The sequence below is a fragment of the Mauremys mutica genome, chromosome 2 (assembly GCF_020497125.1).
Source record: "Mauremys mutica isolate MM-2020 ecotype Southern chromosome 2, ASM2049712v1, whole genome shotgun sequence".
Lineage (NCBI taxonomy): Eukaryota > Metazoa > Chordata > Testudines > Geoemydidae > Mauremys > Mauremys mutica.
Genome location: NC_059073.1, coordinates 64087669 through 64212564, shown reverse-complemented (window position 1 = coordinate 64212564; position 124896 = coordinate 64087669). Strand labels below are relative to the sequence as shown.

The window sequence follows — 124896 nt, the reverse complement described above, 5'->3', positions numbered from 1 at the left end:
TTAAAACATGATAAACTAAAAGAGCTGCCCAATGAACTCTTAAGAAGAATTAGATAATCCTTCAGACTTTAAAATCATTAAATACTATAAAAACACAGGAACCAAAGCTTTAACTGGTTAATCAGATTTTCCCCGCATCCAAGAAACAAATTTACTCCATTTCAAATAATACATTCTTGCAGACTATTTTCTAGAACCGAACGATACATTTTGAACCAGCAAGGAACAGGATTATTCAAAATCAGGCAAAGTCTGATAGATCAAGCTGTCCTATGGAAAGGCTATGGATCTGGATGAAGGACCCTGCTCACTGCTGAAATATCAGGTGTGGAGACAAAGGGAGACACTTGCAGATTCTGTCTGACATCTGAAGCAGGTCCATGTACTCCTACTTTTTTTTTTTTTTTTTTACTATGTTGGCCAACCCGGGGCAATCAGGATAATCCTTTCTCTGTCATGCTTCATCTTCTTCCCTGCTTTCTGAATTAATGGAAAAGGAGGGAAAAGCATGTAGAAGGCCCTTTCCCCAATGCGGCAAGAAAGCATCTGAGATGGACTGATTGTCCCTTACTGCTCTTGAACAGCACAGATGACACTTTGTATTGAACTTGGTTGCAGCCAAGTTTTCATTGGGCTGACCCCAGCTGGAAAAAAATTAATCCTTCAGGAACCACTCATGCATCTGAGAACTGTCCCTGCTGAAATGACAACTAACATATTGTTCTCCTCTGCTAAATGCAGGGCTACCAGATAAGACATTGTGAAGAATGCACCAGTGCCATAAGTTGACTGCCTCTGCACATAACATGGAAGAATGAACATCTCCTTCCTTGTTTATGTAATACATAGCAGTTGTATTGTTCACTGCTGTCTGAACAACCTTCCCCTTTAGGTGAGGAAAAAAAGATCTGAGAGCCAAATAAATGGCTCCTAATTAAATAAATATATGTACTTTTCTTGAGACCTTCAGTGGCCTCGAACTGTAAAATGATGTGGATGAGTTCCTGCATCCCTTGCTGGATACATTGGAAATTATTATGACAGATGGCAAAGAGAGATTGAAAAGATACATCTGAGACCATCTGATTTGTCTGTCCACCATATCAACAAATTTAGAACATCCTGAGACATGGGTGATAAACATCTGAAGCCTGTTCATATGGGTTCTGTAAACTTGTGACATCCAAATGCTGCATTAATCTCATTCTGAGGTGTGCAAACAGAGTAATGTAAGTAGTCACTGACATAAGACCTATTAGACCCAAAAACACGTTGGGTGAAACACGCTGAATCTTTGAAACAGGCGGTTTTATGTCCGAAAAAAATCTTTCTTCCCAAAGGAAAACTCTTCCAGCTACTGAGTCCAGTATACAGCCTATTCAATTAATTCTCTCAGTCAAGTAGAGATTTGCCTTTTGATATTCAGAAACAGTCCCAAAGCCATAAGAAGGGACATTGTAAATTTGATGTGAAATAGGAGATCCTTCTGTGAAGGAGACTTTAGCAGCCAATCATCCAAATATGGGTAAACAAAGATACTCTGTTTTCTTAAATGTGCTGCTTCTACTACAGAAAGGCACTTTGTAAAGACTCAATGTTGTAGAAATGTAAAATAGTAGGACTTTATACTGAAAACATCTTTGCAAAATTACAAAACAAAAGGTACTTCTGATTATTTGGCTGGACAGAAATATGCATCCTCTAAATTGAGAGTTGTAAACCAATCATAACTGGACAATGAGGGAATTATGGAGGCTAGAGTTAGCATTCAAAACCAAAACTTCTGAAACAACCTGTTCAATTTTTTTAAATCTAAAATTGGATGGAACCCACCCCATTTTTCTTCTATACCAGATAGTACCCTGACTAAAATCTTTGACTCAACAGATGTTTGAATACCTCTCAACAGCACCTATCAGAAGCAATTTCTGAAATTCTGATAGACGAATAACCTCATGAGAAGATTCCCTGAAGATGGAAGGATAAGGGAAATTGAAAGGCGGTAACTTTGACTTGTATTGTATCGTCCTTTTCTATAACTTCTAGGATCCTCATGTCTGATGCAGTAAGCATGCATCAATAAATAAAATCAGCTGGCATGTCTCCAAACGAAGAAAGGGATGCATTCTCACTAATTGGTCAACAACTGTTGATCCTCACATCAAATTTGAGGCCTTGTATTCAGCAAAGATGAAGAGGAAGGAACAGATTGTTTTGTTTTAGGTCTGGATTGGAGTTATTTCTTTTTATGCTGAGACTGTGATGAAGATGTGGTGTGTAGATGTTCTCCCTCCATCAATAATGCATTTGCCAAACTCCTCTTATCATTTGAGAGATTCTGTACAAATAGAGCCATCTTCTCCCACAGATGGAATTGGTATTGGGCTATCACCCTTCTGGTAATTAGCCACACTAATTTGAAGAGATGAGGAAGAACAAAAATCTCTCCCCTCCCCAGGGCATCAATATTATTTTCTTCCCTTCTCCGTCCACAGTTGAATGGGCCTCACCAGACTGGAGCCTATTAGTGGCAGCAGCATCCACTAGAGAGTTTGGCACAGGGTGAGAATGAAAATACAATAACCCTTATAAGGTATCTGATACAACTTTTCAGCTTTCTAGATACAGGCTGACAAGAAGCATGGGTAGCCCAAAAAGTCTCAGCAGGCTGCAAAAGACCATCCAGCACAGATGGTAACACTAATCACCTGAAAATAGCACCAAAACCATTGAATACTAGATGTGATGTCTTTGCAGCAACAAATGAAGGTAAGTTCAAAGTGGATGCCATAGAATCCACAAGGTCACAGAATTGCAAAATGGTCTCAAAAGGAGATGACACAGAAGCAATACCCATATGTTCATCAGGTGCCAAATCAGAATCAAAGTCTGTATCCATCTGATAGCTCCTCTTGTTGAACAGTATCTCCTCCTCCTCTTCATGCTGAGAATCAGGCACTATTGCTGAGCTGTACATGCACTCTAATGGGCACTGCTGGGAGAAGGTTCTACCATTTGGCTGCACCAGGTAGCACAAAACCTATGTTAATATGCACAATCACGCAAAGAAGAATACTGTTTAAATAAAAGCACATTCTAAAAAAATATTTGCCACACGCAGGGCATAATATACTAAAGAAATGGTTGAGCATGGGTCATTTGATATTATGATGAGGCATTTGTGTTTCGCTCTTTTGAAATCCAAAAATAAAGAACATGAGCTTTTGGAAATAGAAAACCCAAGAACATAACAGAAGGCAACTGTCGTTACTACATCCCAAAAACTACAGGACGCAGGAGTATGTTTAGTTTAGTTATATTACCCTTTATTATTTTACAATATATTTCAAAAACTCGTACAGATGCCTTAACTGTTCTACAAGACCTGCAATACTGTCAAAAAATAGCATACCTAAAGATTGAACACACAAACTGTAATACCTACTTGTATTGAACCATTAATATCCAAAGGGGTATAGTAATTTAGTAAGTAGATGTGCAGTAATGCAAAATGCAAACAAATGTTAACAGAGAAAAGTAAACTTTGCATTCATGGCTATAGAACAGAGGGCTTTTGAAACACATTTGGTACTGTAACATTCTAGACAGCAATATGAGTAATATTACATATTTAAAGCAATACATGCCCTGGAAAGCTTGTATTTTCAATCTGTGCGTGTAAACCTGAATCAAAATGAGCTAGATACATTAAAAAACAAACAGAGACATCTAGTCTGCAAGTAAGCTTTTTCGTTCCCAAATGACACTGAATTCGAGTGGGTCAACTCTGACTTTTGTTACTGTTGCTATTTTATACTATTCTTTCCTGTACACTGTTGCATTAATATGACAGCCTGTGAATGATTTTTATTCCCTGACCATGACACTGGGGAGTAACTTTTATGGACCAAATGTTTGTCTCACTCTCCAAATTGAAAAATGTAGTCAAAGTTATAGCACGGATGTCATCACAAAAACCACGTTTTTTCGTCAGTTTTATAATAGCATTACATTTTTTTAGCTGTATTCCTGTGAGGCAACAAAGCAGTACTGTAGTTTTCAGAACACTGGAAAATGCTTACTAATATTCCAAATATCTAATTTCATAGATTCTATCTACTTTTGTTATCTTTTCTGGTCACGAAACAGATAGATGTTAATGACCAAGACATCTTTAAACTTACACTGTCTGCAAGCAACAAGGCAAAGCCAATTGTTCAGGTATGGTTTTTGTCTTATCCAAGTTGATGCGCTTTCATGGGAAAATCATGAAAGACAATACAAGGAAACAATTACCGATCAGATTTCTGCCAAGCAATAAAAGTTTAAGGACAAAATTCATGAGAGTGGCACTGTGGCGGAACAGGCATTCAATTTGTTTTATTTTTCAAGTTTATAACGTTTCAGTTACCACTATATTCACTTACAGTGGACACTATGTGATAACTGAGTAAGGCCAACAACCCACCTTCTAGCTCAGAAGAAACTGCAATAAACCATCACCTGCGCAGATCACAGCTGTTGGACTATGATCTTCTTAACCAGCCTAAATGGCAGTCTGTAGCATCTGACTATATACACAAAGTCACTCACACCCATCATTGAAATGATTTTCCTACAGCAGTTTATTCACTGTATAACATATGCATACATATTTCTTTCTGCTCATTTAATCCTTCATCTCTCATAGCTCACCAGTGGTTTAAGGGCTGAAAAATATTTCAATAAACATAAGGGGTTATAAAGTTCAAATGTGTTGCAATTTTATTTTAACACAGAAAATTAACATGAAATGCTGGTTCTGAACATGGTTGGCAAAAATAAAAGGCAAAACATAGGCAGGGTATATTTTCATCTGGAGTCAATGTCTAGAAAACCAAAAGAAATACATCTGAAATAAGGCAAAACAAAAAAGGCATTTTGATTCATGCACAACTAGTAGTAATAAGAATTTCCTTTCAGAGGTCCTGAGACTTGAGTTGAATGGGTTCTCCCTATCGCTTGCTTCGTGTGAAGTCAAACTTAAAGCTCCATAAGCATAAATGTTTGGTTTTTAATAATGGACCCATTTAAAAAAGGAGACAATAAAATGTACATGAAAACAAACAAAAGCGACTTGATCTGAGGCCTCTGTCCTTTGACCCGCCTAACAGGCTAAATGGCCAATAAAATGTAAAATGCAGCATACATTTGTGTAATCTAAAATCTTTTCGTGATAATTTATTGCAAATTGCACTTGGCAGTTCACCACACCAGTGGAAAACTGGCCACCCTGTCGGTTATTCATGCAGTCCTTTAACCCCAAACGCAAGTCACCAGTAGAAAGATCTGGACAGAAAGTTGGCTGCTGTGCTGAGCCAGCTGGCTGCACCTTCTGGGTGTGACCCAACCCGGGATACTGCTTTGTCTTGTTCCTTTGTAGGGCTTTCATCCTCTGGCAAATAGTCAGGTAGATCTGTATTTTGCTCTACTTCTACAGGAGTATCTTGGAATGGAACCAGCACCTGATGAATAGAAGAGTTCAAGAAAATGTAAAATATTGTGAATCAAAATGAATTAACAAAAAAAGATAAGGTCCTCATCCTGAGAGGCAATGAACACCTCTCAGGGTCACTCCCTAAATAACTGCCATGGTAGATATTAGGTATTGTTAAATCATTTTTATTTAGACCATATGCAAGAAAAGTACAGGTTTAAGGTAAAAACATACCACCAAAAAGTCAGACCATCTCTCTCTACAGCTGTGAAATAAAACCATATCATTGGTTTCTGTCAAGAAGGCAAATCTCAGTTTCCAGACTCATCTCTCCAGGTCAGGAGATTCTAGTGTCAGAAAGAGATGGCTGTCCTGTACAGTTACATCTCTTGCCAACAGTTCAACAGTAATTTCTAGCAATACTGTTATATGGATGCACATCTTTGGGCAGGATACACTTTAACCTCTTTATGTTGTATATGAATCTCTGACAAGTACAACGAAGTATGTTCCTTAGGGACAGAAATGATTGGCATGGTAGTACAGGTATCAAAGATCCAAGCCAGATCCACCTCTATTTAGAATGAACTGTATCTCACCTCCTCTCCACTTTCACTTTTCACAACTTGCTGTGCTTTCATAACTTTGGTTGATGCTATTGCTGTTGCCAAAGCCTACAAGAGGGAGAAAATACAAGGAAAATAAAGGCAGACTTTTAGTGTTCTAGAACTGCAACAGATGCATAGGCCTTAAAGCAAGCACAGTTGTAAGTACTTACTTCTGCTTTTAAGTCTGAGCGAATTCGGACCACACATCTTTGAACCGCCATTTGAAATGTAAAGCTAATAACTCCTTTAATTTTCAGCAAGGCTTCTTCACAAAGATTCCTTCGAGACTAAAAAAAATAAAGTATTAACATGCAAAGGCCATATAAAAATATTAACCAATTGATGCTATGACAAACTCCTGCATCTTTTAAGACAGCTGGTAAATAAGGTAATTTTGCAAAAGAAAAAAAATAGTGCAGGTTACAATTATTTTTAATACACATATACTGACATTTAATATTGCTACAAATCTTGTCATAACAAAAATTACAACATTTTTGCTTACATTTTAAAAGTCAAACAAGGATGGAATCAACTGTAAATAATCAGGAAAAAGTGCTGAAAAGCAAAGAATGTTTTTCTCCGTATGATCAGCTAAACAGTCCCCTGAGGTTAAGTCCGGATTGAGTGGAGTGCTCATTGATGTGTAGTTAGTGTTTAAGTTGCTATTTATCAGACACCTTGTATCCATACTGACTGAATGCATCAAAGCAGCTGTTGTATCCTTCAGCTACCTCATCTGTGGCAGCTCATGGACATCAAAGCACAGCATAATCTTAACTCTGATTTCAAGGGAAAAAACGTTTGGTTAAAAAAAACAACGGAATGTTATGTTTAAAGCAAGTGACAATGCCTACTGTGCAATAATATTACATTGACCTATGACTGGTTGCATCTATTCTACATGTTTTATTACTTTTTCAATATTTAGAAAACAAGATGGTTATTACAAAGAGAGTAAAATATCTATTGGGAGACTGCTACCACAAACAAAAAAGCTACATTGTAGTGGGTTACCAGATTTTATTTTTATATTACACACACACACACACACACACACACACACCCCTTGACAGTCTTATAGACTCAAGTGTTAGGCTCAAAATCAGATTTCTTTATGGCTTAGTATTTAATTTTAATTGAAAAGTGCTGTGAGATCTTTGAAAGAAAGGCACTATATAAGCATATTAATATTATTATACAGTAATTACTGCTCAATACTTAGACAATAGTGGTTTCAAAACAGGAAGAAGCATATTCATTTCATTTATCTGCTAACAAACTGGTTCGGCTAGATCAGGGGTGGCCAACCTGTGGCTCCGGAGCCACATGTGGCTCTTAAGAAGTTAATATGCGGCTCCTTGTATAGGCACCAACTCCGGGGCTGGAGCTACAGGCACCAACTTTCCAATGTGCCAGGGGTGGGAGGGTGCTCACTGCTCAACCCTGGCTCTGCCACAGCCCCCACTTTCCTTCCCGCCCCCTCCCCTGAGCCTGTAGTGCCCTTGCTCCTCTCCCCCCGCCCCTCCCAGTGTCTCCTGCACGCCACAAAACAGCTGATTGGGAGGCGCAGGGAGGGAGGGGGAGGCGCTGATCAGCAGGACTGCCGGTGGGTGGGAGGTGCTGGGAGCAGGGCGGGGGAGCTGATGGGGGGCTGCTGACATATTACTGTGGCTCTTTGGCAATGTACATTGGTAAACTGGCTCCTTCTCATGCTCAGGTTGGCCACCCCGGGCTAGACTATATAGAGGCAAAACTCAGTTTATTTCCATGCACGTATGAATGTCAGAACATTTTGGACTATATTAAAGAACATTAATAATTAGAATTGTAGCAATATAGTAGGCCTGGGCTAAATATCTTTACACAACACAGTGTGTGTGTGAGAGAGAGATAAGGCAAACGGCATTGTACAAGTGAAAGACAAAACCACCTCTGGCCACAAGGAAGGAAGGCACAAGAGGGTGAGAAGCAACATGCTTTAGTAGACTAAACAAGGGATGACTGCATGGATACATACATCACCTGACAGTCTCCCCTTCTGAGAGCTTGGTCAAGTCATACAATCTGTGCCTCTGTTTCCCTAAATGGGGTAATACCTATTCCACATATAGTTTACTACTTTAAGTTGTAAAACACTATATGAATGCTAAGCCTCACCAGAGTGTGTACAAATCCCTTCACTAGCTGGAGACTTGGCAACCTCCATCTATTTGGACAGTTGTCCTTTGCATTGACAACTATGAACAAATCTCAGCTGGGCAATCCTTCTACCACAGCATGGAACCTAGGGGTGGGGAAAACAAAACCTAAAGGTAATTCAGGTATCCATGTTTTACATAATGAGTCAGTTAAGTCTGAGATGCATATCAAAGACTCATCTTGCCAACTGTTCCTAAAACCATCAGGCCAACTCTGCGTACTGTGAAGTAATTATTGTAGGCGAGTCATTTACAGTTGGTGGGGGAGTGGGAGGGATAACAAAAACTGGGCCCAAAAGTGCTAAGGTTGCCTCTAGTGTAGTGTTCTTAAAAATTAATAAAAAAGATTCTGATTATTTGGAGCTGACAAAAAATCCTGCCAACTCTGGCTAAAATTATACACAATACCCATTTGTTACCACTATGAAGTCTTACTGGGAAGATTAGACTACAGTAGATCAAGCAACAGGCTTCTGTTGTACTACACTTTGTTTTTTGACAGAGATCATTATCAAATTCTATAGAATGTAGCTTTATTTTGAATGAACTGATCAAGAACTACCTGAGGTCTCCAACAAGTCAAGAAAGATTTACAGGATTTCCAATTACTCCTACAGAACATGAACTGCTAAAAAGCCTTAAATAGGTCAACTCTGACATATGAATTCATAGGCCCAAAAAATCATGAAAGTTGACTCAAAACTTTGAATTCCTGCAGATATGTTTGATAGATTGAGATAGTGCTTAAGTTTAAAAAGAAAAATAATTTAATAAAAACAGACTTTGCTATTTATTCACACGAATACACAGAGGTAGGTGATGGATCATCACTGCAGACAAGAGTCAATTATGGGGGCAGGGAAGAGGCATTGGAGACATAAGTTGTTTTGTTTGCTTTAATTTTGGCAGGGATAAAGTTAGTTATTTGACAGCAAGAATGTTTCACAGGCCTGGAAAAAAAAAGCCAAGGGCAGCCTTGTATGCATACACATACATGAAGTTACACACTTAAAGATTAGGTCACAGGTAAGTGCTATATAAAGCTAAGTTATTGTTATTGTTCCCATCCTCTGCCATTTTATAGTTCCCAACTTATTCTAACACTTAAAACTGCTTTGTAGGGATGTTTTACTGCTGCTGTGTTATACCAGGCATCTAGAATATCACTAGGATTTCTTTGATAGTCTCATAAAACTCAGAACTATGTACATTAGCTAATCCAGCCAGCACACAGCCAGATTCTTCTTTTCCTTTAATAATGAGCTGAGAAAACACACTGGTGTACTCCAGGCAACCGGAGAAGCCTGAAGTTCTGCTTTCTGGATTCAAACATCTAAATACTTTGTTATACACTTTTTACTACGATAGCAATGAATATCTTTGCAATTTCACTTTTTAAGCGCAGGGCCGCGGGGGAGGGGGGAGCAAGAGGGGCAATTTGCCCCAGGCCCCCATGAGAGTTTTTCGGGGTCCCTGGAGCGGGGTCCTTCACTCACTCTGGGGGCTCCAGAAAACTCTCGCGGGGCCCGGGCCCCCGGAGCTTCTTCCGCTCCAGGTCGTCGGCAATTCGGCGGCGGGGGATCCTTCTGCTTTGGGACCCACCGCCGAAGTGCCCCGAAGACCCGCGGCAGGGGGTCCTTCCGGCACTTTGGTGGTGGTTCCTGGGGTGGGTCTTTAGTGGCGGGGCCCCCCCGCCAAAGACACCAGAGCCCCTGAATCCTCTGGGCAGCCCTGTTTAAGCGTTGTGGCAAAGAGCTGCATTAGCGCCATTTGTCAGGGAACACAAATAAATGGTCTTCAGACCTGCTGGCCTCAGTCCATTTACAGGATTGCATGTACTTGAATTGGCAGACAAAAGAGAAGTGGATAGAGTTTATCTGGGTTTTAGAGAAGCTTTAGAGACTCTGACGCACAAATGAGCTACAATGTTAGTAAACTGAATAGGAGCACACTATTGGAATGGATAAAAAACTGGTTTGAAGATATAAAAGCAAGTGGTGCTGATAAAGTTTTGCCTGTCTATATCACTGACAAGTGAAGGGTTCCAAGGTAAGTATTAATTTCTTTACTACCCATATAAATGACTTGGCATACAATCTAATTTCAAAAGGAGCTAAATGTACTCACAAGAAAACATGAGGAGGGAATGCTATTGATAAACTAGGTTCCCAGACAGGCTTACTTGGCAAAATGTAAAGTAACAAAACAAAGGATCAGGTTTGATCATTTAAAATGGGTACAAAGCTGAAGATACAGAGTCCTGAGGGCACTTGTGAAGAACATGCTTAAACAATCTACATGCTGTTTGGCAGCCGTAAAAAGGCAAACATAGCCCTGGGGTGTTGTACACAGGGGTATGGTGGATAAATCTGTAGAAGTTATTTTGACATTACATAAAGACGCAGTGAGATCTCACTATCTCAAGTGCCAGTCTGGTCACTATAGTAGAAAACATCTCGGACTACAAAAAGATGTAGAAAAAGGGAGCTAACAAAATTCAACGTTCCTTACATTAGAGTTATAATAGCGGATTAGTCGGTGTCTAGCATCTCTCATGCTGTACAGGCAATTGTGAAAAATAAGGAATGGTTTTGATTCCAATGCTCTGACCACAGAGCAATATCATGAATTGAGATTGATAAAAGGCAGTACCTCATTTATTCTAAAGGTGACTGAAACAGGAAACAAAATTGGCAAAGATGGAAATGGAATTATTTAAAAATATAAAGTTACAAAGCAACTAGTCATTAATATTTCTTGTATTAAGCATCTTGGGTGAATTTAAATTATATATCAGTATTTCAAAATATGATTCACAGGAGTTGCTGGCATACATGAAAGTAACACAAGCATTCCCTGAATGCCCTTCTTTTTTGGTGCAAAGTATGTTTTGAATATAACATGCATGCACATTATCACAGTATTTCCCTATCATTTCCAGTCTGATTCCTAATGATCACAAAGTACTTAAGATTTACTTACTGAATCATCAAGGCCATCTATATGTAAAACCACTGTTTTAGCACGTTTATTTGTACTGCCCAGGAAAAACTGAGCTTTCCGCCGGCAAGAATTCATTTCATTCACACCGTCCATGTCTGACATGTTGGAAGCTTGAAGGATGTCATAGATTTCAGAGGCTAAAAGTTTAGTCTCTCCTGGTGTAGTAGTCCTTAAAGAAAAAAAAAATAAATTGAGATTTATAACTATCTATTTTCACAGTGTTATTTCAAATAGCTGCCACATTTATAACTCGGTATCTTAAATGATCAGCGCACTACAGAAGCATTTTATATAGCTAATATGCAGTTGGAAGAAAAGATTTCTTAATTAAAAATAGAAGAGAGAGGGTCTACCAAACCACAGGCCAGTGCTATTACCTGAAATTGAAGCCAGAACCCTTGTGTCTATGTTAATTTTAAACCTGCGAGCTTATTTTTAAATGATGTATCAAGAACTCTTAGTTTTTATTTCTCCCTCTGCTATGTGTCATATCTATTTAGAAACCTGCAAACACAATAATTAAACTGATTGACAACCTTTGATGCTCCCTCTCCCCACAGCATGTTGATTAGGATACACAATGCAACCATGTTGTGTTCTAATTCCCTATTTGCTTAATAACATCATTGATTAATCTCAGTTCCCAGAGCTGTGTTGACATAGCTGGTGCTACAACAGGAAGCAAATGCAGGTGTAGATGTGACCTAAACAGTTGCACCTTTAATCTTCTGTAGATCCTTGTAGGAGAGGCTATCAAACTGCCTTAGAGCTAAGTATCCCATCTCTTGCCTACCTTGTGGGGTACCATTCCCATTTTACCTTTTACATTTTAAATAGAGTCACAGACATTAAGTAACGAGTCAAAAGTTATGCAGAAAGTCAACAGCAGAGCAGGGACTAAAACCCACAAGTTCAGACTCCCAGGTCCCTGCTCTAACCACCATTCCACACCCCTTCTTGACTGTGGATCTTTAAAAATTGCGTTGTGGGGATATTCCCTATTAAATAAGTTAAAAGTATGTCAAAATTGGTGGTATAAGCTATATGGTTGTATTCCTTTAAAGGAAATGGATTTAGATATTAGACTGGACATCTTTCTTTTTTTTATACTTAATCACAACTGAATTTAATGGGCTAAATTCATCACTGAAGTAATTTCACTGAGCTCAATGGAGGGCAAGACTTGACTCATCATTAATAAACTATAATATTTGGAATGAATAAAAACAACACTACAGCAACATCGTACAATTCATCTTACGGTGGCCAATCAGTTTTGCTTGTAGGCATAAATATACTGGAGTAAATAGCTACGTTTTGCCTTTGAAGCTTTCCTCCTTACTATTTCATCCCAATAACTAGCCTGGGTCAAACATCACCTCCATCCCAATTTCATAATAGAAGAATAATGTTGGAGCAAAAATCTTAGTCAATTCCCTCCCTCTGGATCTCCTAATGAGTCTTGTCTTCTCTTCCCTGTGACTGTCTTTTAGATTGTAAACTCTTCAGAGAAGAACTGTCATATTTGAGTGTCTGTACAATGCTCAGCACGCCTGCGCTTAAATTAAAGTGATACTGTGAGGTTTATCCTAAAGATGATTAAAAACAAGACACTGGGGCCTGAACCAGTACAGCATTTAAGCAATAAACTTAAAATTAGGCATGTGCTTAAGTCCATCCCTCTACAGGGAAGCACATACTTAAGTCAATCAGGGTCATGTAAAAAATGCACACTTTTTTTCATAATACTCAAATTCATTGGACAAAATGTGTACATGTGGTTCACAGCTTGAAGTTGAAAGATGGCGTCTATATTTAGGTGCTAAAATTTGACAGCAGTGCCATGTGAGCTGATGCCTCAAGGAAAGATAAGTTAACTTTCAAGAAAATGACAGCTTAACAGGGCACCATAACACTAAACAGCTGTTTGTTATGTTAAATTGTGTTCACCAAAATTAAAAGACACAGAAGCAAAGTTTTCTATAATACCTATTTCCTTTCAAATATAATTTGTTTTTCCGGTAAACTTAACTGGTCTGCTCACAATCAGTATAACTTTTTCCCAAAAGCTTTTTCCTAAATACAGTAACTCCTCACTTAACGTCATCCTAGTTAATGTTGTTTTGTTGTTATGTCGCTGATCAATTAGAGAACATACTCATTAATGTTGCACAATGTTTGCTTATAACTTTGTTTGGCTGTGGGGGCTTGGACCTAGAGTGGGCCGGCAGCTCCCCTCCACCCCCATTAGTGCCTCCTACCAGCCAGCAGCCCTGCGGATCAGCACCTCCCGCCTGCAGCAATCAGCCATTTTGCAGAATTCAGGAGGCTCTGGGGGGAGAAGCAAGGACACGGCACACAGTCTTCGCCCCCCCCAGCCTCCTGAACACCCCAAAACAGCTGATTGCTGCGGGCGGGAGGCTTGGGGAGGAGCGAGAACGTGGCACGCTCGGGAGGAGGAGGTAGAGCAGGGGCGGGAAAAGGCAGGGCGGGGGTGGAGCAGGGGCTGGAAGAGTTGGGGGTTGAGCACCCCCCAGCACTTTGGAAAAAACAGCAAGAGGAGCAGCTGGACGATCCACCTTCTTTCATCCTCTGACTCCACCACCTCAACCAAGCTTCACAATCATCGTTGCTGAGTACAGCATTAAATTGTTTGTTTAGAATTTATACCTGTATTACACTGTTTGTTTAAAATTGTTTAAAAACTTATACTGTATATGTATATAATGTCTTTTGTCTGGCTAAATTTTTTTCCCAGGAACCTAACCCCCCCCCTCCCCTATTTACATTAATTCTTATGGGGAAATTGGATTAGCTTAACATCGTTTGGCTTAAAGTTGCATTTTTCAAGAACATAACTACAACGTTAAGCGAGGAGTTACTGTACAAGTTTATCATCTTAGCCTTAGAGTACATCGTGAAACACAAAATAATAGTTCAGAAAAGACAGAGACCACAATAATAAAAGTTACTTTAAAAAAATCCCACTAAAAACATTAGCCATAAAAAGGCACAGAAACTTAAAATTCAAAGTCGAATGGTATGCTATCTAATAATGAAATGGGACTTAATGTATAATGTAACAGTAAGCTGCATATATGTTTAGTGCTCCCAATATCACAGCTGGCAGGAATTCTGGTATAATTCCAGCTATCTTCATATAACTTCATTATTAAAATAACCTGCTAATTTGACAGTGGAAAAAGCAAAACCTGCTATTTTTTTTACAGACACATTAAAAAAGTATTCTCTAGGTTGTCCCCCAAACAATCCTTTTAAAAAAAGTAATAAAACTGCTATGGAAAAATATTGAACAAATGTCTGGTTTGCAATTTCAGACAATTTATTATCATTAACAACTTCTAATCATCGCTCTGCAGGGGAACACAAACTATCTTCCCATTCAAGGTAATGGGAGTTGGGACTGGGTACCAGAGTCTCTGTTCACACAAAGATGATAAAATATAAAAGAGTTACTATTTTTCAGAAAAAGTTTAGACACAATTTTAATAATGAACTGTAAATCAGGGCATTAAGAAGGCTTATTAGTATAAATTGCAGATAACTAATATTCTAAAAATGTAAAGGGTTTGTAGCAGGTTGCCCGCAAACGTAAGTATTACTCGATGGAGCCAGTTGCTCACAAGATTCAGCTCACATCACGTATGTCCTATAACAGTAGCAGTAAAAGGAGACTAAGTAAACAAACAGTTAGAGACAAACTGAAGTGATACCACCGTAGTATAAAATCAGAGACACAAACCAGAAATAGGAATACCAGTCAAAGTAAAGTTAGATGACGTATCCATCTATACTTTTGATCTTAGCTCCAAGGAGCCGAGTAATGCAATACTGCCAATACTTACAATAACTAAGTTACAAACAAAAAACAGCATTATGCCAAATACGTTACAGTTTCTAATGTGCTAGCAAAATAGAGTAAAATCTAAGTCTTGCACCAACCTGTTGCTGTTTCAGTTAAAGGGACTAATAATATAACATCACCACATAATTAATTAAGGATGAAAGTATGAAAAACTAATACAATCATTAAAACATTAAACACTTTTTGGCAGAAAAATAGGATCAGGGAAATACATTCTATAAATTGTAAAACCAGTTCCATATTTAAAACTTCTATGTTCTTTTCTGTTTGTATGGAGCCTAGCACACTGTGGGTGCTACTGGAAAAATAAAAATAAAAAACATAAAAATGTAAACCACTAATACACAGTATAAATACAGTAAAATGTAAACAGGCAAGACAGTCTAGCAAAGACTAAAATACAATGAAGTTAAATCAAAGCTCTAGCAGTACTGCCAACACTGGATCAAAGTAGTATGTGATATATCAGGAGAGGATCTGTGAGATAGTTGCAAATATAGTACACAGGATCTAAGCTATTTTTTTAAACCCCAGAGCGATGGTGTATGCCAGAGGTGGGCAAACTACGGCCAGGATGGCCGGCCCCTGAGCTCCTGGCCTGGGAGGCTACCCCTGGCCCCTCCCCTGCTGTTCTTCCTCCCCCCGCAGCCTCAGCTCACTGCACCATCGGCCCAATGCTCTGGGCAGCGGAGCAGTGAGCTCCCGGGGCAGCGCAGCTGCAGAGCCAGGGCCTGACCCTGTGCTCTGTGCTGCATGGCTGCCTGTCCTGGTGCAGCCGCACCACCAGCCACCGATGCTCCAGGCAGCATGGTAAGGGGGCAGGGAGCGGGGGGTGGGAGGGGTTGGATAGAGGGCAGGGGAGTTCGGGGTGGTGGTCAGGGGGTGGAGGTGGGGATAGAGGTCGGTGTGGTCAGAGGGCGGGGAACAGGGGGGTTGAATGGGAGCAGGGGTCCCCAGGGGGCAGTCAGGAAGGAGAGGAGGGGTTGGATGGGGCGGCGGGGGGCAGTTAGGGATGGGAGGGGCAATTAGGGGCAGGGGGCCTGGGGGCGGGCAGGGAGAAGGGGTGGTTGGATGGGGCAGGAGTCCTGGTGGGGCAGTCAGGAAGGGGGAGGCGGTTGGATGGGGTGGGGATGGGTGGGGGACAGAGAGCAGGGGGGTGGATGGGGCAGGATTCCCGGTGGGGGCCGTCAGGAGGTGAGAAGCGCGGGGAGGAGGGATGTCGGATGGGGGTGGGGGCCGGACCATGCCTGGCTGTTTGGGGAGGCACAACCTCCCCTAACCAGCCCTCCATACAATTTCAGAAACCCGATGCGGCCCTCAGGCCAAAAAGGTTGCCCGTCCCTGGTGTATGCGCTCAACTGAATTTGTACAGTTCATCACAGGGTTCTTATCTTTCACATTGTGACGGGCTGTATCTAATTCACCCAGATTTTTCAAAGCCATTCATTCTACAGACGGACGCCTCAGAAGTGGGGTTTGGGGCCATATTGTCACAGGAGCTGGATGGGGAGGAATGCCCCACGCTCTACCTAAGCCGGAAGCTGTTCTCCAAGGAGACTAAATATGCCACCATTAAGAAGGAGGGCTTAGCAGCGAAGTGGGCAATTGAGGCCCTAAGGTATTACCTACTAGGGGGCCCCTTCCACCTCATCACAGACCACGCACAGATCAACACCATGAAGGACTCGAATATCCAGATTATGTGGTGGTCAACCTCTCCTTCCAGCACTATGCATTCACGGTACTACACCATATAAGTAGAGCTCATGCTAATGCAGGCTGCCTTTCCTGAATGGGAGGGGAGGATGAAGGAGACGGACCCTCGCTGGGTCCTTGCTTGAGGGATAGGGTGTGTGGCAGGGGGTACCTACCCCGCACAGACCCTGCTCGGGTTAACCGCACTCTGTGGGCCAAAGAGGCCACGCCCCCTTGCCTCTGCCGGGCATGCTCAACCAGGAGACAGGATATAAAAGGGAGTGGTCTAGCTCAGTCTGGGCTGGCTGAGGAGGAGAGTGCACGCACACTGCAGGCTCCTGCCAGGGAGTTGCAGGGGCTACCGATCATGGAGGCCAAGCTGCTGGGATCAACGGCAGAACCACCAGACCCTAGAGGATGAGAGTGAATCGGAAGGCTGACACCCCCAGGAGAACTCACAGAGCAGGAACCAACGGTAGGAAGCAACCATGGGAACACAACTGTTAAAATAGGAAACTGAGGCGAACTGCAGACTCCTGGTTTCACAGGGCCCTGGGTCAGGACCTGGTGGAGAAGGGTGGGCCAGGGTCCCCCTACCCACCTTGGGGTGCAGGCACTACTCAAGGGCTCCTGCTGCGAGGCCACACAGCCCTGCGGGCCAGGGCAGCCCCAAGGGCTCTGTCTACAAGGCCATGCTGTCCTGCTTTTTAGGCTAGGACAGCTGGATCTACTCTAGCCACTTGAGCTGTAACCCATTATTTGTCGCATGCAACCTGACACCTCGTATTGGGGTGTATCTACCCCATGACACACACAAATATTTAAGAGGTCAAAAACAGTGAGTAAATTTGAAATATAGAGCAAGTAACTGATCCTACAAACACTGTTGTCAATGGGATAACATAGTAATCAAAGCTATTCCAAATGGGAAGTGTCTGGAGAACTGGATCCTAACATTTTAAAGATAAGTTTCATTTAATGTAACCCCTCATTTGCTATTCCATGAGTTTATATATTCATGGAAAACAGCACCTGTTATCAGTCCAAGGGAAACTGTTTACGTTCATAGTACTGAACCGACTGAATAACTGTCTTAACCCTAAAATGAGAGCTAACAACTGTGGTTTCTGCACAGGTCGATTTACAATCCATGTTACATATGGTCTGAAGAATCTTACTGAAAAGTCTGAAGCACTGATATAAAAACCTCACATTTATCACTGAATGCTTCAACTGAAATCAGTAAAGAAATCATAATATGAAAGGACTCAGTAAAGCATTCTCTCAATACATCTATTTGGAGAAACCCATTCTTACAATGAACCTCAAGAATCTTTCCAAACAATGTTTGGGAAAGTGTATGTTTTGGTAGAAGTCAACATTTCCAGAGGGTCACAATGAGTATTTTTTATATTGAAATACAGTAATTAGAGACCTCAGGAATGGAGGTTGTTCATAAATCTGAAATGCTCATAATTCTGAAAAAAGTTATGGTCGTTCTTTCAAAAGTTTACAATTGAATATTGACATAATACAGCTTTAAAACTTTACTATGCAGAAGAATGATGCTGCTTTCCTTTTTTTTTTTTTTAATAGTTTACATTTAACACAGTACTGTATTTGCTTTTTTTGTTTGTTGGGGCATGGGGGTGGGGGGGGGTGGGGGAGAAGGGTGGTGTCTGTGCAGCTGCCTGATTGTGTACTTCTGGTTCCAAATGAGGTGTCTTAACTCTAGTGCTCATAACTCTGAGGTTCTACTGTATAAATATGCTTGATAGAAGCACTCTCCAGTTAAATATATGTATATAAATGTATAAACCAGCACTTCAAATAAGGGTTATAATTTTGTTTTATTAAAATAATAATATAGAAATCTTTCTATATACACTTTAAATATATGCTTATATCAAGTATACCCAACAGTTCCTCAATCTATTCATTTTCAGATGGCCAATTTCTCGTAAGCTTCACTATTCTTATGTTCAAGATAGTTTCAGTAAGTAGGATCATTTTGATCAGCACTAAGGTGCACAAGACTGAATACTCCAGGGCATGTTGATGGCAAATCAGCTAAATAGGGAAAAGTTGCCAACCCTTGTTTCCAGAAATGGATCTGTCACTAACATTAGCTTGGTGAAAACTTACAGCACAGATGACAATCCAAAAGGCAGAGCACAGTACTGAAGAAGACTTGCAACACAAAACCAAAAGGTATTACTTCAGCTTGGGGATTATGTAAAAAGTAAGCAAGTGTTTTGGAGGCTAAAACATTGAATTGGTGGACTCCATCTGGGGTCCAAATGGAACTCTAAGATAGGACAATCATTTTGAGATCTGTTTTTGATCAACAAAATTGATCAGGATTCTGAGAGTTGCTCATCATTGTCTCTATTGCTGAACAGGTATTGAATAATCTCTTTATATTGGATTTCTTCTCCAGGAGACAAGGAAGCAGGACAGCAGGGAAAGATGCAGGAAGTAACTGCTTTTGACAACTGATCTAACTCTTCTATCTTAAGAAATGACCCTCCAACTAGTGTTGAAAGCAAAGAAGCACGTCTTCAATTTGAAGTATCCTCAGGATAATAAAATAGTCAAAAGGATGTTGTGAAGGCCAAGGCTAAAATAGGGTTCAAAAAAGAAATAAATACATTCATGGAAGATATGTCCATCAATGGCTATTAGCCAGGATGGGCAGGAATTGTGTCCCTAGCCTCTGTTTGCCAGAAGCTGGGAATGAGCGACAGGGGATAGATCACTTGATTACCTGTTCTGTTCATTCTCTTTGGGGCACCTGGCATTGGCCACTGTCGGAAGACAGGATACTGGATTAGATGGACCTTTGGCTGACCCAGTCAACCTTTGGCTGACCCAGTATGGCTGTTTTTATGTTCTCATGACTTTTGATAGGACTGGAGATGGACACTGCCACCACAAGCAGTACCTCAGACCTGATAGGAATAGGAGCTTCTTATTCTTTCTGGTATATCAAAAAAAGGAGGTATACCTGAAGTCTCGCTGGGCATGAAAATAAGAACTGGAAATGAAAGCTTCCAACTTTTCCTGGGTGATAGGCACATTATTAACCTTTTTATTTTCTTCAGGTCCTAGTCTAAAGGTTCCATGAACAACTGGCTGCCACTATATGGGAGAACCATGACGTCAAATTTAGCACAACTCAATGATACAGTTATGACTTCAGTCATGATGGTGGGCTATCATGTGCCCAGCAATAAATCAGGTGGATACATGGATGCCATCCTGCAAGCCATCAGGGTACTCTACAAAGGGAAAGAGCCTCTTAGGACTGTAAAGAGCAGCTTTTCAAGAGGGTTGATCTCAGCAACATGGTCAATTAAAATAGGATAAGTATTGGCTAAGATTTTTTTTAAGACTAAGATTTCAGTGGGTAAAGAATTGTTCAAACCTTGCCATCAGGAAGCCTGTATAGAGAATTAGCAAGTGGAATAGGTATGCTGGGCTGCAAAGAAGTTATTTATTTCTGGACCATTTGTTGGAGAGCCATTACATAACTCAAAAGTTACTAGTGTTTGAGATTCCCTATAGGAGACACTCCATATTATTCCTGCACAGAATCAGTAGGCTCGCGAAGAAAATAAAATCGTGATTTGTCTGGAACTGCTGCACAGAGACAGTTATTTGAGAAATCTGGTCATTCAAATCCAGCCAGGGCCTGGAGACAAGTCTGGAGTAGCTGACAGTTGAATCTAATGCTCTGGTACCCTTTTGAACCCAGTTCCTCAAAAGGTAAGTAACTTCTTAGAAGATATGGATCACTAGGAATTTTAGAGAATTAACTAACTTGAAATTAACTAGCATGTCAGAGGGAGATTTTTCAATAGCTAATTTGCCATCTGGCTCTTTAGATTTTCACCACAGTGGGTAAAGGATCCCCCATATAGTACTGGGAAGAAGAGAGGTCTGAATTAAAAGGATGGAAAAGGAAGACAAAGGTAACCAGACCCCCTTTGTATCTCACATTACCTGCTAGGTTGACCATTGGCCTTTTGAACATGCTGTTGCTGATGTAAAAGCTCCAGCCTCTCCCAAAGCCATGACTACCAGCAGACGATTTAGAGAGGTTTGACATTAGGCAGAGAGATCTGGAGGGCCCAGAATGCACTGCTTCAGCAAGAGAGGAGCATTTGTTTTCCTCTTCACCTTCATCAGTCTGTCAATAACTGCACAGCTGCCTAGGTTTGTTCAGCTCCATATGCTCATCAGATACCTTGAACAAAATGAGATATTTGCATATAACCAAAAACTCCATCTTTAAGTATGAGTGCCCACACAGCCCTACTGAAAAAAGCCCTCTGCTTATCTATTGGGCAGAAGTAGAGCAGGACACTGCCCAGCCAGCATACCTCAGCCTTCAACTGGAGGAATTGTCTTTAGAAGTAACAGGTGGGACTTATTCCCTGCCCCATGAAGTTCTTGGCCTCTCTGCTGAGTCTGCCAAATCAATGCAAAGCGTGGCAGTTACTTTGTGACCATATGGGAGCTGGAACAGAGACCCAAACTCATCTCATAAAGACGGCTACCAAGCATCCATTAGCAAAGAACAACTTTTAATCTCTAACTGCAGTGGGCTGGTGTAAGGAAGGAAGGAAAATATATATTTTGTAGTTTAACAAAGGAGCTTTTAGCAACCATGGAACGCTTTGAAAATGGAGGGGTGGAGTGGGGTGGGGTGAGAATGTAACAAGGCCTTGAAAATAATGTGGTTAAAAGGCTAGAAGGAATATGGCATCTAGCAAGACAAGTTTTGGGAAGAATGCTGACATTAAAAGGTAACTGATAAGATAGGAGGAAAAGTCCTTGAAAAACACTCTAAATTATAGAAGATGGTCATGAACTGATTAAAGGAGTTCAGTAATGTACTGATAGTGTCCTTTAACATACTGATGTTATCTTGAAGAAAGCGACCCAGTTATAACTCTTGTCTAGTCCAGGCCTAAGAAAAGAATCCAACCCCAGAGTGCCCAAATCTGTTTCATAGCTAAGGTCAGCAATTGGCAATGACATCATTTGTTTGTTAAAGAGTGAACTCTTGAAGGGTTTAAGTACTCAGGTCTAGCCCTTTGTGAGTATCTTGATCAAATGCTTATGAATGATTGTTACTGTATGGAGGTAGGCACTGCTTATTATGTAGGATTTTTAGACATGTTTAGAGCAATTGTATAGATATCATTTGGACTTTGGATTTAATAAAACAATTTACGGTTCAACTAGTTTTTGATGATATCCTGTATGGATAATATTAATTCCAGTGTCTGGATTCATATTGGTGACCTACAGGCAAAAGTCTCTGAAGCTCATTAGCAATGCCCAGAGGCATCCAGTGCCCTAATAAGTGCTACTATTATACCTTCAGGAGTGAAGTTTTCTGGAAAGAATATTTATTAAATCAAGATCTGACCTTTCTAGAGCTTACCCGGGCAGGGTCTGCACACACCACCACCATCTCCATACACTGCTTTCAGTCTTCTTCAAACATATCTTTATGCGTTCCCCTGACCCTGTTCTTAAAAGCACTGCACTCATTAACCAAAACACACTAAAAACAAATGTTAACTCAACATTCAAATATTTTTTGCAATGCAAAATCATTTAAAAAAACTATACCAAAATCCTCATACTAGCATATATATTTTTCCCCACGTGAGTCATCATCCAAATTTGAACCCACAACCTTCAGATGCACAGCTCAGAGCTCTTCACTTCAGTTACAGGCATAAGTGGTAATGGAAGCATGCTATTGGGATGTATGAGGAGCATCCCAAAGAAGATGACAACTATTTGTGAACTAGCACTAGAATGTTAGCTATCAGTATTCCAGGTTTCTACTCCTGACTCTGTGAGCAGAGTATGGGCCAGTGGTTTAAATGCAGACAAGTGTAATGATACCCCCGAGTCAGCTGCTGAACCTGGGATCTCTAGAACTAAAACATGTACTATCACTTCAGCAAAAGGACCATTTTCACTAGCATGGAGGCAGTAACAGATTCAAACATCTCTAATTTTGTGGGCTATTAGAGAGGGAAGAGAGCCACGCTATGTTATTTCCTTGAGGAACCCAACCTAATTTAGCTTATTTCTCCTAACAGGAATCTCTGCAACATGGATGAGACTTGGGTCTGTTACAGTAAAGATCTGAGTTCTATCTCAGCTCTGCCTGACATAACCTTGCCAACCCTCTCAGTTACATTAGCTGTACGTGTGACTGGTAGTTATACCTCCCCTAAGGTAGAGGCATGAAGTCTTGGCTAGGAAGGGTTGCAAGTATACAGAAATATTAAAAGCAGTCAGTTGAAGAGCAAGGATTAATGTGCCTTCCCCGAGGCTACAGGGTATTGAAAAAGAGAAAATTTTACTGGTCATGAAGGAAAGGCATGACAAAACTGCAAGATGAATTAGAAGCAGCAGACCTGTTATCTCCTTACAATACTAACTTTACAAATTACCTATGATATACTAAACTAGGGAAAGTTTCAATAAGAGTGAGCTCTGCATTTAAACTGTCCATTTTGTCCAAGACAAAGACAGTGTGCTCAAGAAATATTTTATGACATTTACATAATCACTCTAAATTTCTGCAGTTTCATTGATCATCTGTTCCCATTCTATTATGATATGAGTATTAAATTGTGGGCTGAACCTGTACACTCAAAGAACCAAATGTAGGTTTTTGTATGCTATATCTATAGTCTCACAAATGCTCTTGAAAGCAATAAATTATTAATTCTCCTTCTTGTATAGTGTTAATAGTGCAAAACCACTAATCTCTTGTTATTGCAATGTAATTATTTTACTATTTAATAAAAATACACAACACTAACTAGGCATCAAGTGTTCGCTAGTTCAGCCTATTATCCTTTTATCACCAGAAAAGAACACAAACTTTAAATCATAGTGTAACAATAGATTTAAACAGATGCCATATGCTTATCCCAGCTATTTGTCCAATTTCATTTAACTCTTGCTATATATACACACTAAAAGGGAGGTCAGTATTTAAACTTCCACGGCTTGGTATCTACCATATGGACAAATTCCAACAAAATCAGGCCCTATTACTCAATGAAATTTCAGGCTTTTAGCATTTGCTAGATAAAATTGGGCCTAATAGACATAGAACTTCAATGTTGTTGGAGCCGTGTCAGTCCCAGGACATTGGAGGGACAAGGTTGCAAAGAGGTAATATCTTTTATTGGACCAACTTCTGTTGGTGCGAGACACGCTTTCAAAAAATATTACCTCACCTATCTTGTCTCTCCAATAGAACTTCATGCTGAGTTTCACAGTATTTAGTTCAAACAGCTTGTCCCAGTAGTGAACAGCAATCAATTAATGTAATATATGTTTATGGCAAGAATCATTTTCATGGTACTTCTGCTATAATGATTCAATGGTAACATGAGGAGCACCTCCTCTACCTAGCCCTCCCCACTGTATGACATTAATGACGTATACAAAGTCATTCCTGCCCTTCCTCAGTGACTATCCTGAAAGAGCAAGATTAACAGCTGTGCTGATAGAATTCTCCCTCAATGCTATTTCTGGAAAGAGTTAAATGCAGAAACAGATTCCGCATTGAAGTTTTCATGCTCCTGGAACACTGAATTGGAGCTCAGTTCCCACAAAATAAAGTCTTGCTCTCATAGAATTTAAAATCACCAGAGGAAGAAACTTGTGGTAAGGCAAGAGAGATAAATAGCTTTACAATCTAGAAAACTTTCAAATGGGTAGATGATTAAGATTGCTAATGCTAATCAATGCAATATAGAGAATGTACTTGAAAATGAAGATTGTTAGGTAATATTATTTCCTGTTTCAGTGCTCCTAGAACTACTTCCACGTTGATACCACAATGTGTGTACTTTTATGACAAACCTCACATTACCAGCTTCACAGTTGCACGAAAAAACAGTATTCCTAAGGGAATGGCTCTAGAGCAGCGGTTCTCAGCCTGTTTATCCACAATGTGTTACGTGGGCTGCAGGTTGAGAACCACAGTGCCCTCTGCCACCCAAAACCGCCAACAGTCCCCTATGCCTAGCACCCCCGCCCAGAATGGGGCCATGAATGGAGCCCTGGGCACGGGCCAGGCGGTTAGACCCCCAACCCCAGCGCGTGGCAGCAGCTGGCAGCCAGGCCCGGATCCTGCCGTGCAGGGAGGGGCAGCCGGGACTCGAGTGCTGCGGTGCACAGAGGGGCAGCCGGGACCCCTGACACCGGGCCAAGAGCGGAGCACCCGGCACAGACCAGCAGCCAGGACCCGAGAAGGGGGGCCAGGAGCAGAGCCCCACCTAAAATGTGGGCGTGCTGCTACACCCTGGAAAACCCCTAGTTCCCATCGCCCCCAAAACCTTCCCACAGACCCACTCTCCCACTCCCTGTCCTCCCTATGGCACTCACCAGCACGCTGGTGCAGGCTGCAAGACGCTGTCTCCCCCTAAGCCAGCCCCGCTCCCTGCCAGACCAGAGAGGCAAATTTTTTATTTTTTTTAAGCACACAGCTGGACTACAGCTGTGAGCTAATTGTGCTGCATGCGGCCTGCAGGTCGAGAACTGGTGATACAGAGAATGGAACATGAGCCAAAACTTCAAAAACCTTCTGTACCCCTCGGTAGACTGGATGATTCTCAGAGGATTGAATGGTAATGGAACAATTTACCAAAAGTTATGGAGGAATCTCTGTCACTGGCAATTTTAAAATGCACATTGGGTGTTTTTCTAAAAGCCCTGCTCTAGGAATTATTTTCAGGAAGTTCCATGGCCTGTGCTATGCAGGATCAGAATGTTCCCTTTTGGCCCTAATGCATGAAAATAGGTCACCATTGTAATTTGTCCAAAGTTGTTACTTCAGGCTTCTCTACATGGGGAAATTGATTGGAAAGCTATTGCAGAATACTTCACTGTGAGTACACACTATTCAGGAATAAAGTGTATTCTTTCAGGAATAATTACTTCACTATAAACTCTCTATTCCGGGATAAAAATCACTTTATTCTAGAATAATTGGAGTGTCCACATGAGCTATTTGAGAATAACGCAATAGCTATTCTGGTCTGTTTCCCCATGTAGACAAGCCCTTACACAACGTTTCTATCATTTGCTGGGTTTTGTACAATAAGTTATGGATCTCAGTGCACTTCCTAGTAGGCCCGCATCTGCTTCATAAAAACCAACATGACAACCGACACTTTTGTTGGCCATCTCAAAAAAGGGGCCAAGGACTAATGGGGCATGGAGACTGGCATCACATGTAAAGATGCTCCCCACAAACTAGGGTTGGAGGCACAATACTTGCAAGGAAGGGTGGGGAAACTTGTACTGCCAACTGCCTGTGTTGTTTCTTTTTCCACAGATAAGTGACTTTGGTCTCCAACACTATCAATCTGCCACCTTTCCTGGGTACTAAATTCACTAAAAAAGAATCAGCTGCCCCTTTTTAAAAAAGTATCTTGGCAATCTTTGTTCTCTCAGTCAGCATATCACAGAAGCAGTGTTGCCAACTCATGATTTTGTCATGAGTCTCATGATAATTATTTCAGCGTGGTAGCCGTGTTAGTCTGTATCAGCAAAAACAACTAGGAGTCCTTGGGGCACGTTAGGAGACTAACAAATTTATTTGGGCATAAGCTTTCGTGGGCTAAAACCCATTTCACCAGATGCATGGAGTGAAAAATACAGTAAACAGAATATATATTATAGCACATGAAAAGACGGGAGTTCCCTTACCAAGTGGGAGGTCAGTACTAACAAGCCAATTCAATTAAGGTGGAAGTGGCCTATTCTCAACAGCTGACAAGAAGGGGTTAATACCAAGGGAGGGAAAATTACTTTTGTAGTGCTAACGAGGCCAATGCAATCAAGGTGGCCCATTTCCAACAGTTGTCAACAAGGTGAGTATCAGCAGAGGGAAAATTATTTTTTGTAGTGACCTATCCACTCCCAGTCTTTATTCAGGCCTAATTTGATGGTGTCCAGTTTGCAAATTAATTCCAGTTCTGCAGTTTCTCGTTGGAGTCTGTTTTTGAAGTTTTTTTGTTGAAGAAATGCCACTTTTAAGTCTGTTATTGAGTGTCCAGGGAAACTGAGGTGTTCTCCTACTGGTTTTTGAATCTTACAGTTCTTGATGTCTGATTTGTGTCCATTTATTCTTTTGCGTAGAGACTGTCCTGTTTGGCCGATGTATATGGCAGAGGGGGATTGCTGGCACATATGTATTATATATTTTTTTCTGCTTACTGTATTTTTTACTCCATGCATCTGATGAAGTGGAGTTTAGCCCAGGAAAGCTTATACCCAAATACATTTGTTAGTCTCTAAGGTGCCACAAGGATTCCTTGTTGTTTTTTATGGTAATTATTGTTTTTCTTAAAGCCCCAGCTCCTGGTGTCAAGTGGATATGTGATGATTTCAGCCTTCATTCCTAAAGAAAAAGTAAGTTTCTAGCCCTTGCGGCTGTGAAGAAAGCTTCAAAATGTGACCTTATTTCACCCTAAAGGCTCAAAAAGCTGAAGGCAAATAAAAAGAACACCAAATCTATTATTTTTACATAATCTCATGATTTTCGGTGAGCCTGACAACACTGAAGAAGAACCTGCCTGCTTCAGCATTTTGTCTTGTAAATTGAACAGCTACCAAGAAAGGACACTGTATTTCTAGAATGTATTTGACATACCGTATTGTCCCGAGTATAGGCCGCACTTTTTTCCCCTAATTTAAGTCTTTAAACTAGGGGTGCGGCCTATAAGCGGGATCTTGCCCAAAAAACCCCAATAAAAATACTTTCAATCCCAGCCGCGGCGGGGATTTAAAGGGCTCTGGGCTCCCCGCCGCGGCGGGCAGCCCAGAGCGCTCTGATTCCCCGCCGCGGCTGGGATTGAAAGAGCTCTGGGCTCCCCGCCGCAGTGGGCAGCCTAGAGCCCTCTGAGTCCCGGCCGCGGCTGGGATTTAAAGGGCTCTGGGCTCCCCGCAAGCGGCAGGCAGCCCAGAGCGCTCTGATTCCCCGCCGCGGCTGGGATTGAAAGCGCTCTGGGCTCCCCGCAAGCGGCAGGCAGCCCAGAGCGCTCTGATTCCCCGCCGCGGCTGGGATTGAAAGCGCTCTGGGCTTCCCGCCGCGGCGGGCAGCCCAGAGCGCTCTGATTCCCCGCCGCGGCTGGGATTGAAAGCGCTCTGGGCTCCCCGCCGCGGCAGACAGCCCAGAGCGCTCTGATTCCCGGCCCGCGGCTGGGATTTAAAGGGCTCTGGGCTCCCCGCCGCGGCGGGCAGCCCAGAGCCCTCTGAGTCCCAGCTGCGGCTGGGATTTAAAGGGCTCTGGGCTCCCCGCTGCGGCAGGCAGCCCAGAGCGCTCTGATTCCCCGCCGCGGCTGGGATTTAAAGAGCTCTGGGCTCCCCGCCGCAGCGGGCAGCCTAGAGCCCTCTGAGTCCCGGCCGCGGCTGGGATTGAAAGCGCTCTGGGCTCCCCGCCGCGGCAGACAGCCCAGAGCGCTCTGATTCCCGGCCCGTGGCTGGGATTTAAAGGGCTCTGGGCTCCCCGCCGCGGCTGGGAGCCCAGAGCGCTCTGATTCCCCGCCGCGGCTGGGATTTAAAGGGCTCTGGGCTCCGCGCCGTGGCACACAGCCCAGAGCCCTCTGAGTCCCGGCCGCGGCTGGGATTTAAAGGGCTCTGGGCTCCCCGCCGCGGCAGACAGCCCAGAGCCCTCTGAGTCCCGGCCGCGGCTGAGATTTTCTTTAAGTTAAAAAAAGTTAAAAATTTAATTTTTTTAAAATAGCACCAAACTTTAAGGGTGCGGCTTATAATCAGGAGCAGCCTATACTCGGAACAATACGGTACGTTAACTGCAAGGTTTAATTAGTGTTAAAGACACTCTGTGTTCCTGTTATTAAACCTTCCTCTCTGCCAAGGTACATGAGTCTTCCTTTCTCTTCCACATTCCAATGTTGAGTGCGCAACCTTCCTTCCCCCCACACCGACAGACAGAATGGATGCAGGTTTTAGAGATGCAAATAAGTCTTTTCCCTGGAATGCCTTTTAAAGTGCATCTTGACACACTAAATTCAGTACATTAGCAAAATGTTTCTTATATGATCAGCAATTAGAAGAGTTATTTAAATTGTTTGGTATCAGCTTTTACACTATAGAGATGAATGGATTGTTCATATACATCAAAACTATTTCTTCGGTCTATCCCTGAAGATTAGGGAAAACAGTATTGCATTGATCACATGTAGAAAGAAAACTTCACAGATAGAAGGGGCAGACACTTGTTGTGATGTAAAATGAAAGATTAAATGCTGAAGAACACATTGAAAATTCCAAATTACATGGAGATCCCCTAAATTAAGCTACTGGTTGGCCCTTGTCATCCGAGTTTCTAAAACAGATAGAAATAAACTTGTTGATAATTTCAGTTATACCAGTTCAGATTTAGTACTTTCTCACAATACATTTAAAATCTCACTTTTCTATTTTGAGATTATATTTAATCGCTTCACAAAATTCTTTGATTGTGACCAAAGGATTATGTTTATGCTGCTAGTCCATTTTGCAATTCTATAGTCCTCTTTACATTTAAATATGAAGGCACAGAGCTTAAACTAAACAATAATATTAGCCTTTCTCTGCCAATAAGCGAAGAATAATGTCCACTTTCTTCAGTAACCAGCACAGAAAAAGTCTTTATTCATTTAGCATCAGACAGCTTGATAAAATGGCTGAGCACCAGCTGTTTTGACCATAGGCAGTGGATCCTCACAAACTGTTCTATTTTCAGATTTTGCCCAGTGATCACCTCTCAGTTTCAAACCTTGCTAATTTTTCCATTTATTTTGAGATGCATAATTCAAGATATGGACAATAATGAAGGCAACTCAGATCTGTTATAATAATTCTTGCAAATACAAATAAACCTATTTTAATCTTTATGAAGATATTAAATGAAGATCTGAAATTTCAACCGTCTGCCATTTTAATGTGATTGTTCTTGCAGTCAACCTTTTATGCATCCATCCTTTTCTTTTTCAAATCCCTACTCAAAAACCACACTCCTTCCATGAACGCTCCTAGAGTTCGCTATCAAACCCTGAACTGTTAGGATTAACATAACACCTGTTGCACTACCAGGAATCTTCACTGCTTGGCTATTCAGTGCTTTACATATATAATTTTAGTTCTGTCATGTGTCTGCTTGAATTGTAAATGTGCTAGGGCAGAGAGTGTGATTTTTTGTATGTTCTGCAGAAGCACTGAATGCAGACATAGCACACTGACAAGAAATACTACACAAACAACACTCCCTATATCTCCAAGGAGAGATACTGAACAAACTGATGCCACATATATTGCATGATATTTCACTGGGCTTTTTGCAACTGAACCTTAGCTTTGCAAAACAGTTTTTAACAGCCTAGCTATAAAATTTACTCTACAATGCTGACAGAAACAAAAGTATTAGATTCACTCTTCAAAACAGTTGTTCAATTCAGGTTCAATGGGGTTCCTCTGCTTATGGTCAGACAGACTAGTCATAGCAGCATCCTGGGAATACTTGACTAGACATTAAGTAAATGCATTTTAGGCATACCGCTGGATGACAAGAGCCTTACCTGCATTGATTTTGCCAATGATATAGTGCTAGTTGTTGAATCAATGCACAAGCTGGTTGTGGCGCTTTACACCATGTGAAAAGTCAACCTGAAAAATCATTAGGGCAAAACCACAATTCTTTTGGTCAGCAATTTTGAACATGTGACCACACAGTTGAGAGTGCCAGTAATTTCACCTACCTGAGCTCTGTTACGGATAACACTGAGAAAGAATCGAAAGCTGCACTGCAAAAGCCTTGTTAATAGGACAATTCATCAACAGCGTCTTTGCAAACTAAAGATTTTTATAAGCAGAGGACAAAATTGAGAATAATTCAAGGCTTCGGTGGTCAAGATTGAAAAGAAGTTGGACACTATTCAGATGAAGCATCTCTGAGTGATTTAAAACATCCTGTGGTTCAAATTTAAGCCACATGAAGAGATCCATCTTCTAACTAAACAGGTCCAGCTCTCAGTTGCCCAAGGCTCTCTAATGTGATAAGGTCATTTGCTAGGAAAGTCTACCAACTTCCCTGCAAGAATCATCTTTGACTTTGACCCAATTAAAGCATGATGGAAAAAGACATGCCGGAAGACCTAAAACATGATGGTTGGAAGACATCACCACACACCTGTTCCCTGCAAACAATCTACAAGTACAATCTCGTAATGAACCAGTTTATGATGAGACAGATCATCACAGAAATGCCTAACATGTTTGCTGTCCTCTATGCTGTCCAAACAGCCTGAGAGCCAACTAGCTTGGAACATCACTAAATTTTAAGTCTTGAAAAACACTCTTTTTAATCTAATACCTGCTGTACTCAGTAGGCCTAAAATTTGACTTACTAGAGGTGGTTCCAATTAAAGACCAAACAAGTATACAGAGTGTCTTTCCAGCTCCTTGCTGTGACCAACTATTATTAACAGTTATGCTGCGATAGTACCTAAAGGCCTACTAGACAAGGTCTCCCATTTTGGAAAATGATCATCTCTGTCCCAAATACGTGGATGAGACAAACAAACAGGTTAGGGTATGGACCACGAAAGGCAGAGTAATACGAATAGGGCAGTAGCTCTCAAACTTTTGGACTGGTGATCCCTTTCACATATGAGTGTGATGCCCCTTATACATTAAAAACACTTTTTTATATATTTAACACCATTATAAATGCTGGAGGCAAAGCGGGGTTTAGAGTGGAGGCTGACAACTAGTGATCCCCCATGATTCCCTGAGGGGTCCCGACCCCCCCAGTTTGAGAACCCCTGGAATAGGGTTTGCACATCTACATTATGTTTGTACAAGGTGATATGTTGTAATTACAAAACTTCAGCTTCAAGCATTTCAGAGAGCAGGTGCTTCATCAGTTTCCATATTCACAAGAATACTGAAGATGGAGATTTACAAACATACAAGCTCCCACACAGAAAATGCAACAGTTTGTTAGTATATGCCCACAACCACTGCAGTTTTGCTTTATCACCAACTAGTATTTCGACTTTACTGTTTTTCCCCCCCAGTGTTCTCCCGTTTTCACAAAATCAAGAGGAAGACATTATACAATGAACGTAAATAAAACCAATGTGATTCTGCATCTCTTACTGTATGCGTTTCAGCAAATATTATGTGACTTACTTTGATTTTTTTAAGCTAAACATAATACATCTAAGCTTTGCCAGTTCCAGAGAGTAATTAAATTTTCAAAAGCTATGGGTAATTAAGACTACCCAAAATTAAAATTGAATAAGAAGTCAGGAATTACAGAAGTGCATGCATTTCACCATATCTGCAAGGGACTCTATGTAATTAAACACATATTAATTGCCCCAATCTTCTTAGGCAAGTAATAAATTGGAAGAGCTGATTAATACGCTGGATTTAGTTCAGCTTGTTAAACCTGACACCCTGGTAAAGGAAGACTATCTTGAAAAGCTCTTTTAGCTAAGTAATTGGAATTTTACTCTCAGCAATTTGCCATTCTGTAATAAGAGCTATTTGGTATATTGATTCCCCACCAGTATTTTTTTTAATACGTCAGTTATATTGTAAGAGTACCATTATGATGCTCATAAAGCTTATGAAATAATTGTGACCTTTAATCTTTACTGTCCATCAAGAGTCACTTTCATTCTGAACACTATATTTTCTTGTAGGCTATAAATCCTAATTAATTCTAGAAGTTACTAATAACATTTTATAAAGTCCAAGTAGACACATTACGTTCCCCACGCCATGAAGCCAAATGACTACATCAGTATGTAACATTAAAGAGCTGCTGATGCCTCCTGGAAGACTCTGAAACACTTCGTTTTGAGACAATTCTCCATTCCCCACCCTTTTTAATTATTATTATTATTATTTTAAACACATACACATACACACACTCTCTCTCTACTTGGTAGAGACTGGTAAAGCTTTCCAGGACAGGAATCATGTCTTCCTATGTATATGCATAATGTACTACACAAGGGGGCCCTGGTCCTGATGAGGACACTACCACAACAAAGAATAAACAAACTGAACAGAAACAAGATTTTCATTTAAAAGCGTTTGCTCCAGCTGCTTATTAATCACCTGAAAAGACCTCGATTTCCAATTATAACAAAACTGGTTGCTGAGGAAAGAACATCACCACAAAGAATTAGGGTTACAAGGGCTGGATTCTCATCTCACTATGCTAATTTAAGTCCATTAAAATGAAGTTATGCTTGTGTAAATCAAGAGTAAGGGAGTGGAAAATCAAGCCACAGTGTAGAACAATCAGCAGGAATAGAAGAACTACTGAGAAGCTAAAATATTGTTTTCATATAAATCTTACTAATACAGAAGAATGTAGACAATAAGGGACATGTAGACAGAAGTGTTTCTAAATAAAATGGTTCTTCATAAGTCTTCTATGAAAACATGCAGTTTTAACCTGGATTTCCCACGTTATTGCAACAAGCAGTATTTTATAACAACCATCTTATGAAATATCCCAGAAAGCTTTATAAAAATATTCCAAATCAAAGTAAGTCTGAAAGAACCTAATAAACCCCAAACATGTCTTTAAACTCAACTTTACTATTCCACTGAGTTGACATTTAGTGTTTCTGCTGACACAGGACTCTAGAGCTGAATGACTCTAGTCCCCAACATTTACTATTATTTCTATGCTAGCAAGAGACTAGCAATTATGTACAGTGCAAAACAAAATAGCGAACCTAAAACTCCTTTTCGGTTCCTTAATTGTGACGTAATATTAATAGTGAGTCAGTACACTAGCCAGTTTAAGCAGTAGAATAACCTTAACAATTGAGATATAATGCCTATTATTAAAAAAAACCAACTTCAAAATCTGAGCAGAGAATTCTACAGGCCCCGTAATTTGTGAAGTGAAGCATAAAACAGACCTCTAAGCAAAGAATGACAGTAAGCAAACTTGGATGTCTCACAAGCACACGTGAGTGCACACTTGCAAAAATATTTTTCTACCCATTTTTTGTGATCCACTGATACCAGTGTAGACTGTACAATCCTAATCAAGATTTCTCTTGCCCTCTCAGAGTTCCTAGGAGTTAGATGTCCTGTTTCTCTTCAGATGAGCACTTCCCTAGCTTGAAATGAACCCTTATATAGATGGTCACTTGTCCCAAAGAATAGACAATCTTTTTGTTCCTTGTTTGCACCTACAAAGGGGGGCTCCTAGGCGCTACCACAATACAAATAAATAACCAACCACCAACTCAGAAATGTTTAACCATTGAACTTAATGATTTGGAAGTTTGCAGAACACACTAATTTGCTGAGTTGTGGAGGGATCACGGAACAGAAGGTGATGAGGAAGTGTGTTTCTGGGGTCTGGATGTCTCTGATGCAAATTTCAGAGGGCGATTTAAAGGGACCAGAGCTCTGGCCGCTGTGGGGAGCCCTGGGCCTTTAAATCACTGTCAGAGCCCTGCCGCTGCTACCCCGGGGCTCCAGCAGCGGGGCTCAGGTGGTGATTTAAAGGGCCCGGGGCTCCCCGCAGCCGGAGCCTCGGGCTCTTTAAATCACCGCTGGAGCCCTGCCGCCGCTACCCTGATATAATGGGGTTTCACCGATAACGCGGTAGGGATTTTTGGCTCCCGAGGACCATGTTATATCAGGGTAGAGGTGTATTACCACATCAAGACAGTTCTTCAAAGCTTTTTAAAAACCAAAATAGTGCTTATGAAAGGTTCTGTTTTCACAACCGTGGTCACCTGTATTTCTGTTCTACAAAAGAGTATTTGCAGTGCACATGCTTAAGTGTCTTCCTAAACTGGGGCATGAGTCAGCCAAAACTCAAAGATTTTGGAAAAGTATGCCAATTTGAGAGGCATCGAGATGAGAACTAATTGGATAGAATTCAAAATATAGCTCTGACAAAATCTAAGGATAGTGAGAAGTGATTTTTTTTTGTTTTATTCTTTTTGTTTTTAATAACCACTGTCTTCCTCTACACCATTTTTATTGGAGATGGTGTACAGGTGTAGAGTATTTAACACCCATTAAATGTGATTTTTTTTTTTAAAAGGAATGATAGTTCCCTTAACGTCCAACAAGGCTTGTAAAATTGGATCCCATTAAGTTTGCGCAAAACTACAGTTTCCAAAACAAAGGATTAAATGTATGTGGAAAAATCTTTTGTACTTGTGTTAGGATCTTAAATACCTTTTGTTTAATTGAAATGTAAATAGTTTGTAAAAAGCATGTAAAGAAGCATATGACTCAGACACGTGCTGTTCTTGAGAGGAGTGTTATTTAAAAGCCGTTTGGAAATAAAAGATATAAGGCTTTAGCTGCCCAAAGCAAAATACAAAGTTAGTAAATTTGCAGGTATAATATTTTGGGAGAGGAGAGCAAATAATGACATACGTCTGATTATTTAAAAAAAAATAAGAAATTGATAATACCACTGAGAAATAGATACACTGAAATAACTGTAGAACAGAATAAAATTGTGCAAAGTTGTTGTAGTTGTTTGTAGATTTTCCTAACTTTAGTATTCAGTGTTTGTATAGTGAAATAGTCTTAAATATGTTTGTACAGCACCCAGCTTAAAATTTAGTTGCGGCCTTTGGTTGCTACTGTAATGCAAGTGATAAAATAAAAAAAGATATATCTATCCATTAGCTAATGTCAGAAAAAAAAATTTCAAAAAGGAATTAGCTACTAGTATATCTGCCACATTTAGTTAAAGCAGGTGATTGTCATCCATAAAATACCACTAAGTGGGTGGGAATGTTGTTCACAGGAATTTAGTGAGGAGAGGAGTAATCAATGTTTCAAGATTTACAATTCAAAATATAACTAAGGATAAAAACAAAACATGATGTTCTTGTGAAATGTGATTGTATAATCAAAACGGTGTATAAAAGTTGTCTAAAGAAATGAAATCTTAAAGCCAGGAAAAATTATCCACTATTAATTTGTCATTAAAATTCAAGGACAGAAAGGGTCAGGTTCAGGATCTTGCAGACAGTTGCAAAAAAAAAAAAAAAAAAAAAAGGGGAAGTGAGTCACCGGAAAACTTGCAGAATTTTTTTTTCCTGGGTAGCCCGGTGGCAAGGCAAGGAAAATGCATCTGATTTGGATTGTTATAGCATTTGGAAATTGTTGCTTGTCATTGTCTCTCTCTTGTCAGGAATTGAAACTATACTGCTGACAAAATGCTGAAGCCAAAAGGTTTTTTTTCTATTGCCTGGAGAAATGTGGAGAAAGATAATAGATGAAACATTATTTTGTCACTGAACTACGGTAGGCTTAGCTGTAGGAGGAAAGGCCTAAAGAGGAAATAAACAGGTCTCTATCTTCTGCAGCTTTTACTTGGTGATATTGAGACTGTAACTCTGGGTATGTTTTCAGTTTCCTGGAAGTTCTTCCTAATTTAAGGAAGTTGTCCCAGCCTGCTAGCGGCTGAACATTTTAAAAAGTGAAAGAGATTACCTTGATCCCAGTGGCACAGGTGCTCCTTCATGGATTGGGTCAGAATGGTGCTAGAACTCTACATATTCCTTCCCCAAATCTCAAACCACTTTAGAGAATCTAACAGATTCTCTAAAGTTCCAGGATGAATACTGTGGTCAACAACTCTGCTCCTGAGGCACAATGGAACTTTCTGCCATACGGGTAAAGCTAATCGGTACAGGAGACACAGCCATCCCACAGGTTGGTCCATGACCACAAACTAACTCCCACAGAAATTAAGGATTATCACAAATCTCATCACCTTCTGCTTCAAGTGCAAGGCACATTTCAACCTTGATTTCTCAAGAACATAACAGCAGGTACACAAAAACCCACTCAAACAAGACATGACACTGCACACACAAGTCTCCCTCTGGGGAGGCTATGACGGAAAGAATAAACCACAAGTGACACATGTTAGTCAAGTCACTTAATTTCACTACTGGAAGGCACCTGGATACTACAGTGATGAAAGCGATATAAGAACCTATACTGTATAGAACAGAACTCTGAGCAGTTGAAACCTTCCTCAAAAGGCAAGCTCCTTTCAACTGGGCTTTTGTAGTGTACTGACATTTAATTGATCTGCTATACTGAATAAAATTCAAACTAGCAATAGCTTTAAACCATAAAATCCAAAGAGGAACAAATGCATGCTATACTGTCATGAAATTCATTACATAAATTCAGGTGGCAGAGTTTTATTTGATATTAACTTGTTATTACACAAAAGAATATGGCCTGTCTGTTTTCAGATCTGGCAGCCCCTACAGACTTACCTTTGTATTACAGTTTGTAAGCTCAGCATCATACCCAGTTCACTTTTCATCTTTTCTCTGTTGGCCCGGCATTCTGCCAAATACCTGAGAGCCTAAAAGAAAAGAAGGACAATAGGCATCGGAAGCTGCTTCTGTTATTTCATCATTATTTTCTATTTCTGACGTTTCAAATAATTAACTATTTAACAATTCATAGTTTCTAAAAAAAGAGAAAAGTGTTGGGATAGTTAGAATATGCAGTTTCAGTGCTGCAGCTCCACCTCAAAGACATTTGCCACATTGTGCCAGGTGCAAAAAAGAAGCAGCAATTACAGGCACAAGATGCCTCTTTAGAATATTCAGACAGTACCTGGAACAGAAGATTGCCACCGCTACCACCCTCTTTTATGAGTATTATGGAAAGTCTGAACATTGTTAATAGGGTAAATTTCAACTATTTTTTTGCATTTGTGAATCTCAGAAAGATACAATACCCATTCTGGAAGCAGGGTCCCAAGAAAAGAAAATCTTTCTGAGACACTCAAAGTTTGCATTTAAGAGTTCTTATACTGATTATTCCCATGGGTCTCCTCTTTCATGGAATACAGAAACAGCTGGCCAATCTCATGAAAACCTTACGCGTAACTCAGTGGCATCTCTCTGTTTGTATGTATTTTTGAACACTGGATTCAATCAATTCCAAAATTTCAGAGAATGTTCTAGGCATCAGCATCCAGAACCCTGTTTGTTTTGGTTTTTTGGGGATGGGGTTGGAGGGGAGAAACTGGTGAACACATGATCATCTGTTTAGCACAGCTACAGCTTTAAAGCGCCTCTGAAATTGTCTATAGATCTATCAACTGGTTGACAGCAGCCATTAAAACCTTCAGGTATAACAATACCCCATCGCATTTCTGCTTACCCCCAATAGAGTTTAACATGTTGATGCCCCGAATTATTTATCTCTCAGACAAATAATAATGGCGGGGAGAGGAAGGGGAATGTGAGCGTGTGCACAGACTCTAGCATGGGGGAAAGGGAGAATGGAGAAATGGGGGTGCACACAGGACCCCTGGCAGTGAGAGGGGAAGTTAGGGTACCCTGGTATGTGGGGAGGGTGGCACCCAGAGTCCCTAGTATACAGGTGAATAGGGAAATGGGGGACACACAGAGATCCTGCCATGGAGAGAGAAGTAGGAATGGGGGGCCCAGAGACCCTGCCATTGGGGCAGAATGAGGGACCATGATATGGAAGGAGAGAGGAAGCGGGGAAAGGGATGCACAAAGAAACCCTGGTCTGACAGGGAAAATGGGAGACCCATGCTGCCCCTCATGCTTTGGAAAAGTTCCCCATAGATATTTGCAAGATTAACTCATTATTCTCCTTCAAAACCCTCCTTTAAACTCCAGTTTGCTCAGAGGCCTACATAAACTTTGATCACCAGTTATCACGCTGACCAATACTGTCTCATTGCTTTGTTGTATTCCCCAATCTGGCTGTACCCGGCTGTTATCCCTTATCATACACTTAGATTACAAGCTCTTTGGGGTAGGGATTGTCTTTCTGTTCTATATTTGTACAGCGTTCGGTATTATGGGGACCTAGTCCATGCCTGGGACTCCTGGCTGCTATGATAATACAAATGATAAACAACAGTAATAATGGTGGAGGGGTGAAATGAAGGACAGACTCCCTGGTGGGAGGAAATTAGGGGACCTTGGTAAGGGTGGAAGGGAGGAATGGGGCACACAGAACCCCTATCACGAGAGAGATAGGGAGGCGTTTCAGGGAACCCCTGAAATAAAGGGGGATGGAAGGGTGGCACACAAGAAACCTATGGGGGCATGGAGGAGTGCAATGAGCCCCTGGTGTATGCTATAAGCTCCCCCCTAAAGAAGTGTGTGACCCCCTAGTGTATCTATCAGAAAATGTGCCTGTTGGTGCAGGGGACTAGGAATCAAGGCTCACAGGTTCTATGGAAGAAACATTGGTAAAGTCACTTGGTTTCTCTGACCTTATTTCCATTTTATAAATGACAACACAGCTTAGGTATTTCACAGGGGTGCTGAAGACTTGTTGTAAGACTGCATGTGCAACATCTTAACTCAGGCATTTCCTCACTTGTGCAAATTTACCCACAGAACCATATTTTGATTAAAATCTGTTAAGGATATGCTACAGTATTTATGGCATTCCTTATAGATTTGTTATTTTTTCTTATAAAAAAAAGTATAATCTGAAATTGTTTGGCATGGGGGATCTCCCCTTTGTTTAATGTGTTCCTTGAACAGCAAGATAAGGATGCCTGTGGAACCCTTCTTGGGCACCTACAACTTTTGCCATTGCAATGTAAAAAGCAAAATTTTCAGTGTTGTAGAAATATGGATGCAATGCATCACTACAGTTTTCAGCTGTGCAAGCCAAAACACTTTGAATAAGGCAGGGCACCACAGGATCTCTGCCTCATTCAACGTGACAGCTTCAACTAAATTTGAACTTTTAGAACACAACCAAATTAACTACAATATATGAACAAGGCAGCCTATCCTCCACACTGGAGAACCGCTGTAAGAAATACTACTGGCATGTTAATCTATTGCCCAAGTGCAGTGTGCAATTTTTAAAGGCTCAAAACTCAATGAAAACAAAAACAACTTTCACCAGAACACTCAAAGGGGCTTCTTCTCTAAGAAGCTTCTGCCCTCAGACACTTCACCACTGCAGCCATAAAAAAAATCCATATTTAAAGAAAAAACTCTTAATGAGAGAAAGTAAAGTAGTTTATGTATCTACTTTCTGAACACTCAACAGCAGCTCTACTGTTTATACTCATACTTCAAGAAAAGAACCAACATTTCAGAATAATAGTTTGACTCCAAACATAGATTTATCAAGGAAATCCTTGAGTAGCCTTAATCATTGCTGTTGCTAGGGCTCCACTTCTAATAAAGAGTGATTTTGTAAGATTTTGTGCATGCCACAAAGAGGATGTTGTAGATGTTGCAGCCTCAAACTGAAGAAATAAATCAAAAGAAGAGCAGTAGAATGTGCCACAATGAACAGAGTAGATATTGCTCTTTTATCAAAAAGCTGTTGAAACAAAAAGAGGAGTACTGAAGTGGGATGGAAATACCAGGCAAAAGAACTCCAAGTCTCAAATCTATTTGTATTACATAGTTTCTCCATTTTTTTGGCCAACAGCTAAAGGTGAAAGATGTATCTTGTTCATGGGATTCCTGGATATTATATGTAATGTTCATCTGATGTGTTTGGAATCATTGTTCACGATGCCATAACTTTAACAGCAATTTCATTTTATTAAACTACCTAGAGGGCAGATTGCTAATTACTCTCCTACGACAAGAAAAAAAGAAAAATCTGAAAAAGGTTTTTAAGAAGACTGCAGCAAAGCTTCAGAGGAACCTTACAGCTAATGATTTGATAGCTTTAATCTATTTTTTATCCAAGTAGAGCTTTGAGATTGCTGTTCCCCAAGCCTGTGATATGGACTTGTTTGCCGTCCAAGGTTTTGTTTTCTCGTCTTTACAGATGAACTTTTCTGCAAAATTTGATACTGATGACTAGGGGTTTCCAAGAATTGAATATTGGCACTGCTTTGTTTGCACCACCACTTTCTTGGTTAAAATCTCAAATTTCTCAGTTGTTGAGATGTATTATATTTCCAGTGTTACCTTTTTTGTGGGGAGGAGAGGGGGGAAGGGAGGTGGCTCCCAAGGTCAATATAGTATTGTGATTGAAGGGTTTCCTCTAAACACAGCTTATCTACCTGCATTCCAGGACCACACATGATATACTGATAACTGAGATGTACCCAGATAGCTGAGGACCTTGCACTAGTACTCAGGGTGTTACATAATTACTTTTGTGATAATAAATTGTGAAAGTTTACTCATTCCCTAAATGGAATCATATAACAGGTCTGTTGCTCAATGAACACCTCACAACAGTGTGCCTAGTCCCTTTCTTATTTTTATGGTAGCTATATATTGTTCTTTCCAAAGATGTACTTCTAACATTTATTCTTAAATCCTACTTTTATTTTTGGCATGTTTTATAGTTAGAATGCAAGGCCATTTTATTGCCATCTGAGTAATCTAAAGTCCTGTAAAGTCTCTGGTTCTAAATTTATGACCGTTTAATTACACCTTTGCTATCCTGCCAAGATGTAGAGACTCGTATACTTTTATCATTCTCTACTAATCATTTCCACTTATAGTCTGAGTTTCCCTGCACCGCCATTCAAACACTTCTAGAAGTCTGTCTAAACAGTCATTGAAATTAAAGACCTGAGCACAGTATTTCCATGTTGAGAAAAACAACCATCTATTTGCAAAGCAATAGATCAGGGGTCTCAAACATGCGGCCCGCGGGCCGCTTCCCTGCGGAGCTCCCCCACCAGGGCCAGCTCTAGAGTGGGGAGCCCAGAGCCTTTTAACTCCCAGCCGCGGCTGGGAATCAGAAGGCTCCGAGCTGCCCGCCGCGGCGGGGAGCCCAGAGCCTTTTAACTCCCAGCCGCGGCTGGGAATCAGAAGGCTCCGAGCTGCCCGCCGCGGCAGGGAGCCCAGAGCCTTTTAACTCCCAGCCGCGGCTGGGAATCAGAGGGCTCCGAGCTGCCCGCCGCGGCGGGGAGCCCAGAGCCTTTTAACTCCCAGCCGCGGCTGGGAATCAGAGGGGGCTCCGAGCTGCCCGCCGCGGCGGGGAGCCCAGAGCCTTTTAACTCCCAGCCGCAGCTGGGAATCAGAAGGCTCCGAGCTGCCCGCCGCGGCAGGGAGCCCAGAGCCTTTTAACTCCCAGCCGCGGCTGGGAATCAGAGGGGGCTCCGGACTCCCAGCCGCGGCGGGGAGCCCAGAGCCTTTTAACTCCCAGCCGCGGCTGGGAATCAGAAGGCTCCGAGCTGCCCGCCGCGGCAGGGAGCCCAGAGCCTTTTAACTCCCCGCCGCGGCTGGGAATCAGAGGGGGCTCCGGGCTCCCAGCCGCGGCGGGGAGCCCAGAGCCTTTTAACTCCCAGCCGCGGCTGGGAATCAGAAGGCTCCGAGCTGCCCGCCGCGGCAGGGAGCCCAGAGCCTTTTAACTCCCAGCCGCGGCTGGGAATCAGAGGGCTCCGAGCTGCCCGCCGCGGCGGGGAGCCCAGAGCCTTTTAACTCCCAGCCGCGGCTGGGAATCAGAAGGCTCCGAGCTGCCCGCCGCGGCAGGGAGCCCAGAGCCTTTTAACTCCCAGCCGCGGCTGGGAATCAGAGGGGGCTCCGGGCTCCCTGCCGCGGCGGGGAGCCCAGAGCCTTTTAACTCCCAGCCGCGGCTGGGAATCAGAAGGCTCCGAGCTGCCCGCCGCGGCAGGGAGCCCAGAGCCTTTTAACTCCCAGCCGCGGCTGGGAATCAGAAGGCTCCGAGCGGCCCGCCGCGGCAGGGAGCCCAGAGCCTTTTAACTCCCAGCTGCGGCTGGGAATCAGAAGGCTCCGAGCTGCCCGCCGCGGCAGGGAGCCCAGAGCCTTTTAACTCCCAGCCGCGGCTGGGAATCAGAGGGCTCCGGGCTGCCTGCCGCGGCAGGGAGCCCAGAGCCTTTTAAATCCCAGCCGCGGCCGGGAATCAGAGGGGGCTCCGAGCTGCCCGCCAGGGCAGGGAGCCCAGAGCCTTTTAACTCCCAGCCGCGGCTAGGATTTGCTGGGGCGGGGGGCGGCGCTCTGGCGGTTGCGGGTCGGCGGCTCCGGTGGACCTCCCGCAGGCATGCCTGAGGGAGGTCCACCGGGGCCATCTGCCGCCCTCCCCAGGATGCCGCCCCAAGCGGGTGCTTGGCCCGCTGGTGCCTAGAGCCCGCCCTGTCCCCCACTTACTGCCTGTCGCCGCCAAACTCCCCTCACCCCGTCCCCCTCCCCGAGTTATTTTCTGTGCCTAAGCTCCCCGTGCGCTGCTCCCCAATGTTTGGGGCCTGGTCTCTCCCCTGGCCCCACCTGCTGCCCCCACGCGCCTCCCCCCAGTGTCTCCCGGCCCCCACTTGCTGCCCCCTCACCGCCCGGGAGCCTGCCCGGGAGCTCAGGCTGACTCCACTCCTCCGCTATGCCGGCTTCCGGCATCACCTGCTGCCGCAGGGTCCTAGCGCCCCCCTGCACTAGGGCCAGGGCAGGCTGCCCTTCCCCTGCCCTTCTGCCCTAGTCCTGAGACTCTCCAATGCCCCGAGCCTCTCCAATGCCTCAAACCCCTCACCCTCAGCCCCACAGCCCTCACCCCTGCACCCCCTCCTATCCCCAAACTCCGTCCCAAAGCCTGCACCCCCACCCCCTGCCGCAGCCTGGAGCCTGCACCGAGCACAGAGCCTGCACTCCAGACCCCCTCCCCCACACCCCCCCCAAATCCCACCCCGAGCCTTAGGCAGTAAATCTAAGTGCGTGTTTTGTCCTTTGAGTGAGGTGCATTACTGAGTGTATATATTTATTAAAACTGTAGATTCTACATTAAAGTGTCAACCAACACTGTCACAATGACATAACCAAAATTAGTACAAAATTTGACAAAACGTCAAAATTAGCACTGACGTTTCACATTACAGTTAAAGAAGTTAATAAAAAAGTTAATAAATTGACTTTTAATAGCATACTATATTTTAATACTATACTACTATATTACTCTTCTTTTTTTTTCTGCCTACCTCCAGGCGCTTCCTGCCGCCAAGCCGCCAAACAGCTGTTGGTGGTGCTTAGCACTTTCCAGGAGGGAGGGGGGAGGAGCGGGGAGCCGCACACTTAGGGGAGGAGGTGGAGAAGAGACAGGGCAGGGGCGGGGCCTCATGGAAGGGGTGGATTGGGGGTGGGGCCAGGGGCAGCAAGGGGGCGTGTCAGTGATGCGGCCCTCGGGCCAATGCACTAGTCCTCATGCGGCCCTCGGGGTCATTTGAGTTTGAGACCCCTGCAATAGATTAATTGTTTTGCTTACATTAACCTCTCCTTTGGCTCACTATTCAATATCAAAGATTTTCAGCTCAAAGCACACCTTCTATAATACATGATTTGACACAAACAGAGCTGTAAACAGGGGAGTGTGAATGGGAGTTTGGGGGCAGACTAAGAGAGGCAGGCAGAGGATCATACAGGCTAGTGAAGGGAGTGTGCAGTGTTCTAGCACTGTTTTGGTGCTTGTTGGGGGTTTGTTTTGCTGTGGGTGGTGGTGTTTTGGTTTGGTTTGTGTTTCTCAGATTTATAGGATTTAGGTGAGAAGGCTATGACAGATACAGAGGCAGCAGTGGTAGTGACGCAAGCAGTGGAAGACACAATTAAGATGACTGGATGTGGAAGCTGCAGCATGTACATGATCCTGGAGGAGGTATCTGATAAGAGTTTTGTCTGCATGAAGTGCCGCCTGATGGAGCTAATGGAAGAAAAGATCCAAGGATTGGAGATGCAGGTTGAAACTCTGGTTGAGTTTAGAAGGGGGTTTGAGCGGATGATGGAGCAAAGACCTGAGGAGTCTGAATGGGGGGGAAAAAAAAATCAGACTTGCAGATGGAAGCAGGAGCAAAGAACTCTGAGAGGAGATTGCTGGGTGAAGAAAGTGGATGGTGGAAGCATGTGACTAAGAGAACCAGGCAGAGGAAAAGACGGGCCAGTGAAGGAGAAATAGAGCTCAGGAACAGGTTTGAGGAGTTGGAAAATGAAGAAGGGGCACAGCAGGTGGTCGCTGAAGGTGAGAGGGCAAGGAAGAAGAGAAGAGCAGCTAGTTCTATAAGAAGAGGGGAAGAGTCAATGGAGATAACACTACCAAACATGAGCCCCAGGAGGATACGGGGTGGGTTGCAGAGGATTGTAAGGGTGAATAGGAATCAAGAGGACTTGTAGCCAGAGGGAACAGGCGATAGACCGGAGAATCGCACCGTCACCAGGAAAAGGCAGGTCTACATGATTGGAGACTCCTTATTGAGAAGAATATACAGGCCTGTAACCAGAGATGATCCAGAGAACAGAAGGGTGTGCTGTCTGCTGGGTGCTAAGAAACGGGATGTGGACCTGAGGCTGAAGAGGATCCTAATGGGAGCGGGAAAGAATCCACTGATTGCCCTTCATGTGGGAATGAATGATACAGCTAGATTCTCGCTGGAACGTATCAAGGGAGACTATGCCAGGCTGGAGAAGATGCTTAAGGAAATCGAGGCTCAGGTGATCTTCAGTGGGATTCTGCCTGCTCCTAGAGGAGGCAACAAAGGTGTGACAAGATTATGACAATCAACAGATGGCTCAGGCAGTGGTGCTATAAGGAGGGCTTTGGGATGTATGGCCACTGGGAGGGATTCATGGACAGAGGACTGTTCTCTCAGGATGGACTTCCCCTGAGTAGGGAGGGAAATAGACTTCCAGGATGGCACAACTGATTAACAGAGCTTTAAACTAGGAATTGGGGGGAGATGGTTGGGAGATTTCCAGGTAATCTCCACGCTGGATTTTACCATTGATAGGGAAGAAAATGAAGAAAGAAAGGATATAGCCATGGGTAGGAGAATGGACATATGGAGGAAGGGTAGTGTAGATACCATTCTAATAGGTGCTACTGACGGTAGAATGTCTGGACCTAATCGGGTAAAAAAATGTGAGTGAAGCCAAACAGCAAGTATTAAGATGTTTGTATACCAATGCGAGGAGCCTAGGTAACAAAATGGAGGAACTAGAGTTACTGGTGCAGGAAGCGAAACCGGATATTATAGGGATAACAGAAACAAGGTGGAATAGTAGTCATGACTGGAGTAGAGGTACTGAAGGGTATGTGTTGTTTAGGAAAAAGACAGAAATAAAGGCAAAGGTGGTGGAGTAGCATTGTATAACACTGATAAGGTAGACTGTAAAGAAATAAGAAGGGATGGAATGGATAAGACAGTCTGTCTGGGCAAAAATCACATTGGGGAAAAAAGCTACTAGAGCCTCCCCTGAGACAGTGCTTGGGGTGTGCTATAGATTTGGATATGGATAGAGACCTTTTTAATGTTTTTAATGAAGTAAATACTAATAGGAATTGTGTGATCATGGGAGACTAACTTCCCAGATATAGACTGGAGGACAAGTGCTAGTAGTAATAATAGGGCTCAGATTTTCCTAGATGTGATATCTGATGGATTCCTTCACCAAGTAGTTGCTGAACCAACAAGAGAGGATGCCATTTTAGATTTGGTTTTGGTGAGTAGTGAGGACCTCATAGAAGAAATGATTGTAGGGGACAACCTTGGTTCGAGCGATCATGAGCTAATTCAGTTTAAACTAAATGGATACATAAACAAAAACAGATCTGTGACTTGGGTTTTTGATTTCAAAAGGTCTAACTTTTGAGAGCTGCTGGATGCTCAGTCAGCACTTTAAAAAATGAGATCATTTAGGGCCTGATCCAAAGCCCACTGAAGTCAGATGAAAGACTCAGGCTGAATTTCACAGATCAGGCCCACTTCAGCATGATACTTATGGATGTGACAAACATTAAGCACACCAGTAGCCTAACTGAAGATAGGCATACAAGGTTTAAGTAACCTTCCTGATTTAGGACTTTACTTAGTCACCTCAACGTGGATTTAATTTTTGTAAGATCTTAGTTCAAGATTTAAAAAAGGATTAGATTCACCTAGTTAACCATAAAGTTTCTGATTTTTGTAATGTAGAATCAAGTAGGGACTCAAGATATCGCTCATTTTAAGCTCTTCACTCTTGGGTTTCTGTATTTCAATAACATACACATTTATACAGCTTCTTCCATCTGAGGATATCAAGTCACTTTACAGATATTAACACACTAATAGGTACAATACTCCTATGAAGTAGCTATTCCCTCCCCCCCCCCCCCGCGCTTTGACAGTGTTTTCAACATCAGGCACTAAGATTGTATTTGTATTAAAAACTTAGTGGCATAAAATCTTTGTGACTTCAAATAGAAATTGCTTCAGTGTTAACAATGAAAAGTTCTTTAGACTTTTAATACATACAGTTAGAATGATTTTTTTAAATATATGCAGGCCAATTTTTTGAAGAACCAGGAACCTAAACTTATTCTCCAAAGACAATATTATGGAACCTGCAAATGGAATTTTCAAAAGCACTTAATGGGACTTGTGGTCCTAAGTCACCTGACTTCAAATTGAAAAACCTTGATGGAGAAGCATAGAAGATGCGTCTGACAAAGTGGGTATTCACCCACGAAAGCTTATGCTCCAATACTTCTGTTAGTCTATAAGGTGCCACAGGACTCTGTTGCTTCTTATAGCAGGATTTCAGATTTCTTGACTTGTGGAAATTCCCTACATTTGAGGGTGAAGTCTGTTGCAAATATAGCACAGGCTATATTTATCTATGTTTATCAATTTTGTGTTTAAGTTTGTGTTGTTTTTACAATAAGGATGTTAATGAGGCCACGGACTTCTCCTTTTCAGCACAGGTGAGCTTTTAAAGTGTGGAACTTCTTAGTAGGAAAAGAAATCTATGTAAAATCTGAAACTCTACTAACAATTAGGAAAACTAAAGAAACAAGTAAAAAAACCAAACCATCCATTTTAGGAATTTAAAACTATAAAATGGGAAGACAGGAAAAAGCTAGCACTATATACATAATATAATATGAAGTAAAATTTAAAAACTTATTTAAATAAAAAAATGATGATTAAAAAAACCTCGATTTTTATTCACCCACTTCCAATCAAGAGAAAAGGCATTATGTCAGTGTAGTACTTAGATTTTAAGAGTCACATTGTCCACAGTCATCACATACAAAGTCTGAAGAGAAGCATGCATACAGTTATATGTGACAAGCTACATTACAGTTTTTCCCTCTGCATATACAAAGTTAGAGGGTTATCTTCCAAAACACAGACACACACACACACAATAAATTAATCTATAAAAACTTGTTCTCCAACTTCAGAATGATTTTGTCACTCATTAATTGTTGAAATGGGAGTGGCAGAAAATTAAGCACAACAGTGACAATAATTTGACATGAGGTACAAGCAGCAAACAAGCAAATAAAAAGCCCACTGGTTTTAAAAAAATAGATTACTTACTAGTAACGCAGAGTGAACAACTGGAGGGCTGGGGTGATCCATAAACAAAATAAGGCCTGGCAGACATCCCTGATCCTGAACGATGGCTCGTCTATTTAAAGGGTCAGCTGCCAGGTCTCGCAGCTGGTTAACTACTGCAAGCGCATCAGGCTCCTCACTCATAGTGGAGTTCATTTTCCTATGCCAACACCTGTTAAAAAAATTCTGTATTAGTAACACTTCATTATTAATGAATCTGATTAAACTGTAGTCAATACAGACTGGAACACTCTGTCTTGTTCTTAGGGGCATACAGACAAATAGATCTCATAAGATGTGGGCACTATACCTGTGAAACTGGAAATTTAAGAGTCCATATACAGAGAATGACAATTTTTATTGTCTACAATTGTCTACTGGTTCAATCTTCATGTATAAAATTTTTTGGCCTGACAACCTTTACAGAAGATACATAGGCAATAATTGATAAAAGTATTGTCAAATACTGCTTAAACCAATTTTATGGTCATAGATGAAGAACCAACAGTTTATTAATGATGACACTGCCTATGGAAACCTAAAACATATCATCCCAATTCTGTATTATATCTAAAGTAAATCTGTAAAGAAACATACAATCCATGTTTCCATAATAAATGTTTTAAACTGCAAGTTTCAGCTTTCATATTAATCTCTTACACACAACAAAAGTGTACCAAAAAAACCCCCAAAATTTGTATCCATGTCATCAGGCACTTCTAACGTTTTACTTCATTCTGGAATTACATATCAAATATGTATAACCCAGCACAAATTCAAGGCCCTTACAAAGTATCTTTGGTATTCTCTCTCTACTGAATACTTCTGGTATTCTCCGTCTTAAAATAAATAAATACGGTATGGAATTATCTTGCTCCTACCAAAGACAAGGGGAACCAGTTTGATTTCAAATGCAGCAGATGTTGGGTTGTTGGGTGGACAGCACTGGACTCAAAAGCTACCTAAAGAGAGAACCAGTTACATCCTAGATAGCAACAGCACAAATTTCCCTACAAGATTCCCCTCAATACTGGAGGTACCATATCCTGGGGCGAAAAGTTAGTTAAGATCAAAGGACAGATCCTCAATTGTTCTGAGACTGGTAAGTAGAGTACAGACTACGGACCTGATCCTGCCAGCACTAACTCAAGTACTTAAATTTAATGCTCATGAATATGATTAAAGTAACATTGTCAGCTTGACTTTTCTTTTTAAATGGATTGATTTTTTATGAAAAAAATCCATGTTTCTAATAGATCACTCTTTAAACAGTATATCCTATTTTAAAAAAAAATACGTTGAAGAAAAATTGTATAAAGTTTCTTCTGCTCTCATCTTGAAGTTTGTAAAGACCTTTTCAGAAAAAAAGAAACACTCTGTGGAGGAAACAGTGAAACTGATATGAGGGTGAATTTGATTTAAATCAAATCACAAGTCAGGAAGACTTGATTTAATCATGGATTTCTACATAAAAGTACATTCTTGTTGGTTGTTATAACCTTAATACATATTCTTCCAAACTCAGAGATAGATGTAGGTTTCATTTTTAGAAGGCAGACACTATACATTTTGAAGTGATTTATTTTGAAAACTTTTCAGATTAGTTTTACAGCTATATCAGAAAATGAATGATTGTTTGGTTATTTCATTTACCAAAGGTAATTGAAGCAGATATTTATGAAGTCATTGGGAAGTGAACTATCTCCAATTCAACAGGTTAATCATTAATATTTGGAGGATTTTCTTGCCATGCTGTATTAGGAGGAGAACATCACCAGACAGACATTTAAATTGTTTTATTTAACTAAAACAGCAACATTATGCATTCTGGATTTTTTTCGTCAACAGCAAACATAATATTTTAACAAAACAAGCATATGAATTTTTGAATTTAGTTAAAACATTCAAGTTTTTTAAAATCAGGTTTGTTTTTGTTAAAATTGTTTTTAACTAAGTTAAATGAAATATTTTAGATCTATTCCACCCCCAACAATCTTCTATTCATGAAACTTTTTTAAACTTTGCACTTTTAGAGAGAGGTAAGGTATTGACTCTGTGTACACAAATTTGCAGAGGGACAATAGGGTTGAGATCTGTTATTTCTCACCTCTATATGTTATTTATTTGTTAACAGCAAAAATGTTTTTAAATAAACATGTTATCTCTGGAGACACAAATCCACAGTTTAAGAACTGCAAAACTAAGCATCGCTGATGGTATCTTCTAGACTGAGCACTGAGTCCCATTGGGTAGATAGAAAGATTAACCTACATAATCTATACAGAAGCCTCTGGAACCCTGTAAATTTGGGTCCCTAATCCATGAACTATTGGAACTCATTTACAAAACTTTTCTTAAACATTATATGACTATATTGTCTCATACTATAGAATTAGAATTTATAATCCCTATTCCATGATGAGATATCTTTGAGCTATAATGTAGCTTAATTAAAACTATCTTTAGATAAAATTCTTTTTGAGGAAAAAACCTATCAAAAAATCCAATTTAAATTAAAAAAATCCATTTTTTTTAAATGATTGATTTGTATCCACCTGAAAGTCATTAAATGCTCAGAACAAACACATACACACAAAAACAAAAAATCTCAGGTTTTACCTGTAACTATAGTAGGTTCAAAAGTTGTTAAAAACTTAACAACAGTCATACTGGGTCAGACCAAAGATCCATCTAGCCCAGTATCCTGTCTTCCGACAGTGGCCAATGTCAGGTGCGTCAGAGGGAATGAACAGAACAGGTAATCATCAAGTAATCCATCCCCTGTCACTCATTCCCAGCTTCTGGCAAACAGGTTAGGGACACCATTCCACCCCATCCTGGCTAATTACCATTGATGGACCTATCCTCCATGAATTTACCTAGTTCTTTTTTGAACCCTGTTATAGACTTGGCCTTCACAATAATCCTCTGCCAAAGAATTCCACAGGTTGACTGTGTGTTGTGTGAAGCAATACTTCCTTTTGTCTGTTTTAAACTTCCCTTTTATCCCATAACTACTTATTTTGCTTAAGACAGTGTTTCTCAACCAGGGCTCCAGGGCCCCTTGAGGGGCTGCAAGCAGGTTTCAGGTGGTCTGCCAAACAGGGCCTGCATTAGACTTGCTGAAGCCCAGGGCAGAAAGCCAAAGCCCCATCACCTGGGCAACAAAGCTTTGCGGGGCCCCCTGTGGTGTGGAGCCCCCTGTGGTGTGGAGCCCCAGGCAACTGCCATGCTTGCCATCCTCTAATGCTGGCCCTGGCTTTTATATGCAGAAAAACAGTTGTGGCACAGATGGGCTGTGGAGTTTTTGTAGAATGTCCTCAGAAAGAAAAAGGTTGAGAACCTTTGGTGAGGGACCTTGTCAAAGGCTTTCTAAAAATCTAAGTACACTATATCCACTGGATCCCCCTTGTCCACATGCTTGTTGACCCTCACAAGAATTTTAGTAGATTGGTGAGGCATGATTTCCCTTTACAAAAACCAGGTTGACTCTTCCCCAACAAATCAAGTTCACCTATGTGTCTGATAATTCTGTTCTTTCCAATAGTTTCAACCAGTTTGCCCGGTACTGAAGTTTTCAGACCAATGTGAGTTTCAGTGTGATGGTGTCCATTTATGTTACTAATATTTCCTTCACACAGAGTGTTAAAATAAAGAACCAGTGCTAGTGACCAGCCTCAAGGTTAATTTTTCATTAACACCATAAGATCTATATAGATCAAATAAGCAGCTACAATTTCATATAATAATTAGCATTTTACATTTGCAAAGCATTCTGCACACAATTTTCACAAAATCCCTGTAAACCAGGTAACTATTATCATTCCCATTTTATAGATGGCAAAACAGGCACAGATACTTTAAGTAACTTACCTAAAACCAGACATCAAGTCAATTACAGAGCTAAAATTGTAAACAGAGTGCTTTATTTCCAGTCCCATGCTCAATGCATCAGATCATTCATATCCTTTTATTATATATTACAAATAATTATTTATTGGACCAGCTTCTGTTGGTGAAAGAGACAAGCTTTTGAACTTACACAGAGCTCTTCCAGGTCTAAGCAACTAACTCAGGCCTGAAGAAGAGCTCTGAGTAAGCTCAAAAATTTGTTTCTCTCACCAACAGAAGCTAGTCCAATAAAAGACAATACCGCACCCACCGTATCTTTCTAACTTACTGGGACCAACAAGGCTACAACAACACTGTTATTTTTATGCAATAATTAAAAAAAGGCAAAGCCATGTTTCTAATCCTCCTTCCCCCCCTCCCCCCAGAAATAGCAAGAATTTGGGGATTAAGTTAGACAAATTGACTGGACATCATAACTTCTACACTATTTTCACATCTTTTACATGGATTTTCTATGTGACCTCAGAAAATAACAATCTCGCTCTGTTTTAGTTTCCTCATCATCTGTACATTGGGTATATTTACTGACCTCACATGGGTTTTGTGAGACTACATTAGTGTTTGTAAAGTGCTTTGAAATCCTTGGTTAGAGCATCCAGAATGTAGTGTTATTACTCATACTCACAGAAAAGCATCAGTTTCAGGAACCCATCCCCTGACACCGTTTAAAAAAAAACCCCTCATAACTGCAGTAATGTAGAAACTAGTAAGGTTGTTGCATATAAGCACCCAATTTATAAAAGCAGCAACAGACGATTTAGTCCAGAATAACCCCCGTTACTTTCTCCCCTCTTCGCTAGTGGGAGAAAGTGTTGCTCGAAGGAGCAAAAAAACCCTCTAGGATTTGTATAGATCTTGCCACTGGAGCTAGTTGGTTAACTCAGCAGCCCCCACCCAACCCTTAAACCACAGATTCTGCGGCCCCATCCATACCACGCTGCACAACGGCCAACCCACCCCCGGCGGCGATCACTCTCCTCACACCCCTCCCAGCCTGAAAAGTGTGTGCTCGGGCCACAGCCTTGGGACCCACTGCTCCCGCCTCCCCGTCTCCAGCTGCCTCCTCAGCCGACCCGCTCCTTGGGCCACTCCACTTCCCCTTGCGCCTGCCCCCTGCCCCCTCCAGCTGCTGCTGCTGCTGCACCCTCTTCTCAGGACCCGACCCAAGCTCGGCCCACTTACCGGGGCAGGGAGGTTTCACAGGCCCGGGCGGCTCAGCATCGTGCCGGGGCCGGGCTTTGCGTCGCCGAGGCCTGGTAACGGGGGACAATAAGGGGGGGAAGGGAATTCAGATCCTTTACACACACAGCGCCCACCGGGACCACCTACCGCACCCCGATTGGCTGAGGCGAACAGCGCCCCTCCGCCATTCACAGCAAACGTTGTTACACCACACTCTGATTGGCCGCTCCCAGGGCATTGTGGGTACAGTAGGGTCAGCCCAGGGAAACTACACGTTCCAATGCCTGTGCCTGGCGCGCGCTGGCTCCCGCTGGCGAACTGCATGATGGGATATGTACTCTCGGTGGGGCTATGGCTCTAGCTGGAGCGTGGCATGCTCCACGGTGTAGTTTGTTGGCTATTCTGAGCCAGCGGTGCCTTGCGTTTTGCTGCCTGTCGTCCACTGCCCACTTGCACGCAGCAAGAACATTGCATGCTGGGATCCGCAGTCTCTGTGAACCCTCAGGAACATTGCATGCTGGTACCTGTAATCTCTGCGTGCTCAAACCCCTGAAGTTTGTATAAGTGGATTTCACCTAGGCAGTAGTGGGCTACTGTGGATAACCCTGATATGCACGGGAAGTTACTTTTACTGAAAATGTAATGCAGGGCAATTTGTGGAACAAAAGGCTTCAATACAGTCAACCTTTCCATATATGGCAGGGGATGTGGTGTTCCCATTAAAGTGACTTAACTGTGATCATAGCACAGCTTCCAAGTAGGGGAAAGCATTCAGTGTCCCTTGTTCAGCTCTACAGAAGGTGAAACAACATCCCTGGTTTCATAGAACCAATCCTGACACAAAGGGTGCACTGCAAAACTAGAACAGATCTGGTCATGTAGAATCCTGTCAGAGATGCAATGTGCAAAACTACCTAATTTTAAGATCTATCACTTTGCAGATCTAAGGAAAAATAATGTGATTGAAATGTCTTCTATGATGACATAACTGGCTCTGTGGATATGGAGTAAGCGGTGAATGTGATATATCTTGACTTTACCAAAGCTTTTGATATGGTCTCCCACAGTATTCTTGCCAGCAAGTTAAAGAAGTATGCATTGGATGAATGGACTATAAGGTGGATAGAAAGCTGGCTAGATTGTCAGGCTCAACAGGTAGTGATCAATGGCTCGATGTCTAGTTGGCAGCCAGCATCAAGCTGAGTGCCCAAGGGTCGGTCCTGGGGCCAGTTTTGTTCAACATTTTTATTAATGATCTGGATGATGGGATGAATTGCACCCTCAGCATTTTTCACCAACTAAAAGTAAGAACTTCATTCTTCAGAAATGCTTTAATGCATATATAAATCATCCCAAGCAGGGATGTATTCAAGAGTAGTCAGAAAAAAAGGATGAGCTCAACCAGACTTCCTGTGGTACAAACCCAGCGTCACCCACGCCACTGAGCCATAGGGCAGCAGAGTGGACAAAGTGCTTTGGTTTTCTGTGTAGGGAAACCATGAATAGCGAAAGGGAGGGATTAATTTTAGCCCCCAGATCTTTTGTTAAAATAATAACACGAAGATAAATACGTTCTGGGTTTAAAATAAACCATTCACTGACTTTTTAAAAAATAATTATTTTCGTGCCGTGCTGGAAACCCAAACACAAGAGCACCCAGCGCTGGAGGAGACCAACCCGCAGCAGGACTAGTCCCAGAGCGAAGCTGATCCGACAGGCGGGGACAGGATCACGCAGGCAACAAGCTCCACGTGCCCGCAGGGATCTCTGCGGCGGTGCCACCCACGACAGAGGCTTTGCCCTTGAGTCCTTCACCCTGGCCAGCAGCATGTCAGCACTGGGTACAGGGTGTCAGGCCCGCGCGCACGCGGAACAACCAATCAAGGCTTGCCGGGAGACGACGTCACGGGATTGCCTCTTGACAGGCGCCCTTCAATCACGGGCGGGGGCAACTCGTCACACAGACCCGAGCCCGGCGGCTGCCGGTTAGGCCGCGGCGCTCTGTCCCACGAATGAGGGGCAGGTTAGGTCCCGCCTCTCGCAGGCGCGGCGGTGATTGGTCAGTACTGTGCCTGCGCGGCTCGGGATTGGCTGTGCGGAGCGGGCGGAGCTCCAAGTGGAGACTGAGCCGCTGGAACCGAGGAGCCGGTGACCGGCGAGTGAGCGCGGAGGCCCTGGCTGGGGAGCCGGTGAGTCTGGGCGGGGACCTCTCGGGGTCGGTGTGTGACTCCCTCTCCCGTGAGTCGCACACGCGGCCGGGGCCGCGGTCGCGGCGTATTCGCGGGAAGCAGCCGCGGCGCGTCAGGGCCCGGAGCCGCGGAGGCGGTGGGGACGCGGTACGGCCGGGTACCGGTGCAAGGGCGGGGGCTGGCTCGGTTCAGAGCTCAGTCTGATGTGCCGCTCCCCTCCCCCCCCCCGACTCTCCCTCCCGCTGAGCGGCGAGGGGGAGCCGGGCTCCGTACCCCCTGCCCCGGTCCCCTGCCACACGCTCCTTGGCCTGCCTGGGTCCGAGCGGACCTTCCGCCCCCAGCCCCTCTTCCTGCCCCCGGGCGGGCGGATCCCTCGGGCGAACTACGGGGAGGGAAAACTCCGAGTCAGAGGGGCCCTCGGAGGATGTGCGCGGGGGTCCCCCACTTCCCCGGCCCAAGGCGCGCTCCCTGGGTGACGGCACTTACACGGGACCCCGCCCTTACCCGTAACTGTCAGCACGGGGAGCGTCTGTGGCTTCTGCCCTCCCATAGTGCGACCCTGTGCGAGCCATGGCAGAGCCCATCGGCGCTAGCAACAGCCACGTGTAGCCTCAGTCCGCTCACTGGAGCCTGCCCGATGTTTGCCTTTCTGATCAGCTAGTCAGGACAGCAGACTAGAAAGGAACTTTACATGCAACTCTAGGGAGCCCCTGCTTCAAGCATGGCTGTTGCTATTACAGCTCCAGCCTTAGGATGAATGGGACCTAAAGGTGATCCTGGATGAACAGTGTTTAGTACAGGCATACACACCAATTGTCTTACTAAATTCCTATTGCTTCTTCGCTTACTAGAGTTACAGATCTTCTTTTCCTTCCCACTTTGCTGATCCCGTGAGTGTTGACAGAGAGCTTTGTGTCACTGTGTAGGCAGAGCAGGGTGATGTGGTCACTGCCATAGAGACCTTGCAATCTAAATCAGATACAAGTACAGGATTGTAGGTAACTGTTAATATTTTTTAAAAAGTAATAACTTTGAGTTAAAATCTGCAAGTTCTAAGGCGGCCTTTGAAGGAAGGAAGGGAAATAAGTGAAAGGCATTATATGTGAAAGAAAGCGTAGAATCAAATGAAGTAAAAATCATAAATGAATCAAACTGTGCCATAGAATCTCCATGGATAGAAATTCCATGCTCTAATAATAAGAATATAGCAGTAGGGATATATTACAGACCACCTGACCAGGATGGTGATAGTGACTGTGAAATGCTCAGGGAGGTTAGAAAGGCTATTAAAATAAACTTAATTGAAATCCCACATTATTATTATTATCATCCCCTTATTGACTGAGTACACGTCACCTCAGGATGGAATCCAGAGATAAAGTTTCTTGATGCCTTAAATGACTGCTTCTTGGAGCAACTGGTCCTGGAACTCACCAGAGGAGAGGTAATTCTTGATTTATCCCCAAGTGGAGCATAGGATCTGGTCCGAGAGGTGAATATAGCTGGACTGCTTGGTAGTAGTGACCATAATATAATTAAATTTAATATACCTGTGAGAGGAAAAACACCACAGCGGCTCAACGCTGTAGCATTTAATTTCAGAAAGGGGAGCTACACAAAAATGAGGAGATTAGTTAAACAGAAATTAAAGGGTACAGTGCCAAAAGTGAAATCTCTGCAAGCTGCATGGAAACTTTTTAAAGACACCGTAATAGAGACTCAACTTAAATGTATACCCCAAATTTAAAAAAATTGTAAGAGAACCAAAAAAGAGCCATCGTGGCTAAACAACAAAGTAAAAGAAGCAGTCAGAGGCAAAAAGGCATCCTTTAATGGAAGTTAAATCCTTATGAGGAAAATAGGAGTATAAACACTGGCAAATGAAGTGTAAAAATACAGTTAGGAGGGCCAAAAAAGAATTTTGAGGAACAGTTAGCCAAAGACTCAAAAAGTAAGTACATCAGAAGCAGGAAGCTTTCTAAACAACCAGTAGGGTCACTGGATGATTGAGGTGCTAAAGGATCACTCAAGGACGATAAGTCCATTGTGGAGAAACTAAATGAATTCTTTGCATCAGTCTTCATGGCTGAGAATGTGAAGGAGATTCCCAAACCTGAGTCATTCTTTTTAGGTGACAGATCTGAGGAGCTGTTCCAAATTGAGGTATCATTAAAAGAGATTTTGGAACAAATTGATACATTAAACAGCAATAAGTCACCAGGTCCAGAGGGCATTCACCTAAGAGTTCTGAAGAAACTAAAATGTGAAATTGTATAACTGCTGTAGTCTGTAACCTATCATTTACATCAGCTTCTGTACCAGATGATTGGAGGATAGCTAATGTGATGCCAATTTTTAAAAAGGGCTCCAGAGGTGAACCCGGCAATTACAGGCCTGTAAGGCTGACTTCAGTACTGAGCAAACTGTTGAAACTATAATAAAGAACAATATTGTCAGACTTATAGATGAACATAATTTGTCAACATGGTTTTTGTAAAGGGAAATCATGCCCCACCAATCTACTAGAATTCTTTGAGGGGGTCAACAAGCATGTTGACCAAGGGGATCTAGTGGATATAGTGTCTTGGATTTTCAGAAAGCCTTTGACAAGGTCCCTCACCAAAGGCTCTTATGCAAAGTAAACTGCCACAGGGTAAGAGGGAAGGTGCTCTCATGGATTGGTAACTGGTTAAAAGATAGGAAACAAAGGGGAGGTGTAAATGGTCAGTTTTCAGAATGGAGAGAGGTAAATAGTGGTGTCCACTAGGGGGTCTGTTTTGGGACTAGTCCTATTCAACATATTCATAAATGATCTGGAAAAAGGGGTAAACAGTAAGGTGGAAAATTTGCAGATGATTCAAAATTACTAAAGATAGTTAAGACCCAGGCAGACTGCAAAGAGCCTCAGAATGATCTCTCAAAACTGGGTGACCGGGCAACAGAATGGCAGATGAAATTTAATGTTGATAAATGCAAAGCAATGCACATTGGAAAGCATAATTCCACCTATACATATAAAATGATGGGGTCTAAATTATCTGTTACCACTCAAGAAAGAGATCTTGGAGTCATTGTAGATAGTTCTCTGAAAACATCCACTTAGCGTGCAGCAGAAGTCAAAAAAGCGAACAGAATAATTAAGAAAGAGATAGATAATAGGAGAGAAAATATCATGTTGCCTCTATATAAATCCATGGTACATCCACATCTTGAATAGTGTGTGCAGATGTGGTCGCCCCAGTTCAAAAAAGATATATTAGAATTAGAAAAGGTTCAGAAAAGGGCAACAACAATGATTAGAGATATGGAATGGCTTCTGTATGAGGAGAGATTAATAAGACTGGGACTTTTCAGCTTGGAAAAGAGACAGCTAAGGGGAGATATGATTGAGGTCTATAAAATCATGACTGGTGTAGATAAAGTAAATAAGGAAGTGCTGATTACTACTTCTCATAACACAAGAACTAAGGGTCACCAAATGAAATTAATAGGCAGCAGGTTTAAAACAAATAAAAGGAAATATTTCTTCACACAAGGCACAATCAACCTGTGGAACTCCTTGCCAGAGAATGTTGTGAAGGCCAAGACCATAACAAGGTTCAAAAAAGAACTAGGTAAATTCATGGAGGATTGGTCCATCAATGGCTATTAGCCAGGATGGGCAGGAATGGTGTCCCTTACCTCTGTTTGCCAGAAGCTGGGAATGAGCGACAGGGGATAGATCACTTGATTACCTGTTCTGTTCATTCCCTCTGGGGCACCTGGCACTAGCCACTGTCAGAAGACAGGATACTGGGCTAGATGGACCTTTGGGCTGACTCAGTAGGGCCATTCTTATGTTACAAAAGCATTCCAAAGTAGGAGGTTGCAGGCTCAGTCATTTTTCCTGTTTGAGGACATCTGGAACCTTGTATGCAGATAGCAGCATTTTATTTCAGTTTGCCATATGTAGGCACTACATGTGACTGCATCTAGCACAATTCAGATATGGAAGCTAGGTGACTTGAGATTTGTAACAGGATATGAGGGCTTTCACTAGCGTGATTCCAGTCCAGTTCATATAGATCTCAAAGTAATGACTAAGTCATTGCAAGTGGAAAATGATTGTGGAATGTTTTTTACTATCTCGCAACATGGTGTGATGGTAATTTATAAATCATTAGTTAACTGCAGAAATTGAATTGTAGTTCTGTTGTCTTTGGAAAATACAGATGCACTTGAGTGCAAAAGCAAGAGGTGGAGTCTTTGTTTATCAGCATCAGATAGCAAAGTTTAGATCTGTGTTGAGCAGATGCTTCTGAAGACAAGTGGTCAAACCTAAATTCATATGGGTTTTTCTTTAAATTGCTCTTTGTAGCTAGCAAGATATGACACTGTCATTCTTCTATACTTTGAGGTACACTAACATGACTGTTATACTTCTGTTTTATAAAACTTTAATATAAATATCTTACTGTTTAGAATATATTGTAGCACTTTTTTTTTTTTTGGTTGGAATCTCTCTGGAAACTAGAGTGTAAATAAACACTAAGACTGTTACTCTGGTGCTCAGATATAAATAGATCCTAGTAGTGACCTCTGCCTCTGCCTACCAGTTATGTCACCCTTTATAAATGTCTAGTCTGCACTAGTTTGGGAAATGGATAGTCTTCAAGCTGGTCGTACATTAAAAGATTCTTCAGTATGCTGCTGCAGTGTCTTTTTTTTTTTTTGTCTGAAATATTGTTCTTTCTTTGACACTCAGGCTTGGTTTACTCTTAAAATTTAGGTAAACGTAGCTACGGTGCTCATGAGTGTGGAAAAATCCATACCCCCGAGTGCCATAGCTATGCAGACCTAACTCCTAGTATAGACACAGCTAAGTTCATGGAAGCATTGTTCTGTCGACCTAGCTATCGTCTCTTGGGGAGGTGATGTTCCTACAGCAACAGGAAAACTCCAGCAGGTGCTGCAGGCAGTGTCTGCCCTATGGGGTTATGTGGCATAGCTACGACGCTGTAGGTAAGCTGCTATAGTTCCCGAGGTAGACATGAGCCCCGGTATACTTGCTTTTATAGGTGTCATTTCATCAGATGTTAGGGCATGTGCCAGCATTAACGACTGCAGACATGCATTCCTGCTAAAGTGGGTAAACCTGATTTTTAAGGTGTCTGCTTTAAAGAGAGACTGCCTACTTCAAGATCATATTTCTCTTAATCTTGTACCTTCAAGTAACACCTCCGTTCTCTATAAGGGATTAGAGAGGCTTTCCTCTATTTTTTTTCTTTTTAATTTGTGCATTTGACAACACTTTATACAAATACAGTAAATTGATTGTATGCAGTCAGTTTCGTCTGTTGCCTGCATAGCTTTCACATAAATGAGTGTGAGGGGGACATTTTTTAGGAAGGAAATGTGTCTATGTCAAGTTGGTGTCTGTTTTAATTTTTTTTCTTCTCTCCATTTCTGTGTAGCACTGTAAGGCTTGGTTGAGTGTTTCATTATAACTTTTCTCCATGGTACATAGTATTCTGTTTGAATCTGAAAAGTGCTTTTAGATTTACTCCTCTAGCTCATTATTAAATAATCAGTATTATTTCCCTAACTTATAAATCAGTGTCCGATATAAAGGCAAATGTGAAAAATGGGGAAAGCGGCGCATAGCAAGGCTCATCTGAGAAATACAGCACTTCCTGGGGAGTAGAAGTGTCTGGAATTCCTTCCAGGATAGGGTCACTGAACACTGTGTCAGTTTCTGGCTAATCAGGTGTCTATAAAGGAGGAGTTCCTGCTGTTGTGGGGAAGAGGGGGAGAGTTTACCTCTCTTTCCCTCCAAATTTACCTAGTTGGGGTGGGACATTAATCTTCATTAATTCTCTCCCAGATTCTGTTGGGAGTCTTTCTTCTGAGACAACCTGTTTATAGCTTTCACAACCTGAATTAATAACTACCAACAAAGTGCTGCATCTTACAGCAGTGGTACTACAGTACTCTGAATTACTGTAAATATAAAGGAGAAATTGACATGATTCTTGTCAGTTTATCTGCAGTCCCCAAGGTTGTGAATGCCCTTTGTCAGACTGACCAGTCTCTCTTCACTTGCTTGAGAAAGCTATGAGCAGCAGCAGCCATTGAATCATTTTGTTTGCTAACTTAATACTTGGAGGGTTATTTTGCAAACATAAAAGCTAGAAACTTTTTAAATGAACACCCAAAGTCTGCAAAAACAGGTTGCTTTGAGTTTCTCCTCTCATGAAGGGTAAGTTGAGTAGACTCTCAGTGCATTACTTTTATTTCTTAGGCACTTGTCAGCAGGAATTTCCAAACTGTAACCTCCATTTGGGAGGTGACTGTCACTTGGCCACGCTGATAAGTATGCCAGCATTAAATATTATCCATGTCTGTGGTTTCAAGAGAAAAGATAAGATAGAAAACTGTGCTAAGTAACTTTTGTTCTTTAGGATAACATCTTGCTGCTACTTAAAGTAAGTATTTCAAATGAAGGTTTTTGCTAGGGTTGGTAAAATGAACAAATGTTGAGTTTCTCCTCTCAAATTTGGCAGCTACCTAAAATACAGGTGACACACATTCTAGGAATTTCCATTATTGCTGTCTAGCAATTTCATTCAGGATTAAATCTTTGCATTCTTGGGATATAAGTAGATTGTGGAAGGGTTGTGATTCTACTGCACTCGACCCTTCTTCATACCCTTTATGAAGAAGAATCTAGGCAAAACAAATGTCTTTAGGGTGGTTGTGATAACTCTAAAAAACAAATGGATCTCGAAAAATATTTCACCTTGATGTTTTTTATGAGTATTTTGTCTTAATTGGAGATTATGAAAACATTAAGACCATCTGTTCTGGGTTAATGTAGTGTTCTAGAGGAATACTCAATGCTTGCATGCAGTACATCTGAAACAGACTTTCATGCTTTAATGGTTCTGAGTCTATTGATTAAATGGTACAACTTGCATTAACTTCTGAGAGAGCCAGATCAATACCTTCTTCAGCAAGGAATTAAATGATGTGAAATTGGTACCCTCAACCCTAGAATGCCTTATTAAGTATCTAAACTGGAGATACTCAGACCGAGGCTTGAGAGCTGCAAGTGGCTCTTTAACGTGTCTCCTGTGGCTCGTTGTAACATGTGATATTAAAACATTGTGTGATTTTAATTATTAATCAGTATGCTTTTACTATGTTGTTAACCAATTGCTGTTGATAAAATTTGGTCAGTCACTTTGCTGTGAGAATTATGAATATGTAAAATAGTAAATGAAACAGTGAATTCACACTACTGTGGTTCTTTTGAGTAACGTTGATTGTTAATTTGGTTCCTGAACCACTGAGGTCTGAGTATCCCTGATCTAGACATTGCTTAAAACCGAAGTGGATTACACCCTGAATTATGAATAGTCAACTTCTCCAAATATCTCTGCTGTAGAATAATTGTTCTATCAAACTTAATCTCTCGCCAAGCGCAAAAAAATCGTAAACATCTAAACTACTTGTGATGGTGGTGGTGAGGAACTCAGTCAAACCAGCTTTTTTAACCTCGCCTTAAAAAAATCTTTAGAGCTGAGTTCTTGGTAATAACTCCATATGGAAACTTGGCATTGGTGTTGTAAACTGTTGGAAAAAACATGTTTGTAATGGAAACACTGGCAGTCCTAACTGTTGTGATGCTTGCAGGCATTCTCATGTCTCTTCTAATCCTCTGACTTGAGCATATTTCCTGCATATCATTTCTTTCCCATTACTTAAGCATTTTTTTTTTTTTGGATAGTGACTAAGGAATTTTACTAGCTTCCAACAAATCAATATGTATAGTTCATACTACAAAATTCCTGTTGTTCAGGATGATTCAGTGACTTAGGCTCTGCATATAAACTGTCTGATGAAGCCAAAAATGATCCTGAATCTACTGTGATAACTAATTGTTGTTGAGTGGCAGCACAAACACTTCTGTGATAAAAGAATGAGGTTTGGGTTGGACCTTTGTTCATCTTCTACTCTGGCCTTTGAAGCAAACTTAAAACAACACAGAGTAACACAGTAAACAAGATTGTGAGGATAAATACTTGTTTCTCTAATCTATTTATTGTAATCTTAGTTGTAACACTTACTAGGGAAAGGATTTGACAGAAGTTACTTTTAAACTGATGGTGTCCAAAATGCCATTCGCTGTTTACAGATGTTCCCAAGTGAGCAAGGGTCACTTACTAACTATCAGATAATTATGTTTAGGACCTTCTCCTGCTTATTGCTGAAGTAAAGCCATGGGAATGGCTACTGCATTCTGCAACAGCAGTTTTAGTACCTTAAATGTGACACATATATTTTCTTTTAAATCTAGAACCTATATAGAAAAAGTGGCTATTGTGAAAGTACTGGGAACAGTTGTTGCTCAAAAAGTCTGCATTCAGAGACAATTTCTACTGATCATCATTGGAATTGGACTTCAAGAAAGCCTTTTACAATGTTTGCCTTTTATTTCAGAGGGACTATGGAACCTCAGCAGCCCTGTAGGTTTGGAAGGTTTAAATACCAGTTTGTGAAGACTTTTTGCCACTCCAGATGATCTGCTGGATTAAACGTGTAATTAGGATGGTTTTTGCACAAGTTGGACTAAACATGGAATCAGTAAGTGTTTCACCTTCATTGAAATTCTGTCGAGTACAAATATTTCAAATGTAATCCACTCAAATATAGAGTTCACACTGAGAGCATATGAGACTGCATTTTTAAATTTTATGCTGTGTTGGTATAATTCTTACATTAATCTAATTTAACTGACACAAGGTTATGAAACCTAATCTTAGGTATATGATCATAGTTGCTCTATAAAAAGTTAAAACAGGCTGTTGTGTTCCTGCTGGCTTTAATGACAAAATGTATAACTTGTAATGTAACACTGCCATTCAGGGTGCACAAATTAATTTCCAAATAAACTAGTGTGACTACAGACTCCTGGCTATTCTAGTACCAGTTCAGGGTCCTGAAATGCTTGTAAACACAGTGGTACTTAGCAGATCTTTGAGGGTATGTCTACATGTCAAAAAAACTACCTGCAACAATGAGTCTGAGCTCTGGACTACAGACTCAGGCTCTTATTAAGGGCATGTCTTCACTGGCAATGTTAAAGCGCTACTGTAGCAGCGCTTTAACATGGCTTGTGTAGTCGTGGCATAGCGCTGGGAGAACTCTCTGAGGTAAAAAAAAACAAAAAACAAAAAAACCCCATCCCCACGAAGGGAATAGCTGGTGCACTGTCTACATTGGCACTTTACAGCACTGAAACTTGCAGCACTCAAGGGTGTGTTTTTTTTCACACCTCTGAGTGAGAAAGTTGCAGCGGTGTTAAGTGCCAGCGTAGACAAGCCCTGAGATACTAGAAATAGCCATGTAGACATTCAGGCTCTGAAGCCCAGGAAAGTGGGTGGGTTTCAGAGTGCAAGCGTGAGCCAGAACATCTGCATAGCTTTTTTGTTTTTGTTTTTTGTTGCTGTAGCATGAGCCTGAGTCCGTAGACCTGAGCTCAGACTCAGTGCTGCCGTGTGGACATACCTGTAGTCTGTTCAGTAACACCCCTTTCTCCCATTCTAGTAGGTCTGAGAGCTGCAAAAGTGGTACTCTTCTGGCTTCACCTATCCCAAAACCTTTCCACACCTCAAGGGAGGGGCAGTGGTGATAGAGACCATTCTTGACCTTGTTTTGCACATGCTGTCAATCAGCCAGCCAACCACACCATATACTTTTCCCCTTTGCCTCTCCTCTATACCCCATAAAATTTCCTGTTTCATTGTAACCTTTCTCTCCTTTTCCCTCCTTCCAGGAGCCCATAACGTATTCTTCTTCCTGCCATAATTTCCAAGCCACCAGCAAAGCACCACAGAACTACTGTGATCCTAATTGTGTTGTCCTTGTTTCTTTTTTTGAAGGCTGTGCTATGTGCAAGAGCAGCAGAGCTGCACTCTCTGATGGGAAGCAGAATGGAGTGTGTACACTTCTCGACCCCCTGCCTCATGCAGCACTGTAGCCCTTTCTTTCACTGCTCAGCAGAAGCAGCAGATCAAAACTAAAACAGTTGCACAGCAACCGTTTTCCTACTGACACTGTTGGGAGCCACTCTGAACAGAAGCAGTAGCTTAGGTGCAGTCTTCCCCTGTGAGACCTCCTACATATTCTTCCACTTAAATCTTAAATGCACAGGGAGGATGGGAAAGGATTTGCAATTGTTATATTTAAATTCCTATATAGCCAGATTATTGTAGATTGATGACCTTTTTGTCAGGAGAGCTGGTGAGCTGAAATTATAAAACACAGTTTACATATGACATAATTAGTGCCTTATGATAATCTAAAATAAAAGATTAGAGAATAGGAACACAAATTCATACCAGACATCAGTTCTTTGAACATGAAACTGAGATGTACAGCCATAGAAATCCTGAGCATCCTTGCTGGATCCTCTTCACAACCAATTCAGAGCATCAAAACAAAGCAATCTGGACTATCAACTGGATTGACATAGTCATTGTCATATATCTTTGGGTCCATTTTTTAAAAAAATATTCTTAATATGTGAAAGAACAGCTCCAGTTTCTTCTTTCTTTTTTTTTTCTTCTCCCCCCGCTCTTTCTCTTCCCATAGCAGGCTTGTGGTAACAATTAAATTTCCAAACACCAAGTGTTGTAGATTTTTATAACATTTCTCATTTGGGGGGTTGAGGCAGTTAAGTCACCTAGCCTACTTGCTTCCTCTTATTAGCTGCTGATTCTCCTCCTCTCCCCACTATACACTATGTTAAGGTACATTCTCAAATCCAATTTTGAATGACTTCCACTGGTTATGTAGCCTATAGTCTAAACCAGTGGTTCTCAAAGCCGGTCCACCGCTTGTTCAGAGAGAGCCCCTGGTGGGCCGGGCCAGTTTGTTTACCTGCCGCGTCCACAAGTCCGGCTGATCGCAGCTCCCACTGGCCGCGGTTCGACGCTCCAGGCCAATGGGGGCTGCGGAAAGGGTGGCCAGCACATCCCTCGGCCTGCGCTGCTTCCTGCAGCCCCCATTGGCCTGGAGCTTCTGCAGTACCACACTGGTTAACCAGAAGCCAAACACAGGCCTCTTTTGGCATTCCAGCCCTTGGTTCCTATCCAGGCAACTTAATCTAATCTAGTGTGAGGTTATTGAAAACCCATTTCACCATATGTCAGGTTCTTTCTAATCCCAAAGGATCAGACACATACCCCCAGCTCAATATGAATCTCCAATTTTACCCAAATATCACACTGTCAGCCAATCCTTAGTAAACTAACTAACAAGAATTAAGAAAAGAGCTATAAATGGTTAATAGATTTTGTGTGTGTGTGTGTGTGTGTATTATACACACAATTGCAAAGTCCTTGTCAGGTTTGTAGCAGTGTTAGAATAGACTGTTAGCTTGTAAAGTCTCTCCAGTAAGATTGGAAGACCCTCAGTCTATAGTTCAAGATGTTCCTTTTAGTTGTAAATCCACAGTCCAGAGAATTATATCAGGAAAGAGGCAACATGGAGATGTTTTCAGTGTCTTTTTATATCCTCTTCCATGTGCATGGAAATGTACTGTCCCAAACAAAGCCCACAGCCCCTGTGTGTGGAAAGTTACTGGCCAAATCCCTTCTTCTGGCTTTCAAACAACCCTCCAGGCCCACCCGACTCCAACCTTGCCAAACTTATCATCAGAAGCAAGCTCCCCACAGACCAGGGCACACCAACTCAGTGACACCAGACCCTGCCAGAACAACAGATACAAAACCTGCAGATATATCTCCACTTCTACAAGGATCAGCACCCCTCCACAACACACCTTTCAAGATACATGGGTTCTACACATGCCTTTCACAATATCTAGTGTGCCTCATCCAGTGCACTAAATGCCTCAATAACAACTACACCTCTACCCCGATATAACGCAGTCCTCAGGAGCCAAAAAATCTTACTGTGTTATATCGAGCTTGCTTTGATCCGCGGGAGTGCTGCTTTACCGCTTTATATCTGAATTCGTGTTATATCGGGTTGTGTTATATTGTGGTAGAGGTGTATGTGGGGGAAACCAGACATTCACTATACTCTCAAATGAACTTGCCCAGAAAGATAAGACACAAACACCATATCACCCCTGGGTGAACGTTTTTCACAGAGCAATCATTCTATAACGGACACCTCAGGCCTCGTCCTCTGCACAACACCTTTGAAAGACGAGCCTAGGATCTTAAATTCTTAACTTTGCTAGATGCTAAAAATCATGAACTGAGTAGAGACACTGACTTTATATCTCATTACAACAGTTTGTAACCCATTAAACCGCCTTTGTCCTATGTATACAGAGGTGTTAATTGGCCACTTCATCTTGAATGGTCTGTTGCAACATTGTTAAGCATAAGGAGTTAACACACCTTGTTCCACCTTGTATTTTTGCTGTTACACTCAGATTACCTTTCCCAGACCTGAGGAAGAGCTGTGTGTAGCTCAAAAGGTGTTTTTCACCAACAGAAGTTAGTCCAATAAAAGAGATTACCTCACCCGTTGTCTCTCCAACATGGCTACAACAACTCTGCAAACAGCATAGACTACGTCATTGTTGGAAAAATATCTAATTATAGTCCCTGCTAGTAATTAACCACATACTCTGTAATGCTCTCTTCCCATTATTCTTTGGTCCTTCTTATCCCGATAGTTGTATGAAGACTAAGTGACATCCTTCTGGTTATTTCTTTCCTTTTTATTTATTTTCCAAATACACTCCTGGGATCAGATGCTCACTCCATCTCCTGAAAACTTCCTGTCATAGGCAATGACATATGTAAATGTTCAGAGCCAGCAACAGAGCAAATGAAGAACCAATCGTGGCTTTGCATATGTTTTGTCAAATGTAGGTTTCTAGCATGTTGCCAAGTGTCCAAGCTTTGTTGTACTTGTGGCTTTTTGTTTGCTCAAAATCCTGTATGTGGCTTTGGACATAGGGACTTTTATTGCTATAAATTGAAAATATTCCACCTCCTTGGAATATTTTAAAAGGTCTGGTCATCTTATTTTTTTTAACAATATAGAATACTGTTGAATCAAAAATGCAAAGTCCCCATGGAAGAACACAAAAGGAAGAAACCTGATTAAACTTCAGCAGAAAGCAGTTCAAATGAACAGATGTGCTGAAATGCTATGCACACCTTCATGTTCACTAGGTATGATGAGAGACTTGTCATGATTGGAAGCGTCCTGTTCTCTTCCTACAAGTCTTTCCTCCTTCCCTTCCCATCACCTGCTTGGCATTTTTTTCATAAACTATAAAGAAATCCCGCAACTGCTTGGCCAATCTGCTTGGCCGCTAGTTGGTAGTTATCCTAGCAGCATCAGTGTGCCTTGTGCTGTATGATACACAAGTAAAGGCAGTCCCTGGCCCAAAGAGCTTTCATTCTAAGGCAAGAAAGAGAATGTGCTGGGAAACAGAGCTAGGGATAACTCAATAATTATTAAAAACTCTAAACTCTGGTTTTGTCCATGTCTTGGAACGAGGTATTTGACCTACTTCAAATTCCTTTTCCTTTCCAAGTTAACTTCCTTCATCTATTGAAAAAAAAAAAAAAGTTAGATAGCTCTGTCCTGAGTGTTTCAATGTGTTGTGACTTGAGGTCTGTCACACAGAATGTGAATTCCTTAGGGTCTTTGAATAGCACTGAACATGCTGCAAATAGTTAAAATCAATTATTTGTGCTGATGCAAGCAAGTTAAAATATGACTTTCAAAATAGTGTGGGTGACCAGTATGAATTTGAGTGCATAGCATGTCTTCCATGCTACAGGGGAATATGTAATTTTTGGTATGTGTACACTTAAACATTATACAGTACAAATATTGCTGGTTGGAGCAAAATATTTTTATTGTATTGTATATTGGGTAAATGATCTAACAAGTACTATAACAGTTCACCTAATTTTTTTCCTCAGGTGCTCTGGTCAGGCAGGTCTTATGGTTCATCTCGAAGTATTGTAAGGAAAATTGGTACTAACCTCTCTCTTATCCAGTGCCCAAGAGTTCGGTTTCAGGTAGGAATTCTCCACAGTTTAAAATCCTTCTTAAAATACTTTTCCATTTTTCTCTATGGCGTTTGTTTTGTGTTAGAGGACTTTGATTTGCAGGTACATTTAAAACTAAATATGTAGGTTATCTTGGATGCTTCAAATAAGCGGAGTAGAAGAGGCCCCTCGTTCATACCAAAGTTAGTTTTCCTCCCTTCTCCTCGCTGTCCACCCCCATGTCTTGCCAAAGTCTAGTTCAGGGGTAGGCAACCTATGGCACATGTGCCAAAGGCAGCATGCAAACTGACTTTCAGTGGCACTCACACTGCCCAGGTCCTGGCCACCAGTTCAGAGGGCTCTGCATTTTAATTTAATTTTAAATTAAGCTTCTTAAACATCTTAAAAACCTTATTTACTTTATACAACAATCGTTTAGTTATATATTATAGACTTACAGAAAGAGACCTTCTAAAAATGTTAAAATGTATCACTGGCACATGAAACCTTAAATTAGAGTGAATAAATGAAGACTCGGCACACCACTTCTGAAAGGTTGCCGACCCCTGGTCTAGTCTCTTCAGTTTCTACTCTGATACCCCAGGAAATGTTACATTGCTGTTACACCATGAAACTTCCAATGGACTTCATCCAGCCTGTAGGAATGTTAATTTGTAAAATAGCACTGTGTGGCTCTTGTAGAGCTTTGTCTGTAAAATAGTTCCTGCTTTTAAAACTAAGCATTATTTCAAAAAGCCCTACTTCAATTGGCCTGCTCCAATCTGATGTACTGTGGTAAACATTGCTACTGCAGCGTATGCTAGCTCATCACAAAAGTGGGAGTCCTCTGGGTTGACTTCTAAGGATGTAAAAGGCAAGTTCATAATCTCCTGGATGCCTTGATTGTCTGGGGCATTCACCACAGAAGACTACAATTTATTGTATGTTGCTCTTTTAAAAAAAACAAAACAAAAAACCCTCTTCAGGAAAACTTAGCAGCTTGCCATTCTTGACTGCTCTCTTCCAAGGCAAGAGACTTTTTTGGTTACAAAAGTAAAAAGCAAACTCTGCTGTGGCCAAAAAATAGGTAACGTCAGAAATAACTTCCAAAGCCAACTGATAAACCTGAGTAATGGAAGTGCAAACAATGTTACTTAAGAATGAGTGGAAAGTAAATACATGTTGCTTATGCACATGATACAAATTCTCTGAAGGTGAATACGGTAAGCAAGATAGTGTGAGCTCACTATTTGTTTAGTCTTTAAATATAAACTTGAACTGTGTAGGTGAAAGAAGAATATGTCAAATTCTGTGCTGTACTCTGAATTGTACACTTCTTATGTTAACAGACTAAAAAGTTAAGGGGGGGTGGTAATGACGTAAACAAGAGGTGGTTATTTCCTCCTCCTTGTGTTGTAACAACACGTCTTTCTGGAACAGATGGAAAATACAGAAACCGCAACACGTGCTTTTTAAAACACTGTTCTGGATAGCAAAGGAAAGTTTCCAAATAGAATAATTTGGAGGGGCTGCAATTCTTGAGCTGAGAAAGAAACCACATTAGTCTTTTTTGAGAGATGTGGGGAGAGGGGAAGAAGGCTTTGTGTAGAAAGTTTGCTGATTGGGAAATGTGTCCATTTTAAGGGTTGGTAATTCAAACAAATGTAGGCTTTTCACTTCTTAAAACAGTGGTTCTCAAACTTTTGTCCTGGTGACCCATTTCACATAGCCTCTGAGTGCGACACCCCCCCGCAAATTAAAAACATGTTGTTTTTATATATTTAACACCATTATAAATGCTGAAGGCAAAGTGGGGTTTGGGGTGGAGGCTGAGAGCTCATGACTCCCCATTAAATAACCTTGCGACCCCCTGAGGGGTCCCGACCCCCAGTTTGAGAACCCCTGGCTTAAAATATATTTGCTTCTCTAATTTTCCTTAATGGCATAAGAGTTGATTTAATGTGTGATGTTGATAAGAAGACCTCCCTCTGCTGTTAAAGAGAAATTAAGTTCCTTACCATTTTATTAGCCAGATAACTTCATTTCTTGTGTCTTGTATTGTCTTCTTACAAGAACACTATGCCTGTAGGAACCCTAACTTGACGTTCCTGCTTCTTATATGAATCAAATATTAATATCTCAATCTAGACTTTGCATTACTATTAATGAAGTGTCTGGCATTTGCCAGACATTTTGTAGAATAAACTATTTCAGGAATAAAGTCACTCAAGTTTAAAATTTGTATTTACCTTAGTATATAAATCTGATTGTGATAATACAGTGAATGAAAGATGATGATCTGAAGAAGAAGCACAGCGGTTCTAATGAACGGACTTTGAAATCTTGTAAATACCTGAGCTTTAGTCAACAAATTAAACCTTTAAATCCCATTAAAGTTGTTTATTTAAAGCACTGTATACAAGCCTTTTGCTCTTGTCCAGCATGTTAGAGATGCATAAGTATGGTTTCGATGTGTTTGACTCAAAAGATGCCATTCTGAGTGTTCTTTTCAGCATCTGTCTTGACTGTTTTCCTTTGAGACTGTTGCTATGCTGAAACTTTCCTATAGATATCTCTTTTCCTTTTTTCTTTCCTGCTAGCTTTAGCTATAGTATGAAAGGACCATGCACTGAACCTGCTGTAAGTTACTTTTTAAAAAAAATTAATTGCTTCAGCCATTAGTGCATGCCTATAATCAAAGTGTCTTAACTCCAGCTAAGAACCATAACCCATATTTTCTACAAGTCTTCATTTCACCTTGAACTTCTGATAAACAGGTTGGAGATATGTATGCGTTACTACCTTGTTCATATGTGCTTTACCACATGGCAAGCTTTTATTCCACCAATCTTAAAACAATAGAGACTGACATAACCTAAATTTTTATTTGAGGGTTTAATATCTTAGGGTAGAGGTGGGCAAACTATGGTCCGTGGGCCACATCAGTCCCACGGGACCATCCCGCGTGGCCCTTGAGCTCCTGGCCGGGGAGGCTAGCCCCAGCCTCTCTCCTGCTGTCCTCCCTCCCCCCGCAGCCTCACCTCGCTGTGCCGTCAGCGCTCTAGCTTGCCGCTCCTGACGGGCAGCGCGGGTGGCATGGCTGGCTCCAGCCGGGTGGTGGGGCTGCAAACTGCTGCTCTGAGCAGCATGGTAAGGGGACAGGGAGTGGGGGCGGGGGTTGGATGGGTCTGAGGTTGGGGGTGTTCAGTTAGGGAACAAGGAGCAGGGGCCATTGGATAGGAGGTGGGGTTTCGGGGGCCTGTTAGGGGGCGGGGGTGTGGATAGAGGTTGGGGCAGTCAGGGGACAGGAAGCAGGGGGTGGTGGATGGGGTGGAGATTCTGGGTGGGGCAGTCAGGGGACAGGGAACGGGGGGTTGGATAGGGGGTCCCAGGGGTGGTGGTTAGGAGCGGGGGATCCTGGGAGGGGGCAGCCAGGTGACAAGGAGCAGTGGGGGTTGGATGGGTGAGGAGTTCTGAGGGGGGCAGTCGGGGATGGTAAGTGGGAGGGGGCGGGGGCCAGGATGTTTGGGGAGGCACAGCCTTTCCTACCCGGCCCTCCGTACAATTTCACAATCCCGATGTGGCCATTGGGCAAAAAAGTTTGCCCGCCCCCATCTTAGGGGTTAGCTATTGCAGTAGCTTTCCTTTCTATTGCCTCAGAGGATTACTTGGTTTTTTAATTCCAATGAAATGGCAGATGCAGTTGACTTTCCATATTTGTATGCGAGGCTCATAGTATTGAGTAACCTATAATGTAGCAGCTTAATAGTGCAATACAACAGAACCTCTTTTATAAGCAGTTTTGAATTTGTTTGGTACAGGGCTCACAGGGACAGACAATTCATTAAAACCTTAGTGTCGTGTCCCCATTCCCTCCCGTCTCTTCCCTCCCTCTTGTACACGAAAAGACTTGTAATTGTTGGACTGGGAAGTATCAGTAACTTGCTCACTTGTGCCAGTTGTTTTCAGTTTTCTAATTTCTGCAGTGGGCATGTAAATACTAACTTCTTTCAAGCCCTGACATTTGCAGAGAGAACATCAGTTTTGAAGGGGGAAAGGGGCAAGTACCATACTTAACTTAAAATATTTCACTTTCAAAATAAATTACAATAAAAAAATCTGATCAAAATAGGAAGTTCTAGTGACCCTATTAAACTATTAAAACGTTTGATTTAGTATAATTAATTGAGTGGTGACTGCTCGTAGACTTTGGCCTGGTCTACACTGAGGCGTGGGATCGATCTAAGATATGCAACTTCAGCTATGAGAATAGCGTAGCTGAAGTCGACGTATCTTAGATTGACTTAGAATCACTTACTTTGAAGTCCTCGCGGCGCGGGATCGACGGCCGCCACTCTCCCATCAACTTTGCTTTCGCCTCTTGCCAAGCTGGAGTTCAGCAGTCGACAGGAGAGTGATCAGGGTTCGATTTATTGCGTCTACACTACACGTGATAAATCGATCCCTGATAGATCGATCGCTACCCGCCAATCCGGCAGGTAGTATAGAGGTACCCTTAGAATACTTTGCCTGCCTGTGCCAGTGAAGTACTTGGTTGCTTATCTCCTATATAACAAATAACTTGTATTGACTTTATAGTGCTAAATAAGCTGGTTATATACCCTAGGAAACTTGCTGTGACCTTTTATGTAGCAAAAATAATCTCTGTAAAAACCAGGAGCCTGATCCAATGCTTATGGAAGTCATTGACTTCAGTGACACGTTTCAGAGTGGTAGCCGTGTTAGTCTCTATCAGCAAAAACAACGAGGAGTCCTTGTGGCACCTTAGAGACTAACGCATTTATTTGGGCATAAGCTTTCGTGGGCCCACGAATATTTGGGCACAAGTTCATTTGTTAGTCTCTAAGGTGCCACAAGGACTCCTCGTTGTTTTTGTTTTTATTGACTTCAGTGGGCTTTGGATACTATCTTAGGGTACGTCCATACTTACCGCCGGGTCGACGGGTAGCATTCGACTTCTCGGAGTTCGAACTATCGCATCTAATCTAGACGCGATAGTTCGAACTCTGAATGCGCTCCCGTCGACTCCGGAACTCCTTCACCGCGAATGGCGGAGTCGACGGGGGAGCCGCGGACTTCGATCCCGCGGCGTCTGGACAGGTAAGAAGTTCGAACTAGGTAGTTCGACTTCAGCTACGCTATTCGCGTAGCTGAAGTCGCGTACCTTAGTTCGACCCCCGACCCTAGTGTAGACCAGGCCTTAGATAGTGCCAAGTATGCGAAGATCCTTGGTGTCTTGTGTGTATTCTTAATAGCTACATGCAGTATCAAGCTATTGTACTCTTTTAAATGCAGCTGTAAAGTTGATTGGAGAGTGCTTTCAAAAGTAACAATCCCTTATTAATTTTAAAAAATGCAATTTTGCCTTTAAAATTATAGGTTACCTCTCACTTTGCAGAAGGAAACCATCCTAAGCAGCTCAGAGAAGACTCAGTAGCCTCTTTTGCAGATGTGAGATGGGTTGCTCAAGAAGAAGGTGAAGTCTCTACAAGGCTCAGGTATGTTTGGTTAAATCTCCTTGATTTCATCATAGGTTCCCCTCAAATCATAGCACTTGCAATCTAGAGTACTTAACACTATAGGAAGGCTCTGCACTAGATAATTCTAGCATTGCAGGCGCCCATATTACACTTGTGTCCCCACACAAATGCTCACTGTGATATGGGACCGTTGTCAGCACTCTTGGTTTTTTTGTTGCTGCACTTGCTTGAGTAGGGGTTATCACTGCTGGTCCTGAACCACGTCTCTGTGGGATCACAATGCTAAACAAGCAATGGGGTTTCAGCTGCATTAGGGCAATTGATCCTTCTGGTGGTGTCTCACAATATCTGACCTACCTCTACTGACCACTCTGGTTAAGGCTCTGCAGTGCAGAGCAGAGACACTTTTACTTGTCAAACACACTCACTCACTCACTCACTCACTCACACGCGCTCGCTCTCTCTCTCTTGCATTTGGTATTTAATTTTTATAAGCATGAAAATGGGCAGGCAGTGAATAGGGAGCCGCGCCCATAGCTGTAGGACAGGTACTACTGCAATGGGCAGGGAGTGTTTTTGTGGGTATAGTGCTCTGTATACGCCTGGAATGAGATGGCTAATGTGGACACTGTATTATTATAGTTTGCGCTGGTGCAGGCTTCAGTGGCATAAGCTTTCTAGAATAGACAAGGTTTCTGTTTACTTTACTTTAAATAAGGAGCATCTGAGGGCCCTGATTGATGGCTTTGGTATTCACAGATGTTGTAGCTTCCTCCAAAGGACACCTATTTTAAAAGCATGCATTTAGTGATGACCTCAGTGCCCTCCAATACAACTTGCTGTGGTGAAATATTGCATAATAGGAATATGGCTGCAAGCCACTGTTAATTTCAGTAACTCAAAAGGGAGTAGCAGAAATCCATCAACTTGACTTTTCAGAGAGAAATCCCCTTTGATAGGTACATTCCAGCTCAGGGAATGGCTGTTCAACTCCTGTGTAAGAGCTGAGTTATACAGTCATTCAGCTTTATAGTGTCAATGGGAAGAGTAGCTCTTTGCTTCAAGGAAGCACCTATAGATTGTTGTGGGACTTGGGTATTGTTAGTTAAGATGTCTATTTGGGGAGACCTTGCTAAGGATCATCATGTAAAGTGGTCTTATCCTTCAACTCAGAAGTTGATAGTTGGACGGCAAACCATGGGTTTACAAGGTAGCTCTAAAAATTACTTCGTTAGGCAGGGTCTTAAATTTGGCTTGTTACACGTACGTGTGAAATATTTAACATTAATTACAGTAATGTCCAGTAGGTGCTTTCAAACACTCTATAAAGGCAATCCCTGGTCCAAGGAGCCCACATAAATATTAAGATATTTATTTACAATATCTACTTCCCATAAAATGCTTAACAAGTTGTCCATTATGCAGGCTTATATGCCTATGTAAATACATATATATGCTTACAGAGGGTGAGATCAACTTTATCTACACTGTCAATAATAGAGCTAGTAACATGCTTGCACATTTGTTTTGTCCCCCATACACTGAATGCTATAGTCACATTTCAGACTTGTATTTTTCAAGTGGTAAATTCCAAATGTTCTACTGAAACAAATATATTTCAATAAACTTACTGTGCATCAAAGTACCTATAATATAAAGCCCCTTTACAACAATATTTAAATAAGCTTTTTTAAAAAACCAATTTGAAGTATTATTGAATGTCTTTCATTTAATCTGTGTGACTAAACTGCTGTTAATTCAAAAATTCAGTGGCATGATTTAAGTCAGCACTGAAGGAAGTAAAAATAACTTGGCAATAATAGCCCCAGGCCAGACAATGAGATTTATCACCTACGCACACTGAAATGTTGACTCTTAAGCAGATATTTTATCAGTATGGATTAATTATGTCGAATAAATACTTCACATTCCAGTTGTACATAGCTAGTGTTCAGCTGTTCTTTTGCAATACAAAATGAAGCTTTAAAAGCTGTGGGGGGAACCAAGGGGACAGGGTAAATCCAAGTTGCTACCCAGGATTAATGGTTCCAGGAACCCTATGAAAATCCTGCATTCTGTCCTGGGAGGATACGGCATTTATTTATTTTAATTTGCATTACCTTAAAAATAAGAACAGTCCTAAAACTATTAACATAAAATGTGCAAACTGGTGGTCTCCAGTTCAAAAGTCAAAGTAATAATATTAAATAGGCAGGAACTGGGTCTTGCAGATGGCTGGTAGTAGGATTTGAAACCTCCCCACCTCTAGGTCACCAGTTCAGATGCTGAATGAAAGGAGGAGTGTTTTGTCTTAGTACAGCTCTGGGTGGACAGACATCCATGAATCCAGAAAAACTGCACCTGCTCCTGTCTAGGCAGTATGTCTTCTGTGGATGTTGTTTCCATTGCTGTCAGTACAGCACTTCCCAATAGTAATAAACATACAAATATAGTATGAATTACAGATATTGCAATAAACAGCAATTGGGGATTCTTTTGTCTGCAATTAATTTACTTTTCTATGAAGGATGGACTAGCTGCAAAGCCTGAAACTTCCACCTTGTTTGCCTGTTATTCCTGGGTGAAGTTCTGTGGCCTGTTAGGCAGGAGGTAAGATCCTAATGGGCCCCTTTTAGCCTTAAAAGACACTATGAATCTCATGTATGGGTTCTCTCCATTTAAATAGAAGCAAGTGCTGCAGATGTATTGGTTGGGCCGCCAATACTACTATAAGAGTACAGTCGAAACCATGATTAAACCAGGGCCATGAATTGTGTAACTTAAAGCACATTCTGCAGATGAGGTATTTCCAAAAGTCATATTTCTATTCAAAATTCTTGCCTCTGTGTTTGACCAAGCAGTGCCACAGAAACTCAATATCCTGATATGCTTGAGGAATTGTAAGAATTCAAGTGGGAGTTAGTTAAATATATGGGCATTTCTTCTGCAGCTACAGTATCTTAGTTCATTCTTGTAATTCTCTATCTCAGTAATTAGCATTAGTTGTACTATTGTCTTGAACAACATTTCTGGTACCTTGGTATCTACCTTTTCTGCTTATTTGATAACTTCAGATCTTGAAACTTCTTATACCGTATTGTTCCGAGTATAGGCCGCTCCTGATTATAAGCCGCACCCTTAAAGTTTGGTGCTATTTTAAAAAAATTAAATTTTTAATTTTTTTAACTTAAAGAAAATCTCAGCCGCGGCCGGGACTCAGAGGGCTCTGGGCTGCCCGCTGCGGCGGGGAGCACAGAGCTCTTTCAATCCCAGCCGCGGCGGGGAATCAGAGCGCTCTGGGCTGCCCGCCGCGGCGGGGAGCCCAGAGCCCTTTAAATCCCAGCCGCGGCCGGGACTCAGAGGGCTCCGGGCTGCCCGCCGCGGCGGGGAGCCCAGAGCTCTTTAAATCCCAGCCGCGGCGGGGAATCAGAGCGCTCTGGGCTGCCCGCCGCGGCGGGGAGCCCAGAGCCCTTTAAATCCCAGCCGCGGCCGGGACTCAGAGGGCTCTAGGCTGCCCGCTGCGGCGGGGAGCCCAGAGCCTTTTAAATCCCAGCCGCGGCGGGGAATCAGAGCGCTCTGGGCTGCCCGCCGCGGCGGGGAGCCCAGAGCTCTTTAAATCCCAGCCGCGGCAGGGACTCAGAGCGCTCTGGGCTGCCCGCCGCGGCGGGGAGCCCAGAGCCCTTTAAATCCCAGCCGCGGCCGGGACTCAGAGGGCTCCGGGCTGCCCGCCGCGGCGGGGAGCCCAGAGCTCTTTAAATCCCAGCCGCGGCGGGGAATCAGAGCGCTCTGGGCTGCCCGCCGCGGCGGGGAGCCCAGAGCCCTTTAAATCCCAGCCGCGGCCGGGACTCAGAGGGCTCTAGGCTGCCCGCTGCGGCGGGGAGCCCAGAGCCTTTTAAATCCCAGCCGCGGCGGGGAATCCGAGCGCTCTGGGCTGCCCGCCGCGGCGGGGAGCCCAGAGCGCTTTAAATCCCAGCCGCGGCGGGGAATCAGAGCCCTTTCAATCCCAGCCGCGGCGGGGAATCAGAGGGCTCTGGGCTGCCCGCCGCGGCGGGGAGCCCAGAGCCCTTTAAATCCCAGCCGCGGCCGGGACTCAGAGGGCTCCGGGCTGCCCGCCGCGGCGGGGAGCCCAGAGCGCTTTAAATCCCCGCCGCGGGGGGGAATCAGAGCGCGCTGGGGTGCCCGCCGCGGCGGGGCGCCCAGAGCCCTTTAAATCCCAGCCGCGGCCGGGACTCAGAGGGCTCTAGGCTGCCCGCTGCGGCGGGGAGCCCAGAGCCTTTTAAATCCCAGCCGCGGCGGGGAATCAGAGCCCTTTCAATCCCAGCCGCGGCGGGGAATCAGAGCGCTCTGGGCTGCCCGCCGCGGCGGGGAGCCCAGAGCGCTTTCAATCCCAGCCGCGGCGGGGAATCAGAGCGCTCTGGGCTGCCCGCCGCGGCGGGGAGCCCAGAGCGCTTTCAATCCCAGCCGCGGCGGGGAATCAGAGGGCTCCGGGCTGCCCGCCGCGGCGGGGAGCCCAGAGCTCTTTAAATCCCAGCCGCGGCCGGGACTCAGAGGGCTCCGGGCTGCCCGCCGCGGCGGGGAGCCCAGAGCCCTTTAAATCCCAGCCGCGGCCGGGACTCAGAGGGCTCTAGGCTGCCCGCTGCGGTGGGGAGCCCAGAGCTCTTTAAATCCCAGCCGCGGCCGGGACTCAGAGGGCTCTAGGCTGCCCGCTGCGGCGGGGAGCCCAGAGCTCTTTAAATCCCAGCCGCGGCGGGCAGCCCAGAGCGCTCTGATTCCCCGCCGCGGCTGGGATTGAAAGTATTTTTATTGGGTTTTTTTTAGCAAGATCCCGCTTATAGGCCGCACCCCTAGTTAAAAAACTTAAATTAGGGGGAAAAAGTGCGGCCTATACTCGGGACAATATGGTATTTTAATATCACAGTGTTAAAATATTCTGGATTTCTTTGGCAAGTATAAGATGGGATGCAGCAAACATAGCCAGTGTTTTCATTCCTTTACTGGTTACATGCCATAAAGGCAGAGACTCGTAAAAAAAAAAATGTTAGTGCATGAGGCTTCTCTTCTCCCTTGTTCTTATTATGATACATGATTCTCGTACTAAACAGCTTTTATAACATTAAACTTTGCTGCAAAGCTTCGTGCCTCTTGACAATTTGAGAACAAGAATCTGAAGAATCCTATCAAACTAGGGTTGTCCATGCAGCGAGGCAGTATAGGTGGAAAGTGGACTTTGTAGAACATGGAAAGCTGTTCAAAAGGGAACAAATTGCATACAAAAGAATTCTCAGAGGTGGAAAACATCTAAAATTGTCAGTGGTGGGCAAGTTTTTAAAGAAGCTTCATTCCAACATCAAAGCAAATAAATGTGAAAACTTAGAAGTAACTGCTGGCACAAGGCATTCAGAGGGAAAACAGATTGGAGCTAGAAAAATTAGTCTTGTCCTGCCAAGAGCTGAGTAATAGACTAGATAAAACTATTTTATGCACTGAATGTCAAAAACCCTAGTCTAACTTTTTAGTCTAACCCGTGGGGCTGCTAAAATTTGGCTTGTTTGTAATTTAACACTTCAAATTTAACTGAAAGTATTCTAAGTGTGCTTTTTCATCTTAAATTATTGTGCAGTATATTAGTGCTGCAATATCCGGTTGTAAACACTGCAGGGGAACATGTGTAAATTCCACTGGAAAGCTTTTTAATCACACAAAGCTTTTATAAAACAGGTCTTACTTGGTTTATTAATAAAAGTTTACTTTTACCAAACCTTAATTTTGGGCCTAACTTAACTTGATAGTGTCCCTTTTAATAGTAGTATTTACTATTTTGTTAGGCCGATTCACATACTAATTACTTTGATTATAAGCCCTTCCTGATATCTAGCCTGAATCTTGCCTTAGCTTAAATGTTTGTTCTCTTAATCATACTATTAAACCAAAGGTGGAATGTGTTCATATCAAGCTCTTTGTTGCTTATATAACTTGTATATCATAATTACCAGTAAATAAATGTCTGTAGTGCTACTAGGCTCTCAGTGTTTCTGAGGTAGCATTTCCTTCCTCCCCCCGAAAAAAAAACCCCTAACACTTAAAACCAATGCCACTTCAACTTTAGGTTTTAGGGATCTATGAATCAGATTCTGCCAGATGTTACTTGCAAGTATTCCATTGTGGGAAGAGGGAGATAAAAATACCAGACTTCTGAAGCAGGTGAGAAGATGTTTACCTAAGGTTTTTTTTGTTCCTTCTTAAAAGGCCAAAAGTAAGTAGTTTGGTTTTAAGGTCAGTTCTTAATGTTTGGCTCAATGCTTACACTTAACTGTTTTGCTCTCTCCTCTTAGCTGCTTGGCAGAAGCACTTAATACAGACCAGCCCCATGTGACAATTGTGTTGCTTTGTTACAGATCAGAAGTCTGGTCAAAATCGGCTCCACCTCTTCCACATGAACCATATTGCTCTGGAAGACCACCAAGTAGACAAGTATCCTTACCAAATCTATTACAAGAAGAGCCAGCCCCCAAGGTTGTGGTGACCAAGAATGATGAAGCTCTGCAAAAAATCAGTGCTCTAGAAAATGAACTTGCCAGTTTAAGGGCACAAATAGCCAAAATTGTAATCTTGCAAGAACAGCAAAATCTGCCAGCAGGTATTAAACTCTGTCTGACTTTCATATCAAATTAGCTAAAGGGAATCTGCTTCTTTAAAACTGATTGACCGACGTGTAGGTATAATGAAGTCAGTTTTGTGAGATGTTGCAGGATTGAAAGTGAAGTTTGTAGGGTTGTAAGAAGTGTTAGCACCAAATTTCATTTATAGTGGTTGTACAGAGCCTCGGTGAGGCTTGATTCCAGGATATCTCTGCTGTCTCACTGTGAAACTACAGGACAAAGTAAACTTGAAGGTGATGGGCAAAAGGCTCTTTAAAAAAAAAAAAAAATCCATCTGGAGTTGTGGGATGGAAATTGAAAGCTGTGAGAGGAAAACTGTGTGCCCTTTGCCAGCCCAGCTGTACATGAATGGGTTTATTCATATGCAGTAGTGAATTGCTGTGGAAACCTAAAACTTGGATTGACCGTGAGTCATAGTCATGTTATCTGACTTCCATTGTAAACAGCAAATGGTGTTTTTCACCACTGTCATAGCTGATAGACATGTGCTTAGTGTGTAGTGGTGTGATGGCAACTCCCGAAAACCTGCCTGACTGGGAGTCTAAATTTATCTATTAAATATCAAATAGATGAGACTTCAGTTATTCACTATCCTAACCTTCTGCAGATCAAGTTTAGTATTAACTCCTCCTTCTGCCTCGACTTCACGTTATTTTCACTTAACACATTCAAGTGGGTTGGTACAGTATACTAACAGGGACCCCACAGATGTTTCTCCAATAGTAGAGGGGGACCAAGACCTCCAGATTCTTGTATTTCTTCAAATGTTTGTGCAGTGTGTCTTGAGTTCTGAATTCTGTAGGTAATTAGCATTTAATAGGGTTTCTAGAACAAAGCTTGGCACAAAGATGAATGAAACCAAAGGCATAATATAACTGTAAGTATTATAAGGATACTTAAGTCCCACAGAGTATCAGTAGGTATCAGTAATGATATGTCATGAGGTCTAGTGTCACTGAAATACTAATTATGCTTTTGGAATATAATACATATTTCAAATGGCTTATGAAACAGTGACATGTAGCTAGAAATGTTTGAGGTCAGCAGAAATCTCTAACAAACTTCAATGCTTGTTACATGACTAAGAATAAATAAGCACAGTACTTGTGATATCTTCTCAGAGCTTATAACAGACCTGGTACTCTTCAGAGAGTTGTAACTTGTTACAGTGGCTGCTTATTTCCTAGTATTGGCTTCTGAAACCATTGACTCACTTGTCTCTGCAGCAGAAGTTGACAAGTTAAATCCTCTACATGAAAATGTATCAGAGGGGTAGCCGTGTTAGTCTGGATCTGTAAAAGCAGCAAAGAATCCTGTGGCACCTTATAGACTAACAGACGTTTTGCAGCATGAGCTTTCGTGGGTGAATACCCACTTCTTCGGATGCAAGACTTCTTGCTGCAAAACGTCTGTTAGTCTATAAGGTGCCACAGGATTCTTTGCTGCTTTTACATGAAAATGGGCTCATATCGGTCAGTGCAATAACACACAAGAGCTTTGGGGCAGGGGGAAAGGCTTGAATTGTTATAGGAGCCATTCTTGGGATCAGATGTTGGTCTGAAGGCTCTTGAGTTGCAATTTCTGTTCAGATGGAAGCTAAAAATCATACAGGGCCCCTGATAGTGAATGTCCTAACCTCAGTCCTATAGTCTGCATCCCTCCGACCCCCAACAATACTTCATATTGTATAGCACCTTCCACTGAGATCCTTGGCGTGCTTTACAAACTTGAATTGTTGCAGCTCACAAGGATAGTAGGGCCTATTCTGTACCCATTACAGATAGGAATGAAGAGTGAGAAACTGCGACAGGTTAAGTGGCTTGGCCACACCTAGCAGGTGTGTGGGAAAGCTGGGAATAGATATACTGATTCTTTCCTGGGCTTTAACCATTATATCATGAATGCTGGCTCTCCTGAAGAGGTTGTAGTTCAGTATCCAAATCTGTGAGTGAATAGGGAAATAATGTGACCACTATATGTGCCATTAACTCAGTGCACTGAAATAGTTTGAAAGATAATTGTTCCATTCCTCCTTTTGAAAGCAACAGTAGCTTGAAATTAACACACTTCTAAACATACCAAATTGCTAAAATGCTAATAATGACCTAAATAGCAAATGTCCTTGATTAATATTTTTTTCTAGGTGTGATTTTTCCTTCTGTTCATTAGAAGGCTTTCAATCTAGCTTTCAGTTTAAATAGCGTTTTCCTTTACCTCCCTCTTCTGGTAGAATATGGCAACTGCTTTAAATATGTCAACGTTATACATCTGTCTGTCCCAGATAGTTGGTTTGGTTCACTTTTAAGATTAAGGGTGGGTGAAGATTTTTGTTAAATAAAAATAAGGTCCCAATTTGCATGAGCAGAGTCAGTGACTTCAATTCCATAGTCGTCTTTTAGAAACAAAATATTTGTGAAGTTCTCTCTGCCAGGACCAGTGTAATATCTTTGGTGACTCCTGTAATACTGACTTAATATTCACCTAAAGTGGTGCAAGAAGCTTTAAGATTTTTGTTACAAACTAATTGGTTCAGATAGTTGCCAGATTCTGCTCTTGAGGCTTAGGAAGGCTTTAAAGAAAAACATGGGCGGTAACAGAAACAAGGTGAAGACTTTTTAACTGGGATTCACACACTTTTTGAACTCTGCCATTCAAGTTTAAGAATCTCACGTGAGAAGTCCTTCATTTCTGAAAATAATTAGCACGAATAACTACTGCTTATATAGGGGTTGTGATTACAGTCAATAAGCAATTTCATTTAGAATCTCGTCTTGACAAATGACAAGAATAATTGGAATTTTTACTTGGGATGCATTCATTGCTGTTGTCTGGCCAAACTGGTATTAATGTGTGTAATTATTTCTAAACAGTGATTTCTTCCAGGCACAGTGGCTGCCTTAAGAATGTAACTTTGCTTGGAGATAGTTTGAAAGGCATCTCGAAATACTGATAGACCCCAAAAGGAGGCAGAGTTGGTGGAAACAGGTCCTGGTGTTGAACAAGTTTTGTAGGTTTGCCATGGATGTACATCTGCTGTTAGTATCTGAACTTGGAACTGAACATCCTTTTGGAACAGTAATTAGCTGAGGTGGTTTTAGTGCTGTCATTTTTAGGTGGTTTAGGACTTAAACCAGGCCAGTAGTCTTGTGACAAGAACCTTTTGAGGACAAAATAAATTGATATGCAGTAAATCTGTTCCTTTTCAGAACACTTGATGTATCAAGCTTTCTTTAAAAGGGCATTTAGTTCTTACTGGGAATGAATGTCTTGGTATGTTTTAGCTGGATTAAGTCCTACTGCATCAGCTCCTGCACCAGTGCCGCCGCCACCACCACCACCTCCTCCTCCACTGCCTCTTCCACCTTCTGGGGTACATCGGAGTATGTCTGCTATTGATCTCATTAAAGAGCGGAAAGGCAAGAAAATAAACGCCGGACAGACTTTGATAGATACTGGTCCAAAGAAGCCTGAAATACCCAACATGCTAGAGATCCTCAAAGACATGAACAGTGTCAAACTGCGCGCAGTGAAAAGGTGAGTACAGAATAACTTGTGTAATTTGATTAATGCAAAGTGTAAAGCCTTACTCAGTTGTTTTCCTGGAGAAACATTTGAATTTTGGACCGTTGCTGATATAGCATTTGAAAGGCAACACAGGAATGCAAAGATGCTCTAACTTCATTCTAAAGACTTGCTGTGTGACTGTTAATTTCCCTTTGCAGACCAGCAGAAGGCACAAAATGCAAATCACCTGACCCAACTGATCCTGTAGCACTAATAGCTGAAGCTCTCAAAAAGAAATTTGCTTATCGATACAGAAGTGATAACCAAAGTGAAACTGAAAAACAGATTCCAGAGCCTGAAACAAAGGTAACATCTGAAATGATGCTGGTGAGTACTGAAATTCTTGACACATCATAGGGTTCAGTCCTACATACATTGAAGCCAATGTAAATTTCTCTTCAAAAACCTTAGATGGCTGTCAGACCATCTCCATCTCCACAAAACCCCAATAAGCATTCACAGGTGTGCCACAAATTGCAACATAGACATGGGCAATGTAGCCAATTCTCATTCTTTTGTATTATAAATCTCAGAGTATTTGTGTATCCAGGAGCTAGGACTTTATATGAGAATCACTTTTTTTTTTTTAAATGAAAGTCTTGAGCCCTCATAGTTGTAGACAAAATCCATAAAATACCAACCATAAGGATTCACATCAAAGGCAACCTGAAACGTTTGTGTGCTTTTTCTCTTTGTAGCAAGCAGAAACAATGAGTCCTGTGGCACCTTAAAGACTAACAAATGTATTGGAGCATAAGCTTTCGTGGGTGAATACCCACTTCATCAGACGCATACTTTTCTGTTTGTGTGTGTTAAATGACTTTGAGGCCTGACTCGTGATTTTTTAATGCTTAGTGTTGGCAATACTGCACGTGCCTATTGGGAATAGGTAGACAATTTAATGAGAATCCAGAAAGCTTGACCTGTTCATCAGCAGTGCTGGGGAATGGAGAGACTGTTGTCATTCAAAGCACTGCAGGGGGCAAGTTTATCTAGGGCTTCTGCTGACCGGGTAAATCATGAGCAGACTAGCGAGGTTTTATTGCATCAGTAAGACTTTAAAAGGCAACTGGGTTCCATTTTAAAAATAAATAAATTCAACATGGTGCTGGGAAAACTCAATGAGTTGTGTTTAAAAATGATTGAAGTAAAAGTTTTTCTCCCATGATAAGTTTCAAGTAGTGCATGCAATGCATCTATCAGCATTTCTAGTTACAAAACTTAGAATAGGAATCCTTTCCTGTGAAATCCAGTTTTGCTGGGCAGTAAACGTTGCCTGCAGTCTGGTAAACAGTCACTGAGCATTGTGGGCCAGAAAAGAACAAATAAATGATCAGATTAATCTCTTGCACTTCACTCAGCTTGGAAAACACAAATGAAAAGAAATAGCAAAAGAGGTAGAAAGCATAATAACCTTACTCATACAGCTGGTTGTGTTCTGGGTCTGATTGGGGAAGAACTAGATTACCAATCATAAGCATTCAAAAATCAGGTGACTTAAAATAATAAAGGTTGGGATTTTTTGTTTTCTGGCTTGAGTTTTTGGGGTGCATTCAGGTAACATTTGCAGGCTCTTTTCCACAACCATGAGGGCTATATTTTTTTGTAACAAGGGCTGAGATTCTTACTTAATTACTTGCCTCCAGGAGCTGGGGATTTTAAGAGAAGTCTCACAAGACTTGAGAGAAAATCATGAGTTAATATTTGGCTTGTGGCATGGAATGTTCATTAGTACTTCCACTTGGAGATTGTGGCCCATCTTTTGTAGGGGCAAGGGACTTGATTGGATAGTAAACGTCAGAGGCTGATGGAACCAGAGAGTTGCTGGAAGCCTTTGACAGAGACTATTGTGGTGGTGACAAACACTAGTTCTGGTCTAATAACATTTTTAACCATAGGCCGCCTTTCCCCACCCCCAAGTCTGGTCCTCACATTTCATTATATGTGGTTTACAGAGGACTTGTAACAGATGAGATTGTTACCACTGATGGCAAGAGTGCCTTTGTGGATTCTGTGGTGCAGGAAAAGTCTCAGTCAGCAGACTTGTTCTGGGAGCGGAGTCCTCTGGTTAATCTGAGTAACTTCACTTGGTTCCTGATACGAGTTTCCCCTGTGAGACAATTTCTAGTTACTTTGTGGGTAAGATTCATCTAAATCAAATCCCATTTGCATCCATGGCAGCAAGGGAAAACAGACAAATGATGGGTGGCCTCTGCTTGAGTTCCCAGAGCACTTATGAATTTGGATTATAAAATGATGCTACAATTTCCAGGATCTGTACATATTGTAACATACATGTTTTTCCTTTTCAGTTTGGACCACACATGCTGAAGCCTACAGGAAAAATGAAGACTTTAATTGAAAAATCTTAACTACTTTTATATCACTACAAGAGACTATTCAGCTACTTTTATTAGAAATCAATGTTATGTAGTAAGTGTCTCTTGGTATTTAGTGCCCTCCTACAAAACAAACCAAAAAAAAATACTGACCTAAAATTATTAAAAACATAGTGCCTTTGTTTTACATGTTGAATTCTAGAGGTACTTGTCCTTATGTGACTTTTAACAAGGAGGTTGAGTTGAGAGACAGTACAAGTTTTTAAACCTATAAACTTTAAAATCTAGCTTTCAATACCTCAAATACTAAGACTTTTTTCTGTGGTGGTTTTATTTTAACACTAATTTATCTGTACAAATGTTTTTATATGCATGATTGACAGTCTTCAGACAGTTTGTGTAAATGATAATAATGGGAATGAAGTACTGTCAAGTTACTGTCAGTCATTTTACTTCTCATGTAATACCTGATGTAACAAGTTTCTTGCACTGCAGGATTTAGTTTGAGACTAGCAACTTCTGTTCCAAATGAGATCTCATTAGTTTAACACAGCTTTTGCTGGTTTTAGCCTGAAAAGCATAAACAGCTCATGCAAGGGTAGGTTTAGTTAATAACGATGGAGAAACAGATAATCTCTAATAAGCTTCATTGATTTTACTTGTTACAAAGCTGAGTGGTATGGAATAGAGCATTGCAAAAATAGCAAGATTTCTCAAATGAGACTGCCCTTCTCTCAATGCAGAATGTTCCATTTCTCTCCCCCCCCCTCCCCCGTGTCCCCCAATATATATAGCGCCTTAAAGGTGAACTTGATCATCTTGAGCAACTGGCCACAGCTAGCTTCTGGTTCAGTTCTCTGTCAAAAGGTAGGGGTGTGTGTGTGTGTGTGTGAGAGAGAGAGAGGGAAATAGGGTAGAATAGCAGTGTAGATTAAAATACTTCAGACAGAATGTCAGGGTATGTGTCTGAGTGAGCAAATGTGGAAGTCTGGGAAGTTACAGTAGTAGAGATGAGAAGAAATGGAGTGAACTGTAGGGTGTTTGTCAGTAAAATCTTACTGCTTTCGGAGGCCATGATTGGGAGTGCTTGACACACAGTTAATGGGGAGGTCTTGTGCTGGGTTAGCCCCCAGCGTAAAGCAGAAGAGACTGAATGCTACCCTGATTTGTGCTAACTGCCCATGGCCCCAAGGTAATATTTCAGCACCCAGGGATATCCTGACTACAATCCCTGCACTAGCTCCAGGGAAGCACTGGATCACCTGGGGAAATCCTCTAGGCACCTTTTCATATTGCAGCTTTGTCTTGCCTGATCGGCACCAAGGTGGATCATCAGGGGGGAAACAAAGAGTCTTTTTGTACACAAATGCAATCCAGTTTTCCCAAGTGTTGGAAAAATTGGGTAGAAAACATTCTGGCATTCACAGGACTAACAAGCAGGAACACAACAGAACTAGCTTGGCTACATATCAAGTAAACTGACAGCAAGTTTCTTTTGAATGTGGATAAATACAAGTAGAGAAGGTGGGTCAGCAATCTCATTCTAAAGGAACAGTTGGCTACTGGAGTTGTGATGCAAGTGCTTGTTCTGGAAACTTTTTTTTTTCCCTTCTTCAACTACTGGAAAAGTGCAGCATTTTCCATCCACCCTAAGTTATTGAAGATGTGTAAAGCATGCTAGTCAGTATTAACAAATTGAGATTTAAATAGTATGATCAACAAGGGCTTCATTTCTGATGTAATACTTGAAAGTGCTGTATTTACAAAGCTGTTAAAAGTTTAAAAAAAGGATAAATGTTTTAACTAAAAATTCCTTTCTTTGCTCTTCTAAATACTTTGAACAATATTTTTTCCAAAGTCACTTTACTTGGTCTCCAAAGAGTTATTTGTATTTAGTGCTATACTGAGATGTACAAAATAGAAAAAACAAAATGCTGACTTTACTTTGGCAGTGTCTGTCTTGATCACCTGTGCATTAGTTGGCTGCCTTTGAGGGGAAAATGGTCAGTTGAAAACAAATTCAGAAGTGGTAGAGATCTGAAGGGAGTCTAGTTGCATCCTCCTAAGATATTTAAAAGTATCCAGCTCCGGTATGGCACTTTTCCATAGCATACACTAATCCTGTGACATAGGAGTAAACTGCTACTCCTGCACAGCAGCGTGGTGGAAATAGTCAGGGAAAAGCAGTGTATTTTAACTTAAAGTGCAGGTGCTTGTTCTGTTCAAGCAGTGGAGTTGTGGAAGCAAGTGAGCAAAGGATACTTCATTTTTAACTTTTGGTGCCTAAGTATGGATTCTTCCAGACTTCCTTCCTCTTTAGTTATGTAGAGGAGTTCAGAGATCCATTCCTCAAAAACATTGATTAGCATTTCCTTCCCCTCCTCCACAAGACTTTTCTTCCAGACCCCTCATATCATCAGTAACCATGCTTTCAGGTGGGTTAACCTGTTTCTCTTGTCTTGACACATGTAGAGGTTTGCAAGGCAGCAAGTTCCAGCCAATGCTATACAATCCAAGGTACCTTTCAATGGATCATTCTATCTCCACTTCCATCCAGCACTTAAGTGCCCCCGGAACTCACAAAACCCCTGTGTGTTTTGGCACCTAAACTCAGTGCCTAAATTTTTGCTGAAAAAGTTCTTAAGCACTTAAGTTTTTTTGCCTCTGGGCATGTGCCTCATTCTAGGCAGCCAGATACTTATGCCCTGGCATGATCCACAAAGCAGGGAAGATAAGCATTCATCTGCAGGGCCCAATCCAGAAGGCATGCTCTGAGGCCACCTAGCAGTTCAGGGCCCATTCAAACTCTGGGAGGATGTGCTTGTGAGCCTAGTAGTTAGATCACTCCTGCAGGACTGTGTAGCTCAATTTTCCCCTCTACCTGATAGGAGGGGGCTATGGGGAAAAGAAGGATTTGAACAGTTATCTCCAGAAAGTATGCAAATGATTGGGTTATTCTAATGTAGGTCTTCCTCATGCTCTCCTGTTGAAACTATCTAGGGTGTATAAAATCATGGGGCCAGAGAGAGAAGAGAATGAGTAAAGCTGGTGGTTAGGACACTCCCAGGGTGACCCAGGAGCCAGTTCCCCTATTCCAGTGAGTATGTATTTATACACAGTGGAACAGCTTCAACCAGAGATTTGAGGAAGACCCATTGCAGACTAGGTCATTCTCAAATGGCTAGGGCACTGAGAGGTGAAAGACCCCTGCTCAGATCTTTTCTCCCTCTGCAGGCAGGAATCATACCCAGGCCTTGCACATACAGGGGGAGTGCTCTGACAACTAGGTTAAATGAAGGTGGGCAGCAATCTTCCTTATTTCCACACCCCACCCTCCCAAAAAATGTGCCTGACTCCAGGAGCAGGGCAGGGCATAGGAAACACAGCTCTAGTCAGCATCTCCCATTGAGTAGTTTAGGCAGGCAGCTGCCTATTGTGGTGGCTTCCAGGTGTCTAACCTAGACTTTAGGAATCCCAGTGTGTTTCTAGGTGCCTGCAAGTTAGGCACTGTAATGCCTATATCCTATTATGAAGCTAGTCCATATTGTTAACCTTGTATTTTGCTTCCTCACACCCACCAAAATCTAGTTAATATTTACCTTCATATTGCACTGCCTATAGAAACAGTATCTTAAGGTTTGTAACATAGTTCCCACCTTACTAATTTCATAACCCATGAGAATCAAATTACAACTGAAATATCTCATTTAACAATCACAATTTGTTACACCTATAGCACGTGTAACTAAGTAACATAATGAAAGTTTACAAAAGGGCATTTAAATGTTTTGCACTTGTAATGCACAGAGACAAGGCTTAGGGGTCAAAACTGAACTCTGAACCTTCCCTTCCACCAAACAAGTCAGTTAACTTGTTTGTTTAGATTAGTTACCTGAGGGCTATAATTGAAAATCCCAGCCCAAATTTTTAAGTACTGGAAGCTGTCCTTCCACTACACGGAAGGCTGGACGTGTGGTTTCAAAGGAACCTACAGGTGCCTCTACTCCTGAACTGTAACTCATGGTTTCTTTGCAATCAAATATAAGGTGCTATTTTTCACACACCCATCTACAACTGAAGAAGTTGCATAACAGAGGAAGTCACTTGCCAGTGGTCAAAGAGCACATGGGTTCAATGCATGGAGTCAAACACAAAACTAACAAAGCCTAGACTTGTATTCCCTGCTTTACATCCTTCCCCCTCACACAGTGATACATATACAAGCGTGACAGAGTCAGAGCCAAGCGTTCTTAAGTAGGAGTGTTCAAATTAAGGAAATTCACTGTGGCCCTCACCATACAGAGAGATGCCTTATATCTAAAGCTTGGATTTAGCGCTACATGCAATTTTTCCACAGCTTAGGGGCAACTGGATCGGCTGTTTGGGGTTAGCTCAGCAGTTCTCAAATTGTGAGTTGGGACCCCAAAGTGGATTGTGAGCCCATTTTAATGGGGTTGCTGGGATGATCATTAGACTTGCTGGGGTCCAGGCTTCAGCAGCAGGGCTCAGATTACAGTGCCTCCCCCAGCCCAGGGCTGAACCCTTGCACTTTGCCCCACTCCTTCCCCCCTCAGGGTGCCAGGGCTTGGGGGCCCACCACACCCAGGGTCATGCAGTAATTTTTGTTGTCAGAAGGGGGTTGCAGGTCAACGAAGTATGAGAATCATTGGCTTAGCTCATTGGAGAGTTTGGAATCAAGGTTTTGTTTGGGCCTGTTTCCAGTTGCAAATGGGTAAAGGACTACACTCCTAGAGTTGGAAAAAAGCTTCCCTTAGTAAGTTCCAGTACTAACAACTTAACGGGGGGAGAGATTAGAGAGTAACTGTCTTGGGATAAAAACTGAACAGGGGATTCAGAAAGGGGAACTGAGGTACTGAGTGTTGTAGCACTTACTTACCTTTTTGGCACCTATTACCATTCACATCTTTGAGTTAAGCACCCAGGTTCTTTACACAATGCAGGGGGAGAGCTGGGGTGCTAAGAATGGGGTTCACAAAAGCTAGCCTGCTGAGCAAGGAGCTGCCTAAGCCAAATACTAGGAAATGCAAAGGAGAGGGGTGTAGCCTAAGACTAGCTCCAAATTCCTCAAGGGCTTTCACAACTTGTTTCCCCTGTATGGCCCCTGGCCACCCAGTGGGACCTTAATTTGATTTTCAGTGGCCTGAGGAAACCTTAATTTGAACCAATGACTGCCTCTTTTCTCCTCCACTTCTCCCTTAGACTTGGTTCCATACAGCTCTAATTATAACATCCTTTTTAAACATCTCTGGTTTTTAGACAGCACATCACAAAGGAACATGATGAATCAGCCATTATTATGTCTTTCACATTACTCAAATTACAAGAAACTATTAAATATGTCATAAATGACATGGTATGATATATTTTGGTATGTGCCACCGAACTATATTCCATGGCCCAACTTTAACCTGTCTAAAGTACATTCCAAGTTCCCGGTAATTCTTATCTGGATTGTTGTTGAGTTGAACACAAGCTACAGTTCATTTTGCTTCCTGTTTACAAAATGTAAATCAGTGGTCTCCAATCTTTTTATGCCCAAGATCACTTTTTGAATTTAAGGGCAACCCAGGATCTACCCTGCCCCTTCCCCAAAGCCCTGCCCCACTCACTCCATCCCGCCCTCTCTTTGTCACTCGTTCTCCCCCACCCTCACTTTCACTGGGCTGGGGTAGGGGTTTGGGAGGGGGTGTGGGCTCTGGGCTGGGGCTGAGAGGTTCGCAGTGTGGGAGGGGGCAGGGGGTTGGGGTGCAGGAGGGGGTGTGGGGTGCAAGCTCGGAGGGATTTTGGGTGCAGGAGGGGGCTCTGGGTTGGAGCAGAGTGTTGGGGTGCAGGAGGGGGTGCAAGATGTGGGCTCTGGGAGGGAGTTTGGGTGCAGGACGGGGCTCTGGGCTGGGGAAGAGTGTTGGGGTGCAGGAGGGGGTACAGGGTGCTGGCTCTGGTAGGGGGGTCAGGGTGCAGGAGGGATGAGGGTGCTGGCTCTGGGAGGGGGGTCAGGGCTGGGGCTTGGGGTGCAGGAAGGGGCTCTGGGCTGAGCAGGGTGCTGGCTCCGGGAGGGGCCTCAGGGCTGGGGGTTGGGATCCGGCCTCCTGCTGGGCGGCACTTACCTCCAGCGGCTCCCGGTTGGCGGCGCAGCAAGGCTAAGGCAGGCTCCCTGCCTACCCTGGCCCCACGCCGCTCCTGGAAGGAGCCAATGCACTCCTGCGGCCCCTGTGGGAGGTGGGCGGCACATGGCTTCACACACTGCCCTGCTCTGTAAGCACTGCCCCCGCAGCTCCCATTGGCCACAGCTCCATGCCGGTGGCGTAGCCAGGTGGAGGGAACAGGGGGAGCAATAAAAAAAAAAAAAGCGCCACCTGCTGCAGCGCTTTTACTCACCCGACGGCACTCCAGGTCTTCGGCAGCGGGCCCTTCACTAGCTCCAGGTGTCTTTGGCGGCACTGAAGGTCCCGCTGCCGAAATGCCGCCAAAGACCCAGAGTGAGTGAAGGTCCCGCCACCGAAGACCCGGAGCGCCGCCAAGTGAGTAAAATAAAAGCGCCGCAGCAGGTGGCACCTTTTTTTTTTTTTAATTGCTTCCCTGGGTGAGTAAAAAGGCGCCAAGAAATTAACAAGGTGCCACTTGTGCTCAGTGAGGGAGCGGCGGCTCTCCCCATAGCTACGCTACTGCTTCCGGGAGTGGCGTGGGGCCGGGGCAGGCAGGGAGCCTGTCTTAGCGGCTGCCCCACTGCGCTGTTGGAGATCGCAATCGACTGGGAGATCCTCCAGGATCGAGCAGTTGCTCGCGATTGACCAGTTGGTGATGACTGCTTTAAATCAACAACATTTTGAGTAACAACTGGAGAAAATGAAAAAAGTGCCACTAACAAGGGGTGGATGTGTGTGTGTGTGTGCGCGAGTGCGAGAGATGGGAGTGGGGTCTATTGTGGGTTTGTTATTTAGACAAAAGGAAATCAATCTTTAACAATTTAGCTAAAAGCCATCAGTGGCATGTCCCACATACCTTAGTGGATGATACAAATGGACAGTGATTTTAGGGAAATTTAACAAAATGTGGAGAATTTGAAGGGCTAACAAGCCACTTTTAACCTAGAGGGACACAAACACACAAGTCAGGATAATTTTTAAGTGAGCTCTAATTCTAACTGCAGGCAAAAGTTGCAGAAGTGAGTAAATTTGATAATTTGCAGGACAAACATTTAAAAATACATATAATGGGGTTAACATAAGGTTTTATAACGGAAGTTAATTGCAAGCTTAACTACTTCCCCATAATAATAGACTCAGTTATATAACTTAAATGTGCAAGAGCATAATGTGAAAAGTTATTTTTTATTAATCAAAAGTTAAGAGCAACAAGCACATATTAAAATGAGTATGGTAAAGCCTTTACAAGTGGCTTTACACTGAAGCTCTCTCCCAAAAATGGCTGTTGCAACAAACTGTAAACAGAATTAATAAACAGTCTTTTACAGAAATAACACAGGAAATACAAATGAACTAAAAGAAAGCACCGGTTTCTCTTAAACTCTATAACAGTTGTGCTTACTGTATGTAAAACAAATTACAAAAATGGAATGTTTGAAGTTTAAAATTAGTCCTTAAATTTTGTCCTTAAAAACATTTCTCCTTTTCACATCAAAAACCCAGAAATGGGTAATGTTTCAGTAGAGGGAGGAATAAGTAAACAATGCACTTTTTTCAATCAAAAACAAATTTGGTCACTTAGCTTTGTGCATAGTTTAAGGCATCTGTAGCAATTTGTTACAGTTCCCCCCAATGTGGCTGTTCATTACACTGTCACATTCTAAAAGAATAAATAAAAAATGTTGCAGTTGAAACCCTTCCCACTCCCTCCCCACATAACCCCAAACATTCTCACACCCACACGTACATACACACTGCAGCGAAAGGGGCATTTGTACCCTTGTTCGGAAGGACACAGTTCCCATCCCACTTTATTTCAGATTGGCGAATACCCTGAGTTGAATATGGTGTTTATAGACATTCTACCTTTTTCTTGCATATGCAGTTCAAATGTACAATAGTGAAAACAACATGCAACATTTTCACTGCAGAATTGCAACACAGTTAGGGACAATGTTCCCCCCACCCACCCCCCACTCTGCAAATTCAGAAGCATTTTCAAAAACTGCATTCCCATACAGCACTGGAGTAAAGCTTGGCTGTGCTCTATGAAGAAAGCTCAGTTCCCAGTGCACAAACAAAATAATGACAAATGGAGTCTTTTCTGGCATCCAAAGGAAAAAAAGCGGCAGTTTCAGATTTGACCTTATCTTTTCTTTTGCTAAAAGAAAACCCAAAGTTAGTGGTTCTTTCACAGCCATGCATAAAGATAAGTCTAGAACCAATAGTTTCAGAGTACATTTGTAAACATCAAGTCTTGCCAGAGGCAGCAGAGGATGGGCACTTCACATTTCCATATTTTAAACAAGGACTGAGTGGAAGGTATGCTTTGAACATGTTTATGTAAGACTTGCTAAATCCCAAGAAAATGGAATAGTTCATCTCAAGTCTTAGTTCTGAAGACCTTATTTCAAACTTTTAAAAAAAAAACCCACGTGGCACCTTGTATTGTTCCTTCAAGATTCAGTCACTGCTGTGCTTTGCATATTCAAGGTTCCAAACAAAAGCCAACTGAGGCATATGCATATTGCTCTATGTTCCAATCTTGTAAAAAAAAATTGGGTTCAAGTGATCTGTAAAGGAAAACTTGGAAATAAATAATGCTGGCATCATTTATGCTGAACCTTGAGCAGTCATAAGTTTTTCCTCAAAGCCCATTGTGCAGATACCTACATAAGAGGCAATTTTGTCATGCAGATTCTGGGGTCAGGACAATCGAGTTTCCTGAGGTAATACGTCTGAGTCCACTTCCTCAAATGCAGGATCAGTATCATCACCACTGCTCGACTGTTCTCTTTGCAGTCCCTTCCAACTAGCTTTATTCAGTCCCAGATGACCAAGCATTGTCTGTGATAACCTGGTATTTGAAAACCGGGCCCACTCTGAAAATAATGGCTCCACTAAGTAGGTCATAAAACCTTTAAAGAAGAAAGCTTTAGATTAAAAACAGGAAAGAATATGCATTTTTAAGGTAAAGGTTTTAAAGGGTTTAGGAAGTGCTATAAAAGATTAACAATGCATTAGCAACTCTTCTCCAACTTATACGTAAAAATGGTCATCTTTCAATATTTCTAACACTATGGCACTTGATTAAAATATAGAAGTGTAATCTATAGAAATGTTACAGGTTTGACAGTCAAAATAATAGCATAACATCGTATTAAGAAGTAGCTGATGAATCTCATTTGTTCCCTTTTGGGGCAGTGGAGAAATAAAGGAAAAAAAAAACTATTGGAGAGGAGAAAAAGGAGGAAACCAATCATCAGATTTGAATTAAGCCACATAAACTAGACTAAAAAGCCTGAAAGCCTAACAGACACAAGCTCGTATATAATAAATTATCCCACAAACAAGCTGAATTGTGTTACAAAGGAAATACACATTCAAATTCCCTCGGCATCACTAAACCAGTTAAGTGTATTGAAGTATAACCAGGCAAACTTGTATCTCATTCAAGGCAACAATCACTAATGGCCTCCACAAATTAAAGGGCTCCCAGTGTTGTGCAGCAAATAAGAGCTTGAAATAGGCGACTGCCCTATATATATATATATATATATATATATATATATATATATATACACACACACACACCAGTATTTTGTCTATGTTTAAGATTTTTAAAGGTATTCAGGTGCCTAACTCCCATTGATTTCAATGGCTGTGAGATGCCTAAATACCTTTAAAAAACTGTCTCTCTATACGCAAACAAAAATTTAAAGATAAGGTTGCCAGAACTATACTTTTGCGTTATTTAAAAAAAAAAGTTTATTTTAAAAAAAATCAAAATTATGGTCAGCTAGTCAGCAATCTGACTGGTTATAACTGATGTAATTTAGTATAATTTGTGAGAACCAAAGTCACAATTTTTTTTACATTTTCAATTTTATATGAAATAAAAAAAATCAAATTATGTCTGGGATTAAAATTTATTAATCTGCTTAATATAGTAGAACATAAATTTTTCATTCAATCCCATTCAATCTATATGAAAATAAAACTTTTTCTGAAAAAAGTCAATGTTTATTAATGGGAAAATCCTTTCACTTCTGTCCCTGGTATAAATCTAGCCCAGGTTGGAAGTGATCAAAAATAATCTAACAGCTGTCCATTGGCCTACATGAAATGTCTATTCTTTAAGACTATCTTTAAACCAGTTCCCAGTGAATAGGTGTCCAAATTCCAAAAGACTAAGTCAACTGGCAGTTCACTAGAGGCACCAAGGACTGAATGGGTAGGTGAATGAAATGTCCTCTAACTCTGGAGTTTGTCATTCCAGGTTAGGATTAAGGCACATTGGAGAAGTAGTATGGGAAAGGCTGCATTGCTGCTGCCCATGCTGTACCTGCTCTATGGATACAGGACTTCAGTCTCCAGGACTATCAATCGAGCACCTTTCACGAGTACTAAATTCAAAGGAGAAATTTTAAAGCAAAGAAAAAAATTGCTCGTGGTGAAGGAGCATTGCCATATGAACACAAAAAAGAAGACAAATGAAGTGAAACTTCTAAGATTTACAGGCAAAGACAGCTTTCCTTCCTCTAAAAATTGTCATTAAAGGGAATCACTGAAAGATTTTAAACTGTTCATATACATATATTTGTAGTTACCAATCTGGATGTTGGCCATGGTTTCTGACTGTCGATCACACAGCGGACTCACACCCAAGTGATATTTTTTTTCAACATCTCCTGAAGAGAGAACAATTACTTAGAAAAGTAATTTTTAACTGTAAGCATTCTGGAATTGTTAATTCATGATATACACAACCAAATCTGTCTTAGTCAACCATTCAAGGAAGGCAAGTCACCTTGAGAGAACAGTTTCTATGTATTACAACTGAATCTTTACTTTTAAAATGCATTCTGCAAAAATATAACCCAATATAAGAGCAGATATAAATATTAGGGCTGTCGATTAATCGCAGTTAACTCTCACAGTTAACTAAAAAATTTAATCGCGATTAAAAAAAATTAATCGCGATTAATTGCAGTTTTAATTGCATTGTTAAACAATTGAATACTAAATTTATTAAATATTTTGGATGTTTTTCTACATTTTCAAATAGATGGTATGCTGTATTGTAATTTAAATCAAAGTGTACAGTACTCACTTTATATTATTTTTATTACAAATATCTGCACTGTAAAATGATACAATTTATTTTGTTTATTTTTCAATTCACCTCATACAGGTACTGTAAGTGCAATCTCTTTATCATGAAAGTACAACTTACAAATGTAGATTTTTTTTTTGTTACATTACTGCACACAAAAACAAAACGATGCAAAACTTTAGAGCAGGAGAAAGCAACCTACAGCACATGTGCCAAAGGCAGCACGCGAGCTGATTTTCAGTGGCACTCACACTGCCTGAGTCCTGGCCACCGGTCTGGGGGGCTCTGCATTTTAATTTAATTTTAAATGAAGCTTCTTAAACATTTTAAAAAACTTATTTACCTTACATACAACAATAGTTTAGTTATATATTATAGAGAGAGACCTTCTAAAAACATTAAAATGTATTACTGGCACAGGAAACCTTAAATCAGAGTGAATAAATGAAGACTCGGCACACCACTTCTGAAAGGTTGCTGACCCCTGCTTTAGAGCCTACAAGTCCACTCAGTCCTACTTCTTGTTCAGCCAATCGCTAAGACAAACACATTTGTTTACATTTATGGGATATAATGCCTGCTTCTTATTTACAATGTCACCTGAAAGTGAGAACAGATGTTCGCATGGCACTTTTGTAGCCGGCATTGCAAGGTATTTATGTGCCAGATATGCTAAATATTCATATGCCCCTTCATGCTTTGGCCACTATTCCAGAGGACATGTTTCCATGCTGATGATGTTTGTTAAAAAAATAATGCGTTAATTAAATTTGTGACTGAACTCCTGGGGGGGAGAATTGTATGTCTACTGCTCTATATTTTAACCACATTCTGCCATATATTTCATGTTATAGCAGTCTCAGATGATGATGATCCAGCACATGTTGTTTGTTTTAAGAACACTTTCACTGCAGATTTGACAAAACACGAAGAAGGTGCCAATATGAGATTTCTAAAGATAGCTACAGCACTCGACCCAAAGTTTAAGAATCTGAAGTGCCTTCCAAAATCTGAGAGGGATAGGGTATACAGCATGCTTTCGAAGTCTTAAAAGAGCAACACTTTGATGCAGAAACTATAGAACCAGAACCACCAAAAAATAAAATCAACCTTCTGCTGGTGGCATCTGACTCAGATGATGAAAATGAACATGTCAGTCTGCTCTGCTTTGGACTGTTATCGAACAAAACCAGTCATCAGCATGGACACAGGTCCTCTGGAATGGTGGCTGAAGCATGAAGGGACATATGAATCTTTAGCGCATTTGGCACGTAAATATCTTGCAACGCCAGCTACAACAGTGCCATGAGAATGCCTGTTCTCATTTTCAGGTGACATCGTAAACAAGGAGTGGGCAGCATTATCTCCTGCAAATGTAAACGAACTTGTTTGTTTGAGCAACTGGCTGAACAAGAAGTAGGACTGAGTCGACTTGTAGGCTCGAAAGTTTTATATTGTTTTATTTTTGAATGCATTTATGTTTTGTACATAATTCTATATTTGTAAGTTCAACTTTCATGATAAAGAAATTGCACAACAGTACTTGTATTAAGTGAATTAAAAATACTATTTCTTTTATTTTTACAGGGCAAATATTTATATTTAAAAATAAATATAAAGTGAGCACTGTACACTTTATATTCTGTGTTGTAATTGGTATCAATATATTTGAAAATGTGGAAAACATCCAAAAATATTTATATAAATGGTATTTCATTATTAACAGCGTGATTAATCATGCGATTAATCACGATTAATTTTTTTAATCGCTTGACATCCCTATATATATATCCTTCATTTAAAGTATCTTTAATAGTGAGGAATACATTTCAATTAGAATCTGAAACTTTTGGGTGTATTGAGTTAAAGCAGATTCTTTATAAGCTGTTAGTAGAAGCAGCAGCCTCTTTCAAGAATGTAGCCAACAGAAGAAAAGGATTATTTTAACCCTCCTTTAGTCCTAAACTTATAGCCCTTCATCTCACAAAGTCACTATGACTCTCAGATATTCATCTTATGATACATTTACACATTCATTGGTATGAGATTAGACTATTTCTATTCTTTTACTTGCCTTGATGGAAGAATTCCTCTGTTACTTTTTCACTCCACTGCTTGCTTAGTTCCCAGGTCCGGCATGGATTACAAATATCAGCACACTTCAAAGCCATCTAGTGAATTACATATACAGGGTTACACTACTTTCAATTTTTTTCTACATGTAAAAATATGAATACAAAAAAGCAGCATAATTTCTAGAGTAGCTACTACTGTATTCCATAACGTCTCATGCATTTTTCTAATCAGGGTAACAAACCCAACCACTTGCATTTCACTCTAAAACTATATACCATAGTTAAGGCTGCAATTTAGTCACGGAGGTCGCAGAAGTCACGGAATCCGTGAATTCCAGTGTCCTCCGTGACTTCAGACTGCGATGGTCGAGAGCTGCAGGGTCACCTGCCACCCACTGGGGCAGGAAGCTGTGGGGTACCCCTGCCACCTATGGTGGCCCCTGCAGCTCCCTGCCAGCAGGGAGACCCCCGCAGCTCCCTGCCGCCAGGGGCAGCGGGGAATCCCCCGAGCTCCCTGTAGCCACTGGGGAAACCCCTGAGCTCTCTGCCACTGGTGGCGGTGGGGGACCCCCCCCAACTCCTGGCAGGTGGTGGGAGAACCCCCATCTCCCAGTAGGTAGTGGTGGGGGAACCTCCAGCTCCCTGATGCCCAGGGCGGCACTGCGGGGGAACCCTGAGCTCCCAGTGGGCAGCAGCGGGGGAAACCCCCGAGCTCCTGGGGGTGACAGGGAACCCCCGAGCTCCCGGCCGCTGGGGGTGGCAGGCATCTCTGGGCTGCTCCGGAGGAACCCAAGCTCCTGGTTCCCGTGGGTGGCAGGGAATCCCCAAGCTCCCAGCCCTGGCGGGCAGCGAGGGATGCCCAGAGCTGCAGGTGGCGGGTACCTCACAGCCCCCAGCTGCTACAGGCAGCTCTAGTCCCTGCAGCTGCCCCACTTGAAGTAGGGTGGAGATCCCCAGATCCCCATTTTGTCAGGTATATTTTTAGTAAAAGTTAGGGACAGGTTACGGCTTCTGTGACTTTTTCTGTTTTGCCCGTGATCTGTCTGTGACTCTTACTAAAAATATCAGTGACAAAATCTTAGCCTTACCCATAGTACACTAACAGAATGCTATTTGGAGAATTATAAGAGGTCATGAACACAGCTAAGTAAAACTGAAGGCAAACAGACTTCTATCCTGAACAAAGTGAATGAGAGTTAAATACAAAGTACCTCTCAAGGGCACCGTATGCAGAGCAATCAATATAAAGACATTTATATATGAAATAAAATTACGAACAGTATTTATTTTAATTAAATCTAACCAAAAATTAAGTTAGCGGTTAGGAAAACACTATCTGAAAGCCATTTAACATCTCCGCTCCCCATTTTATAACTGCAATAAGACATTTTAGAGAATTAACTGATAGCATAGTTTCAACGCCAGAGATCCTAGTAGGATTGAGTTAGTATAATTCAGTTTACTTCCTTGCATTACTTATTTTTGAAAAACAAAATATAAGTCCCCACTTAACTGAAAATTTGTTGTTTATGGCTTGGTCAGGATAGGTCAAAACCCTGGGTTCTTACTATTCATTGACTTTTGTAGACAGGACGACCAATCTGAAATCACAGGATTTCTGCACTCTTTAAGAGGGTCCTCCCTCCAGTTTAATGTTCCTCTTTCTCAAAGGAAGTGTTTTAGCCTTCTGTATACCTCCCTATCAAGAGGTATCTGCCAGCACAAACCAAGGCTTCATAACAATACAGCAGTACCCCACAGTATTGCCCAAGGGACCCAAAGTTAACTCTAAAACAGTCTTAACCAGTCTCTTAGGGATTTTCTTTAGAGGGAGGAGCAAAAACCTTGCACCTCAATGAAAGATTTGTTAACCCAGTTTCTGACTGCTGGGATCAGTGACAGACTGAAAACCTTAACCTCCATTTCTAATTCCCCCTCCTCTGCTTCTGACTCATCTGCTCCTTCCTCTGCTTCATTGAGAAAGCTCCTCTCTAACATGTGCAGGCAGAAAGGGCTGGTTTTGCCCTCTACAGAGTGAGGATCTTCTGGAGCCTCAGCAGGACTTGCTGGTACTCCATCTCATTGTGTAAGCAGGCCTTGCACACACTAAGCACAACTAAAGACTAAAACATCCTCTCTTCACTGGTCACCCATGGCAGCTAAAGACTATTTTCCTGGGAGGAAAAAAAAAGTATGATATTTGAAGCAATTTACTTCTGAAATAGTATGAAACTTTCAAACCAGTCACCTGTAAAATGAAGTGGCGATGGCCTGCCTCCTCTAAACATAGGTCTCCTCTGTCCAAATGGGTTCTAAACATGGATAGGTATTCATTTTGCCGACTTATGTCTGTGGCAAGAATCAGAGCACCTATCTGGCTTTCCATCAGCTTCCTGAAATTAGTGATAGAAAACACCCAAAGGCACGAAAATATGAGGAAAAAAATTAGAGCATCATATTGACACATTTAAGTTGAATGTAGCAACTGTATATGAATGTATACATAAACTGTAAGCCATGATGGCTGTAAGTGCAGCACTTTCAAATGTTTATATAAAATTTTTAAAAACTACAATATTTATAAAAATACTCTGACATTTCCCAGGTAGCTCTCAGGAAGAGAAAAACTTACTGCAAATATTTTTAAGCTAAATTATTCTAGCTATTGTTAAAGAAGATGAAAAGAGCTGAAAATTTAAAATACAGAACATGAGTTACCGTTTAAGTCACAGAATAAATTATCTCTTACTAGTCAGTCAATATTTTCTTTCAATCTAATCAAATGTTTGTATAATGAATACACTTCCATCACTCAGTGTTCACAACAAATACTAGTTTCCAAGCAATAATTAACTGTTCCTGCAAGGGTCATAGCACCCATTAAATCTTAAAATGATCTGACTGTTCAGCTAGGATTATAAATTGCTATGTAATATTTTAACAGAACACTTGTTTACAAAGTTGTCTGATGCCATGGATAATACATTGTGTGTAACTTCATATAGTGTATACACTCCGTATAAAAAATACATACCTGTTTTCTAATGACATATGTGCAAATAAACCAGACTCTCTCAACAACCCCACTGCTGATCTCCAGTGGTGATTTTCTAATACTGAGATATTCTGCAAACCAGAAACAAAATTATTGCCATTAGTTTAAAAGATTGTATTATTCTTACACTACAGTCTATATGCCTCTTAAATAGATTCACGATTTTCAAACTTTTTAACACTTCTATTACGTTAATAGCTTGTATTTATTGTTTTCACTCAATGGGATAAACATCCCAGGTTCAAGTCTACCATTAAGTGAGTACATTAGCAATTTCACTGTTAATATAATTCTTCTATACTGAAAAGATACTCAAACCTGGTTCTGATAAGTATGATATTTTCACTTACCTTATATAAAGTTGCTAAGTAATGGTTTGTTTTAATAAGGAAAGGCTGATTAACACCTGGATGATCCAAATCATGTGTGGCAGCTGCAATTAAACTGAGCAGAACATCCCATGGAGTTAGAGATTTGGAAAGCTGTAATAAATGTAACAGTATTATTCATGGGAACATTCACAGGTAAAAAATTCTGATTGGCTTTTCATAGCTAGCATTCAGTCCCTAGAAAAAGGTCCTAAAAATGATCATTCAATTTCATCTTTCACATAGTGCTTTGAAGGAAGAGCACCATCACAGAAAGGTGAATGCAGAGAACGAGGTGAGAGTACTAGTAGAACTTTAAGAAAAAAGTTTAATAGCAACCATGATACAGGGCAATCCAGGAGTAATTACCCTACAGAAGTTAAAGGCTCAAAATCAATTTCATCTGACCTTGTCAATAATATCTAGATAGATGCATTAACTATTTAAATATTTATGGTAGCTAGAACTGTCACTCAAATTGTTAGCTACTCCATTACCAATCAGAGAGTATTTCAAAATCCCTGTTTAAATTAAAAATCCTTGAAAAAGGTTATTTCTTCAAGTCAGTTGTCTAACTCATCTTCTGAGCCGATCTTAATGCGTACACCGTCAGCGAAAGGTCCTGCTATTTCTCCACTAGTTTTAATACAAACAATATTTGAATAAGGTGTTTTTTATTTTATTTAATTTAAGCAAGCTAAGGCTCTACATGCCTCACATATTGTCAGAACTGTTCATTTGGGTAGTTTCCATCTTGTATCACAATCCCATTTCCTACCCCTATTGGGAAAAAAAGGGGGAAAGGGTAGGGAGATGATGGCAACCAATAAGCCCTCAAATTTCACAGCCCCGCAACTAAAGAGCTTTTCACAGGGAAAACAAAAAAGAAGGAACAGGGTAGAGAAGAGACTGACAAAGTGCATATAGGAGCAGACCAATGATAAGCTACCAATGTACCCTGGTATAAAGTTGTTTGAATTCAAATGATCATTAATGGTAATGCATCACTTGAAAACCATGCAATAATAATACTTATTTACCATTTACTTATTTACTTTGGCTGTGGCTACACTTAGCACTTCAAAGCACTGCCGCGGTAGCGCTGCCGCGGCAGCGCTTTGAAGCGCTAAGTGTAGTCAAAGCGCCAGCGCTGGGAGAGAGCTCTCCCAGCGCTGTCCGTACTCCACCTCCCTGTGGGGAATAACGTACAGCGCTGGGAGCCGCGCTCCCAGCACTGGGGCTTTGACCACACTGGCGCTTTGCAGCGCCGCAATTTGCAGCGCTGGAGAGGGTGTGTTTTCACACCCTGCTGCAGCGCTGCAAATTTGTAAGTGTAGCCAAGCCCTTTATCTACCAAAGAGAAAAACCTGTGCCAAGCCATCTGACTGCTGGAAGACCAACAAAATATTCAGACGCTAGTTTATTGAACAGCCCAGGAATCTGTGATACCATCAGTGACTGTTAACTGAGGTTGGTGGTTTGAATCTACCCCAGCGTAGAGAGTTTGGGTAAGGAAAGATTTGTGTAGGCATGGCAATGACATTTTTTATATGCTGCCCTTGGTGTCCCTGAAAATTTTTGGGAGAGCTGTTTTTTTTTTCATTTTGCTAAATGACTGAGATATATTTCTGTACCAAATAGAATTTGCTCTTTTTACCACTAGCAAACAGTTCAGGAGAATAAGTATTTAGGGTGATAAACAGCATTTGGACGAATTAAAAGTCATAATAATGTAGACATTATCAAAGGTTTTCTTTTGCTCAGTGCTTATGACACTTGTCCAGTGTTTCATGATGAGGTGTTTTATAGCACTGACCTGCCGGAAAAATCCTCCACTTTAAGAAATATGCACAAGTCATTGCGGAATCAGAAGCTGTCAGTAATGACTCAAGAACACCCTGTTCCCTGCCCTCCCCACCATCCCACAAAAGTGCACTGCTGTATGAATATTTCACAACCCTAAAAAGTTTCACCACAAAAGGATTTCAGTTTTTTATTTTGAAAATATGGTCACCTACAGAAGGGGATAACACCTAAATCCTTTCTAAAATAAAATTTGTTACCTCCAGAAAGCACCTCGCTATGAATAGCTAAATATATAACTGCATGATCTTATTTTCATTACCCTCATCTCCTCCCTCCTTTTGGTTGTCAGTTATGTGTTGCATCTTGTCTCATATGAGGCCTCAAACCTGCATGGAGCCCCAACGACCTTAATGCAATGCTATCGATAGCATGCCGGCAAATGATTGCCACCTTGAAGCTTCAGACAGTTTAGTTAATCAGGGTAGGTAATATGTGATCATATAGCACCCTCGTACAACAGGGCCCCACTCTTAATTGGGATCTCTAGGCATGACAAAAATATAAATAAAATATTTACCTACCTCCCAGAGCATTACAAACTTTATTTAATTAATATTTGTAAGTGCTTTGAGGTCTTTGACAAGACACTATGCAAGAATAGTGTAGACCATTATTACCATACAAGAAGAAATCAAACTAATAAAAAATCAGAGTTGAACTAAGAATCCTGTGGCACCTTATAGACTAACAGAAGTTTTGCAACATGAGCTTTCGTGGGTGAATACCCACTTCTTTGGATGCAAGCAGTGGAAATTTCCAGGGACAGGTGTGTATATATAAGCAAGCAAGAAGCAAGAAGCTTCTGGAAATTTCCACTGCTTGCATCCGAAGAAGTGGGTATTCACCCACGAAAGCTCATGCTGCAAAACTTCTGTTAGTCTATAAGGTGCCACAGGATTCTTTGCTGCTTCTACAGAACCAGACTAACACGGCTACCCCTCTGAGGGCTAGTCTACACTTACCGCGCGGGTCGACGCGGTGAGTTCGACTTTCCGGAGTTCGAACTATCGCGTCTGATCTAGACGCGATAGTTCGAATTCCGGAAGCGCTAGTTCGAACTCCGGTACTCCACCTCGGCAGCTGGAGTTAGCAGAGTCGACCTTGGAGCCGCGGAGTTCGGTTCCGCGGCGTCTGGACGGGTACGTAGTTCGAACTAGGGTAGTTCGAATTCAGCTACGCTATTCACGTAGCTGAATTTGCGTACCCTAGTTCGACCCCCATTCTTAGTGTAGACCAGGCCTGAGAGTTGAACTAGATAGCTGGTTTCCAACTGGCTACAGTACACCATGGGTCTTCTCTAATCTAATCAGAAAGTAGCATTTTCCCCTGAAGTTTCCTGTTTAGTGTGTAGCCTATACCAGAGTACCAGTAATTCAAGTCACCTCTGACAACTGTTAGCTTTGCTCAACTCCTAACATAGAACTCTCTCTGCTAGGTACCTCCCTTTCATAATGTCCATTTTAGAAAGAAGAAAGGACAGACAATGCTTGTACATTGCTACAACCTGCATCTGGCAGAGGAGCTTTGTTCATTAGTATCTAAGGTGAACTAAGCATAAGTGATATATCAGCTTTTGAAAAACTGAGTTATTTGGATCTCCACTGCCAGCTTCTGACTCAATGACGTGCATACTTCTTGGAGCAGAGTTTTTTTTTCCCTGTAGCTTAAAATCTTTACAGTTTTACGGAACATTAAGAGAAATACAAACATTATATTTGTACCTTTACACGTTACGTAAAACAAATTTTTATATCCTACCTTAGGTTCTTTTAAATAACAGTGCATGGCCTGAGTCACATCAGCAGCATGAACTGCATTATGATAAGGGTTGTGACTATGATAATCTTCTTGAACCATAACTATATAAAGAAAACAAACATCTGGGTTTAATTAAAATGGCAATTAAAAAAAAAGCAATATAAATATCACAATTTGACATTTTTGATAAGACATATATAAACTCCACATACCAAATCTGTTTAAGTAGAACCATCTCCGGTACTCTCACACAAGGGTTTTATGTGGTCACACAATATTTTTTAAGCTAACACAAGATTTAGTATAAATGCATCCTGGAAATCAAATTACTTAACTCTAACCAAAATGTTATGATCTGGAATATTATGATCTTGACTGAGCAACCACCTCCTTAGAAGGAGTCTCTCTCTCTCTGCTAAGCCAGTCTGCCTGAACATTGAGGCAACCTGGAACTCACACATGGAAGTTGATTCTATTCATCAGAACAGCAGGGCTGACACTTCTGCTAACCTTTTGCGTCCCTCATAGATAATTTAGGCAATCCACGCATCACACTGGTGGGCCTTGATCAGAAAATGGTACCCTACAGCAAACCATCAGGGACAGAAGAGCTAGCTGTACTGCTTTTAGTTTCTGTACATGTGAATAAGTCTTTCCTTCCTGACCACTGTCCAGCCACCAGCCCCATAAGAACCAGACTTTTGTCTTTGCTTGCCTTTCCAAGTCCTTCTTGCTTTCCTTAAGCACTGCAATTACAATATATGGAAGGTCACTTGAGTAGAATCAGTACAAGGGAACTAGTTTGCAGCAAAAACAAAAGAAAACTGGTTAGTAATCTATTCTATAATTTCACTTCAACTGTGCACTGGGTGCACACACACCTGTTGGAGAGTTTTCCCCTCTGCTATCTCGTGCCATCATATGAAGGTATAAAGAGCTGAAACACCCCTGACCACCTCCTCAGTCCTTCTCGCCAGACAGAGTCTGACAGAAACAGAAAGAAGAGTGGGTTGTGGAATGGACATGTGTAACACATCTCAAGGGACAACCATTACAGAATAGGCTAGTAACTGTTTTCTCTTCAAATGATTGCATATGTCCATTCCATTTCATTCAGAAGCCGTTTGATCTGGCAGTGGGATCAGAGTCTACCTGAATAAGGATCGCAGGACCACATGCCCAAATCTGGAATAATCTTTAGAACAATGAAAGATGGCATGATGTGAAGCAAAGGTGTGTACTGAAGACCAAGTCACTGCTTTGCAAATGTCCAGAATAGTCACCTGGGCCACAAAAGCTGCACGAGATCTTGTTGCATATGTTAACACCCTACTCTGTGGAGTTATTCCAGCCAAGTCAGAACACAAACAAATGCAAGTGGAGAGCCACAACGAAATTCTCTGAGAATAGACTGGAAGGCTCTTCATTCTGTCCACAATTGCCACAGCTGTGACTACGACCTAAATTTTTTAGTTTTGTCCAGGTAAAAAGCTTAATGCTCTTCTGAAGTCCAGTGTGCGGCGTGTCTCCTCATCACTATGATTATGAGGCTTAGGGAAGAAAGTTGGTAAATATATAGCCTGATTAATATGAAAGTGAGACACCACATTGGTGATTAACTTCAGATGAGGACACAGATAAACCTTGTCCTTGTAGAAGACCGTATATGGAGGTTCAGAAACCAGAGCTCTCCTGGATGAGGAGACTGACACCAAAAATGCCACCTTCATGGAGAGATGAAGTAATGAACAAGTTGCCAATGAGTCAAACAGAGATCCATTAGCTTTGCTAACACCTGGTTTAAGTCCCAAGAGGAGACAGGACCCTCCACTTGGGGATATAACCAGACCAACCCCTTAAGAAACCTAATCACCACTGGATTGAAGGGCGGTGGAGAGAGGAAGGGTGGTTATCAACTGGTGGGAAGAACCCCAAGATATCTGCCAGATGGACTTTGACAGAACTAATGGCAAGATCTTGTTGCTTCAGGTAAAACAGATAGTCCAACACATGGTGGATCAGAGCCTGGACCAGGAAAATGCCTTTCTGCTGTGACCAGATGGAGAATCTCTTCCACTTTGCTAGTAAGTATACCTTGTAGAAGGTTTTCTATTACTTAAAAGCACATTGTGGACCTCCTTTAAATAAATTTCTTCGAGTTTGCCATGGAGCTTCAAGGTTTTCAGGTGTAGGGCCCTGCAGTTTGGGGTGGAGAAGGCAATCATGGTTCTTGGAGAGCAGGCAGTGTCAGATGAGCTCTGTGTGAAAGAATTAGCTGAGTGGAAAACCAATGTTGCCAAGGCCACGCCAGAGCTGTAAGCTTAACTCAAGTGGACCTGGAGAAAATGCATACAGGGGCTTGTCTGACTATGGCAGAGAGAAACATCCATCAGAGACCTAGGGCTGTGACCTGCTTGAGAACAAAACTGGTGATACTTCCTATTGATTTTTGTAGCAAACAGGTCTATTAGGGGAGTCCCCCACCACTGGAAAATGAACCTGGCCATATCCGGACAAAGAGACCACTCAAGACAACTGCTGAACAATCTACTTAAGTTGTTTCTCAGAGCATTCTGAGCACACAGGAGGTGAGAGGCTTTGAAGTGGATTGAGTTGTTGATGCAGAAATCCCACTGCCTTTCTCTGGTACCTGCCAGGATCATCCAGTTTCCTATCATCAAGTCCTGTTGCCTGACTGCAGTTGTAACTAGTACCATGATTGGTGAAAGTCATCAGGGCTTATGTAATGTCAAAAGATTGGGCGCAAATGCAGATTATGACTGTTTGCACAAACTAATGCTTCACATGGGAGACAAAAATGTTTATTTCTGTTAGTCTTCTCTAGCAAGACAACATAATGCTCCCATTTATATGGCCACCCATACCCCATCTCCATGGATGAGAGGGCAGTTCAGAATGTCTCCATCCAGAATTTCTGCTGCTTCATAAACTGGTTCAGTCACTTGAAGTCTCAAATCCTCTCCCACTCACTCAACATATTGATTATTGCAACGTTCCTAGGGTAACACACTTGTCATTGGAAAAAATCAGGGTCATTGTTCCATTTCTGGAGAAACAGTGGTCTGACGACACATTTGATATGTGTCTTCTCTGACTGATGAAGCTAGTGTGACGGGTTGGATCACAGAAACTCCCTTGGGAACTGCCACCTGATGTGCCAAGACTACTTCTGCCCCTGCTTTCCTGCCCTGTCAGCTTAGAACTTCAGTGCCCTGCCTGGTCTGAGCCAGACTTGCTAGCCTGCTGCAAACCCAGACCCAGGTCTGAACCACGTCCCCTAACAGCTGTAGGCTTGACTGAAAGCAGCTTACAGAAGTGTTCTTGTCTTTAACACTCAGATGCCCAACTCCCAGTGGGGTCTAAACCCAAATAAATCCATTTTACCCTGTATAACACTTATACAAGGTAAACTCATAAATCGTTCGCCCTCTATAAACACTGATAGATATACACAGCTGTTCTCCCCTCCCCTGGTATTAATACATACTCTGGGTTAATTAATAAGTAAAAAGTGATTTTATTAAATACAGAAAGTAGGATTTAAGTGATTCCAAGTAGTAACAGACAGAACAAAGTGAATTACCAAGTAAAATTAAATAAAACACGCAAATCTAAGTCTAATACAGTAATACAACTGAGTACAGATAAAAACCTCACCAGTAAGCTTACTGTTACAGACTAGTCTCCTTCTAGCCTGGGTCCAGCAATCACTCAGGGCAGGTCTACACTACGGGGGAAAATCGATATAAGATACGCAACTTCAGCTATGTGAATAACGTAGCTGAAGTCGAAGTATCTTATATCGAATTACCTACCGTCCTCACCGCGCAGGATCGATGTCCGCGACTCCCCATGTTGACTCCGCTACCGCCGTTCGGGTTGGTGGAGTTACAGTGTCGACAGGAGCGCATTCGGGGATCAATATATCGCGTCTAGATGAGACGCGATATATCGATCCCCGAGAAATCGATTGCTACCCGCCGATACGGCGGGTAGTGAAGACGTACCCTCACACACCTTATGGTTACTGTCCTTTGTTCCAGTTTCTTTCAGATATTCTTGGGGTGGAGAGGCTCTCTCTTTAGTCAGCTGAAGACAAAATGGAGGGGTTTCCCACAGGCTTAAATAGACTTTCTCTTGTGGCTGGAGATCCCCTCCTCTCTCCTATGCAAAGTCCAGCTCCAAGATGGAGTTCTGGAGTCACCTGGGCAAGTCACATATCCATGCATGACTAACAGTCTTTACAGGCAGAAGCCATTGCCCACATGGTATCTTGAATGTCTCCAGGAAGACTTCTTATGTGGACTGGAGCACTGCAAGATGCATTGTTCCTTAAGTGCTTCTTGATTGGGCACTTAACTTTGCGAATTCCTTTCTCCAGGAACTGACCAAATGCTCTACTAAGGTTATTTAGAAATCAAGCTAGTACACAGCCAATATTCATAACTTTGAATACAAAAATGATACATGTGTACAAATAGGATGAATAGATTCAGTAAACCATAACCTTTACAGAGATATGTTACATGGCACATGTAGCATAAAACATACTCTAGTTATGTCATATTCCCATAAGGCATTATGGGATACATCATCACAGCTAGAGTCTGGAGATGAATTTGCAAACAGGACAATGGGGGAGACAGAAGATCTCAAAGTAAGTTTCTAGTTACCATAGAGAGCACCCATATGCCTGAAATGCTGAGAGCCCAATGGGACTGAAAAATGGACACCCAGAGGTAAAACCTTGGAGTGACCTCAAGTAATCAGAAATGATCTTGGGAGAGGACTGAAACAATCTGAACTCTCTTTTGGTTTCTAAAAAAACTGCAACAGTCTGTAAATTGGCCTAGGGAACTGCCAGAAGAGGAAGGCTTTTTCCTGGAAGCAGCATCCAAGACTGGATTTGGTTCATCCTGTCAGCAGCTATAATTACAAAGAATATTTTCTTATTGGTCAGATATGCTAGAATAGAATTAAGGAAGACTCTGAAAAGTGGGAATATCCTTGGAGGGGAAGGGAGCCATCCCATGCTAAAATGAAAGCTTGTCTTCCTCCCCCAAAACAGCCTAACTCAGACAGCCCTCCTGACAACTATAGAGCTGTTGAATATGTTGGCAGATGACCCAAGAGAATCTCGGACCATGTGGCTGAGGTTACTGATTACCAGAAGACATTTAGATAGGTTATTCCAAACTGATGTTAAAAATGAAATAACGTTCCCTCTCTAGCTGAACTTCAGATAACCAGGGGATGACCAAGGAGACAAGACAAACAGCTTGTCACAATGACATACTGGACAGCCTAAAATAAGAGGTTTGTCTAGATACTCCCTTCACTTTCCAGTCTACAGGTTTCTAAGGACAGCTGATGTGTTTGTTTGGATGAAAGACCCTGAATCCACTTAAGGAGACACCAGTCATTTATTAGGAGAAACTGCTAGGGAACTTGTAAAGCATTTGAACAGACTGATGAACAGACTGGACTCCTGCCTCTCTTTTCTGTCTGGGGGAGGGGAGAAATCCTCTGAGTCTCATTTATCCTTGCTTTTTCAAACTTCATAACCACAAAAACATGCTTTGTATCAAGCAGATCAAGCCGCCTGAGAAACCTGGCTAAAGGGAACAGAGAGCTGCTTCTCCTGGCTCAATTGAGAACTAGCCTTCCCTTCACACTGAGCTGGAGGATATAGGGGAAAACAGGCAACATGAGGGATGAGTCTTTGGCCTTGGTGCAACCAGACATGGTAAAGGCATCCTAGGACATCACTGACAAGTGAGATGTTGCAACACATGGTGACTCTTGTGCGAAAACAAGAAGGAACCATCATTCCAGGGACTGTGCCAAGGACATTAGGATACAGAAATGTAAGTCCATAAACAATTAAACAGATCTGCTCTCCTATTGTCAAATAAAAGTAATGTTAATTTACACCTTTCTCCAAGGATACACAATACAGCATCATCTCATGATGGTCCCAAACATTCCTGTACAGCTTAAAGGAGAGTAGCTTCAATTCCTACATCAGTGGAGCAAGACTGGATCCTTTTCTATACTACTAAAAAGACCTGAGCAGAAACTGGTGTCAGCAACTGGTACTACTGAACTGGCGATGACTACAGGTTAGATAAGGACAAACTATGTTTCTTTTCAGAAACCAAGATGAAAACCAACATTATATTTCAATAATATTCTCACTATCTCCTCTTCCCTCATTTGTGATGTGAAATTCAGCCTTCATAATCCGCTGCATACAACCATGATGCATCATGAAATTCACACATTCTTGGGCAAAATCAATTTTTTCTGCTAAAATTAATTTCACTGCTTTTTGCGGATTTTTTTTCCTTCACCTCCCTAATGCCATTATTAAAATTAAGCTATTTCCAAAATTTGTAAGTGCGCACAGTATCACAATACTATCATTATAGGAAACAGCTTCAAATTAGTGCTGTTCAAACTTTCTTGCTAAACTGTAAGCAGTACTTCAAATGGTATCTTTTAAAATGCAGTTAAGGAGTAATGTTCACTTTAACAAAAGGCTATAATATATTTACCTAAAAATCTACGAAGTTTCATCATATCTAAGTGGAAGTGTTCTATCAGTCCATGAAGATTAAACAGGTGGAAGGTTAAGCTGACTAGACTGTTCCCTAAAAATAAAATACAAATATTAATTCATTGAAAAAAGGGAAAAATATTTAAACACTTTTGTATTCAAAAGTTATGCAAACAGATTGAAAATGTATAAGAATTCTGTAAGACTTAATTGGTCTAATCCATTAATAATTTCCCCCAGTGATTCTCAATATATCCACTACCAGCAATAAACTGTGCAATGAGAAGTCTCACTCAATATTAAAAAAATTAACAAGTCCATTTTCAGTGGCACTATACCTTTAAAACAATAAACCTGCAATCCACCTAAGTAGATTTATTGCTTAAAAAAGGAACACAGAGGTAATTAAGCCAAAAAACTTGTCAATGTTGGCAACTGCCCCAAGTCAAACACTTTAAATTTAGTTATCCCACCATGTGTTCTTTTTTGTAAAAGTATTCCTTGCTGAAATCAGAAATAAAAAAAATACAAATGTGCAATTTGCTATGAAATTTGTAGTACTACAAAGCAACTGCTATAATCATTCATTTACTAGGAGCTGAAATATTCCATATCATACATTTGATTTCTTTTTTTAAAAAATTTCAGAGGCAGTAAGGAAAGGCTTGCAAATTAAATATACATAATACTTGACAACTAGATCAGTTTTTGGCATATTTACTTTGACAGTGTCCCTTTAACAACCAGTTACACAGCCACTCAGTGTATGCTAGGTGCTTTACTCAAAAGCACAAAATTCCCCACCCCATATAACTTATTGTCATGCTTCACCACATGCGTGCATGTCATTTTGGTACCACTTCCCCAAAAAGCTGTTATTCCCAACACTAGGGCAAGATGTTCTTCAGAAGTCTATTCCTTTAAGAGGTATTTATCCAGAAGCACTCTATATTCAATTTGTATGGGAAAAATCACAGAAAGATGTATGTGCAACACTCTCCCCATACAGCTTCAAAGAACTGGACTGCCAACCCCCCGCTCTGCCCAGTTCCTTCTTGCTGGAACTCTGACAGAGGGGAAGGAGAGTGGGTCATGGAATGGATATGAGCAACACATCTCGAAGGACAACAGTTACGAAAGGTAAAAGACGGTTACTCACCTTTGTAACCGTTGTTCTTGAAGATGCGTTGCTCATATCCATTCCAATTAGGTGTGTGCGCGCCGCGTGCACGCTCGTCAGAAGATTTTTACCCTAGCAACACTCGGTGGGTCGGCTAGAGTAGCACCGCCATGGCGCCGAATATATACCCCTGCCGACCCAACGGCCCTTCAGTTCCTTCTTGCCGGCTACTCCGACAGAGGGGAAGGAGGGTGGGTTTGGAATGGATATGAGCAACACATCTCGAAGAACAACAGTTACAAAGGTGAGTAACCGTCTTTTCTTCTTCGAGTGCTTGCTCATATCGATTCCAATTAGGTGATTCCCAAGCCTTACCTAGGCGGTGGGGTCGGAGTGAGATGTTGCAGAATGCAAAACTGCTGAACCAAAGGCTGCATCATCTCTGGACTGTTGGACCAGTGCATAATGTGAGGCAAAGGTGTGGACCGAGGACCAGGTAGCTGCGCGACAAATCTCCTGGATGGGTACGTGAGCCATGAAGGCAGCAGAAGACGCCTGAGCCCTGGTGGAATGTGCAGTGAGGTGGCTTGATGGAACATGGGCCAAGTCATAGCAGGTACGGACGCACGACGTCACCCAAGATGAAATCCTCTGGGAGGAGACAGGTAGGCCCTTCATTCGGTCTGCCACTGCGACGAAGAGCTGGAGCGTTTTACGAAAGGGCTTTGTCCACTCGATATAAAATGCGAGCGCCCTACGGACGTCTAGGGAGTGCAATTGTTGCTCCCTTCACGATGAGTGTGGCTTCGGAAAGAAGACCGGAAGGAAGATATCCTGGTTGATATGAAAGGCCAATACAACCTTAGGGAGGAAGGCCGGATGTGGCCGCAACTGCACCTTGTCCTTGTGAAATACAGTATACGGTGGGTCCACCGTGAGAGCCCGAAGCTCGGAGACTCGTCTGACCGATGTAATGGCTACGAGGAAAGCTGTCTTCCAGGACAGGTATAGCAGCGAGCAGGTTGCCAGCGGCTTGAATGGGGCAGTCATAAGTCTGGTTAGAACCAGGTTGAGGTCCCAGGATGGGGCGGGGCGGCGAACTTGGGGGTATAAGCGCTCCAAGCCCTTGAGGAACCTAGAAACCACAAGGTGCGAGAATACGGAGCGGCCACTCTCCCCTGGGTGGAAGGTAGAGATGGCTGCCAAGTGCACCCTCAATGATGATACTGCCAGGCCCTGCTGTTTGAGAGACCAGAGGTAGTCCAAGATGGAATGGATCGGGACCTCGGTGGGAGTAACATTGTGCATTTCGCTTCCACTTGGACAGATATGTTAACTGAGTGGAAGGTTTCCTACTACCCAGGAGTACTTGTTGTACCGAGGCAGAGCAACATAACTCGGATCGGTTTAACCATGCAGCAGCCATGCTGTGAGGTGCAGGGATTGCAGGTCTGGGTGGTGAAGTCTGCCGTGATCCTGCATTATGAGGTCTGGGCGAAGAGGCAGGGGAATCGGGTTGGCTATCGACAGGTCTAGCAACATGGTGTACCAGTGCTGCCTGGGCCACGCTGGAGCGATCATGATCAGGTGCGCTCTGTCCCTGCGGAGTTTTAGCAGGACCCTGTGAACCAGTGGGAACGGTCGAAAAGCGTACAGCAGATGGCTCGTCCACGGCATCAGAAAAGCGTCCGAGATCGAGCCCGGGGAGAGGCCTTGGAATGAGCGGAACGTCTGGCACTTCCTGTTCTCGCGAGAAGCGAAGAGGTCTATGCGGGGAAAGCCCCACTTCCGGAAAACAGAATGGATAACGTCCGTACGAATCGACCACTCGTGAGACAGGAAGGATCTGCTGAGGCGATCCGCCAGAGTGTTCCAAACCCCTGGGAGAAAGGACGCTACCAGGTCTATCGATTGGGCTATGCAGAAGTCCCAGAGCTGGATGGCTTCCTGACAAAGAGGGGAGGACCGTGCTCCTCCCTGCTTGTTTATGTAATACATGGCCGTTGTGTTGTCTGTGAACACTGAGACACAATGGCCTTGTAGGTGCTGCTGAAACGCCTGGCACGCAAGGCAGACTGCTCTCAGCTCTCGGACACTGATGTGCAAGGCCAGCTCTTGAGCTGACCAAAGGCCTTGAGTGCGAAGCTGACCAAGGTGAGCACCCCAGCCGAGATGAGGCGTCCGTCGTCAGGGACACCGAGGGGTGAGGTGGATGGAACGGCATCCCTGCACACACCAGGGAGGGCATCGACCACCAGTCGAGGGAGCCTAGGATGCTCGGGGGGATCGTCACGATCATGTCTATGCTGTCTCTGCCCGGGTGGTATACCGAGGTGAGCCACGATTGGAGGGGACGGAGGCGTAGCCTGGCATGTTTGGTCACGAACGTGCAGGCAGCCATGTGACCCAGGAGACCGAGGCAAGTGCAAGCCGAAGTTGTCGGGAAGTTCCATAGACCTTGTATAATTGTTACCATCGCCTGAAACTGAGGCTGAGGTAAGCAGGCTCTGGCGAGATTGGAGTCCAGGATGGCCCCAATGAATTCTATTCTCTGTGTGGGAATCAGAGTGGATTTCTCTATATTGATCATCAGGCCTAGATGCAGGAATAGGTCCTTGACGATGCTCACATGACAGGTGACTTGGGCCTCGGAGGTCCCTCGAATGAGCCAATCGTTTAGATATGGAAAAACGTGTATCCGATGGCGGCGGAGGGAGGCGGCGACTACAACCATGCACTTTGTGAATACTCTTGGGGCTGTAGAGAGGCCAAACGGAAGGACCGTAAACTGGAAATGTTGACAGTTGGCCACAAACTGGAGGTACCTACTGTGTGGAGGATAAATGGCGACATGAAAATACGCGTCCTTCATATCGAGGGCGGCATTCCAGTCTCCGGGATCCAAGGATGGGATGATGGTCCCCAGGGATACCATGTGGAACTTCAGCTTTATCATGAACTTGTTGAGTTCTCGCAGGTCTAGGATAGGTCTGAGACCTCCCTTCGCCTTGGGGATTAGGAAATAGCGTGAGTAGAACCCCTTGCCCCTTTCGTCCTTTGGTACCTCCTCTATAGCTCCGATGGCGAGGAGCGTCCGCACCTCTTGCAAGAGGAATTGCTCGTGAGAGGAGTCCCTGAAGAGGGACAAGGATGGGGGGGGTGCAAAATAAACTGGAGGCGGTACCCAAGTTCCACCGTGCGTAGGACCCAACGATCCGAGGTTAGATGGGACCACGCAGGGAGGAAAAAGGAGAGGCAGTTGTAAAAGGGAGGGAACGGATCCTGGGTAATAACTGGTACGCCGTCCTCAGGCGTGCCTTCAAAAGTTTGGCTTTGGCCCCGCTGGTGGTTTAGCGGGACCCTGATTTTGGCCCCCTTGGGGTCCTGTCACCTACGACTGCCTCGGCCACGCCTTCTGCCAAAGTCCTGTCTTTGTCTAGGCGCAGGGTAAGGGCGGTGAGGCTGGGGACGGAAAGGCCTGCGCTGAGTCACCGGCGTGTGCATGCCGAGAGAGCACATAATGACCCTGTTGTCCTTTAGGCTTTGTAGCCTAGGGTCAGTCTTTTCAGAAAACAGGCCTCTACCGTCAAAGGGCAAGTCCTGTATGGTATGCTGTAGCTCCGGCAGGAGGCCTGACACCTGAAGCCATGAAATGCGTCTCATGGCAACACCTGAGGCCAGAGTACTGGTTGCGGAGTCGGCTGCATCCAACGAGGCCTGGAGGGAAGTTCTCACCACTTTCTTCCCCTCCTCCAAGAGGGCAGCAAACTGTTGACGGAAGTCTTGAGGGACTAACTCCGTAAATTTACCCACCGCCGCCCAGGTGTTATAATTGTAGTGGCTAAGCAGGGCTTGTTGGTTTGCCACCCGGAGTTGTAGGGCCCCTGCTGAGTACACCTTACGGCCCAGTAAGTCCATATGTCTAGCCTCCTTTGATTTTGGAGCTGGCGCTTGCTGGCCGTGGCGTTCCCTCTCATTGACAGACTGCACTACGAGGGAGCAGGGAGGAGGATGTACATACAAGTACTCGTACCCCTTAGAGGGTACCATGTACTTGCGCTCAACTCCCCTGGCAGCGGGCGGGATAGAGGCTGGAGACTGCCAGATGGTATCAGCATTGGCCTGGATCGTCCGAATAAACGGTAAAGCCACTATTGTGAGTGCGTCAGCCGACAAGATAACTACTACCGGGTCCTCTATCTCCGGGACTTCCTCCACCTGGAGGTTCATATTGAGTGCCACCCGTCTCAGGAGGTCCTGATGGGCCCTCAGGTCAATTGGAGGAGGGCCCGAGGAGGATGTTCCTGCCACCGCCTCATCTGGAGAGGAGGAAGAGGAAAGGCCGGGGACAAGTGGGTCCTGTGTGGGCTCTTGTTCTTGGACGACCTCCTGCTCCAGGTGGATCTGGGAGTCTGGTGGCTGAACTGGAGCTTCCTCCGTACCGGTCGGAGGGGGACGGCTAACAATAGCCTCTGGCACTTGGTGCTCTGATGGGACAGAGCGAGACGGAACTACCGGTACACCTTGGGCCTGGTGGTACGCCCAAGGTGTCCAGAATGACCACCTTGGTCTTGGGCCTGGGTCTCCTGGAAGACTCTGGTGGGCACATCGGAATCACGGTCCTGAGCATAGGAACTGTCCGCATGAGACGACACCGATGTGTGTTGAGATGGCCATGGAAGGGCTGAAAAGCCCTGGGCAGAGTCTCCCTCTCTGACCGATCTCGCTCTACTCGGCACCGGGGATCGGTACCGGGAGCCATACCGGTACTGGGAATGAGATCGGGACCTGCGACCGGAATGATGCTGGGAGGTCGACCGAGATCTCGAGGCTCGACGACGAGAGCGGCTGTGAGAGTCACGGTGCCTGGAGCGGCGCCGGGAGCTGGATTGGTGCCGAGAGTACTGGGCCGGCGAACGGGATGCTGATCGGTGCCGCGAGTGCGACCAGTACCGATAAGGAGAACGGTGCCAGGACTGCGAGCGGCGTCGGGACCGGGACCGGTGACTGGACCGAGAATGTCTGCGGGACCGCGATCGTGAACGGTGCCGCTCTGCGGTGCCGACAGAGGGTGGTCTGATCAAGGCAGGCTTGCCGATAGACTGTATGACCCGCACCAGCGGTGCCGGGGGTTGAGGCAGCGCAGACTCTGTCATTGCGATCAGCTCCCTCGCCGTGGAAAATGTCTCCGGTGTGGAGGAAATAGTGAGCTCAACCACGGCTCTCGCCGGGGAGCTTTCAGGCACCGGACTCGACGGCCCTTGCGGGACCATAATCAACGGTGCTGACATTGTCGGTGCCACGGCAGGTGTCAGTGCCGGGTGGTCCGACCTAGTCGAGTGCTCTGGCTACGGTGCAGGTTTCACGGAAGCTGCCGGAGTCTTATGTCTCTTCACCCTCGGGGAGAGGGAGCGGTGCCGAACAGACGTCGGTGCCGCCGACGGTCGGTGCCAAGAGACCTTAGCGGTACTGGTGCGATCCGGTGCCGAGGAAGTGCCTCTGCTTGTAGACTGTCCAGCGCTTGGTGCCGAGGGCAGAGGGGTAAGAGCTGCCTCCATCAGGAGCTGCTTGAGATGAAAGTCCCGCTCCTTTTTTGTCCTCAGCTTAAAGGCCTTGCAAATACGGCACTTATCTGCGAGGTGAGATTCCCCGAGGCACTTAAGACAGGAGTCGTGGGGATCTCCTGTTGGCATCGGCTTGTGACAGGCTGAGCACAGTTTGAAACCCGGTGAACCGGGCATGGGCCCCGGCACCAGGTGCGGAGAAGGGGATAATCCCCGAACCCCTCTTAACAATATACACTATGTTATGAACTAATAAAATTAACTACAACTATAGAAATTTGAACTATATACACAAGAATTAACGAGATAACTACGAGTAGCTAGGGAAGTGGAGATCAGCTAAGCCGCACTCCACTGTTCCAACGACCGACATGGGCGGTAAGAAGGAACTGAAGGGCCGTGAGTCGGCAGGGGTATATATTCGGCGCCATGGCGGCGCCATGGCGGCGCCACTCTAGGGGGCGACCCAGCCGACCCACCGAGTGTTGCTAGGGTAAAAATCTTCCGACGAGCGTGCACGCGGCGCGCACACACCTAATTGGAATCGATATGAGCAAGCACTCGAATAAGAACTGTCTTTTCTTCTTCAAGTGCTTGCTCATGTCCATTCCATTGTATGTGACTCCCAAGCAGTAACACCATAGGTGGATAGGAGTTCTTGGACATGTTGATTGCAACATGCAATCAGCTCTGCCAAATCCAGCGTCATCTCTGGTTTGGGTGATGGCGTAATGCATTGTGAACGTGTGTACCAAAGACCACGTCGCAGCCCTGCAGATGTCCTGAATAGGAAGATGCGCCAGGAAGGCAGCCAAAGACCCCTAACCCCTAGTCAAGTGAGCCTTCACTATCAGAAACCAACTCGAATGAACAGTTCTGGGGACAAGCTGCAGCAAGGCTGGAGCTAAGCAGTTCTGACGCACCTTCACTGGCGGCAAGAAGGAACTGAGGGTGGGGGGAGCACACAGCTCCCCTTATACCGCGCCAGGCAGGTGCCACTCCAGGAGTCACGGGAGGCGCTCCCCCACCACGGGTACTGCTCGGGGAAAAACTTCTGGCACTGGTGCACATGGCGAGCACGCACACCTACTGTGGAATACACATGAGCAATCACTTGAAAAGACGGTTACTCACCGTAGTAACTGTTGTTCTTCGAGATGTGTTGCTCCTATCCATTCCAGTTAGGTGTGCGCGCCGCGCGTGCACGGCTCTTCGGAAGATTTTTACCCTAGCAACTCCGGCGGGCCGGCTGGGCGCCCCCTGGAGTGGCGCCGCTATAGCGCAGGATATATACCCCAGCCGGCCCGTCCGCTCCTCAGTTCCTTCTTGCCGGCTACTCCGACAGTGGGGAAGGAGGGCGGGTCTGGAATGGATAGGAGCAACACATCTCGAAGAACAACAGTTACTACGGTGAGTAACCGTCTTTTCTTCTTCGAGTGATTGCTCCTATGCATTCCAGTTAGGTGATTCCCAAGCCTTACGTAGGCAGTGGGGTCGGAGTTAGATGTTGCAGAACGCAACCGCTAAGCCAAAGGCTGCATCAGCTCTGGACTCCTGGACCAATGAGGCAAAGGTGTGGACCGAGGACCAGGTAGGTGTACAATACATCCCCCGAGAGGGTATGCGAGCCAGGAAGGCAGCTGAGAAGCGTGAGCCCTGGCGGAATGTGCAGCAAGGTGGCTCTATGGAACATGGGCCAAAACAGAGGAGGTGCGGATGCACAACGTCATTGAAGATGAAATCCTCTAGGAGGTATGCCCTTCGTCCGGTATGCCGGTACGAAGAAGGTTTTGGGGGCGTTACGAGAGGGCTCTGTCCGCTAGATATAGATTGCGGACGCCCTACGGATATCGAAGGAGGGCAACCGTTGCTCTCCTTGCAAAGAGAGTGGCTTCGGAAAGAAGACCGGAAGGAAGATATCCTGGTAGATATAAAAGGCCGACACCTCCTTAGGGAGGCAGGTCGGACGTGGTAATAACTGCCCTTGTCCTTGAGGAACACAGTATACCTTGGGCCTATTGTGAGAGTCTGAAGCTCGGAGACTCGTCTGGCCGCAGGAAAGGCTACAGGAAACTGTCTTGCAGGACAGGTATATCAATGAGCATGTTGACATTGGCTCGAATAGGGCAGTCATAAAACTGGTTAGAACCAGATTGAAGAGCCAGGTTTATGGCGGGGCCCCACTGGGGGGGGAGGTATAAACGCTCCAAGCCCTGAGGAACCAGATGGAATGGAGCGGGACCTCGGCGGGAGAAACATTGCACGTTTCGGAGCAGCAGGAGAAACGCTTCCACTTGGCCAGATACTTTAACCGAATGGAAGATTTTCTACCACCCCGGAGAATCCTGTAGAACCGAGGCAGAACAACGTAACTCAGATCGGTTTAGCCACGCAGGAGTCCTGCTGTGAGATGCAGGGATTACAAGACCGGGTGGTGAAGGTTGCCGTGATCCCGCGTCATGGGGTCTGTGCCAAGAGGGTTGCTACCGACAGGTGTAGCAACATGGTGTGCCAGTGGTGCCCAGGTTACACTGGAGCGATCACGATCAGGGGCGCTCTGTCCCTGCGGAGTTTTAGCAGGACCTTGTGGACCAGCAGGGACAGTGGAAAGCGTACGGCAGATGGCTGATCCACGGCCTCAGGAAAATCCTCCAAGACCGAGCCTGGGGAGAGGCCTTGGAACGAGGAGAATTTCTCTCCCTCTTTCCGTTCTCGCGAGAGCGAGGAGGGCTATGCGGGGAAAGACCCACTTCTGGAAAACGGAATAGATAAAGACGGGAGGAAACTACCACTTGTGAGACAGGAAGGATCTGCTGAGACGATCCGCCAGCTGAATCGCCTGGTACACAAGGCAGACTGCTCTCAGCTCTCGGACATTGATGTGTAAGGCCAGCTCTTGCGCTGACCGAAGGCCGTGAGTGCGAAACTACACCAGGTGCGCACCCAGCCGAGAGATGGGCTGTCTGTCATGAGGGACCCCAAGGGGTGAATGAAACAGCATGCCTGGATACACCAGGGAGGACGCTGACTCCCGGTCGAGGGAGCCTAGGCTGCCCGGGGGGGAACGAGACGACCACGAGTATGCCATCTCTGTCCGGGTGGCACGCTCAGGTGAGCCACGATTGAAGTGAACAGAGGCGAAGCCTGGCATGTTTGGTTGCAAACGTGAAGACAGCCATGTGACCCAGGAAACCTAGGCAAGTGTGAGCCCAAGTTGGCGGGAAGGTCCATAGACCTTGTACAATTGTTACCCTCGCCTGAAACCAAGGCTGATGTAAGCAGGCTCTGGCGAGTCTGGAGTCCAGGACGGCCCCAATGAATTCCCTTCCCTGTATGGGAATCAGAGTGGATTTTACTATTGATCATCAGGCCTAGACACAGGAATAGGTTCGTGTCGATGCCCACATGACTGGTAACTTGGGCCCGGTGGTTCTTCGAATGAGCCACTCGTCTAGATACGGAGACCGTGTATCTGACGGTGGCGAAGAAAGGTGGCAACTACAGCCATGCACTTTGAATACCCCTGGGCTGTATAGAGGCCAACCGGGAGGGCCGCATACTGGGAATAACGATGGTAGGCCCC

At 42.9% G+C, this 124896-nt stretch overlaps 3 protein-coding genes across 8 annotated transcripts in view; 1 reads left to right on the top strand and 2 right to left on the bottom strand.

The window, feature by feature from the left end:
- Positions 1–3309: 3309 nt before the first annotated feature.
- ARMC1 (armadillo repeat containing 1) lies at positions 3310–53741 on the bottom strand. 3 transcript variants are annotated; one of them, XM_045007310.1, is made up of 8 exons: positions 53363–53503; positions 49150–49230; positions 48251–48440; positions 37236–37327; positions 11268–11457; positions 6255–6371; positions 6076–6150; positions 3310–5504 (listed from the first exon to the last, which is right to left on the bottom strand). In XM_045007310.1, exons 3-8 carry the CDS (start codon positions 48422–48424, stop codon positions 5313–5315), a joined length of 840 nt encoding a protein of 279 aa, XP_044863245.1. In that variant the 5' UTR covers positions 48425–48440; positions 49150–49230; positions 53363–53503; the 3' UTR covers positions 3310–5312. The 3 variants fall into 3 exon arrangements, with proteins under 3 accessions (XP_044863245.1, XP_044863243.1, XP_044863244.1); XM_045007308.1 differs by lacking the exons at positions 49150–49230; positions 53363–53503 and adding an exon at positions 53510–53741; XM_045007309.1 differs by lacking the exon at positions 49150–49230.
- Positions 53742–55326: 1585 nt separating this feature from the next.
- MTFR1 (mitochondrial fission regulator 1) lies at positions 55327–89590 on the top strand. 2 transcript variants are annotated; one of them, XM_045004728.1, is made up of 8 exons: positions 55327–55551; positions 64033–64176; positions 69516–69614; positions 74985–75103; positions 81481–81722; positions 85026–85278; positions 85467–85614; positions 87621–89590. In XM_045004728.1, the coding sequence occupies exons 2-8, from the start codon at positions 64111–64113 to the stop codon at positions 87678–87680; spliced, it is 987 nt and encodes a 328-aa protein (XP_044860663.1). In that variant the 5' UTR covers positions 55327–55551; positions 64033–64110; the 3' UTR covers positions 87681–89590. The 2 variants fall into 2 exon arrangements, with proteins under 2 accessions (XP_044860663.1, XP_044860662.1); XM_045004727.1 differs by having other exon boundaries at positions 55328–55551; positions 85467–85635.
- A 5387-nt stretch (positions 89591–94977) lies between these two features.
- PDE7A (phosphodiesterase 7A) overlaps positions 94978–124896 on the bottom strand; it is a 149968-nt gene continuing 120049 nt past the window's right edge. For all 3 annotated transcript variants that reach the window (XM_045004724.1, XM_045004725.1, XM_045004726.1), the window contains 8 exons: positions 114628–114723; positions 108050–108150; positions 104408–104539; positions 104037–104128; positions 103251–103395; positions 101002–101098; positions 98422–98502; positions 94978–96729 (listed from right to left, as the gene is read on the bottom strand). In XM_045004724.1, coding sequence (XP_044860659.1) covers positions 96518–96729; positions 98422–98502; positions 101002–101098; positions 103251–103395; positions 104037–104128; positions 104408–104539; positions 108050–108150; positions 114628–114723 — 956 coding nt within the window. In that variant the 3' untranslated portion in view covers positions 94978–96517. The remainder of the gene's footprint in view (positions 96730–98421; positions 98503–101001; positions 101099–103250; positions 103396–104036; positions 104129–104407; positions 104540–108049; positions 108151–114627; positions 114724–124896) is intronic.

Excerpts from the sequence above, each read along its gene's own strand:
- MTFR1 (XM_045004727.1), top strand. The coding sequence starts at position 64,111 with ATGATCTGCTGGATTAAACGTGTAATTAGGATGGTTTTTGCACAAGTT. Across the intron at positions 69,615-74,984 it reads GCCCAAGAGTTCGGTTTCAG|GTTACCTCTCACTTTGCAGA; the intron begins GTAGGAATTCTC and ends TTAAAATTATAG. Across the intron at positions 75,104-81,480 it reads GAAGTCTCTACAAGGCTCAG|ATCAGAAGTCTGGTCAAAAT; the intron begins GTATGTTTGGTT and ends GCTTTGTTACAG.
- ARMC1 (XM_045007308.1), bottom strand. The coding sequence starts at position 53,550 with ATGGCGGAGGGGCGCTGTTCGCCTCAGCCAATCGGGGTGCG. Across the intron at positions 48,441-53,509 it reads CCTCAGCCAATCGGGGTGCG|GTGTTGGCATAGGAAAATGA; the intron begins GTAGGTGGTCCC and ends TTTTTTTAACAG. Across the intron at positions 37,328-48,250 it reads TTGTTCACTCTGCGTTACTA|GCTCTCAGGTATTTGGCAGA; the intron begins GTAAGTAATCTA and ends CTTTTCTTTTAG.